A 144,179-nucleotide genomic window follows, 5' to 3' on the forward strand; every position below is an offset into this window, starting at 1 on the left:
AAGTAATGGTTTGTAAACATAAGATTATTTATTTTCAGCTGTTACAATCATCCTTTTACTTATTGTTACAATCGTCCCCAAGACACCATTTCAGCTTCATTTGTTAAAAACAATGCTAGTTAATTAACAAAACTAATATTTTTTTTGAAATGATAATTAAGGTGTCCACTTACATATTCGGTTAATAATTTTTACTTGTTTAAACAAAATTACTCTGTTGCAATATAATATTCTAATACCAAAAAAAGTACTTACGTAGCGTGAAAATATCTTTTGTGATGTAACTCCTTCAAAAGTACATAAAAATGGTTGCCAGCAGGGGTGTACATGTAGAATTATTAAATACACCTTGTGCGCCACCTAAGAACCAAATCTAGAACCCGACACTCGAAATGTTTTCTCTGTTACAATCGTACCCTGTTACAATTGACCCCACTAGGTATTTCGGTAGGTATCTCACAGCCCCAGAAAGGTTTGGGTAAAAGAAACCGCTTAATAAGTAAACGGTACCCCAGTTTAATTTTAAAAAAAAAAGAATATTTCAATATATATATATATATATATATATATATATATATATATATATATATATATATATAAATAAGTTTCATAAAAAAGAAAAATCCATCTAAAAAACTAATGTATAACTGAAAAGCCAGTGTCCCGCTTAATCAAATATTTTAGTTAACTCAATTCAATAATATATCATAGAACGTCGGTGATCAAGTTTATAATGTGTTTTCGTTAAATTAATTATGATTATATTCTAAGATTTGAATATTTAGTTTATCTATACAAACAATCTAGGAAGGGCCACACTGGCTTCTTCAGTTCTACTAGGTATACAGCAATGCTTAGTATTTCCAGTATTAATGGGTAACTAGTCGTATCTACTGTGACTGCGAAATAATATTTTAAAAGTTTGATTACAAGTGATTAAACTTTAACTAAGTTTTAGCTACAGCTTGGTGCTTGCAGATGTTGATATCCACTCACGATTATAAAGAGCGGCATGAGAAGTAAAATCCAGACTGCGTGCTTCTGATTAAGGATATTCATTGAAATTCTTAATTCATGAAAAAATAAAAAAGCAACAGCTTAAATACATTAAACTGCAATTTTGAACTACATACACTATCTTTCAGGAAAAAAAATATTTGGACTTTAAAATGGACTGAAACTTAAATATTTTAAATAGTTATTTAAATTTAAGAAAAATTCAGAAATACAGTTAGATATTTCCATGCAAACAAGTTCTTACAAACACTGAATAATTTAAATTTTTTGAACAATTTTGAAAATGCTGCGTTAGAGAAATTTTCTAATATTAAAAAAATAAATCAAATAATTTAATACATTTTCAATTTTTGCAAAACTGTGGTCATTAGTAAACAGAGAAAAAAAATCTGGAAAATTACAGTACTCTATGTTCATGATATTTCTTGCAAAAAAACCCTAATTCTAATAATTATTTAATCAGTAAAATCAAGGCGTTTAAATCATTTATTTGGTAATTTTCTCGTTTTTTATAGTAACGTTTTACCAGAAATTCTGCTTTTAAAAATTATGATTCTTACTTGCACACATTTAGTAGAAATAACGAAACAGAAAAGTAAATTTAACCTGGCAGATGGTTTTAATAACATGCTCTAAAGTATCATGATACAGTTATCAAATTTTATCACATATTTCAAGAACTTATTTTATTGTTAACTTTACCAAAGCGCGTCGAAAAAAATACAAAGCTTTCTGGTGTTCCAGTAGAATCAGAAACACGGTGAAGTTTACCATATTGTGGTAGTTTTGACCAAATTTCTTTTCAGTGTAATCTTTACCATTTTCGTCATTTAGCATAGAGGATGCTGCATAAAGAAGAATGAAACTTAGCCAAATAATCATCAATTATTATTAAAAATTTACGACAATTATAAAAGTGATTTATAAGCATTAGTTATACGCTGATAGGGTTATACCTTATTTGAACATCTTTAGGCGGATAGCGTGAGAGCAATTAGAATGTTTGCTAAATCACGTTAATAATTAATGTGTCCAGAACAGAACAATACGTATTTAGTAAGGTTTTTAACAGAACAGCATTTTCTGAAATTCTTCTGTCAAGGAAAGCTTAAAAGCCCCAATTTAAGTGCCTTACACTGGAAAGAAAGATGCAGAGATACCAACTGCTCCGGATTCGACAAAATATTCTGAAAAAGGATAGAGGATTACAAACTAAAATATGAACATTTTCGGTTAATTTTGCAACACTTTAAAAAGCTCAACGCGGCTCAGCTGTAACAAAGAGGACTATCACATAAGCATTTGAATTAATTAGAAGTAGTGGTGGGTAAAACCTTATAAATCGAATTTGCTAAACCAAGAATCGTACATTTAGAGACCACCAATCAAAAATATTCATCCGCTGTCCGGAGCAAGTTGGCATCTCAGCATATATACCATCTTGCTGTTAAGAATTATCTAGGCTTAACGGACAAATAACTTAAATATTTTAAAATTTGCTAAACTGAAGGAAATTAACTATCAAAATAAATGATAAAGTGGTTTTACTAGGGGCTGTAGATTTGTACCATATTGTGTTTTAAAACGCTACAAATTTTTAACAGTAGTTGTGAACATAGCACTTGAAAAGAATCGGAAAAATGTAACTTTTTTGTTTGTAATTCTTAAACAAACTCCTTTTTTTTCAAGTTGAGAAATAATTTATTTGGAGAAAGATTCAAATAATACACAATTAATTAAATTGATATTGAAATCTTCCTTACAAGTTCAAAACCATGTCTAAATAAGCGCCCATTTACTTTAAATACTGTCTTGAAATTAAATCGTTGCGTTAAATCGCCCTTAAAACTGTATTTCCAAACTCTTTCGCCACTAACAATGGACGGCCGATGTCAAAAGCGCAGCCAATCAGATGGCGGGATAAGCGAAGATGTGGCGGTGTTTTAACTCGCAGATCATCACTCGTGAGTACCAGAGAACTTCTTCTCCTCTTCCCTGTAAGACATCCACCCTGGAAACTGGAGTTTTCCAGTTTTCCGAATTTTGATAGAAAGAACTTTTTTATGCGTTCTGAGTGCTGCCAGTTTTTTTAATTCATTAAAGATGGGATATCAGGTTAGTTTATTTTCAGCATTTAGTTTCAATTAATAAAAATTAAAATATATGTGAGGATTAGAAAACGATTTTCCCTGCCAATAAATAAAACGATTTTCTAGTGAATAATCGTTTTAAAATGTATTCTTATTTGAAAAAAATTCATTTGTTAAAATTTTAGATATAATCGTTTAATTGTTTATAACTGAAAAAGTTTTAATAAAACTAATATTTTGATTTCAATGTCAGTAAGAATTCTTGATTAAGTAATTAGCTTATATTTTGATTTAAACTCATAAGAAAATGTGATTATTTCAAATGTTATTCTCTGCTAATAAATAAAATGATTTAAAAGGAAATAAAAATTTTTGTATGTGTTGTGACGATATTTCATGTAAAATATTACATCAAATTGATAAAATTCTTACATTCAAATTTCTAATGCAGTCGTTTGATTAACTATAACTGAAAAGTTCTTAATCAGATATATATCTTTAAATTCACTGTTAATAATAAATATAATTAAAAAATATGATTTTGCAATTATTTTGCAATTATTTCTTCATGGATTTCTTTGATTTTAAGTGTTTCATTGTTTTACGGAGATCCATCCTATTGGAGATCAGTTTATTTTAGTTTGACACATCTTAATTTTGCATTATATTTGTTCTAATTATATATCATAATCATTTTGGTTATTCTGGGTACAAAAAGAAATATTTTAATATAACGTATGTTAATCCGATAATAAGAAGTTTTTTTTTTTTTTTTTTTTTTTTAAATCAAGTTTTTAAAGCTATTTGTTTATTTTCTGCTTTGGAACTATCAATTAAATTTTCATTTCGAGTAATAGCTACAATCATAAAGACTTTTAAAAACAAAAGTTACGATCATTAAATCAAGCTGCAATAGAAAGTTATTTTTTTTAAAAAACAAAGCGTTTTCATTTAAGTTTGTAATTATTTTCAATAAAGTAGTTGAAGTTATGATCATTATATCTAGCTGCAACAGAAAGTTATTTTTTTTAAAACAAAGCGTTTTCATCTAAGTTTGTAACTATTTTCAATAAAGTAATTGAATTTTCTTTTATTAAAAATATAACCACTTAATCATAATAAATTAATGATAATATAATATATAATATAGTAAATTATATAACAATTAATTTCATTATACACTATACTTTTTTTCTGAATATTTATGTTTAAGGAAATCAAATGCAAGTCGTGAATTATTATCATAGAAAACTATTTAAACACTAAAAGTGCTTTTATTGTTTAATTTTGTCGTTTACCAATGTGTACTTTATCAGCATAGTGATACTTAAAAGCTGTGAAAATTTTATTTCATGAAACTTTGAAACAAAAGTAAAGCATGCAACTATTTAATTATTTTTATCGTTAGAATTTTCAATAAATTATTAATTTTGAATGCAATTAAAGTATGAATAGGATTTCATTACAATTTTAAGAAGAAGGATTATGAATAGATTAAATATTATTTTGTCAAAATAAAGTATAATTTAAAAAACAAAACAAAAATAAACATTTAAATTGTACTCCTAAAAAGTCCTTCAAATTCAGTAGCACTAAAACCAGATAAGTTATTTTCTTTGGTGTAAAATAAGCCGCCATAGAAATAAATATTTACTTAAGTCTCATTAAAGAAGAAATAGCAAGGAAAATACTTAAATCCATTTGAAATGCCAGCATTTTATGTCATTTGGATAGTTAAAAAAATATATTGTGTCAAATTAATGATGTTGTTTTTATACCCTGTCAATCTAAGACAACTGAATGACCCAGTTAACATTTGTAAGTCACAATTTAAATTGCAGCTAACAGAGTCAGAATTTATTTGAAATATTATTTCTTGTTTCTCGCATTTAAATTTGGATGTTAAAACTTATGTTTTTCTATATACCTCAAAAAGTTAATTGTCCTTCTACCATTTCGTACATTCTCATTTTCATAGAAGAATAGAATATGACCATTAATAAACAGAGAAGATCCAGGTATCTTCGACAGTCATCAGAGCGAAATTACATTTAAAATGTTATTAAAATGAATGAAGTAAATTTATCTATGAAGTGATTTATTTATGTTAGCTTTATTTAACGGGATTTACCAATGACATCTCTTCTTAGTTTTATCTGCTGTTATTACGTCTTTGATTTTAATAATTATTTAAAATTAAACATTTAAAAAAGTGTTGTTCCTTTATTGTATTGCAAAATTATTTCATATTTTGACCTTATTTTTCAACCTCTTTTTAATAAAAAATATTTAATAAGCGTAATTCCTTAAAAATAAAGGTTAAATAAAATTTATCTGCCTTTATAATAAATTATAAGCAAAACTGTGTTCTGTCTAGGGTATTAATTTAATTTCTATTCAAAGTTCTAAGGCAATATTAAGAATGAATTATGGATACTATTGCAAAATGTAATAATCTTTTTGTCAAAAAATGTTTAACGAATTTTTATAACATAAAAAAAAACGAAATCAGAATTCAATATACAAGACTGTGAATGAAATGGTAATAGTTAATCAATAAAGTATTATGTTTCAAGTTTGTTAGAAAAGAAATCTGAGTTAAAATGATAAAAATTTTGAGCATATTTAAATTAATAATTTTAATTTTCTATGTAATAATATGTTTGTTGTTAAAAAGAATAACGGCCAAAATGTTTGAAAAATAAAAATATATTTAAAATAAATATATGTGTAATTTAAACAACTATCATGATTGCAAAGGCGTCTGTATTAGACATTTACCACAAATTTGTTAAACATTTAAAGCTATGCCAACTGTGTTTGAATTTTCTGATAATTCTTATGATTATTATTGTTTACCGTTCATAGAGATGTGTTTGTAATTGTTACCGATTGTCTATTCATTCTGAAAAGAAATTTCTTTTTCAGAGTATCTTCTTAATTTCATTAACTGACTTTTCTTGAGTATTTAAATTTAGTTTTTCAGAACAGTAGAAAGGATTGTTGCAACTTATTAATTAAAGTAACCGTGATCCGGCATTATATTTATGTCATAAATTTGTGAACTGTAATTTAGATTTATTTGAATAAATATCATTCTCGCTAAACTATCCTTGTTAGCGACAGATGGCACCACTCGAGACTTTTAACATTGTTTTCAGGATAAATATTTAAATTGAAAGAGTAAAATATAAGTAAGTTAGTGTAGTTTTATAAAATGTTGCATCATTTAATTTCTGCATTATTTTTTAATTTTATGACATTTTTATTACAGTTTTATAAATATTAAATAAGTTAAAAAATTAGTTCGTTATTGCTACAATCTCTTTTTTAAAGGAAGATCAAAAATCAATATATTCTTTTAGCAAATGAGTTTTTGTACTGAATTTAACATACATTATTTTTAAGTATACTTAATTTTAAATTATAAATTTTAAGGATTGCAGCCTAAAATGTTTTTAAATAATTGCTTTAATCATTTTAAATAATTGCTCATTCACAGCAAATATTTTAGCGAATACAAGTACAGAAATACTATTTTGCTTAATTGTTTTGAAGTTTTTTTATTCTCACATAATTTTAGAATTTTCTATTTTTTGGCATTTTAAATTAAATGGCTATTTTTTTATTTTTCGACTTTCATTAACGTATTTTTTATTAAACGTCTTTTAACCTCTTCGGAGGTATTTAGCAATTTTATTACATTGCAGACCTTAAAATGCATGTTTTTATAAATCCAATTTTCGAAGTTGTTGTTCCGAAGTGTCCTATATTTTACGAAAACAAATGGCGTTTTTTTTGCGAAGAATACATATTATCTTTGCAGTTAGAAATTAACTTAAATGAACAATATTAGTTACAAATCTTTATTTTTTCCCTTGTTTGCAAGACCTACTAAGTGCTAACAAGGTTAGTAATTTTTATTCTAACAAGAGTGAAAGCAGTCTGCTCTTCCAAGAGGCTTTATAATTATAAAAGAAATCGGAATAAAATATTTCTACTTTGTGTTCAATTTAACAAATTAGAATTATCGATTCAATCATGCTTCTAGATTCTATAATCGAAGTATTTAAACATGAGTTAGAGGAGTACTGTGAACAAAAATAAAAACTTAGAAGCCCTGAATACCTTTTGAACTAAAGGTTAGATTTTTCTATACTGGATACAATCTTCGTGGTTTGAGATTGATGTATCAACAGAAGATTTAATACTCAGTCGGTAGTTAAGTTTACGAAACCAGACGGAAAAATCACTTTCTCAGAATAAAAACAATTTTTTTTTTGAAAATATGATTTTTGACTCCTAAGATATTAATTGCAATCTGGATAATATAGTCTTAATGCTTTTTAAAACAACGTGCGAATATTTGAAAGAATGCAATATTTGGGTAATCAATATTTGGGTAATCAATAAAGTGTTTTCAAAAGTAGTTTTATTTGCGTAACAATTTTAAAGACACACAAATGACAAAAATAATAAGTCATATCATGAGATACTAGTCTTAGATTTACCTCCTACTAAGCTATTTAAACTATATATTCTAGGGTGCTGCTACCTTCAGGTTTTAAGGGTCAAAATTCCAGGTTCATCACAAAATATATGCTCGATCAGATTGGTCAGAATGTTATTGATGTACCTTCCAAGTAATATCTTGTCATGTTAGAACAGTTTAACGAGAACCTATACTCCCTCGTTCTCTTCGCAGACTAATCAAAGAGGTCATCTTCGCGCTCACAGGCTGCAGCCAGTTCCGCTTGACTTTGGTAATCTACTAAGAACGTTTCTCATGTTCAGCTAATTGTGGGACGTCTTTACCGCAAAAGTCTTATGTGTTGAAATCATATTTAAATGTAAAAGCGTTTAAAACTATAGTGGCCGACCCTTATAAAAATAATGAAATAACAGCTAATAATTTGAGAAAGGGTAAACTCATTGTACGGTAAACAAAAAAAATGTATCGCAGAAATTAGAATTTGAAGTGACGGTTTTAATCCCTTCAAGGTTAGAGTGAAAAACGGTGTAAATCCATTTTCTCAGCAAAACAGATTTAAACCTTAAAATTTACGTTAAAAAGGCTGGTAATTGACCAATCTTTTATTTTTACTGTGCTTAAAAATCCGATCGTTAAATATCTCGAATTTAAAATTGCGTTAAGTATTTTTTTAAAAAATTTGTATGCTTGATACAGTGCAAATAATGTTTATGCGCAATGCGTTTAAATAATTCCAAAATTAATCAAAGACTATTTTAAGTCTGCAAGTTAGGCGTAGAAAGAAAATTACTAGTTAAAATTTTAAAAAAAAGCGATCATTATGTATTGATTATTTTTTTAATTTCATGATATACAGGGTGTTCCAAAATTATCTTTACAACTTCAAAAATTCATAACTTCGAACATAAACAAGATATTTATATTCTGTCTTTTGCATGTATTGCTACAACTAGTAAAGTTTGTCTTCAATAGGCTGAAAAGTTTTAAATGAGGATGTGGACACCACAACAGAAAGCTCAATGCGTCTCATAGCCGTATTCGCTCCACATTTTCTGGACTTGTGCTGGGTCGTCCGGCTCCACTTTTATGCAATACTGATCTGGTGCTCATGAAGCTTGTGTGCCATGCACGGATGGAGGGTCTGGATGGTGGGTCTCTTTGGAAATTTGTCCTGAAACTCCGTTGAACCTGTGTATCTGATTTCGTCTCTATGAACCATGAGACGCATTGAGCTTTCTGTTGTGGTGTCCACCTCCTCATTTAAAACTTTTCAGCCTATTGAAAAAAAAACTTTATTAGTTGCAGTAATACATGCAAAAGACAGAATAAAAATATCTTGTTTATGTTCGAAGTTATGAATTTTTGAAGTTGTAAAGATAATTTTGGAACACCCTGTATATTAGTAGTTTTGAAATTCAAACATGGTTAGAATAAGGTGCAAAAACTCCCATTAATAAGTAGTAATTACTTTGAAAGTCAACTATATATATTTTATTTTATGAACGTCGTTGCATAACTGACGCAATTTTGGTTTCACGAACTACTAATGCTTAACTCATTACCGTGGCAATTTTGAACCCAATTCAGAAGACGAGGGAATTCCTGGTTCAAGTAATAGACGAAATTTGCCTTGGGGGAAAACTTTTTTGATGGAACTAACACGTAATTGAGTTACATGGAGAGGAAAATCACGAAGACCTCCCTTGGTTTGCCTGACGGCATAGGGACTCCAGCTCATAATTCGTCACTGACGATATTTTACGTCAGCAGTGTGGTCGATGCGAGTTCGTATCGACCTGCAATCGTTGGTACCTCATTGGTTTACCTCATTGGAAGGCATGCGTTCTATACCCTGAGCCACAATGGCTCCAACTATATCTATTTTATTTTATTACCGTCGTTAAACAGCTGATCCAATATCTTGAGAATACGACTACCAATGTTCAACTTCGTAGCCTTGTAATTTTGTAGGAAAATCACGAAAACCTCCCTTGGTTTGCCTGACGGCATAGGGACTCTAGCTCATAATTCGTCTACCACTGAGGATATTTTACACCAGAAGTGTGGTCGATGCGAGTTGGTATCGACCAGAAGACAAAGGAACCGGTCCAGAAGACAAAAAGAACTCCTGGATCAAGTATTAGAGGAAGTATGCAGTAGTGGAGGACTTTTTGATGCAACTAGCAAGTATGAGTGTTTTATGGAGAGGAAAAACACGAAAACCTCCTATGTTTAGCCCAATTGCAAAGGGAATTTGACCCATAACCCGTCTACCACTGAGGATATTTTACGTTAGCACTGTGAGAGGTGCGAGCCGGGTGCAAAATTCATATCGATCTACCATCGCTGGGATTTAAATCTGGGTGACATCATTTGGAGGCGAATACGCTATCCTCTTAGTCACCACGGCTCTATATACACTGGTTATCATAAATTAAGGAAAATTCACAAAAATCGCGATAACTCAAGAAATTACACATGGAATTTTATGAAACTTACCCACAATATACAACACATAGTAAGGTATTAAACAACATAAAAAGAAATTATCAGACATTAATAGTAGTATAGAAATTAGCACATGTATAAAATAAACAAATTGGAAGTATCGGTTTGCAATAGAAAAAGTACCTTTAATATGGAATATGATTGCCTCTAGAAGCAATACAGCACAAACAGCGATGTGTGATGCTTTCAATTATGCGGTCTATCAGTTCAATAGGAAGTGAGAGCCATTGCTCTTGTAAAGCAGTTGCAAGCGTGGCAAGGGTCTGAGGGGGCGGATTGATGGCAGATACACGCCTCCCTAGAGCATCCCAAACGTGCTCGATAGGATTCAAGTCCGGGGATCGAGCTGGCCACTCCATGCGAGTAATTGTTTCCTGTTGAAGATAATCATCAACAATGCGAGCTCTGTGTGGTCTTGCATTATCGTCCTGTAACAGGAAACAATCACCAATTGCCCCGGCATATGGGCGCACATAAGCATCAAGGATGTTGTCTCGATAAACCTGAGCATTCACGGTTCCCCTTGGAAAGACATGGAGGTATGTGCGCCCTCCTAAGGATATGCCTCCCCAAACACAGACACTGCCTCTTCCGTATGCATCTCTTTCACGGATGTTTGATGGATGATAACGGGTCCCAGGTTCTCTCCATATCAAATAACGTCTACTGTCACTTTCTAGACTAAACCTGGACTCATCCGTAAAGAGAACAGGCCTCCATTGATCTGACGTCCAGTGGACATGTTGTCGGGCCCACTGCAAACGGTCTCTCCTATGGCGTGATGTGAGCGGCACGCAAATGGCTGGTCGTCTCGCATACAGACCACCTTCGTGGAGCCTTCTGCGCACAGTTGACGTTGACACCAACCTTCCGGTGGCTGCAGCAAGAGAGGATCTAAGATGTGTCGGAGTAGCGGTTCTATTCCTGCGTGCACTTAATGTCAAATATCGGTCATCGGCACTGGTCGTAACAGTTGGCCGTCCTTGACTGAACCTCCTAGATGCCGAATCTGTGGTTTGAAATTGCCTCCAAAGTCTATGAACCACAGATGGACTCACATTTAGCCATCTGGCCACTTCTGATTGACTCTGCCCTGCCTCTAGTCTCCCGATGGCTCTCCATCGTAGTTCTTCAGGCAAATGATGCCTAGAGGTCATTATTACGAATTGGCTATCTCAGATTTTCAATGTCGCAATCACAGTAAAATTTGTGTGCTTTCTCTCAAACTTGGACTTTTATGCTCCAGGCAGATGACGTAAGCCGAGTGCAGCGCCACTAATTTGCATATTGCAATTTTACTCAGCTACTCTTAGTGGACAACATATGCAAATTTTGCACGGTTTGGCTTACTTTTGAAAGAGTTATCGCTATTTTTGTGATTTTTCCTTAATTTATGATAACCAGTGTATATTGAAACTACTTTGAAATCTGAAAATGACTGAAAACTGGGAGATTAAAGAAAAACAATAATCTTAACAAGATTATTCTGAAAACCAATGATTATTTTGAATTTTTTTTTATTATTTTGAAAACCATCACTATACCGTAACTACTTTAAAATCTGAAACTAGATGAAAGCAAGCCTAAAAAACAGAAAAAAACCCTTATTATATTATGATAGTTTTGAGAGTCAACGAAACAACGTATCTACACTCTATAACAAAAAAAAAATCGACGCACCAAGAAGGAGTTGTCCGATTGAAACGAAAATTAGTGGATAGGAAGACAATGTACAGAACAGTAAATGATTAAAATTTCAGAACAATTGAATAATTTATTGCAGAGTTACAGTAAAAAGTTCAATAATGTGTTAACCCCCCTCTAGCCTGGATGCAAGCTGCCACACGGCGTGACATAGACCGATAAAGCTCCCGGATGGTCTCTTGTGGTATTTCCTGCCAAATTTTATCCAATTGGCGAACGATGTCATCAACATTCCGTGCCAGATGCAATCGCCTTCCCATCACATCCCAGACATTCTCGATGGGAGAGAGATCAGGTGATCTGGCAGGCCAAGGAAGAGTTTGAAAAGCTTGCAGACAGTTCATAGCAACACGTGCCGTGTGTGATCTGGCATTGTCTTGCTGAAAAACTAGCCCAGAGAGCTGCAAAAGGAACGGTAGCAAAACAGGTCTCAGGATGTTGTCGACGTACCGCTGTGCAGTGAGTGTACCTCTAATGACGACCAAAGGGGTCCGGCTGTCAAAGGAAATGGCACCCCAAACCATTATGCCTTGTTGAGGGCCAACGTGGCGTGCAATAGTGAAGGCAGGATCCCCCCTCTGCCCTGTAAGTCACCAAACACATCTTCGATGATCGTCAGGACACAGTTGGCAGCGGGATTCGTCGCTAAAGACTATACGTCCCCTGTCGGCATCATTCCAGCCTGATCGAGCCATGCACCACTGTAATCTGCCACCAAGAAGCAATTGGATGATTGCTTCTTGGTGCGTTGATTTTCTTGTTATAGAGTGTATTTTGAAATTTAAAAATGACTGAATAATTGGGTGCTAAAAATGCAAAAAACTCCGGAAACAAGTAATGATTATTTTGATGTTCTACGATGCATTGTAATTCACTTGTTATCAAAATATATAGCTGTAAACAGGGGTAAAAAAAAAGAACAAATCACTTTCCTTTTGAAAAACAACAATGTATCTTAATTATTTGTAAATTATAAAATTGGCGTAAAAATAGAGGAGCCTATCATTATATAATAACTATTTTGTGTGTCAATGTTATAACGCAATTATTTTAAAGTTTGAAAATGGATAAAAATATTCATAAAAAAAGAGAGAAACCTTTCACCGTTGGTTGTAAATACCTAACTGATGGTTTTATTCGTAACCGATGGGGGTAAAAAAAACCTATCATTATGTAATAACCGCTTATTTTAAAAATTTTATTTAAAAACCGTCGTTAAGCAGCCAATCCAAGTTCTGGGTTTAAGACTACTAATGTTCAACTCCATAGCCTTGTAATTTTGAACCCAATTCAGAACTCCTGGATCAAGTAATAGGAGAAATCAAATAATAGCCTTCGTGATGGACCATTGATAGAATTAACCCCAATTTGCGTTAGATGGAGGGAAGACCTCGAGAACCTCCCATGGTTAGCCTAACGGCAAGGTACCTCTAACCCTTAATCCGTCTACCACTGAGGATATTTTACGTCTGCACTGTGGTTAGTGCAAGTCGGAAGCGAAATTCGGATCAACCAACCATCGCTGGGATTCGAACCCGGTTTACCTCATTGGAAGGCAAACGCTTCATCTCCTGAGCCATCATGGTTCTAATAATCATTTTGAAGGTAACCATGTATCTTATTTATTTCATAATTAGAAAACAGACGTGAAAAAGAGAAAAACTTTTATAATGATTGTTTTGAATGCCAACGATCTATTGCAACTACTTTGAAATCTTAAAATGGATAAAAATGGATGTGAAAAGGAAAAAAAATACTATCACTGTGCTAGATTTATGGTTTGCAACTAATAGGGGTAAAAAAAAGCAATTATTTAATAATTTTGAAAGTAAACGATGTATCTTATATATTTTATTACTAAAAATCATACTGAGAAAAGAAGAAAAAAATCCTTTATAATAATTATTTTGAATGCCAACGATCTATTGCAACTACTTTGAAATCTAAAAATGGATAAAAATGGATGCGAAAAAGGAAAAAAATCCTATCACAGTGCTAGCGTTATGGTTCGTAACTAATGGGGGTAAAAAAAAACAATTATGTAATAATTTTGAAAGTATACGATGTATCTTATTTATTTTAAGACTAGAAATCATACGTAAAAAAGAAGAAAAAAAATCCTTTATAAGGATTATTCTGAATGCCAACGATCTATCGCAACTACCTTGAAAGCTATAAATGGATAAAAATAGGTGTAAAAAAGAAAGGATAAAAACTATCACTATGGTATGGTTTGAAAATCAATAACATGTCGTAACTTTTTTCCAAGAGAACATTCCATCACTCAGAGACTTTCCAGGAGGAGAATTCCCAACCATCTTCTTTGAGATAGAAATTCCCGACTGTTGATCAGTTACTCCAAGGAATTATTTTCGTTTTTATGCTCAATCTATCACTTTACACACCAATTATTCCTGGGGGAGTCCCGGATGGACATTACACATATAGCTTATTCCTGGAAAGATTTCCTATTTTCGGGAAAAAACATTTTTAGATAAACCTTTTTTATCCTTACAGCATCAACTTATTTTTTTACTAACAGTGAGTGATTTTGTCAGGTTGTAGCCACGTCAAGTTATATCTTAGTGTTAGGATATCATAAACAAGAAACAAATATTAAATAGTAAGAGACTTAATTTTGAAAGAGTTTATTTAAAATTAATTTATTTCCGTTTTTTACTTCAAATTAGTTTTTCAATTATTTGTTGCACGAGAAGTAATATTTTATAGTAATTTAATTATTCTTCAAGTATATATTGATAAATTGTTCTAATATATAGAACTAAGTTCAATGGGAAACAACTCCTAAAAAAATTGGCAGAAAAGACGGCTTGTCCAGAAAAGATAACGAGAATTCTGGTAATTTACACCAAAAAGTGTGGTATTTAAATCATTCATTTAATAATTTTTCCGTTAAGTATGGTAATTGTTTATCGAGAATTTCGTTATTCAAAATTATTCTTACCACACATGAGAAAAAATATATGCCATGCATTAAAGAATCACGTTTTATTCTTACAAAAATGTTCTTTAGAACTATCATTCATTTTACCGTTTGTTTTTAACATTTTGATGGCTATGCATTTTACTAAATAGAATTGTAATGTACCATGTCTGTATACCATTCTAAGGTTTAATGTCCTAATACATTTCTAAATTATAACACAGGGAAATGGGCCTAAAAAATGATTTGGCGTGTTTTAAAGATACTCAACTCAGAGTAATCTGAGGAGTTTTTTTTTAATCATGTTTTGCGAGGATAGGTGGATCAATTCATGTATTCGTACGCGTACAGTGGCGTACGCAAGGGAGGGGTTTAGGGGTTTAAACATCCCTTGAGCTCAGCAAAATAGCAAAAATAAAAATTTTAGCAGAAATTATGCGAGCTATTATTTTTATATATATATATATAAAAATATATATATATATATATATATATATATATATATATATATATATATATATATATATATATATATATGGGTCATTCTCACGAAAACTGTCATTTTTCAGTTCATAAAATCCCGAAAAAGTAAAGTGAATAAAAAGCTCTGAAACTTTTTATATTAATAGAAATATGTAATGGCATTATAAAGAAAGTATATATCCTATAAAATATACTCAATATTTAAATTAATTAATTTTTTAATTAATTAATTTATAATTAATTAATTTATAATAATTAATAATTAATTAATTAATTTAATAAATAAATTAATAATTTAATAAATTAATTTATTAATTTTTTAATTTCTTTTTCAAATTAATTAATAAGTAAATTAATTATTTTCACTATTTAAAAAGTGAGGGAGTGACGCTAATAGTGAGGGAATGATATTTTATTTTAATACATGTTTTTATCTTAGTTACATCTACCTAAAGTTTGAAAATGATAACATACTAAGTATATCTAATATTTATTATAATTTACTCTTATATATTTAATAGTTTTTACAGGTTTGGGAAATAAAATTGGCTGGCACGATTTAACAAAAAAAAATTTAATAATATACTCATCTTGAATCATTCCCTCACTTCAGCGTCATTCCCTCACTTTATACACTAGTGAGGGAATGACGAATTCAATAAAATTTAAAAATAACAGTTAGGCCTAATTAATTCCTGAAGTCAATCACATACAATTATATTCATACAAGAAAGCAACATATAATTATCCACTTTCTCGATGAAGTTGTATTTTATTTTATTCTAAAAAATGACATGAGGGAATGACAAATGTAAAAAATTTTATCTGGTTTGATTCATTCAAATTTATTCCACAGCAAGGCTTCTTTAAGTTGAAGATGGAAACATACTGCAATTTTGTTCTATGATGCCAGTTGTTAACTTCTGAAGTTTTTATTAAAATATTTTTATTCTAAGAAGATTGCAGGTGATAAGAACATTGTTGTGAGGGAATGACGCGAAACACTGGGGACAAAGTTTAAAATAGTGCTGTGTTAATATTTTTCTCAGAAATTAAATTTAAAATTGATTTTCTGAATTCTATATTTTAGTATTCTGAAATAAAATGCACGAATTTGTAAAAAAAAATTTTTTATTTCAGTAACAATTTTTTTCTTTTTTTAAATCAGCAGTGGGGACAAGTGAGGGAATGACATATTGGCATATTTTAATTACCTAAAATAAATAAAAAATAAAAATTGATAATTTTTTTTAAATTCTTTTGTTAGCTTGCATTCTGAAGGACACTTTCCCTGAATTTTTTTTCTTCGTAAGCTGTAAAACAAACATAAAATATACTGGGGACATGAAAATGACTGTTTTTGTGAGAATGACCCATATATATATATATATATATATATATATATATATATATATATATATATATATATATATATATATATATATATATATATATATATATATATATATATATATATATATATATATATATATATATATATATATATATATATATATATATATATATATATATATATATATATATATATATATATATATATATATATATATATATATATATATATATATATATATATATATATATATATATATATTTGCTGTTCTTGGATCTTTAGGATGTCAAAAGGCAAGAATTTAACAATTTTTAATTACTTTGAGAAAAAAAATCACGGCCTGAAATTAGTGAGGTGACAGCATCTAGTACCAATGTAAGTTTTTTTGTTGTACAGAAATGTGATACTTCCGTTGAAGAAAACGTTTCTAGCATAACAAAATCTGATGAATGTGAAAGTGGCCCTCAAAGTGTTACTTCCCACCCATATGACATTGGACTTTTTTCAGAAGATATTACATTATGTTCTTAAACTTAAAAAATCAAATCAAAACTTAACTAAACAATGTTGTTTAAATAAAAAGTCAAAATTGTCTAGCTGTCTAAATTAGGGAAATGATAGTGCTTTATTACAGACTTGAATTTCTTTTAGTAGTTTCAGAAAATTATGAACACCCCCCCCCCCTTGAAAAAATTCTGCGTAAGCCACTGTACGCGTATATAAGTTTTTTTTAAAAAAAATTTTTAATTTTTTTTTTTGAAAATACAAAGAATTGTTTAAGAACTCTTTTCAATTTTAAAAGCAAGTAGCACATGTTTGAGAAAGACATCACGAAAAGAAATCATGTGATGTAGCGAAATTTGATCCTATACACTCACACATTTACGCTTTAGAATTTTTGGAGGAACAGGGAAACTGCACGGTGGGGAAGGCACCAGTACACTAATGTAAGAGTTGTAGTTCATTTACGTCGCTCTATAGCTCCACAATGGCCTATTGGCTATGGTCTGGGAAACATCCCTGAGAATGATCCAAAGACGTGCCATCACAATTGTGATCCTCTGCATAGGGGATGGCACTCCCGCTTCGGTAGCCCAACGACCTGCATGCGAATTTGAGCACTTTACGGTAGAACAGTTACGCCGCACATCATCGGTCTCTTAGCACAGTGATCCCCAACCCCCGGTCAGCGAACCGGAACCGGTCCGTGGATCAAATGGTACCGGGTCGCACATTTCATTGATACTAAATTTAAACTCCTAGGTTTATACTCCAAATTAAAAATATCTGTGTTCCATTAAAATTTAATTTATTTAAAAAAGGGGCCCCCGAAGGTAGTGACATAAATTTTTTAATATTTGTAATGTATCATTGTCTCCGATTACCCCCAGATTGAACCGTCTCATTGCAAAGATACAAGCTCAGGGTTTTCATTGATTTAACTTTCAGGTAAGTTAAAATGTTAAATCACTTTATATTTATTTTTTGGTTTAACTATATTTTATTTCGAAGGCATGTTTAAATACAATTAAATTAAACTTAATAAATCAAAATAAATCAAAATATTATAAAATATAAACAATCAAAGTCCGTCCCCCCAGCTGGCAGCGGTAAAATTATCAAACGTTGACAGGTCCGCGGTGATAAAAAGGTTGGGGAACATTGTCTTAGCAGACTGGTCCAAGTGGTCACTTACAAGCACACTGACCGCAGCTAGTGATGTTTGACTTCGGTGATCTGCTCAGAACCGTGTCTTAACGATCAGTCCACTGTGGGACACTAATGTAAGAAGATAGGTAGGTAGGTATTTCATTTGCGTCTCACTAGAACTGCTTAGTGAGCTATTGGCGACTGCCTTGAAAGTATCCCCGAGGATGATCGAACTAATGTAAATAAATCAAGCAAACATGAAACATTATTGGTACCTCCACGGATAAAAGGGTTGTTTTCTCGCCGAACTTTCTGAAGCGTAGAGGTAGCGGGCTTCTTTTTTGAACTGTTGTTTTATCAATAATGTGTTGTTTTTTCCTCCACTTGGACCTGGACTACTTGGACCTCCAAACCTGGAGCATTCATTCGTAACTAAAATAATTGAATTATTTTTATCTTTAACAGTAAAACTTTAGAAATTAAATGAAGGAAAAAAGACGTGTATAAACTCATATCTTTTTCTGAAAAAAAAATGAAAAACTAATTCGAATAAATTTATGCATTTAATAGAATGGTGTCTTTAAAATAAAATGATGAGAATTTTTGTAAGAAAATAACATTTTATAGTTTTCCAAATAAATGTTCTGGAGTTGACATAAGATTCAATTGATATCTTGATTTTGAAAATATAAATAAGCAAATGTTTCATGGAATTGATAAAAAAGAAATAAACTGTATAAATTTTAACGAAAGAACCAGGATAAAACGCATGAAACAAAACTGATATTTATATATTCTGAAAAAGAATATATGTTACTTGTTTTTCTTAATCTCTTTTATAAATAAGTTTTTTCTTTGATTCATTGAGTCAAAGCGAATTACAGAAGATGATAATATTTATGAAGCAAAAAATATTCTTCTCCGTATATTTACAAAACTATGAGTTTAGATTTAAAATAGAAAAATAAGGACGAGTATGGATTTGAATTCTATTCAATATTATTTTAATACAAAAGAGTTGCTTTCAAATATTGCTTTTGGAAGTAAAATATCTTAAGGTTTTCAGAAATATTTTAGCAATAAAAGGATTTGTCATCACGCATTATTATTGTCATATAGTTAAAGTTATTTTAAGAACAAAATTTTAGATTCTTAGTACTGTTAAAGAAAAGTATTAAATTTTATAATATTTAGTTAAATTTTTGAAACTAAGCATTAAATGATTTAAAAAATTAGTTTTTACAAAACAATTATTTACTTGCAACTTTTGGTTAAATATTTCACGTTATAAATTATTAAAAATGAATTACAGTTCGAGTAATTTTAGTATCCTCATTTGTCTTAAACGTCACGATATTTATTAAAAATATTAAACACGAATTTATATTTAAATATTATAAGTAAATTTTGCTACTTTCTAATCATGAAAAATTCTTAAGAATATTAAGCTGTATGAATTATTTTCTCTCAATATTATAAAATCGTTAATGGCCGCTGTTTCGAGAGTTCAACTTAACGTTACATTTCGTTTTGGTGCACAAAAACTGTAAAATTCAGAAATTTGAAATTATGAAAGTGTATAGAAAGTAGTGCAAGCAGTACGATAGAAACAAAATTGATCCTATGATTATTTTCCTTATCATCCTATGATTAGTTCGGGAATTGACTGTTAAGCTTGTAGAAAAAAATATCATGCGGGCTGCTTTACAATCCGCAAGACTGCAAGTGTAGTTAAATTACGAAGGTGTATAGAAAAATGTAATAATGTAATTATGAAATAATACAATTATGTTTTATTGTAATTAGTATGTAATTTGATTCGATGGAATAATGTAATTATGTAATTTTAATATTAGTTTGGAAATCATCAACTGTTACACTTGCAGTGAAAAACCATATTGGCTGATTTACTATCTTCTGAAATGCAACTATAGATTTAAAATTTGAAATGTTGAAAAGAGCATTTTCAACTATAACTAAACGTTTCGATATTCTAGAATTTCAGTTTGTTAGAAAGAAATGTTATTTAGCCATTTTTGCCAAAAAATATATCTCACGAGCAATTTTCATTTAATAAGATCGTGCTTGTTTTGATATCAAAAGTAACAAGTAAAAATTTTTTATCAAAATTAAAAATAAGCAAATGTGATTAGATGTTGCAAGATATAAGTCATAAAATTTACATCGAAATTTCTTAAAAACATAGAAATCTCATGAGAGATAAAAACCGTTTACAATTTGAACTCATATTCAAAATAAGGTTCATCGTTATTGATTGTTACCAAATAAAATTATTTCCTGTTTATTACTTTTTACACTATCTTGCATTGTCTTTTTTTAACCTTAAATAATATTTCAAAAGTACAATTGCGGTTCATTTTGTTGTGATTAACGTATTTACAAAGTGTTCTTACACAAAATTGCAATAATTTCATATTTTAAGAGCAAAATGGTCTTTTTTTTGAAAAAAAGCCGACTTTCGAAGAAAAAAAACAAAGACGAAGAAACTAGCACAGGAATTGGAAGATGAGCAGAGAGAAGAGCCTTCTAGTACGGTAAAAAGAAAATGAAACGTTAATGATGCAGTTCACCGTTAAATATGCAATTAATGTTTATATTGTAAAGCATGTAGAATTAAAATAGTAAATATTTTCAGACAAAAATATTACAATAACTATTATCTAGAGTCGTGGTGGCTCAGAAGATAAAACACTCCCAATGAGTCGACCCGAATTCGAATTCTAACGATGGATTTTCGATACGAATTCTGCACCCGGCTCACACTGACCACAACGCTGACGTAAAATATCCTCAGTAGCAAACGGATCATGCGTTAGAGACACCTTACCGTCAGGTGACCGTGGGAAGTTTTCGCGGTTCTCTTCTTCCTATAACGCAAATGAGTGTTAGTTCAATCAAAAAATCCTTCACGAAGGGAAATTTCTTCCAATACAGAATCCAGGAGATTCTTTGTCTTATGGGTTGACTTTACAATTAAAAGATTATGGAGTTGAGTATTTGAAGTCAAAATTCAAAATTGGGTCGGCTGTTCAAAGACAATTCTAAAATAAAAAATATTTAAGTATTTATGGCTCTAACAAAGATATTACTGTTTTTTTAAAGTTGGATATTGTTTTTTCTCTTCTTATAAGAGTTTATCTTTTTTTGCTTCTTCTTATAAAAGTTTATCTTTTTTTTTCTTCTTACAAAAGTCTCTCTTTTCTTTTTCTTCTTATAAAAGTTTATCTTTTTTTCTCAAAAAGTTAAACTTTCACATTGATTGCTCTTGTACTAAGCTATAGAAATAAAAAAAATAAAAAAATCTATCGACGATATTGTTTTAAATTATAAATTCAATTTCTAACGAGAGAAAATTCCAACAAACTTTCAAATTGCGCTTTAAAATCAAAAATTCCATTGAACTATCTAATCCTATCCGGTGTTCCCATTTCAATCAATCACGTTACAAGTCAAGAGATTTACAGCTGATCTAAAATATAACCGTTATTTCGCAAAAAAAAGAACAAGAAAAATAAATGGCAAATGTAATCCTTCTTGTAACAATTTATTTATAGCTTCTTTGATAAATGCCTGACCACTTATTATGGGATAAAGAATTTCCGTTGAGTCGTCCAGTGGCTGAAGTCAAGGAGGGTGAACATTGATTTATTCTCTACTCATTTATTATCAGCAAAGATGAATCTTTAATACTTTCGATTTCTTGGGCGTCAGCTGTTTTACTTTTGCACTGATATCGAAGAAAGAAAACTTCCGATTATTTGACACTTGATTATCCGATACTCTCTTTTATCCAACACCCAACTTGTAGTTAATTGTATATGAAGAAAATTTTTATTATTTTTAATAATAAACATTTATTTTGTTGCATCATCAATTATCTTTTTTCGCTTTGACAATTTCGTGGGTAACAATGCATTCTTACTTTTAAAATTTCAACAATTTTTAACTAATTAGAATAATATTCGTTCTCTGTGCTGGATGAAATCGTGAGGTTCGAATGTTTTCTGTTCACTACAAGTAGATTTATTTTCAAATTGTCGTCAATCAACATCTCGTTAAATAACATGTAACATGTTAAAACTCGTTAAATAACGTGTATTCTAACTGAAATTCTATTCTAGATAATAATAAATTTAATAATAAAATAAGCCATTTTCTGATTGGAAGAAAGAGAATTAAGTGAGATATTGCTATCGAAAGAAATTTCAATCAATTTTGGAATATATGAGAATGTTTTTTGTTTCGAATGTTCTTTATACCTGAAGAAAATTTCAGAAGAAAATTTAAAATGTTTTTACTAACCAATATTTATCTTTTTGTATCATCATTTTTCTTTTATCACTTATTATACCAATTTTATGTGTCACGATATATTCTAATTTTAACTTATTCAATCATTTTTCCTTACTAAATATAACACTTAAATCTCTATTGGTTCTCTGTGCTGAATGACATCATGGGTTTTAATTATTTACTGACCACCAAGGCCGTAGCCAGGATATTTTTTCGGGAGGGGGATATGGTAAGAAGCAAGGATGGTTTCTGGCGTACAAAGTAGGGGGAAAACATTGTAACAAATATTGTTTGTTCTGCTGTTTTCAAAAGTTAAACTAGTAATTAAAAAATATTTCATAATAATTATTTTTCAATTAATATTACATAATAGTTATTTTTCAATTAATATTACATAATAATTATTTTTCAATTAATATTACATAATAATTATAATCAATTTGTAAACAAAGTTTGCAAAGACATGCGGCGGGGATTTGAAGAAAATTTTTCGATTACTTTTTTAGGACAAACCGGAATATTCCGAAATATGCTTAATAAAGTTAGTTAATAAAAGGTTTGATTCGACAGTTTTTGTTTTTCTTTTTACTGAGAGGCTCAAAGAAAGACTAAAAAGTTTGAATACCAGAATTTCTGGGGGGGGAGGATTTGTTCCGATGGTCCCCCCCCCCTGGCTACGGGCCTGCTGATCACTATAAGCAAATTTATTGTTAAATTATCGTCAATCAAATTTTGACCATTTTTTGACTCGTTAAAGAGCACATAATCTATCCGAATCTCTATGCTAGATAAAAAATATAAGTTTCAATCATTTTTTGGGAGGCAAAAGAGAATTTATCGTGATATTAATATCAAAAGGAATCTATCAATAAATCAATCGATTTCCGATCAATGATCGACCCACAGTGAACTGATTGTAAAGATACGGTTCCCAGTAGAACACTGAAGTCAAGCATCACTGACAACTATCAGTAACCGGGTGGGTGACTACTTTGATCAGCTTGCGTAGGGGCAGAGGGTGCTCGGTACAGGTCCTCGTTAAACTGCTTTACTGTTAAGTGCTCGACTTCGAGAGAAAGTCGGTGGCCTACCAAAGCAGGGAAAAAATCCCCTCTGCAGAAGATAAAAATTGCGATGGTATGCTTTCGGATCATCTTCAGGGTTGTTTCCCAGAACGTCGCCAATAGCGCATTGTGCAGCCCTAGGGCGACGTAAATAAAGTACCTACCTACCTACCAATCAATGATCATTAAATCGGTCATATTTCAACTAGTTTGATTACTCAATTAGAGCTCTGTACCTGTTTGCAATACGTGTCAATCTGGAAATAGAATTTATCTTCAGTTAAAATTGCAAACATTTTTCGACTAGCTTGTGTGCTCAAACAACAACGTTGCTAAGTTAAACATTCAAATAAATTATGCTTGATTTAGTGAGACAAAAAAGGAAAACAGAATAAAGGAATTGAGAAATAGTGGGAATGAAATAATGGATTAGACTAATAGTTATTAAGAAATTTTTCGACTAATAACATTTAAATCTTTATTGGTCTTTTACGCAGGATAACTTCATGAGTTTCAGTTGTTTTCTGATGACAGTAAGCAGATTCATTGTCAACTTATCTTCAATCAAAATTTTGAGAACTTTACGTCTCTTGAAGAAAAGCACATATTTTAACTGGATCTCTATGCTAGATAAAAATATAGGTTTCAGAGCGTCGAAAAGAGAATTTATCGAGACATTACTATCGAAAGAAGTTCATCGATAAATCAATAAATTTTCAAATGTATCTGAATGTTCTTTGTTTCGAAGATTCTTTGTATCTGTAAAAATTTCTGAAGAAAAATTATAATATTCTTCTCTAATTAGCATTTATCTTTTTGTATCATCTATTTATCATCTTTTGTATCTTGTATCATCTATTTACTAATTAGAGCATTTAAATGTCTCTTAGTTCTCTGTGCAGGATGACATCATGAGACTTAATTATTTTTTGATTGCGACAGGCTAATTTATTGTCAAATTATCGTCAATCAAAAGTTTGACCACCTTTTAACTCATTAATGTATATATATTCTAACTGGATGTCTATATTTGATAAAATTTTCAATCGTTTTCTGAGAAGCAAAGAGAGAATTTGTCAAAATATTGCTACTATCAAGAGGAATTTATCGATAAGTCATTCAATTTTTGTTTTGTCTACCATATCCCCACTAGTTTGATTGCTCAAATCACATTTAAGCTCGATGCCTTTCAACAATGCAAGTTTTAATCCGCAAATAAAATTAATCTACAGTCAAAATTGCAACTTATTTTTCTACCAGCTAGAGTGCTCAAATTAAAACGTCACTAATTCAAATATTCTCATGAATTATACTTGATATATTGCAAGAAAAAAGGGAAAAATGGAATGAAGGAATTAAGAAAGAGTATAAATAAATTTGTTGATCGGCAAATTAATAAAATAGGGAAATGAGCTAGTAAATCGGCAGTTAAGTGAATTGGATTATAATGAAATCAGAGAATCCTCAAATTAGTGAAAGCGCAAATAGATGTGTTTTTGTATGAATGGTTAGTGAATAAACGGTACTCAAAAAAATGCATAAGCCTATAATTTGTCAACTATTATTTTACCTTGTTTGATTTTAGCCCGTTTCTTCTTTCAAACTGTACCATAGTATAATATAATACACTAGCTGCTGTCAGTAAGCGGGTGGGAGACCACTTTGATTAGCCTCGTAGGGACCGAGGGTACGCGGTATCGGTCCTCGTTAAACTGTTCTACCGTAAAGTGCTCGACTTTGTACTGGTCGTTTGGCTTCCAAAGCTGGGGAGCAAGCACTTCTGTAGAGGATCGAAATTGCGATGGCATGTCTTCGGAGCTTCCTCAGGGATGTTTCCCGGACCATCGCCAATAGCCCATTATGGAGCTCTAGTGTGACCTAAATAACGTACCTACCCATTATAAGGTACAAGTTTAAGAAAATAAGGTGCTTTCAAATGTTTCTTTCAAATATATCCATATAGTTCAGTGTAATCAAGACTAAGAAATTCAATATATGGTTCAGATAAGCAATTTATCATGTTCGTGGCAGATATGAATGATATTATGGTTAAAAATTTAAACAACGTAAATTAACGAATAATTTATTGGTTGAAATACAAAAAAACTACATAACTTTTTATCCGATAACCGAAGTCGAGCATCATCGGGTGGGGTCATTAATTAGGAGGATGATCATCATGGAACACCTCGTGCTGTTGGAATAATACCTGTGGAGTCACGGTGGCTCAGGTGAAAGAGCGTTTGCATCCAAATGCCAGGTTCGAATTCCGGTGATGGCTGGTTGATACTTCTGCTCTCGGTTCGCTCCGGCTACAGTGTTCACGTAAATATCCTAAGTGGTAAACGGATTATGAGCTAGAATCCTCTTGACATCGAGCTAAACGTGGGGTTCGAGGTTTTCCTCTCCATGTAACATAAATACGTGTTAATTTCATAAAAAAAGTCCCTCACAAGGACTTGTTTGCCCCAATGCTTGATCAAGGAGTACCCTTGTCCTCTGTGTTAAGTTCAAGATTTCAAGGCTATGGAGTTGAATATTGAAACTCGTAGAATCCGAATTGGGTTAACTTTTCTACGCCAGCTATAAAATAAAATAACTCCTTCCATTATTGCAGCTAAAATTGTTCTAGATGTCAAAACTCTCCCATGTTTTATATTTTTTTTTTCTTATCGCCATTTAATTGAATTCGTTTTACTTCAGATTAGAAATTTTGCGAAAATAGTTTTTTAGTTCATTGATTCCTTCGTTTAAATTTATAACCCGTACGTTGCTTAAGAAAACATTGTAATTATAGTTATTCCAAAAAGTAATTTATAGTATATTTCTTTCCCAAATTCTAGTGGAACCAATAATTAACAAAATTAATTTCCCCTTGTGATTAATTAATTCCCCCTTCCCTTAAACTGACCATAGTCTGTCTAATCTACAGAGCTATATTTTATGTATAATGCTCTTCTTTACAAAAATAATGATTTAAATTGCAAAATACATTTGGCACCTTTCCAACTAAATACATCATTCTGAAGACAAAAGAAAAGTTCTTTTAAAACATTTATTATCTAAATTGGGATGGTATTATGACCTCGGTTTGCTTCTGAATTCATAAAACTAAGTTAAAAAACATATTTTAAAGCTATTTTTTTCTTCTTTATTTTATGATATTCTTCTTTTAGTTTATTAAAATGACGTTACATTTCCTGAATATGCGCTTTTAAAGCCTATTCTATTACAAGAAAAACGACTTTTGTTTGCATTTATTGTTTCTACAAATCATAATACGATTATATTTCTAAATTTGTAGTGGATTAATTTCAATGAACGACATAAATGTAATTTATACTAATGGTTTGTGCCTTAACGTAGTGTTTGTAAATTATGTTGCCCCCTTCTCCAAATGTTGCGAATATTTTCTATTGGATTTTTCCTCCAAAACTGTCTCTTAGAGTTATGAGTTAACAGAAATAGAAATAAATGTAAGCTTAAATTTACTAATATATCGTGATTTACTTTTATGTTCGAAATAATTTAAATATACTTCATAATTAAACAACATGTAAATTTGGTTTAAAATTACCACCAGTGAGCCCCTGGCAGTTTTGTGCCTAGCACCCCAGCATATCTACGAAACGATGAAAAGAGATTTTAAAATTATTAAATTTTTCTCAGTTAAAATCTGAAGAAAAAAATACTATGACATATTGCGCGTATGATGAAATTTATAAAAACCGAGTTAATGACTCGAAACATTTTTTCATAGGCATAGTCAAATATGCTCCTTTAATACCATCCCAGCTCATAGAAATTGAAAAATAAGAATATCTTTTAAATAATAAAAAGAACTTTTAAAAAGAGCTTTTTTAAAACTTTTTTAAAAGGGCTTTTTTTCCTACCCCAAAAGTATAAAAGATTTATCAGCATCCAAAAGCAAGAATGAATTTAAATAAACATGATGTACTCAAGCAAATATAGTTATAAAATCATAAATATATCAGAAATCGAGTAATCTTGCGAAGCCAGGTGAAAAAAAAGAAAATTTAAAGACACAACTTTGAGTAAATAGCTTTAAGCAAAATAACTTAATTATGTATCATTCAAATTAAGAAAATAGTTGCGTTATTTTCTGTTCTCAGTGTGTGGACTTTAGTAATTTTGGTGAAGCTACAGAAAATATTGTAATATTTTTTTAAATTGTTGTAAAATTGCTAAAAATAAAACAGGTCTTAACATTATTTTTTTTCTAAACAATCTAAATTTTTTTTAGGTAAAAACCTTTTGAACCCTTTACAGTGGTTTTACTTATGCATATTCGTATCGTAATATTCATTTTTATAGTCACATTCGTATTACGTTAATTCATATAACCTTCATTCGCATAACTTTCATTCGTATAACTTTTATTCGTATAACATTCATTCGTGTAACGTTCATTCGTATAACTTTCATTCGCTTAACTTTCATCCATATGTGTTTAATATTAAACTTTTTTATAACCATCGATGAATAGCCAATTCAATTTTAAGTTTACAGCTCTCGATATTCTACTCCGCAGCCTAGTAATTTTGAACCTGATCCAGAAGACAAGGGAACTCTTGGATCAAGTATTGGGAGAAATCTAATTCGCAGAGGACGTTTAGATGGAACTAAACCGCATTTACGCTTAATTAAGAGAAAAAACCCGAAAATCTCGCATGGTTAGCCTAAAGGCAAGGAGACTCTAACCTGTGACCCGTCTACCACAGAGGATATTTTTTCTCAGCACTATGGTCGGTGCGAGCCGGGAGCGGAATTCATATTGTTCAGTTTTTGTCATTTTGGCACATTTGCCGATGTATTAGCAAATGCATAATAGAGTGTGAGTAAAATTTCAGTATTTTTTCTGAATAGTTTTTTTTTGTTGCTTTGATTGCATTTTCTTACAAAAAAAATTAAGGTATTTCTGAGGTTTATATGAGGTTATTTTGAGGTGTCAAGTTTAATTTGAGGTTCTTACGAAGTTGATTTCAAAAACATCCTTAAAAGATCAACCTCCCAAGGGGTATAATCAAAGTGTATGAAGTTGTTTTTTATTCACACTTAAGGTTGTTTTGAGGTTGATGGAAATCTTTATTAGAGCAACCAGCTCAGGGAGGTTGTTTTTGAGGTGTACGGATTACTTTTTCTGCACTTCAAGCAAATACGTATTTTTAAGGTGTGAATAATTTCACCCGATCTAAACTAAAATTATTTCTGAATTATACATGATGCAGATTTTGTGAGGTATGAATGAGGTCGTAATTGAGGTTTATTAACGAGATTATTTTTGGTGCAGACCATAACGTCATTTTCTACTTTAGGTGTATTTTTTTTTCACATCTGCCAACCGCAAAATAACCTTAAAAACATCTTATGTTTTCGTAAAGATCAGTTATTACATACCTAAATATCACTTATTATTGAAGAAATAAAAAAATAACGTACATATGTAAAAAAAAATTTATATGAAAAAAATAACGAATTATATTTTAAATTCAGAGAATAAATTTCTTACTCAAAGGCAGATAAATAAGCACTATATTCTTAAGAGTTTACTATTGACCTTAGACTGATTCCTTTATCTCCTGAAACTGAAATATTTAAAATATTTACTTCGACGTTCCTTGTATACGTTTGCATGGCTTCCTCTCTTTTCAACATAGAGCTGAAAATAGCATTGGAAGAGCACTGAAAAGAATTCCCTTTAAATAGCCAGTTGCTCAATACTGTTTTATTACTTTTACTTTTAATGATTGTTTCGTTTGTCTCTTTTGCTATGGGAAAGAATTATCGGTTTTTCGATTAGATTAAAACAATAAAATTTTTCACGCCTTTTTAATTTGAAAAATTCTAGATAAATTTTCGTTACACGGATAGCAATTTTAATAAAATAAACTTGATTTTTATTATGAACAAATATTCAATTTATTTGACAAATATGTCGTATAGATTTTATGGAGATGTTCTATTAAGCATAAATGGTGTAGAAATATAACAAACATTCAACGATTGAAACACTTCAAAGGCACAAAATGCGTAGAAATACTCGCATTTTTATTAAAAAAAAAACTTTTTTTGCATTTTTATAAATATTGTAAAGGCATTTTAATTTATTAATGCATAAGATAGTTTCTCTTTCAGTTTTGTATTTTTACTAAATGTGTTATAATAAGAGCTTTAACTTTGAAGATAAAAATTTTCAGTCAATCGTTACCATATTAATGGAAAAATTACCTAATAAATGGTTCAAATACCATATTTTTTAATTTTATTAACCAGAATTATGGTTGTTTTTACTCGTCTGAAATGTTCTTTATTTTCTTAAATTATCAATCAAATATTTTTTTCCTAAATTTTGAGTTTACTGTAAAAAGCAGTAATGGTACAGTACGCAAAAATTAAGTAAATAAATAAGCGATATACCCTGGATAACTTACTTTTGATCTAATAGTCAGATATTCTTGTACTACGACTCAATTTTAATGTTCCAAAGGGGTGACCTCAATTGTGATGATTAATTAGTCCAGATGATATTTTAAATTCTAAAATACGACACAAAAACGTACTTTCTCTGAATAAATATACCTTTTTTTCGACGGATTCAGATTTCTGATACCCGAAATACAGGGGAGAGCCGCAATCATGGAAATGTGGTATAAATGGATTGATCAGGAAAGCCGTCCAAAGTTTGGTGTCCTTAATGTTAATTTCACTTTTCGCGTGTTCTTCAAATCTCAAGCTCGAGAACGTCTTCAGCGGTTGGAAAATTTTTTGCGCACAGTTATAAAATCCGTTTATCTGAAGATAATTTCACTAAAAAAATTGTTTTAGTATTCTTTTGTATTATTTTATACTATTTAATTTAATAATAATAAGCATTAATGAAATTAACTTTCTATTAAGGACTATTTAAAGACATACAAAATCTGAGCAAAATTGGTCGAATAGTTTCTGAGAAATCGAATTTTGAACAAAGTATGTTTTTGTGTGCAAAATTTTTCAAAAGGTTCAAGCTTAGAACAGCTCTCCTGATTCCTAGATTGCGGCTCCATATTTCCTAGATTGCGGCTACCCCTATAGTTTATGGGTCAGAAATCCGAATCCGCCGAAACGAATGGTACGTTTTTTCAGAGAAAGTATGTCTTTGTGTTTGCTTTCGTAACATAAAATATCGTCTGCACTAATTAATTAGCATATTTTAAGTCTCGCCCTCAAGCCATTGAATCCTAGAAATTGAAGATCTGATCATTATATTAAAACTTATTCAGTGTGGTCCGTTTATTTTTTTGCACACTGTACACTATTTTCCAGGACTTTTTACAGTAATTTTTCATGAATGTTTTTCGCTTTTTTACTGTGAGAAATGATCAGAGTTTAGTGAACTACTAAAAATATCTGAACCTAACTGTCATTCTTCATTATTCCTATTTGAGACTAAGTGGCAAAAAAAAAAATGCGGTTGCAGAAAATTTCTATTCCAGAGATTTTCATGCATGCAATATAAATTGACATCTTAATGGAATCGCTTACTTCGCTATACGCATCCATCAAGCTGAAGATATTAGTTTCTGGGTTTGCCCTTTTTTCTCTCTTTCAAAGAAACGGAAGCGCTTATTGATTAAGTAACAGTTGCATTAAGATCTTATTGCTTTTTATCTTATGTATGTGGTTCACTTTACTTCCTGATTAAGAATAAAATAGAAGATTTTTGTTAATAAATTGTCTTCTTCGTTTGAATTTTTTTGGTTAAGATAAAGAGGGTTATCTTTTTAAGTTCGTTTCTATGATTTGGGAACTAATTTAATTTTATTTTACAACCGTCGTTAAACAGCCTACTCAATATTGTGTTTATGGCTACTAATGTTGAATTCCGTAGCCTTGTAATTTTGAACCCAATCCAAAAGGCAAGGAATATCATGGATCAAGTATTGGGAGAAATTTGCCTTCGTGGAGGACTTTTTGATGTTACTAACCCGCATTTGTGTTACATAGAGAGGAAAACCACGAAGACCTCTCACGGTTAGCTTGACGTTAAGATGACTGTAACTCATGATCTGTCTACCTCTTAGCCGGGTGCGAAATTTTCATCTACCAGCCAACGATGGGATTCGAGCACGGTTCACCTCATTAGAAGGTGAAAGCTCTATCCCTTGATCCACTACGGCTCTGGTAACTTATATTTTATTTAATTTTTTATCCGTCATTAAGCAGCCGACCCAATTTTTGGGTTTACGGCTATTAATGTTCAACTCCGTAGCCTTGTAATTTTGACCCCAATCCAGGAGACAAGGGAACTCCTGGATCAAGTATTGGGAGAAATTTGACTTCGTGGGGGACATTTTGATGGAACTAACATGGAGAGGAAGACCACGAGAACCTCCCACGGTTAGCCTCGGCAAGGGGACTCTAACCCATCATCCGTCTACCTCTGCGGATATTTTACGTTAGCACTGTGGTCGATGCAAGCCGGATGCGGAATTCGTATCAACCAGCCATCGCCGGGATTGAACCCCGGCTCACCTCATTGGAAGGCGAATGGTCTATCCCTTGAGTCATCGCGGCTCTGGTAACTTATATGAAACAATTGCAACGTTAACGTTTAGCATTGTGCGTAATCATTTCATATGTGTTCTAACTTGTGTTCTGTTTAAGTTAAACAGCGCCGACATTAAACGTGTAATGAACTGAGTGTTTGATATGGAAATAAGATTGAAAAGAAAACGTTAATAATCTGGTGGTGTCTTATAGTCTACTTAAAAAACATGGCTTTTAGAGAAAATATGTTTCTTATTTAAAACTTGATAAATTATCTGTTTAGATATAACACAATTACGTCATTTCATTTAGTAACATTCCTTATTATATCATAAGTGCAAATTTGAAACTGCAAACTTTTTTGATAGGGATAAAATATTATTTTTGCGGAAAATAAACAAACAATAAGTACTAAATTTTCGAAATGTGTCTGTTAAAATTTGTTATGCCACTCTAAACTTCCTGATTGTTAAGAAACTTCAAAGATCTAAGAAGAATCCTTATAAATTCATTGTCACGACTTGAATTTCGTTATATTTCAAAAGAGCAGACAAATGTGTCTGTAAACGATGCGTGTAATTCTCCTCCCTGCTTGTGAAATGTTTTAGTCGAGTCGCGACTTCTGATAATTAAGTAATACTGTTTCGGTAATAAGGAAACTTTTCAATTTAAACTGATCGAATTATTTAAGTCACTATTAAAATGCATTTTTTTAAATCATCATTTGGATAATGACTAGGGTATGTAGTAAATTTGCTCTTAGTTTGTCCATTTTTCAAAAAGAATTTTTCAAAGATGTTACATATTTTAAAAAATAATGGCAAATTTTGTATAGATTTGAAGCAGTATTTAAATTCAACATATTAAAAAAACGTGAAACAAAACATAGTATTTAATTAATTGTAATACTTTATAAAATTGTAGTCAGACAAGTTATAATTAAATACATAACATCTATACAATTTTTAAATTTTAGTCGAGTCGCGAATTGTGATAAAGAAGTAATGCTGTTTCTTTAATAAGGAAATCTTTCAATTTAAACAAATTAAATTATTTAAGAAAGTATTAAAATTCAATTTTTTTAATTATCATTAGGTATTGATTTGGGTATACAGTACATTTGCCATTAGTATCTAAATTTTGTTAAGATAAAATGCTCTATATAAATTTAGCATCACTCTTAGTTTGTATACATATTTTTAAAACTATACACATATAAACTTGCTCTTAATTTGTTAAAATTTTTTCCAAAAAGAACTTTTAAAGCTTGTTGCTCATTTTATTATTTTAATGATAATTTATTTTAAAAAATAAGAAAGCAGATTTTAAATTTAACTTATTGAAATACGAAATTCAATAAAACAATTTTTTAAAAAATGCTAAATTTTGTGAATGCAAAAAGTAATATTTAAACTAAACATTGCTCATAGTTTATGATTATATTTTTGTACCTAAGCACATATAAGCTTGCTCTTAGTTTGTCAATATATTTTTCGCAAAGAACTTTTAAGATATGTTGCATATTTTATACAACAATGCTGAATTTTGAAAATATAAAAAAGAGTATATAAATGTAATGTATTAAAATACTGAATTGAATGAAATCATTTTATAAAACAATTCTGAATTCTCAAAATACAAAAAGCAAAATAGAATTTGGCATATTAAAAAATAGGGAACAAAGCAAAAGTTTTAATTAAATGTAATGCATTATAAAGTTATAAAGATAAAAAGATATATTTTTCAATTCAATTTAAGATATAAAAACTTTGAAATCGATAATTCGTGAATTTCACTAATAAATTTTAAAAAACCTTCAAGTATCTTACCTCAACTCCAAAATCAATTCAGATATTTATTTCGAAAAGCTTTTTCTTAAACAGAATAAAAAATCTTCTCTAGCTTACATAATTCTCTTTTTATCTTTAGTAAATATAAATAAATGGAAGAAAATAGCAATCTTCCGCATATTTTTTGTAAAAAGGTAGAAGAAACCTAAAACAACTTCCGGGTTTTAAGACTGCTCCACAGCCGTCAAGCTTAGCAGTTTTAATTGTTAAACATAGAAAGTATGCCTAACTATCAGACATTTTACTACTTTTTTAACAATTTCAGAAATATTTTTTTTTGTCAACAATAATTTGCTAGGAAGAGTTTTTTTTTTCATGCAATGCTCCTTTTCCCTAATATACTAGCTGCTTTAATGCTTTTTTTAAAATCAAATTCTATTTTCTTTTCTTCACTTTTATAATTATCATATTTTCTGAAGAACGAAAATTAAAGTAATGGTTGCTTATTCTATATTCGACTACACTCTCCATTTTTAACATTCATAAAAGTTTTACATTTTACTAACAGGAATAAAATATCCGCTCAGTGGATTTGCTGTAATAACTCATTTTTTCTTGCATTTTAAATTATTCAACTCAGACGACAAATGTGATAAAAATATAAGAACACACTAACAGACAAAGAGATCTTTTTACTTTGAAACATTAATAATTACTGAAGGGAAAAATATATGAAACAATTTTACAGTTATATTATCTAGCAACTTATTATCTGCACAGAGGAAAATATATAGCCAAAACTGTCTAAATATGGTTAAATTTACCATATTTCTGGTATTATGGGAACACTAAAATACTCAGTAATTATTACTGAAGCACTTAGGTAAAGTTAACAATAAAATATTGTTTTATAATATGCGATAACATTTCATAAATTTTGATAATTTTATCATAATACTTTAAAGCATAGTATAAAAACCATTTATTGGATTAATTTTAATTTTTAGTTTTGTATTTTTTACTAACTGTGGAGTAATAAGAACTACAATTTTGAAGACCAAAATTTCCGGTAAGGTGATACCATATAAATAGTTTAAATACTGTATAATTTAATTTTATTGCCAGATTATTGTTATTTTTAATTAGTTATGTAAACTTTGTGATATACACGACATTTTTACCAGGATTTTTTTTTACATGTATAACCAGGAAGAGGACTGTTCTTTTACAGGGTTAAAAAACAATAATCGATGTTTGCCAACAGTTCTCAATCACTCAAAAAACTGAAAGTTTTATATAGACATAATTATGTTACTTTTTATTATCATCTGTGGCCTTTTTTCTGATAATTTTCCTCTTTTCTGTTAATTAAAACACGAATTAGAAGTTCAACTTAAAATAAAATTTGACAAAACTCAGTTTTATTCTTCCTCGAAATTTGCTTATTAATTGCTTATAAGATATAGTCAAAAACTAAGAGGCTAAATTTCCTATGAGCTGATTATCATTGCTTACAATAACCTTTGTTTTTTGACATAAAATTAAGTTGAAATTGAGTGACATAAAGTTGAAATTATTCACTTAATTGGTAGCAAGGAAATAGCTTATAACTCTTAAAATGTTTCAGATTTACAAAATGTGTGTAAGTGTCGGGTAATTCAGTAAAGTTTCCAAGCAGTTTTTCTCGACACACAAATCAGAAAGATCGAGGAAAATCATTAAAAGAAAAACTTTCTCGTCTAGTTGTTTTCTAAAAACAAATTTTGGGGACTTTTTCGCAACTGAAAACAAAAGCAATTCTGAAGAAAGCGATATCTGTTTAAGATGCTTATGCAAATCTGTCTGGAAATCTAACATCAAAAATCAGTTTTGTGAAGTTAATGTTTCCGCCTGAGTTACTTTCTATTAATCCTCGTTAGCGATGTGTACCTTCATGCAAATTTAATTCTTACTTTAGATCTTGTTCTGATTAGGAAACTGATCAACGTGACGGCTGAATTTAATTAATGCTTTTGGAAATATCTCCTTTAATGATAGTAAATTGTGATTAGAGGAAAGCGAGTATTTAAATTTAAATTAACTAGTCATTTGACAGCTAACATGCTTAATGGAGATGTTTAATAATTTTAATAAATTGTAATTTTCTCTTCAAGACAATTCCTTTTAACTGTTAAAAATAGACTCTTAAATTTCAAGAAAGTTTCCAAACCGCTACCTGAAAATTCCTACAAGCGAATATTTCGTCAAATTACTTTTCTCAATTATTAACAATATATACCTTTATGAAAGTGTAACAAATGGTTCTTACTTTAGATTTTGCTCTGATTAGGAAATTGATGAAGGTGACGGCTGAATTTAATTAAACTTACGGAAATATTTCAATTGGTAATAGTAAATTGTAATTAAAAGACAGCGACTTTTTAAATAATTAATTTGTTTTACCCATTCATTTGACAGTGTCGATTCGTTTAGTTGTAGTGTTTGATAATTTCTACAAATTGTTTTATTCTCATTAAGATAGTACATTTTAAGGTCACACTGTTAAAAATAGATTCTAAAATTTCAAAATGTTTTCTTAGTTTTGAACGGAACCGTTTCCTTTATAATTTTCTGAGTCGATAATACATCAAATTGAGAAAATTGCGCTTTTCCACACAGCCATTATCGTTGTTTACCTTCATTCGAAAATAATTGTTTTTATTTTATTTATTGCTCTGACTAGAAAACGTACCAAAGCAAGGCTGAGTTAAATTATGCTTTTGGAAGCAAATTTTTTGAGGATGCTAATTGTGATTAAAGGAAAACGAGGATTAAAATAGTTAATTTGATGCTTTAACAATTCATTTTTTATCTAACATGCTTAATTAAAACCTTAATAATTTCTTTAAATTATTCTCTGTTAATCAAAGCAAGATTCTGTTAAGATCATTCTGTTAAAACCAGATCTTCGAATTTCACGAGTCACTTTATTTTAAAAGAAACAGCAGTCCGAGAAATGATCCAAGCTAACATTATGCTTAACTGGGGATATTGCTGTAGTCAAACGTATAAAGATACAAATTTCGTCTAAAGCATTAGGCGTAATAAAATAGATATATAAAATAAAGTATTAAAAATAGTGCACACGAATGAATGTTTAGTTAATGCCATGAATAGAACCTAGAAACTTCTTTGATTAAACTCTGTGTTAATATTTGCTAGCTAATCTTTTTGTCTGAGCTATTTTCAATTAATTCCTCTTATTGCTGAGGACATTTATAACTTAAAACTTTAACCTTTTAAGTTTCAAAAAATCTCCTTAGCTTTGGACGAAAACTCTCCCAAGGAAATGTTCCAATTTAAAATGTCGCCTAATTTATGAAATTACAATCTTCAATTTTTATCAGAGTGCAAATTTTTTCAAAAGCAGAAGATTTTAATGGAATAAATCAATTAACACAATAGATTCAGAAATACAAAATAAAATAAGCAAGTATTCAGCTATAACCATGAACCTCAGGAACCTGCCAAACAATAGAACACACTAAACTCTGTACCATCCCGTTATAAAGAAAATTAATGTTCTAAAATTGAATTAAAATCTCGGGAAATCGTTCGTATCATAGAGAATGCAATTGAAGCTACTATGTCCTTCCATTCATGTTAATCAAAACTATGTTTCAAATATTGAATTTAGCCTAAACTTTTATAATGACTGAGGAAACAGCATTTTATAATAATATTTATGCATTTTATAATAATATATCCCTCATAGTACAATCTCAAGACATGAGGCGAACCGGGTTCGAAACCCAGTAGATACGAATTCCGCATCCGACTTACACCGACCACAGTGCTGACGCGAAATATCCTCAGTGGTAGATGGATCATGGGTTAGAGTCCCCTTGCCATCAGGCTAACCGTAAGAGGTTCTCGTGGTCTTCCTCGCCATGTAACGCAAATGCGGGTTAGTTTCATCAAAAAGTCCTCCGCGAAGGCAAATTTCTCCCAATACTCGATCCAGGAGTTCCCTTGTCTTTTGGATTGGGTTCAAAATTACAAGGTAACGGAGTTGAACATTAGTAGTAGTAAACCTGTAAGATTGGATCGGCTGTTCATCTACGGTTACAAAATAAAATAAAATCTCAAGACACGTAACGAATTCATGCAGTTTCTTCAAATATATGAAAGTTTGCATTTTTTCCTAAATCACGTGTCCCTGTAAAACGCGATGTGACGTATGTATGTTGTCGCCGGATCAACCTCCGGGATGTTTTCCATACTGTCGCCAATAGCCCATTATGTATCTCGACTGCAACGTAAATAAATGTACCAAAGTACCATAACTCATGTGATTTTGAAATAAAATAGAGTGAAATAAAATCACGTGATTTAAAAATAACGAAATACAGCTCAAGGGTTGTTAAATCTTCAGAAATGAGACATAAATTTCTTAGTTAACACTTAAAGATAATACTTGGATGTTGGTTTATTAAATCAAGTTATTAATAGAATTAAAATTGTTTTAAGGGAAAAATAAAACTTATCTGTTAAAACTATATATTAAATAACTATATATTAAATAATGGATAATTTAAACTAATATCAACATTGTCATTGCTTAAAATATACCCATTCTAGAGTAAATTTAATTCATTTTGAGTTATCCGTTATTACACTTCTTCTCATATATATTTTAAAAATAATTTCACAAAATATGGAAGTTAGGGATCACAACAAACGTCAAAGAGAAGAATAAAGGAAGAACTATTATCGAAATCTATCATATTACTGCTGAGAGAAAGGGGAATAAAAACAACAAAACAAATCTTACATCTTCATGAAACTCGGATGTGTTCCTAATTGTCTGTCATTTGTAAATATTCGCAAAATGTCTATAATATCTAAGATTTTGTTCGCTAAAATATTAATTTGTAACCCCTAATGTATTAAATTATTTTATTTACTATTTGGCAATGAACCTAAAAATATATAAGGGTGGTAATAATCCTGTATACCATGAACGATTATTTAACTGTTACATTCATGTACTTCTTATTAAAATATATTCTTTAAAAATGTTCAATACTAAAAATAAAACTCTCATTTTTTGAAGATACAACAATTCCTAAGCCGCATTTCGTGATTTTTTGACAATCATTTTACCACAAAATCACATGACTTTTGACAAAACGTGAATTCTTACATTTTGTTATGTATCCATTTACTCACATTGAGTAATCTCAGTGCTTTATGAAAGTTCTCCGCAATTTTTTGTGAAGTTTAAAAGCATTTGTATCATGGTTCGGGATGGTGCAGTCGTTAGTGCACCTGCTTGTCATTTAAGTTTCCCGTATATGATTCCTGACGGTAATTCCGTACGTTTTGTCTAACACACCTGTTTTTTACTTATTGCTCAATTATTTGAGTAGAATATATATTGCATTGGACCTAATGCCTTAGACTTAAATCCTCAATCGATTGAACAAAATGATTTTCCTATCTCATAAAATATTTCTGACAAAGAGTTTTGCGAAAAATAAAGAATTTTCCATGAATTTTGAGTATCCATTTTATACAATTTCATAAAGATAGTAAATAATTTATCAAATACTTACAATATTTAGTTTTTCGAATTGAGCCGATAAAAAACATTTCTAACTAACGGCATGCAATTTGAAATATAATACATACCTTAAAGAGAAATATGTTTGCAATTTATTTTTGATACATATGCCAATATTTTGGTTTGAAATCAATTTTTTTTCTCTAAGAACATTTCTAATGTTAAAGAATAAAATCGATATCGATCACTTTTCCAGTGATGCACATTTTTCAAAGTACGTTTAGAAAGAGAAAGTGTTATTGCAAACTACAAAAAAATTTTTTTCAAATCTTTATTTCTTTTTGAAGTACAAGAAGATCAATGATTTATATGGAAATTACACTCTGGAATCAACATAAATATTTGTTTTAAGTTTTAAAATAAAAATTAGAATTTGCTAGAAAACCAATTTATGTGTATTTTGTTGTCATCTATTTTGTAACATGCTATTTATTTTCTTACTTCATATTGTTAGATTGGTAACACGCAAATAAATTTATCGATAGAAGATTAGCATAGTGTCTAGGTTATATTTTAAATTACTTTTATTAAATTAAGTGAATTCATAAAAAGCTAAAACGCAAACTTTTTGTTGGTGAACTTTATACTTTGGTACTCAAACGTGTTTTAAGTATTCGACTGGATGAAAATTGGTTATCGATACGATAATAACGCTTTTTTTTACTGACAATATTTGGAATTTTTTTTTCATTAGCTTTCCAAATCTCCTTAAATATTTGGTCTTCGAACTTTAAAATCGAAGTTAATAGTGTTTTTTTTAACAGAATAGCACTTGCATACTTAAAATAAATTTTTTGAGGAGCATTGACAGATGAAAATTTTTTTTCTCTCCCTTAAACACATAACATAAAAAAGTTTATTACAAAATTCCTTGAAACTTTGCATGTAGATCTTATAAGCAATGTTTTGAACTAAAAACTGAGGTTTAAGTGTGAATTTGTGATTTTTTATCCTGTTTTAAGAAAGTTTGGAATGTTTCTTAAAAAAATCTATATTGTATAATATATTTAGCTCTATTTCATGGTATATTTGAAGATTTCAGTTCAAAGCATAATTAACCATATTATTGATCTAAAAAAACATTTTGATATTTATTGACTGATTACAATTGCAATTTGTTGTAGAGTTGCTAACGTGACATAAAAAATTTCAAGTTTTTAAGTTCAAATTTGAAATTATCTTAAAGTGATATTTTATAAATACTTAAAGTATAATTTACATTCATAATTTGGGACACCAGTTTACATAAAATTGAATGAACATTTTAATTCAGGATGTTTTAAAAAATGTTAAACCAATCAGATACATTACAAAAATAAATAGAGTTTGTTCTGCGCACTTGCAAAAATTGACGAAGCTCAAAATGCATGCTTATGAAGTAGGCGCGTTTAAAAAGTCGAACATAGATCAAAATGCATGTTTATGAATATTGATATAACTTTAAAGATAGTGTTTCAAAATTGTGCGATGAATTCAAGTTTTTAACATATTTTTCGAAAAATACATGTCAAATTAATACGAAAATTCCCTTAATTTTTTTTTTAGTATTTTTATAATCATTATTATCAAGTTTCTTTTTTTAAATAAAATACTCATAACAGTAGTTTTAGAAACAAAATCAAATGCTCAGGTTATTTTCTTAAAAAACTAATTTTCTTAATTATTCTTCATTTTTAGCCATTTCCATTTTGTCAAACACGAATTTCACACTTTCTTCAGACCCGCTTCTTATTTAAAAAAGAATTTTAAGTTTTTTTATTTTTGTCAAACACACATTTTGAAGTATTTCCATTTTTCCAAGCATACATTTCAATCATGTCTATTGTCTTCAGTACAATTTATTTGAACTATGCTAATTGTAAAATACATTACAATTTGAACTATGCTCGTTTTTCATTTCGCGCCTGTATTGTCTACGCATTTTGAGTTAAATGGATTTTTTAAATATGCATTTCAGGCTATGCCCATTTACTTAAACAAGCACATGGGATTGTGTAAAAAGCAAAAAGTTAACAATTGTTTAGGTAGTAGGAAGTTAACAATAGTTTTTTTTTAAATCACATTTTTCTTTCTAAACTAAAGTAGCCCGGACTTGGATATCGAATATTTTGAAGATTCTCATAAATTGTAATTCATTTTTTTAAGCCCAAGTAAATAGCCGTATCCGTCTGTTTAATTCTAACATTAAGAATGAAATATTCTTATAAAGTGAATTATGACAAAATTGAGTAATAAATGCTAATCGATTTCTAACGACATGACTTAAATCACAGTACTTTCATGTATCATAATCGATCATCAAAGCACTTTCAGTACTTTCATGTATCATAATCTCTAAATTCATTCATCCATTCATTTAATAAAAGTTATTATTGCAATTGAGATTGTTTAAATACATTGAAATTTAGCCTTATTTTCCAAGTCTAAAGCGAGTTAATTAAAGAAGAGACGAGAGGATTAAATTTTATAGTACAAAATTATTTCGCTTGTTTAAATACAGAAAAAAAAAACGCTACAATTTTATAACCAGGCAGAGTTAAATTCGGGGAGTTTTGCTGCTGGATTGTGGGACTGCACACGTGTTTTGTGCCATTGTATATACAATGGTTGCTAAATTTACATCGAAAAAACTGTACAAAAATGACGAACCACTTCAACAGCAATTGGAAAGTATCACTTTGTGTTGTCCCTTGGTTTAAAAACTATCATAAATACTAATATTTAACTCTTTTCATTTGCCTAGATATACTCATGGTAAATTAATGGTTTTTTTGCACATAAAAAATTGCAATTTTAACTCAAAATTTTAGTGTTATGTTTTGTTTCAGTTCCTTGTATTTTTTGATAAAATAAAAATATGTTAAATTGTTTTCTTCAAAAAAAAAATTAAAAGGGGAAACGGTTAAGAATGATTCAAAAATTAAATTTTGTTATTAAAGAAATTTTAAAAAAAGTAGTATATAATGCTTTTATTGGCATGATAATATTTAATTCAAAACAATGGAAAGATGTCTACTTCAGCATTGGATAAAATAAAACGAAATCTTTAAATCTCATAGAAACATTCCTAACAAATATATTCTTATCTTAAAAAAAAAGGTGAACTTTTGTATCAATGAGCAAAGTAAAAGAATTGTCATGCTTGTCAGTTTTCCAAGGAATGTTTTCGTGAATATTCTACGCTGCTGTCTAACAAAGACACATTTTTTTTCAAAGTGTTTCGCAGGAAAAAAAAATTTAAGTTCGATAAAAGAATTCAAATGTTACTTTAACTGAAAAATGAAACGCTTTATTTATTTTATTGAAAAGAAAATATTTTTAAAAAAACTTTCACCTTTTATTTTTTGACGCATACATTTCCTTTTTTTAAAAAATTCGCATGCACACAAGAGAAATTTCTAACAAAAAATAATAGTGATTGCTATTTCCAAAAAGTTCTACAGTCATTAATTATAGGAAAAATATCTGAGTTATTTATTGATCCTTTATTAAGTTTTTATAAACCTTAGTTAACTTTAATTCACTTAAATAATAAATTTAAAGAAATTGAATGTGTCAAAAAGAATGAATTATTTTTGACACAAACATTCTCTTTTTATTTTCAATCAGTATGCACACACGAGAAATTTCTAGCAAAAAATATAATAATGTTTATCAATCCCTTATTAAGTTTTTATTAATTATTAAGTTAATTTTAATTCTTCGAATTACAAATTCATCAGTTAATATTTTTTCAATATGTATAAACATTATATAACCGTATACTCTTGAGCCTTAAATACATTTAAAAAAAATTGCGCTTATGTGAGAGAGATATTAAAAAATGTTTTCTTTCCATAATTTCCAATACTTTAATTAACCTTCATTAAGATTAATTTTAATTAACTTTTAATTAGGACCTTCATTTTTTTTAAAATCTATGGAAGACAAATATTATATTTATTTATTTTATTTAAATTTCAAATAATTGAAGTTATATTCAAATAGATTTATTCTTTCAAAAATTATTTTCTTTACGAAACTCAACTGAAGTTTTAAATAAAATTAAAATTTTAAAAATGTGGTTAGAGAAAAACGAATATTATAACTTTCATTTCTTTTCTTCTTACTTTCTTTTATTTCTTTTTGTGCTTTTGCACCCGTTCTTCCATAAGAAATAAAGGATTTATGTTCAATAAAGTTTCTTTCCCCTGTAACCTTCTTTATAAATATAATTTTTTTTAAAGTTTTGATAAATTTTTAAGCAATTTTTATACATTCATACATTACTGCGTTCTTTTTTAAACGAGTTGAATATCCAGAATTTTCATCAGACCTCTCTTTATATTTAATTTTATACAATCTGCAAATTTAATTACATTTCAAAAAAAATAAAAATTTATATATAGACATATAAATTTTTTTTGTTTAAATTAAAAATATTTTAAGTCATAAAAACTTATATATTAAATATAAGCATGCTGGTGAATGAGGAGCAAAGAAAGTTCTTTTTAATTGAAAAAAAATTAATATGGAAAGTTTATTTCATGGTTAGTTCATTTTATGGAAAGTTATTAATATGGAAAGTTTATTTAAGTACTACTATTAATATTTGAAAATCATTAAAACATGAAAAAAATTCGCTGCTTAAGTTCCAATATGAATTGTGCTTTAAAATAGATTTAAAAAATAAACTTTTCGAATTCGAAATTTTTTTTTATGAAGTTGAATCAGAATGTTATTTTGAAAACTAATTTATTTTGAGTGCGAAATTTAATCCCCAAAAATCAAAAATGTCCCATCTCCAATTGCATAATAAGAAATTGTTAAAATTGTAAATATTAGAGGATTTTTAAAAGTGTTAAACTAGTCAATAGCATAAAATACAGTTATTTTTTTTAAAAAAAATAATATATTTTTTAAAAAAAATATTATGTATTTTTAAAAAAAAACTGCATTTTAGTATTGTTATTAATTCTTCCCAGTTGAAGGTTATACCATAATTATAGTTTATAATTTCAAATAATAGAGCGGGATATGCATCATAACTAAAACTGTACTTGTTCAGGTTACTATTATGCATGAAAATCTGCAATTATTAAAAATAAGATCATTATAAACATTATTGTTATTGTTTTCATAATTATTACCAACATCATTCCTTTCATTAAGCCACTTAATGAAAACTCATGAAAACTTTATTTTGAAAATTTATGAAAACTTTACATTTCAACTAGCTTGTTACAGTAGTTAGTTATTTTTGGAAATAGCAATAGCAAAATTTAAGATTATATATATATATATATATATATATATATATATATATATATATATAATATAAGATTTAGTTTTGACCTTACTTACCATAGTTCTGTCATAATTTTAATAGTTAACAATTCGCTTTCTCTTAATACAAGTTATTATATTTGACTCTTCCTTATTTAATTCTTAAATCTCCGCAATCGCAACTGTAATGCAACAGCATCTGGAAATAAATTTTAAGTTTAACTGAGGATAAATCATTTTCATGACTACTTATAATTTTTGTGAAACTTTTACTGAAGGAAGAACCAGTTTGTTTTTCTAAAAACATACGAAAATTATATTGAATATGTAACTTCTTGAAATCCTTAGCAATTTAACAATCTCAAACAGATTTAAAATATATTATAATTGTAAGAAAAATACTTTATTTCTATAGAAACATTTCTCCACTGACAAGAATGTCCTATTTTTATAAAAACTAGTAGCATTATCCTCCGATAAAACTTTAAAAATTAGAAAATTTATGAAATCTCATTTCATAAGAAGAAATAAAACTTTAGCTGAGCCTCTAGTTTTAATTCGCGTTAGCTTAAAAGCTTGATCGGCTGACACCAATATTCTTTCATTTTAAAGGATTAATGTCTTAAACGTTGGAAATGCTGAAGATTTAATTAGTAAAGATAACATTTTAAGCTGACAGCAGAAATCTATGCAGCTTTTTTGAAAGGTTGCAACAACAATTTATATTACAGACAGTTTTTTGCCTTCATGTAAATACTTCGAAAGTTTTCGTTTAGTTATATGTTATTGAGTTTTCTGTACAGCCATTAAACTATAAAACGTGAATTACTAACATTAAATGTTAGATTTGATAATTGAAATGAACACTGATAACGGAGAAAGAAAGATATGATTAAGAGTAAAAGTTTTAGTCCTTAGGTTTAGTTATTCTTCGACACACTGTGTCCAAAAAAATTCATTTTTCACTTTATTATTTTTAAACCTTTAAGCTTTCTCTTTTTATGCTCCGCTTCAACTTGTTATCTTATTGCAAAAAATCATATATTTAGTCTAACTAATTTGTTTAGTTACATGTTACTCTTAGTTGACTAGCGCAATTAAAATGTATTGTTACATAAGCCTGCGTAGGTACCGAGGGTGTGTGGTATCAGTCGTCGGGCTACAAAATCAGGGGAGTCATATCCTATGCAGAGGATCAAAATTACGATGGCATGTCTTCGGATCATCCTCATTCGGATCATCCTGAGAATTATTAGCTGTAAAACTTGGAATTAAAACATATTGGTTCATTTCTTATCCACTGAAATGCAACTACAGAGTTGAAATTTGGTGTTCTAATAAGAAAATTTTGCATTGAATTTTTAGCTAAAGGTATATTCGAAAAACCTATTTGTACGAAAGTTATTATAAACTTAACTGGTTTTTCGTGATTTTTTCAGCTTTTTTGTTTTGATATTGAATATTTTTCCATCGCTGTGGAATTTTTATTTCGCCCACACGTAATCTTTATTTCCTCATTTTAAAAGTTTGAGAAGATGTCAAACAAACAAAAGTAGCAATAGAGAGAGAGATAATACATTTTTCCAGAAATAATTCTTAACATTCATAATAAAGTATTTGAAACAAAAAATACTTGATGAATTACGATAAAAATTATTTCCGGATAGAATTGTTATACATCTCTTTACGAATAATAAGTTCAACGTGTATAATTACTTATCATTTATTTCTTTTTATTGAATCTCATAATCTGTATTCTTTAGGTCATTTTTTTTCTAGTATAGAGTATTATTTTTTAAGTTTAAGTAATCATAGATTTTTTAAGGATTAATTCATTAACAAAATGTATTTACATAATGCTACAATAATTGTTCATTTTGGAACTAAAATGTCTTAGTGGAAAATATTGACGCTTAAGAAGAAATAAACAATGAGAATTAATTAATCAGGTTGGAGAGCGGAGTGATCAGGGGGGTGAAACCTCCTAGTATTTATTAAAGAATTACCTTAAAATTTCACCATACCTTAGAGTAGATATTTTACCTATGTCCTATATTTATTATTCCTATATATTTCATTCCAGGTTCTTTTGTGATATTCTATTTTGCTCATCAAAAGAATGGGAGGTTAACTCCTTCTTGACCCGAGATCTTTTCGGAAGACATCTACCAAGAAATCTTTCAAGAAAACTACTGCCATAGATCTACACTTTTCGAAATCATCCAATGTCCATTTTAAAGATTACGTATTATGAGCTTCATAGAAACCGAAACCTATGCCTTCGATGACTACTTCGGTATTCATGACCAGTTTGCTTCTAATTTTAACAGAGGCAGACCTGGAACCTCACAGAACTCTGGTAGATCTTTCTCGGTTCAACGCCTCTGCAGAGAGGCCAATTTTAGATCCCAGCAAGCCCAATATTACAATTGGATTTCTCACATCATTTGAGGTACGTATTAGAACTCAATGAATATTCAAACATTTTTTTGCTTTTGTTTTGTCTTAAAATACTTAATAACCAAAAGGATAATAGTGCTACCTAGGCTAAAGTAAGAAACAATGTGTATTAAGCAAAAATAAAGCGCAGAAATGGACATACTATAGTTTCAGTTCTCCAAACAAGAACTTTTCTCAGTGTCTTACTAAGTGCACTTTATAGTTCCTATCTCCAATTTTTCTTATTTAAAATACAATGAGTTTTATAGTTATTTTTTCCGTCCATTTCAAACTAGCCAGAAAGTAGTATATGGATTGTATTTGAGATATTGAAATAGAGTATTTGAGATATTTGAAATGGTATAAATTTCAAACTTTCATTTATCGCTAGCATTTCTGTTTGCTCAATAAAGGAGATTTAATAATTATGTATGCTAATGTTTGATTCAAATTCTTAGAAAATTAAATCAATTTATTTCACTCGATAAATTTTGATAGATGATGTTTTAAAGTTTTGATAAGTTTTGACATCGGATAGTTTTTTTTTTGTAAATAGTGAGGGGAACCTGATATTTAATTTTAAATCTGAGACAGTGATGCTTCTTTGGTTTTGAAATTTATTAAAATATAAATGTTATATATCTAGCATTATCGTTAGTTCCATAAAAGGGGTTTAATTAATATAAGCTAATGTTTAATTACACTTAGAAAATTCAATCAATTCATTTTACTCGAGAAATTTTGATAGTCGAAGTTTTGATAAGCTTTGAAGTCGGATAGTTTTTTTTTTATATATAGCGAGTGGAACCTGATATTTAATTTTAAATCTGAGACAGTGATGCTTCTTTGGTTTTGAAATTTACTAAAATATAAATGTTATATATCTAGCATTATCGTTAATTCAATAAAAGGGGTTTAATTAATATAAGCTAATGTTTAATTACACTTAGAAAATTCAATCAATTCATTTTACTCGAGAAATTTTGATAGTCGAAGTTTTGACAAGCTTTGAAGTCGGATAGTTTTTTTTATAAATAATGAGCGGAACCTGATATTTAATTTTAAATCTGAGACAGTGATGTTTCTTTGGGTTTGAAATTTACTAAAATATAAATGATATATATCTAGCATTATCGTTCGTTCAATAAAGGGAGTTTGATTAATATAAGCTAATGTTTAATTAAACCTAGAAAATTTAATAAATTCATTTTACTCGACAAGTTTTGATAGTCAAAGTTTTGATAAGTTTTGAAGTCTGATAGTTTTTTATAAATATTGAGTGGATCCTTATATTTAATTTTAAATCTGAGAAAATGGCGCTTCTTTGGTTTTAAAATTTATTAAATATAAATGTTCTTTCATTTGATAGCTATTTTGTTTTCAAATATTTTTTTCTTTTTTCAACTGAATATTGATTGAAATTTACAGTATCTCATGGGGTTACTGTGATCATAGAAACAGAAGTCTCCTCTTTTATTAGACAGCAATAATCTAATATAAATAGTCAGAAACGCTTGGTGGAAACAGCACTGGTAATGACTGATTTTCGTTTGTTTAGTAAAAGGGTTTAATTAATATAGGCTAGTGTTTAATTCAACTTAAATTAAATCAGTTCATATTACTTAAAATTGTGATGGTTTTTCAGAATGATGAGCAAAGCCTGACATTTAATTATGAATCTAAAACAGTGAATCCTCTTTGGTTTTCAAATTTATTATAAAAAGTGTTCCTTCATTAGGTAAATATTTTGTTTTCAAATATTTTATTAGGAACACAATGTTAATAGTCTAAGAATTTGAATAAAAAGGTTATTTTTATTATTTTTCTCAAGCATTTGCTGAAACTCACTGTATCTCATGGGATTTCCTTAATTTTTGAAACAGAAACCCTGTCCTATGCAGGACAGCAGTAATCTAGTAGAAATACTTAGAAAGCTGAGGAGAAATTAGTACTGGTAATGAAGAAAAATGTTTGCGATTTTGAATGAAATTCAAAAATATCCATCCAAAATCTTGCAAAAAGTAAGCTGTAAAAAATGGAGAGTAAGTTCATATGCTTTAAGAGATTAGTAATAAGTTAGATTCCAGTAATAAGGAAATAAGAAATATTTGGAGCAAAATTTAAGGTATAAAATAAATTAACAATAAAAATCAATCATACGTTTTTTTAATTATTAACAAGTTCGATCTTTTTAAAACTATTAATAATAAATTATTTTAACTATCAATAAAAGTTAGCTAAATTTATGACCTACTGTTTGGCATGATTTTAGAAACTGTAATCCGTATACATCATGAGCAGTAATTCAGCTGCACCTTGGTCCATATATTTTGTAAGCCTGCGTATAAATTGTAGTCTGGTCATGAACAAAAATGCTTATTTTAGAGTAAAATTTAAAAATATCTATAAAGTTAGCTCTTTTTCACTATCATAAATCTTTAAACTATTACATGTTAACTGTTTCTTTTTAATCTATTGTTAATTTATATTTTTTCTTATCAGTACATAGGAAAACTTATAGCTGGCGCTGTTCCATTAGCTGTTGACATGGTAAATGCAGATGAAGAACTGTTACCAGATTATAATCTCAAGTATATAGCGTTAGATTCCGGTAAATCTGAGACTGCTACACCCCTACAAAAAATGACTCAACTAAAAGAGGAAGGAGTTGTAGGATTCATAGGATTGGATGGAAGTTGTGAACACGAAGCACTGTTAGCAGCTGCTTGGAACATGACCATGATATCATACGTAAGAAAACGCTTATATCATAAAAAAATTTCTAGGGGCTGCATTTTAACTTAAATACCATGTTTTGCACACGCGCATTGTTAGAAAATTGCATTTAAAATTTCTAGTCTATTTCTTCATCTATCATTACGTAATGGCAATTAGGATATCATTTCTGCATTATTTGAAGAAAAAAAAATTATACTAATTTTTTAATTTTTCCATATGAATAAAAAAAAGATAACAATAATGTACGAACAAGAAATAGGGAAGGAATTTTTAGTATTTAATTAATAAAAGAACCTTTTTGAATAGGTATCTAAATAGATTTTGTCACCAAAATCTTTATATTGGAAAAAAAGAGGATTTAATCTTCAAAAAAATTTAAAAAAAACCCCATCAATCTGGGATCCGCCGGTACCTCCCGTATTCCGTTTTAACTCTATGTATAACACAAAAGAGGATAAAAGAAAAAAAAAGTTGACAAAGATAAATAAGAAAAATTATAACATTTCAGTACTTCAGTAAAAACGCGCCCTAAGTTCATCCTCGATTTACCCTTCTATTTTCATATTTGTAAACTGGCAAACTTGCTACGAAAACGCTTTAAATATTTTTTGAAAAATAACGGTAAGTGTAAGTGCATTATAATTCGCTACTTGCTTTACATATTACATTATGAGTTGTATTCTGCATTTCTAGAATTTTCGTTTTCTATTTTTGCTTGATTGTTTTATTTTGCATTCTTTGCTTAGTAAATTCTATTATCGTTTACATTTTTTTTTTGGTACTCCTAACACTATTGTATTATTATATTTAGCTTTGGCTTTATTAATACAATATTCGAAAGCACTTTTTTGGAAATAATCGTGGGCGCTAATGACGAGATAATATCTTTTATTTATTTTGTCCAGGCTTATATGTAAAAATATCAGCAGACATAATAGCAAAGCAATAAAGGAAGTTGAGCAAAAGCAATTAAAAAAGCAATCAAAGCAGCAGTTGAAAAATCTCTCACGTAGTAAAGGCTGTTTTTTCTCTTTTTTCTCAAACCTCCTTTATGTTGCCCTATTTAGTACCTAAATTAGAAAGCAAACCTTAGACATTTCAAAAGAAAAAAAATTAAATTGCCTAATATGTTTAAAGAAAGGTAGTCGATGGTTCGGAGATATGCACTGAAATGCATTTTAGGAACAAGTTTAAGTTTTATTCCGTTCAGTTTAAAAGAAATAGAATAGTATTTAACCATTAAACGTAGTCTTTAGTCTGCTGCAGATTAGAAAAATCAACGTTCGCGACGAAAAATTCTAAATTGTGATCTATATACATTTAGTGTCTTTGTACACTGAAGAGCCAAAAAAGCTGGTATACCTGCCTAATATCGTGTAGGGCCCCAGCGAGCACGCAGAAGTGCCGCAACACGACGTGGCATGGATTCGATCAATGTGTGAAGTAGTGCTGGAGATAATTGACACCATGAATCCTGCAGGGCTGTCCATAAACCAGTGAGTGTAAGAGGGAGTGGGGATATCTTCTGAGCATCACGTTGCAAGGCATCCCAAATATGTATGCGATGTCGCAGATTTGATGTTTTACCGGATTTCCGATACTCAGGGTATACTCGTTAAAAGGTTGTACGTGAAAAGCCAAATTTCATTTCTATCTCGGAGATGCTATGTCCCATCTCCCGTGCGCCGACTATAACACCACGTTCAAACACACTTAAATCTGTATAACCTGGCATTCTAGCAGCAGTAACCGATCTAAGAACTGTGCCAGACACTCGCTATCTTAAATACGCGTTGCTGATCGCAGCGCTGTACTTTGATTGGCTCCATACCCCTTTATTTCGCATACTCATACCTGTACCAGTTTTTTTTTCTCTTCAGTGTATAACAAGCTAGTTATTCCGAAGAAAAAAAATTTTTTTTTAAATTTGTTTTATGAGTTTTCAGAAATTCTATTTTGAAGTTGATAGCATCAGCAATAGAAAGAGAATAGTTTTCAAGTCACTCTTTTTTAAATCGATCATGAAGTACTTACGCTATTTTTTCTATTGCCTGGTAGCATTATTGTTGATGGGTATTTAATTATTTCCTGCATTTTTTCCTAGCCTAATAAATTTTATACTCTAACATGCCGCATCAATTATCTGTATTTATTTCAAAAACATCTTTTAAACTCGTGATTAAAATTTCTGTTATAATTTTCAGTCGTTTTTTTTTTTTTTTGTTTTGTTTATGAGTTAAATGTCCACTGTATTTGCAGATAGAACCTGAATTAGTATTAAATGAAAGAATTCTGAATTTTGACTTTTGTGAGTGGGTGATAAATAAAAAAAAGCAATATTGAATCTTTACCATTTTCTTATATTTGACGGGATACAAAAATGATAAAAAAATAAATATTTCCTTTTTCCTAATGGCTATTTAGAACTCTGTTTAGGAGAATTTTGGGTTCGTATAGGACTTTCACAAATTATTTTATCGTAAAAATGGACCTATTCCTAAATTTTACTATATTTTCTCCTAATTTAAATTAAAAATGTGCTTTCCAAAGCATTTTTTGTATTAAAAACCGACACTTCACAAAACTCCTCATTCGGAAAACGATGAAAATGAAATCATCAATCATGATCTTAAAACTACATTTCCTTAAAAAATATAGTTTTCAAGCTGCTCTTTTTTGAACAAAAATAATATCCTATTTCAAAACATTCACAGAAACAAGACTTCGGCAAAATTAAAACGTGTTTCCATAAAAGTTTCAGATTCAGAAAATTATTAGCAGGCATTCCTCTATTTCCCCAAAAAACAGGAGCCGAAACATATCTATGAATTGATGTTAGCTTTTTTTTTTCTTCAAATTACGCACCCGTCTTTTCTTAATAAATCTGCTTACCCGTTTGTTATTTCTACAACAGTGCTCAAAAGATAGCATTATATGTAAAAAGGTTATGTCAGCTGCTGGAAAATAGATTACTAATCGAAAAATATCTCTTTTTGTTTAAAAACGTTTAATTCCTAAATTAATAAGTATATAAATTATTTAAAATATATCATCTGCAGTCCTTTTAAAAACATCTGATTTGTTAACACGGTACTTGCTTAAAAACCCGTCAACTATTCTCGATAAAAAAAGAAAATGTCTGCAAACAACCCGAATTTTTGCGAGCAATGGAAAAGTAATAACCATGTAATTGGTAATACTTTTTTTTTATTGTTATCGAAAAATTGCCTTGTTGGCACCTTTGCTTGGTTTTGGCAAAAATGGTCAACGTGCTTTTATATAAGTACTATTGGCATAAAATATGTCAGGAACAAAAATACTTCAATATATATTAGCTATATCATACTGTATAAGAAATAAAGAAAGGCCATTGGGGAAGTCTTCGAGAAAGGATAGTGCTTTCTTACCCCAGCAAGGGAAATAAAGTAAAATATTAGACAATGTAGTGTTACGCCATTCACTCATTTACTACCTCCAAAACCACCGGAAGGAGGAAGAAGCGCTTCCTCAAACCTATTTCTTCCGAGTTAATACGTATTGAAGAATACGTATGCGTACTAACATGAAATGTAATACAAGAGTATCGTATTGAGATCAAATCCGTGTGATCTTCGTTCACTCGCTAGAATCAGAAAGGTTCGATTCATATGAAGACCACTGGGAAAGAATGGTTTATCTCCTTAAAAGGATACAAGATGCTAGGATCACAGAATGTAGGAAAATATAGAAATCAATCACACGCTTTTTAATGCTTTTCGTTTCAATCTTCTTTATTTTTTTATCGCACGAACACGCGAATCTTATTGACAGGGAGATGCAACCCTTTTTCTTATTTATTTAAAAAAAGAAAAAAAAACGAGCATCGTCAAATAACATACATATACACTACCCTACGGAAGAGGCACTTTCAGTTTTAAACGAAAATTTTCATGAAATGCTTAGTTTATGCGATTTTTCTTACTTAACAATAAAAAAAAAACTTTCAGAGGTTTGAGAGACCTACAATAAATTACACAATAAAACAAGTATTTTTGAGCATCCAATGCCGGAAAATCAAGCAATAAGCTTTTAACTTATATTGATTACTTTAATTGTTAATTGAAATAACTGTATAAAGTTTCGCTCGATATGAACATTTTTATAAGAAATAAATTTTTTAGCCTTACGGTTTTTCGTTACAACTTTTCTGATATTCCATGGCATTAAACAAGAGTTTTGGAGCAATTTAAAATTAATTATATAAAAAAAAATTCGTAATTTTGTAGTGAATCGCATTTAGAAACTATAAAATAAATTGATTTAAATATCTTACAAATTTAAAAAGTTCCAAGCAACTAAGTAGTTTTTGTATTTTACAAAAGAAAATTTCAAATGATCATGGTTTTTTCACAAATTTCTCTTTGAATCATAGGACAAAATTAAATAACAAATGATAATACCTAACGACAATTGTTCAGAAACTAAACTTTGATGGCATAGAGAAGAAAGCATACTTTTATGGAGGGTGATCCCCCCATTGCTGGTCTCATTTTTAATTAATCTTGTTTAACAGTACAAGATAAAATGTATACTTAACCCATTATTTTGAGAGATTTCTTTTAAAAAGTACAAAAACTACTTAAAACTTTTTTGCTTGAAACTTTTTAAATTTTTAAGATATTCAAACAAAGCTTCTATCAATTGTATAAATGCGATTTCCTGGAAAATGATGAAAACAGAATTTTTAAAATATTTTCTGCGCATGCGCAATATGTAAGAACTAGCGTAAATACTCATATCTTGAGCAATTTTAACAATCTTCTTATAAGTTTATATCATCAATTTTGTTATTTATTTTAACTTTCTCCAAAAATTTTGTTATATTCCATTGAATATTCATGAACTATTAATTAAAAAACGTCAGGCGAAAAATTAAATTTTTTATAGAAATATCCATATTTCTATAAATATTTACTCTAAGTTTACGAAACTCTATGCAGGTATTAAAAATAACAACTGAAGTAATCGATATAAGTTTTGCTTGATTTTCTTGCATGGAGTGTTCAAAAATACTTGTTTATTACGTAATTTATTGCAAGTCTTCCAAACTTCTGAAAGCTTTAAATCTTATTGCTAAGTATATAAAATCGCATGAACTAAACGCCTCTAAAGTTACTTAATATTTGAAACTGAAAGTGTCTCTTTCATTATTATATATATATATATATATATATATATATATATATATATATATATATATATATATATATATATATATATATATATATATATATATATATATATATATATATATATATATATATATATATATATATATATATATATATATATATATATATATATATATATATATATATATATATGTAATACAAAAATTAAATACTTTTGTATTATTAAAAGCATTAAAACTTCATTCCTTTTCATTAAATATCTTTAGTAAAGGATAAGGGTAGAAATTCTATTTTGGGACTTCAAGGCTAAAAACATGCCAATGAATAATAATTAGATTAATACTTCAAAAGAGAAGTTATGTTAAGATCTTTCACTTCCATATAAGGAAAGATTAAACGATTTGCTTTGAGTAATAAATAAATTTGATGAGGCGTAAGAATACAGAAAAAAGCATATGGCTGGACTTTTTACTCTTTTTAATCATCCTATAAAATGCAGAGCGCAAGATTTTGCGTGGCTTTTTGTTGTTTATCTTGCTAAAATAAAATCCGTCAGCTTAGACGGGATATCTGTTCCCCCTCTCCCGCTATGGAGAGGGGTTAAACTGCTATTTCGCCATCGCAACTTAATAAAAGAAGATTATGCACAATCTGGACTCTTTAATCATGCTTCTCTCACTACTACTATACTAAAAAATATCGGTGTGGATACACCGCATATTATAAGACGGCAAGGATGTGGCTTCGCGCTGGAATGGAAACCCCTTAAAAGAAAATTTTTGTGCAATACTATTGCGAACTATACCTAAACTGAATGCTACTTTGTCGCCTTGGAACTCCCTTTGTTTTGAAGAGAAAAAGCTTCATTGAACCGGAAGAGATCGCCTAACGCCGTCCTGAAGGTCCTGAAGGATTCCTCACCCACCCGGGAGAAATATTGCTTCATCGGTGATTTTACGGTACCAGTTCCGGTACATTCGCCACTAGTGGAATGATTTCGCTTTTGCCTGAATGTTGAAAGAAACTGTGACAGCCATGAAAACGTTTGTGTCTACAATGCCTGTTAGTGCCCTCAGAAACAATGAAGTGTGCGATTAGTGTATTAAAAAGTCCTAATCAAGTGTGCGAAAGTCCTAATCAAGATGTTGTGAAAAAAATAAAAAAAAAGAAGAAAAGAAAAATGTGCGCGATTTATAGTAGAGGAGCTTTTTGCTCCTATGGAAAATTCCTTTATAGGAAAAAGATTTTTTTTTCTCCTTCGAAGTGTGATAAAAGTGCTTATTTTTTTTTTAAGTAACAAAAATGAATCCAGTGAACATCTGTATATTTTTTTTTCCTCGATAATGAATAAGTTTTACTTCATATTTTAGTAATCTAATTTTTTTATTTTATTACGAATCTTTGGAAGAGTGAAGTATGAAGTGCATTCTTGTGTTTATATTGTTTTTTTTTATTTTTATGATATATAGTTTTTTATGATATAGTGCATTTATACTGCTTTTAAAATGTTTTTAAAAGAAATAGATGTGGTTCAAACGTCAATTAAAGTAACGAAGGCAAACAAAATTAAGTTATTATTTAAACTTTTATTTCTAAATGATTTGTCTAGATTAAACCGTAACAAAATTCTTAATTTTTCAGAATTTTCTTTTGAAACTAACACTAATGAATTTGCAAACAAACTGAAAGAAATTTGCGATACTTTTAATTTTTCGGATTTAATCAAAATTTCAGATATTCTAAATATTTCCAGTGAAGGAAATAAGGAGGAAATTGCCAAGCATATTTTAAATTGTTTATGTGATTTTAATCACTTAAAAGATTCGATCGTAAATGAAAATCCCTCCGAAGATGAGGAGGAAGCTATTCAGTTTAAAAGTAAACAAACTCAAACTGATTTTGAACCACATTTACCAACTAAAACTTGTGTAAATCAATTTACACAAGTTGATTTAAATTCTATATGTACAAAAAGTAGTGTTGATGAAGATATGGTATCCTATAGTCAAAGTTCTAGTAATTATGTAAATAAGGAAAATGAAACAAAATTAGTAGTTAGTTTTTCAGATATTGAAGCAGTTACCCCTATGTTTAATGGAAATCGCTATGATAACATAAATTCTTGGTTTGAAAATTTTGAAACTCATGCTAATTTATTTAAATTGTCTGATATGCAAAAGTTTTTATTTGCAAAAAGATGCATGAAAGGTAACGCATTAACTTTAATTAGAAGTGAAACTCAGTTAAATTCGTATGAAAAACTAAAAAATCTTTTGCTTGAAGAATTTGGACTTAGTTGCAATAGTGCAGAAGTACATGCAATGTTGCAAAAAAGAAAACAAAGGTATAATGAAACTCTTCAAGAATATTTCCTAAAAATGAGAGAAATAGCTACTCAAAGTGATATTGATGAATTAGCTCTAATCACTTATATAATTCAAGGAATACCAGACCAAACAAATAATAAAACAGTTCTTTATGGAGCCAGTAATCTTTTTGAATTTAAACAAAAACTTAAACTTTATGAAAAAATTAAAAGTGACTTAGATAAAAATAAATTTCAAGCTAATAAGGGACCATATGTTAGGAAGTTAGAAAACCCGAAATATGACATTAAGTGCTTTAAGTGTAATGCACCAGGACATAAAGCCCCGGCTTGTCCTAAAAATAAAATTGTAACCCCGAATGTGACAAAACCCAAAATACATCATACTACACAGGAGAACCCATTGAATCAATGTAAATATTGCTCAAAGAAAGGACTTTTGAATCAATTTCACATGGGCTCCACGTGTGTAAACAACCCTAGTAATGTGGTTGATGTGAACGTTCAAAATATGACAAGTAATCAATAGCAATTACTAATATCCGGATATATCGTAGAAAATGAGTACCTAAATGGAGGTAAAGTGAAAAATAAATACTTAAAGGGACGTCCAAAACAAAATAAAAATGAAAAAGTAAAAGAGATATTATTGAATGTTGATACCGGGTCAACATTAAATGCAATACCAAAAGATTTGGTGTTAAAATTGAATATTCCTATTAAAAAATGTGAGGAATTAAAGGTTACCCAAACAAAAGGACAACTAACACTTAACAAAATTTGTGAGTTTCCCCTTAAATTAGGCAAAATTGTTAAGTCAGTTAAGTTTTTTGTAATTGATACTGATTTACCATATGCTTTACTTGGGTTGCAGGCTTGCAAAGAGTTTTGTTTGTTTATTGATTGTGTCGGGCCAGTTGTTACTCAATTTGGTAAGAGATTGATCACCTCTGCTAATTTTAACAGTGACAACTTATCTTTGCACATTAGACAGCAAAATTCTCAAAATGTTAAGGGTAAAAATGTTGAAAAAATAAAAGTTGAAGATGTTTCAGTAAAAGTAAACATTGAAAAAATAATGTAAAGGGTAACAAAAATAAAAGGAAAAGGACAAATAGGAAAAAGAAAAAATGTCCAAAAATTTCAAATGATTCGAAGATAGATCTAGGTAATGGGTGCACACATTATCAGGTTAATATCGACGAAAAAATAAAAAATGAAAGCAAAATAGAAAATGTGGACTTAAAAGAAATTTTAGAAAGTTATGATGATATTTTTGCAAAACATAAACACGACGTAGGAGAAATTAGAATGGAACCGCAAAGAGTCAGGTTAACCTCAGATTTACCTATATCTCTAAGGCCGTACAAAACATCCCCAAAACAACAACAAGAAATTGATTTACAAATAGAGGAATTGTTAAAAAATAACGTTATAAAAGAAAGTTCATCCCCTTATGCTGCCCCAGTAACTTTAGTTTTTAAAAAAGATGAAAATAAAAAGAGTCGTTTATGTATCGACTATAGAAAACTAAATCAAATTACAAAAACAGATTCTGAACCTCTACCTTTAATACAAACTTTAATAGAAAAATTGTCTAATAGTAGTTATTATTCTAAAATAGATTTATCACAGGGATATCATCATGTTCGTATTCATCCTGATGACACTGAGAAATTAGCATTCGCTACTCACAATGGTCTATTTGAATACTTAAGATTACCTTTTGGCTGGAAGAATGCCCCGAGCATTTTTCAACGTACAGTTCGTAGAATTTTAAATAAACATAAAATCAAATTTGCTACAAACTACTTTGATGATATCATTATATTTTCTAATTCTTATGATGAACATTTAGCCCATCTTAAAAAGATTTTTGATATTTGTAAACAAGAAAACTTAAAATTAAAACTTTCAAAATGTTCATTTTTGCAAAAACAAATAGAATTTTTAGGATATGAAATTAAAAATGGAATTGTATCACCCGATAACCATAATATTGAAGTGATTAAAAAATTATTGCCCCCTGAAAATGTAAAATCATTGCAAAGATTTCTCGGATCAATAAATGTTTACAATAAATTTATTGATAGTTATGCAAGTATTCGACATCCTTTAAATAACTTGTTAAAGAAAGATGTAAAATGGGTGTGGTCAGAAAAATGTCAACAATCTTTTGAACTTTTAAAAAATGCTATTATTTGTAAACCAATTTTGAAAATTTTTAACCCTAATCATGAATGTCATCTTTTTGTTGATGCATCATTAGTTGGAATTGGATGTGTGCTAAAACAGACAGATGAATGTGGTATATTGCATCCTGTAGCTTTTCATTCTCGTTCATTAAGGGACTATGAAAAAAACTATGCAATTACAGAACTTGAATGTCTTGCTATTGTCGATTCTCTAAATAAATTCCATCATTACCTCTTTGGACAAAAATTCACCATACATACTGACCATGCTGCTTTAGTTTGGCTAAGAAATGTTAAAAATTTAAAAGGAAGATTATTTAGATGGTCATTATTGTTAAGTATGTATGAATATGATATTAAATACACAAAAGGCTCTGCTAATTTTGAAGCAGATTGGCTTTCGAGAGATGCAACACATTCAATTGTCCAAAGTAATAGTAAAAATAATAATGTTTATGTTTCACATTTATTGAATTTGAATGAGATAGTGGAAGCTCAAAGGAAAGATAACTTACAAGGTAAATTTGTTGATATCAATAATGTATTGTGTGTACGTAAGAAAAATTTTACTAAAATAGTTGTTCCATTTTCGTTAAGATTAAAACTTCTGCAAAGTGCTCATGATAAATTTAATCTCCCAGGAGTACAGAAAATGATTAACTTAATAACCCCTGTTTATTATTGGAACAACATAACTGCAGATATAACAAAATTTTGTAAACATTGTCATACGTGCCAATTAAATAAAAAACCGCGACAGAAAAGATTTGGATTATTACAATCCTTACCCCCTGTTAATCAGTCTTTTGACTTACTAGCAATAGATAGTGTTGGTGGATTGAATTACTATAATTCAACAAAAAAATATTTAACTTTAATTATTGACCACCTTACACGCTACATTTGGGCTTTTGCATCAAAATCCATTAGCTCAGAAACTTATACAAATTTTTTGCATCAAATTTTTCAAAATCAAACCCCTAAATCCTTGTTGAGTGATCGAAACGCTGCTTTTACTTCTTCTCATTTTAAAAAGTTTTTGAAACATAATAAAATTCAACAATTATTGACAACTGCACATCATCCGCAGTCTAATGGCAAGGTTGAACGCCTTGGTCAAACAATAATTACCCGTTGAAAATGTAAAATTAATGAAAAACCTACTAAAACTCCCTGGCCTGTTTTGTTAAAAGATATAGTTAATACTTATAACTTAACTCCCCATTCTGTAACAAAGTTTCCACCTGCATACCTCATGCATGGTAGACTCCCCTACGAAAATCCCTTAAATGAAAAAGTCTATCCACCTGTTGAAGAAGCTAAAAAAATAGCAATTCAAAGAACTAGAGAATATCATGAAAGAAATAAAATTTATTATGATTCTAGATTTTTAGATATAGACTTTAAAAATGATGAATTAGTTCTGTTTGAAGAATTTACTTATCCTAATACGAGGAAGTTGTCACCTCCTTTTAGTGGACCGTATAAAATTCTTCAAAAAATTTCAGAAGTTAATTACAAAATTAATAAAAAGAATAATTTAAGCAAACAAAATTTTGAAATAGTACATGTTTCAAAGCTTAGGAAATATCACAACCCACAAATGTTAAAATTAAATCATGAATAGTCGCCAACAGAAAATTTTTTACTTTCTTCAAGGGAAGAAGTAATCCCTATTTTTTTGAGAGATCCGAATCGCGTTGTGTGGAGATGTTTACCTCAGCATCAGTTAGGAGTGAGGGCGAAGTAACATGAATTTTTTTTTCTCAACACAGTGAGAAAAAACTCTATAAACTATTTTTGTTTTATCCAGTCTGGATCTCTCAATTTTCACAGTGCTTCATGAAACTCTATTTTCCTCCATTTTAACGGGGAATACAGAATTTCATCAAGTAAAAAACCCCATTAACCATACAGAATCTTAAATTCTGATTAAATGACACTTAGTTGTCCATCTCTTTCACATAAAAATTGTGAATATTTTTTTTAACCATACAGAATCGTAAATTCTGATTAAATGACACTTGTTGTCCAGGTCGTTTTACATAAAAATTTTGTATATTTTTGTGTGAAAATGTTTGAAAAGTTATTTTAGAATAGTTATATAAAATGTTTAAATTTTTCTTTCTGTTTAGTTCACTAAATAGATAAATTGTATTATTATGTTTTTATTGTTGTTGCTGTAAATATTTTTTTTCACATAGTGGAAAAAGATTATTTATAGTAGGAAAGAGGACAGTCATACCAACATAAATTTTATAAATTCATAGTATGCTAAATTTTATTATTTTTTTTTGGCTTACCAAAATTTTTTTTGGGGGGGATGTAATACAAAAATTAAATACTTTTGTATTAATAAAAGCATTAAAACTTCATTCCTTTTCATTAAATATCTTTAGTAAAGGATAAGGGTAGAAATTCTATTTTGGGACTTCAAGGCTAAAAACATGCCAATGAATAATAATTAGATTAATACTTCAAAAGAGAAGTTATTTTAAGATCTTTCACTTCCATATAAGGAAAGATTAAACGATTTGCTTTGAGTAATAAATAAATTTGATGAGGCGTAAGAATACAGAAAAAAGCATATGGCTGGACTTTTTACTCTTTTTAATCATCCTATAAAATGCAGAGCGCAAGATTTTGCGTGGCTTTTTGTTGTTTATCTTGCTAAAATAAAATCCGTCAGCTTAGACGGGATATCTGTTCCCCCTCTCCCGCTATGGAGAGGGGTTAAACTGCTATTTCGCCATCGCAACTTAATAAAAGAAGATTATGCACAATCTGGACTCTTTAATCATGCTTCTCTCACTACTACTATACTAAAAAATATCGGTGTGGATATACCGCATATTATATATATATATATATATATATATATATATATATATATATATATATATATATATATATATATATATATATATATATATAATATATAATATATATGTATATATATATATATATATATATATATATATATATATATATATATATATATATATATATATATATATATATATATATATATATATATATATATATATATATATATATATATATATATATATATATATATATATATATATATATATATATATATATATGCTGATTACTTATACTGATTATTTTAATCTTTAACAAACAGGAAAAGGACTGAATTTTTAGCGATATAGTATTTGAAAAGTTTTCATATAGTTTATGAGACGTTTAGTAATATAAGTAAAACATTTTAATAGCAGTTGGAAAAAAAACAGATATTTATGTATTTCAAAACGGAAGCAGACACGTTTCTGAAATATTTTATAGTGAGTTCACATCTTAGAAAATATTAAAACTTTAAGAATTATTACATTTTTGCCTTTTTTGTGCTTCTTCCTTGTCATATAAATATTTATAAGTTCATGAATTTCATGTTAAATAATTTGTTCACCTATGGCGCATAGGCAATTAATTTTATCGTTTAGAATTAAAAATACAGATTTATTTTTGAAATGTAATTTAAATTCATTTTTCTCTGTAACTTACATGTACATTATTACATACTGTGAAAATTATTTAACCTGCAGTTAAGAAGTTCTACCCGCATTTCATAAATACTAATGAAATTAATTAAAGTTTGAAGTCTAAATTCCTTTCGCAGCAAAAACGTTATCTGTTGTTTTACATAAACCCGTATTTAAATAATTAGATTTGAAAAATAAAAAATATTTTTAATTCCATCAATTACTTTAAGTTTTTTTCCCAAAGAGAAAAAACACAGACTTCAGTTATCGTATCTAAACTAATAAAATTTATTTAACAATTTTAAAATGTCATATCATCACATAGTTGCTAACTTTCTTTTGGTTTTACGGTAGATATTATTTTCATACCATTATATTTGCTTTCATATTTTGTTCTTGACTCTACAAATATGATTTAATATGATATTGACATTATTAAATAAATCTTAGCATGCATCTTAAACATGCATGCAGGTGTCTCATAAATATTGGTATAAATTTTAAAGAAAAATGGAGCAAATCAAAAGTATGGAGAATTGCAAGGCAGCCCATAACCAGAAAAAGTCATGGCATGACTATGGCCGCTTTGCGCTAGTTTATGAGTTCACAATTGTTTAATAGGTTGAACTTAAATTCATACTGTCAGCTTCTTTCTTTGGCAAAAGAAATCTAATACACGTATTTGTAACAAACTACATCAAAATCAGTAAGTAAGGTTGGCCGTCATATTTTGTAGCCAGCTTTCATTATTTTTTATAGTAAAAAGTAAAGTTTAGTGTCTAAAATTTCAGCAAAATCTGTAGAGTTGTTGCTAAACATCTTCTCTCTTTTAGAATAGCGCAGTTCACACAATTTTAATAAACTTCAATAAAATTTTCTGTGTTAACCGTTGATTGCTTACAGTCAACTTCCTTCTTTTAAGAAAAAAAATAAATTGTAAAGAATTATGAAGAGTGCAATTGTACAGATTATAAAAAAATTCACTCGCAATTGTAAAGAATTTCAGAAAAAATAGATGAGAAAAATATATGGCCACCTTCTTTCGTTGAGAAAAAACTTAGTGCAATTCAATATATTTCTCTTAATTGTTTCCATAACTGGCTTTGACATAAATTGCTTTAGCACAATTTTATGCAGTAAAATTTTTTAAATGTAAAATAAATTTATTAAATCAATATTCTTTTTTATAAAAATGTATTCTGTACTAAATCTATATCTTAAACGAAATTGCACATGATATTTCTATCGATTAGTTGTATTTCAAACAACTTCCTATTGCGGAGACCTTATATAAAGCTTCTTGATTCCATTCGAGAGAGTGCAACATTGTCCATGGTAGTTTGAGTATTAGGTTGTGGATGCAAGAATTCTGAGTTCGATAGCAGCTGGCACCAAATAATGTTTCTTTCGCACTTCCACTGCAATGGAGATCTCTGCCAACGGAAACGCAATTCTCTTAATCATCGACAGATGGTAGCACTACACTATTTCACCTTGTCCAACAGTTTATCTTGATTCGACAAATAAAACGTCTGAGACTCAGACAACGCTAAGACACGAACTGCAGATAACGTTTATAACTGTTGATTACAAATGTTGATTGAATTATTTTAAACAAGAGCTTGCGTAATTCAACAAATGTCATTGCTTCTCTTTCTGTATGTTTAAAAAAATATTTTGTAGAATATTCACATGGAAAAACAAGTGAACATTGAAAAAAAATTTCTTGACTTCATTAACGACTCTATTTCTATAACCAGTCCTATAATGGATAATAGACATGTTTCCTAGGATGGATCAACACACATTTAAAAGCAGCTAACACGTTTGTATGCAATAATAACCAGCATGACCTTTCTATTAAAATGCCTTCAGGTTGAATTTTACCGAGAAATCAGAGTTATCGAGATTATATTTAATACTAATAATTACCTTAAATGTTTCAAAAAATTTTTTCAGAGTTCAAATTTATCAGAATAAGCTCTGAGTATAAAATAAAAAGTGAGGGAAAGCAAACGAGTTTTACAATTGGGTACTTGCTCATCAAGAAGAGGAAGATCATAGATAGAAACACACACGTGGTCTCTGACGTCAGCGCCTGCTGATTCTTTAAAAGCAAAATGGCGTGTCAAAGTTGAGCAAGTTTTTCTACATAAGTTAGAATGTTACGTAATGTAAAGTTATCTATGTACAGAACCGTATCGCACATCGAATTTCTTGAAATATAATTCTTTCTAGTCTGCGTCTTTTACCTAACTTTAACTTAATATTTATTCATGTATTTTATTGAAACCTTGATATATTTTTGCTTTGTGTGCCTGGAAACTTCGATGCAGAATTAGTGTGCTTATGTTCTACTTGGCTTCGTACCTGCCTTTGTGTTAAGTAAGAAATATACAGTGGAAGAATTGAAATCTTTGTGAAAGAATATAGAATGTGTCACTTAAGAGAATTTATACTTAACGGGCTAGGCATACTCAAAATGTAGAGAGAATAGTTGCTAACGTAAGCAAATGCCCCAATTCAGCCACCAATCAGGATCGAGATACCCCCACTACGTCACTTGCAGGTACCCCATTATCATTGTTAACAAAATTTATTAAGTGAATATTGGCTTAAAATAAGCTATGCTTTAATGCTAGAAAATATAGAGTGCTAAAAATGTTAGAAAATATTAAATTAATATTTATTTCTTTGAATTTATTTAACCCATCAGTTAAAAGCAAGCCTATATACAATTTATGTCAAGGAGAAAAACCATTTAACTCTGAGAAAAGGTCATCAACTCTATTTGTACGTAGGAAGAGGTTGGCAAACAATCCAAATTGATTTCATACATGACTTGGAATAAGTAAACTGGGAAGCATCTGCCGCCACATTAAACTAAAATGAATGTGTTCCGAAATGCATGATTGCTCCCACGATCTGATTTGGTCTGATTTGAGATTCTGAGATTTTTCCAGAAAGAATAGTAATCATGTTTTCCATAGAAAATGTGAGAAATTAATGTCTCAAAGTTTTAACAACCTAAGAAAAGTGTTTTAGAAAACAAGTGCTTAGCACAAAGAAATGTTGTTATTTGTCTTATTTTATTAAAACAATAATGCTTCATAAAGATTGAAAAGAAAAATATTACAATATTTTAATCAGATGGTTCTGTAAATGTCATGTTTTTAAAATATATTTCTTATTTTCAATTCTAATTTTATGCTTATGTAACCCTTTATATACGTAACCATTTATAGTGTATTTTATGTAACCGTTTCAGTTCTGCTTCGCGTATAATGCTTGGATAACAAAATATCCCGCTGTTATGATTTAAGAGTTAGAATTTGTCTAAAGTAAGAACTCCCCTAGCCATTCATCTGGACCCGTGTAGGGGAATATGGTAACTAGGTATAACTATTTCAAGTAGGGGTGTAGGGTCATTGTTTAGGACAGGTTTTGGCTCTGGTCGGCGAAAGAAAAGAAAAATTTTTCTTCGGTCTACTGCGTTACCCCTAGAGTGAAGAGAAGCTACACTCCCTGAAATGGGCGATTCTTGTTTCCATAGCAGCAGACGGCTTTACACTTTATGGTGAGGGAAGCTCTTACCGTAGACAAACTATATACAAAATGGAAAATATATTTTTTGTAAATTAAATCATCAATGACTTTTTGATATTTGACGATTAATTATTTTTAAATTTCAATGCTTTATATTTATTAGCACCAGAAATTAATTTATAATAATTATTATTAGATGAGCATTCTTTTTTACTATCTGAATCCGAACAGCAATGTCAAAGTCGGGTCTTGGTTTTCCCTCCTCTTTGATATATTTTCATTTCCCTCCATTTCTCTTCGTTGTTTCTGATACATTAAATAGTCTATCTAACTTTCAATATTAAGTAGCTAAAACCTTCAAAAAGTCCAAAAGAAAAAAAGATGTTTAAAGAAAAACCTCAGCTAAAATATACTCGAGAGAAATTAAAATATGAACAGGGTATGCCTGAACAGTGCTTCATTTAGTGCTAGTAATTCGCAAAAGAAAATTTTCATATTTCTGGTTGAACGATGTATCAAAGCTAGCTGGCTTATATGATTCTCAAAACTCTCTTTGATCTACTTTAAGTCATCGTTTACGTTTGGAGCAATATCATTTAAAAGAGTTTCTAACTCATATTCTAGAAAACTTAAAACGCATTTCGGGTGATTGCAGTTTTTTAAAGAAATAGTTTGAAACATTTTCTTCGCGGTGAAAATATTTCTGTTAAAATTACCGTACTGTGCAGAAATAATATTTCTGGCAAAAGAAACCCATAATTCTAGTTAGTAAAACCAAACTATAATACGGTATTTAAATACTATATCTATACACTATACGGTATTTAAATCATTCATACGTATACTGTATGGTATTTAAACTATTTAATAGGTAGTTTCTGTGTTCATAAGGAAGTGGTTTACTTTAAATTCGATGTTAAAAATGGATACTCAAATTTCATGAAACTTTCTTCGTTTTTGACGAAACCATTTCCTAGCATATGCTCCGAGTAAAGATTTAGTCATAGTGACGAAATAACTATCGTCACTTCTTCGAGGAAATGAATTTCGTCAAAAATAGTGAAATATTCATTCTTTTTTTCCCAAATAAAAACTTTTCCAGCCATCGCTTTATCATATAGGTGGATCAATGTCATCAAAATGACACAGGAAAGACTGATAAAACAGAGAGATAAGTTGCACCTATGCCCGGAGAGGGTTTCGAACCCGGTATCTTCCTGATGCGAGGCCAGCTCCTTGACCACCATACACGCTGTTCGGCTTCATCATCACTTAGTTTTTCGATCATCCAGTCTTCATTCTAGTTAACAATTTTCCACAATGCACTAAGATAAGGTTTCGTAATTGAGAAAACATTTTCATCTTATATTTGAGAATTTGATTTTTGCCACAAATCACTTGATTTCATGATGATATGTTTCTCAGATTTAGCGTAATACAGCCTCAGGATTGCCAATTCGATTGCTTAATTACTGAGAATGTTCTGGTTCTCAAAATTTTCGTTCTTATTACCACATATTTATTTAAAAAAATACAGAACTGTGAAGTAAATTTAATTAAATAAATCTTTTTCTCATGTCCTTCTTAAAGATATAATGAAAATATTACCGAATTTGACATTTACAGAATTTCATTACATATCATAAGACTATATTTCATTGTTAATGTGACCAAATTCATTTCCAAAGCACTGAGCTTATTGGTGCTCCTATAGAGTCACAAACACGGTAAATTTTACCATATTCTTTTGGTTTTTACCATACCTTTCTTCTCAGCGTTGTTAAACTAGAAAAGGCATCTCATAAAAACGGAGAATAAAAGTTACAAAAAATTAAGAAATAATGCAGCCGAGCAAAAGAAAAGTCTTTTTCAAAATATCGTTCCTCAGATAGCTACGGTTCTAAATTCAAACCACTTTTAAAAATTAGTAGAGCTATCTAATACTGGAAGCTACTTAAAAGAAACCCTGCACCGTTGAAATAACGCCCGAGTCTGTATTAAATTTTCTGTCAAAGTCGGAAAGAGCCAGAAATCACGTGGTCTGAGATGTGGACTATGAGGACATAAAAAAATCGTAGACTCTTTAAAGCATTTGTCTTTGTAACCTTCTTTCCATAACTGTTTCTGAGGTTGTTTTGCTCAAATGATAGTGAAATAATATGGCGCAAACCAATTATTTTTTAACTCTGAAACACTTACCTCTCCTTTTGTAAGGCAAATAAATAAGCTCTTTAAGCAAACACTAAACTAGAAAAGTAAAATCGCTTGGTTTGTTTAAAATAGGTATAAATGTTAAGTTAACATTTTGAAACAATCGTCTGCTGTGTTGTTTTTAGTTACGTGAAGTTGCGATTAAGGAAAAAATAACTATAAATTCTTATGGAATGATGTCAATTTTTATTTTCAGATTATTTTCGCTCTTTAATATGAAAAATGCTAGCAGTTCGGACAAAGTATTGGAAATTTTATTTAATTTCTTTTAAAATAAATTTAGTAAATCTTAGGTAATTATATATTGATGTATAATTATGATTAGGTTTCGATTAAACATTGTTGGTAATCATAATATTATTTTAATATTCACACTATATTATATTCACCAGTAATAATATCGTATCCATGAAAGAACAACTACTTTTTTACATTGTTATGAAAAAAGTGTCGGTTAGAAAGTTAATATTAACAGCAATTTTAATTTCAAGCCAACATCCAAACGTTTGTTCTCTTTTACAAATTCCTAAAACCACAAAAAATATCCTTTTTTACAATCATTAAAAAATAGAAGCATTTACCGATTTATCTAAAGTAGACTAATTTATAATAAAACTATAATAATACTAATAATAAACTAATAATATACGAACAAACTAAACTTAAATAACCTGAGCCATTGTGAAATCGCAGGCAAATTCTGATTAAAATTGCAATGTTTTTCAAGATATGTAGCAATGTTTTAAAATCTAATTCACTATTTTGCAGTATTTCACATCTTCCTAATCCCATAACTGAGATAACTGAAGCTCAATTATAGCCTTTAAAAGTAATTTCACTAAGAAAGTTAATTAAACATGCTTGTATTTCATTGCTGCATGATTACAATCTCCGTCAAATATAATTTTTACTTAAAGCCGACATCCCATGCCAAGCAGAATGTAGAGGCATGATTTAATAGTATTTGTGTTAATGTATTTGGACATTTGTCCGATAATTAGCAAGCGAGAGAAAGTGGCGCTAAAAGTATTTCTTAATCGAAGTTGGCAACAACTCTTTACCTTGGGGCTCATAATAAAGCTCATGAAGTGGTTCTAAGAAAGGCGAGAAGAGAACATTCTCTTGAAGTAGAAATCGTGGTTAATAGTGTTGGAAGGATAACAGGAGCAATGACCTTAAGACTAATTTCAGTCATTTATCATATATTTTGATGTATGGGCTGTAATTACTTATTCTAAGGGAATTATCGACCTTACACTTAATGCTTTACTTTAGAGGTAGAGCATTAATGCATCAATTATTATTTGGTGTAAACATTTAACTATATTTTAATACATTTATTGATGCATTTATTGTCCGTTTCGTTGATTTGTTTTAAAGTAAGTATTGTTTTCAAAACAACTTCTAAACTTTAAATAATATTTTTAAAAAATATTCTTAGTTGAGTCAAATTCAATGTATCTTACAAAAAATAATTGCAGTTAATTGCACATTGATAGCACATTAATTTTACATTTAACAATTCCATCATAGTCGTTTTGCACCAAGAAAAGTATAAATAACATTCAGTTTTAAAGAATTATATTTTAATAAATATTAGATGCTTCTAAAGGTCTGGTTTCTTAGGACAAGCGCCTTATCTGAGCGTCAGCGGGACGTCAACGTTCCGCTGACGCCAACAAAATACTGGTTTGTTAGCTGAAGGCCTGGTTTCTTAGAACTAGCGCCTTATCTGGGCGTCAGCGGAAAGTTGACGTAGACCTGACGCCTAAAAAATACTTTTTTGTTAGCTCAGCGTGAGCAGTCGGTTCAACGCAGACATTATCTCTCATTGCGCATGCGTTAATAACGTAAACAAATATTTATTTTGAATTTGTATTGATTTTGTTATTGCCGATCAGTATTTTAGAGAACAAATAATGACTCTGTCCAAGAAAAAACACATTATAGCTGAGTTAAATGAAGAGTGCTAAGTTTAATGAAGGAGCTATGTTTAATGTCAAAATCAAAATCTTGGCTGATTTCAATGTGCTGTTGGATGTTGTCCGCCATTGCTTCTGTGGTTAACGTCACGTTGTAATCCAACTGCAGTTGAGTTGGACGGCAATTGCAGTTCAAGATGAGCGTTCGATGACGTAGACTATCAAACTCACAAATGGACCAATCAGAGGTTAGCGCTGATTTCCAGCTGACGGCGTCCTGTCCTTAAGGTCTGGTTTCTTAGGACAAGCGCCTTATCTGGGCGTCAGCGGGACGTCAACGTCCCGCTGACGCCAACAAAATACTGGTTTGTTAGCTCAAGGCCTGGTTTCTTAGAACTAGCGCCTTATCTGGGCGTCAGCGGAAAGTTGATGTAGAGCTGACGCCAAAAAGATACTTTTTTTTTAGCTCAGCGTGAGCAGTTCGTCCAACGCAGACATTATCTCCCATTGCGCATGCGTTAATAACGTAAACAAATATTTATTTTGAATTTGTATTGATTTTGTTTCTGTCAACCAGTGTTTTAGAGAACAAATAATGACTTTGTCCAAGAAAAAACACATTATAGCTGAGCTAAATGAAGAGTGCTATGATTAATGAAGAAGCTATGTTTAATGTCAAAATCAAAATCTTGGCTGATTTCAATGTGCTGTTAGATGTTGTCCGCCATTGCTTCTGTGGTTCACGTCACGTTGTAATCCAACTGCAGTTGAGTTGGACGGCAATTGTAGTTCAAGATGAGCGTTCGATGACGTATACTATCAAACTCACAAATGGACCAATCAGAGGTTAGCGCTGATTTCCAGCTGACGGCGTCCTGTTCTAAGAAACCAGGCCTTAAGAAACCAGGCCTTAAGCAGTTGATTAAAAACATTTCAACAATATATTTTTAAGCGAAACATTTATTGCGGATAGAAATAAAATCTTTTCACGATTGTTTTTCTTCATTTGGATATATGTGTTCTCTGTAGGATATATGTGTTTTGGTAGTGAAAAAGGATCAAAATTAAATGTATCATTATCAATACACAATTTATAAATTCAAAATACTATTATATCGATATAGGTGCGAAATATAGCTACTGTGGTAATATGTGTTTAACTGCCCTCCAAAAAAGATAAGTACCCTACTATCATCATGCAACACATTCATGGCACCTAATACAAGAACATTTTGAATTTTATTTTTTTGTATATTCTTATGTGACTTTATTATCATATTTACCATAATCTGAATTGGAAGCTCAACTCTCTAGAAGAAAGATTAACTGCACATATAGTGTCATGTAAAATACGATATTCAGATTTTACAATAAAATTTCCATGGTTTAATAGTAACATAATTAGTGATACTAATTTTATTCCATTAGTAGTTATTGAATTCGCCCTAATTAAGTTTATAGAAGTGTTCTTTAAAAGCGTAAGTATAAATCTAAGAAACAGGTGGTTTCGCATATTTTTAAAATAAATGCAAATTCAGTGACGTCATTACCAAATGTCGAGAAATTATTTACGTTGAATTTATTTATGATTCGCGAACGCAATGACCTATAAGAGGTGTTATTTGAGACGAATGACTGCTAGCAGAACAACACTGTTGCACTGGAGATTTCTTTAGAATAGCATGGCAACGCTCCTTCTTTATTGTGGCTTATTAAATTTAAAAATGAAAAATGTTTGATATTATTCCTTAAGCAAGCAAAAACATTATTTTAGAGAAGGAACATCCAAGAAACTTTGGAAAAATATTTCTAAATAAACAGAGAAAAAATATGTATTTTATCTTTGTACTAGAGTACTTGCACTATACGTAAAACGCACTCGCACTATAGTTAAAATCATTCTACTACATTTAAAGATCTAATATAAAATGTGTATTTAAATTTTACATTCCATACTTTTCTAAATCATATTACTTCAAACATCAAATTATGTAAAACGTATACAGAAACACATAATGTTATATCATTTAATTTTGTAGAAAAGTTTTTAAACAGCAATTTTTATCAAAAAAGTTTAAGTTTTAACAAAAAATCCTTATTTATTAACTAAAATGCATAAAATAGAAAATGCTTATAATTTAAAAAAATAGCTTTAAAAATGCTTCATATTGAAATAAAAAAATTTCATATTGCTTTTTTCCTAGTTTTAAAGTTCTTGTAATCAGACGTAGAAAACTATTCTGTAGATAACTATCATCAAATAAGAAAAAAGAACTATTTAAAGTAATTTTTTTATTATACAAATCATAACACTTACCAGCTTTATAAATCCGGAGAATTCAAATGTGAAATGTTCTTCGTTTGAATAAGATACAAACACACTCATACAGGTAAAGTAACTTACAGATATGTAAACTTCCGCTAAAAATTTTATTGTTTCTTGTCCAATAAGCACCAATCTTTAAATTGTTTTTTTACTTAATTATGGGATTTTTGGAAAACAATGGTCTGTTCAGTTTATTCTAAATTTATGTATTTCACTAAAATTTTATTCAAATTGTTGGCTTTAAATTTATATTTTATCTTCCCGAAGGTGGTATATATGAGCGTTTTCAATTTTTACAAATTTTTTTATGACCTGTTTAATTATTACGACGTTTCTATAAATAATTACTTTTTAAATTTTTATCATAAACTTATTTCAAATTTTCAATCCATCATTATTAAATACTTATCTAAATTTCAATTTCAACAATGACAAGAAATGAAAATTCTGAGCTGTTATCCTTTTATGAAATTTCGTTTAAAATATTTTTCTCTTTTTAAATGTGACAAGCTGCAGACATTTTTAAAACATTGCGGAGTCATTAATGGAGTTACGCTTTCATAACTTCATATCGTACGAATTTTTAGATGTTCTTAGAATATTTTTTTTTCAAATCATTAATATGAAGATCAAGATAAATGTTACTGTAACAGTTAGTCACATTTGTATTCCGTTAAACAAAATTTAATGATGAAAATATAAAAGTCCCAAGCATCATTATATTTGTCTTAGAAATTAGTCAAAGGAAGTCTTAGGAACATTAGTCAAATTTTTTTTGTCCTCATTATAAGAATTGCTCAAAAGCAACAGATTGTTTTGACATAATCCCTGTCTGTAGTGAGAGATTTTTCAAACTATAAATAATCTTTAATGAATATTTTAAACAGACTCTAGTTGTAGAGTAGATTTTAGTTTTATACTTTCAACATTATATTAATAAAAATACATCAGTAATTCACTAGCAATAATTAGTAATTCACTTTAGTTTTCTGCGAATTTTTTTATAGAAATAGGCTGATGAAGAGTATATTCTCAAAGCATCAACCAAAAGATTTTTTAAAAAAATTAAAGTTTCTTTTTAATAGGATATACTTCCGGTAAGTTTCAAAATAGTATATTTTGTTTCGTGTTCCTCTAAGAATAAGATAAAATTTATATAAATGCGAAAGATTAAGAAACTTTTACTTCAATACGTATATCGATAAAACAAGCTCAGATATCGATTGTCCGAATGATTTGACGATCTGTATAAAGAAAATCGAGTGGAGATACAGTACAGTATCTTTTGCTTTGTTTTGGAAACCAGAAATTCCTTCGCGTTAAAGTTCAATGTTAGTTATAACGTTCGTCAACAGATGGCATTACTAACTGATAATCTCCATTCGCAGTAACTATCAGATTAAGAACAAAATTAACAGATGCTAGTGCAAATATGGTTTAACAGGCAGTAGAAAACTTTGGCCAGTCAGCGGCGGCGTCTGTTGATAAACATTGTAAAATGTTTTTAAAACCTACAGATAACTATTTGAACGATGCAAGTATTATATTTTTCCTTTTACATTTTACTTCAGTTAATTTTTTTTTAAATTGGCGACTATTTTTCGGACGCTATGTATTAATGCCATCATTCTTCACGTTCAAATGGTTCTTACTTAACTCAGCGTTTTCATATTCACAACGACTACTTTAATTTCAGTACAATGCTCTTGAAAATGTTATAGCACATATCTAACTAATACTTCTATTTCTACATATAGGAATTTTTTGTTGCATTTATAGTTTCTGATTAATTAAATGTGATAAAAAAAATTTGTGGTTCTTCAATATGAAAACTTGCAAATTGTTTCATACTTAAAACGCCACACACAGAGCTAAAACTACATAAGTGCTATTTACGCTATTAAATTTTAAAAACAAAAATGAACAACAATTGACGGTATAGCAGTATTTGTCATTTTTAGGAACCTGAAAAAGAAAGTAATTCAACTTAATTCTCTACATCTTATTAAACATTATCCTATTTAACAGCGTAATCAACCATCAATCATAAAAGTAATAATACACTGAATGATATTTGTAAAATCAAGCTCCGTTATAGTAGATTAAACGTTATTACGTGAAATTCCCTACATCATTATTTTCCCAAATGAGATTATGTACTAGAATATAATGTAATATTTATTCTGAGATCTTTCCCTTTTTCTCAACTTGCCATTGGTTTACTTTTTTGCAGAAATGTTCAGACAGCAAAGTATCTAAGAAAGAAATCTATACCACATTTGCCCGTACACTGCCACCTAGTACAAAAGTATCAAAGTCACTGATTTCATTACTTAAGTATTACAAATGGAATCGCATCATGCTACTTGTGGCCAACAACACATCTAACAGGCAAGTTTCAGAAGCTTTGAACAGACTTGCAGATCACCATGCTATACATATAGTCGAAACGTGTTTCTTGCCTGCTGATTACCTTACGAAGGACAACACCACCCTGAAGCAAATTGTAAGGAAAACTTACAAAAAAACAAGAGGTAATATTTCTTTTATTTAATATTTTCTATGTTTGTTGTGATATCTTATTTTGAAAGTAATATTGAGCAGGACATATGATATAATTTTCGTGTCATACGAACCTCCACATATGAACTATTGATGGTGGTCTGGGATTCATCCTTAGTGATGACCTGAGGACACTAGTGGGCAACTTTAATTCAGATTGCGAGGACAGGTTGAGAAAATGACCACCACAGACTGCAATCAAGTAAATTGCTCATGAGCAATCATCATGTGCAATAAATAAAAATCTGAAAAGTTTCTACCGTCGTATGGTTTGTGTGGGTGCTATATATTTAGTTGGGAACATTTCCAGAATTCATTTATACTTAAATTATTAAAATATTAGAGCAAGTGAAAAAGCTTTTGAAGCCTCTTTTCCGAAGTAATATTTTTTGAAATTTACTCATTTGTGAAATTGAAAACTCAAAATAATTTTCACTACAGTGACTTTGATTTGAAAATTTCAATTTCTAGAGAAAACTCATTTAGTAAAGTATCTTCAAATTTTCAAAAAGGAAAAAGTTAGGCCATTCAAATATCTTTTTCTTTTGTTCAGAAATTCTAAAGCAGATATTCTTTTATTATATATGATATTTTTATTCAAACTTTGTCCCCCAAAACTAAAAGAGCATTAAAATAAACAAATAAAATTTTTGAAGAATTTTCTAAAGTTTTTGCTTTTAACATTTTTATTGAAACCGTTCTGTTGTTTTCATTTTTTTCTTTCAACAGAGCAACACGCTTTTCTCTTTTGTTTCATAACAATTTATCGTCATACATAGGAAATATTGAATTCGATGTGAAAAAAAAATGTTCGAAATGCTTTTACATTCAATATTTCTTGAAGTAAGTATGCAGAAACATAAAAGCTTTTGACTCTTAATAAGAAAAAAATTTTACACAAATATTTTATCTTTTACTTTTCTTGAAGTAGAAAATGGAAATGAGCAAAAATATTAAAAACTCTTGTGTAAGTTAAATACTTAAATGTAGTTATATTTGGCAGTATAGGTGCCGATGGGACTGGCGAAAAATTATAAACAGTTGCAAACTTTGATTTAGCTGAATATTATCGAGTAAAGTTACAACTCTTTTTTACAATTTTGAGAAGAATAATGAAATTAATATATTTTTCTGATGTGTAATTAGTCTATATTATGGTTGGGTGTTCTGTTACAACTGTCAGTTACAGTGTTTTCCAATTTTTTTAATAGTTTTATTAACAGTACAAATAAATGCAAACAAATTATACGAAAAATTTACATAAAAATATTTACATGAAACATTAACTTTCTTATTAAATTTTTATTAACTTCCATGGCATTAGCGAATCAAGTTATCCAATTCCAAGTTTGTTTTCATTCTGATTCTAATTGCCAGTTTCTTTGTTTTTAATTAGGGAGATAAGGTAGGTTTGGATAGTTAAAATGTTTATTTTTCTTCAAATTGTTAGGATATTTTCTTTATGTAAAACTAATAGACATGCATTACTTGCACAATATATAAGAAATGACCGTTGTTTCCTATTTATATATTTTTGATTCGAATAAAGTTTAAGTCAAGGAACACCCTACCACTTCAGTTTCTTGGCATTATTTATTATACATGTTTTTTCTTACGAAAAAAAAAAAGTTTTTTTTTCTGAATTTTTTTGGCGAGGATTAAAACTGAGGATTTTTGACTAAAACTGAAGATTGAATTTTGAAAGAAACAAATCGATATACAAGTGGCAATACTTTTGTGAAATTGGTGGTTTTCGACATTGACTGTTATTTTATATTCTACTACGTTTACACTAACAATTATGATACAAATACTCTCAGAGGGCTTTTGTGCCATTTTGTATAGATAAAAGTTCATTGTAGACTATTTTTCAAGGCCTTCATGGTGAAAATCTACTAGTACTAACAGTCTACTACAAAGGTAAATCTGTGAATGTTATTGAGTTGACTAATGAGTATTACTTAAAAAAACATAAGCGAAGTATATATTTGGCGTGACGTAAAATTTGATCTTAAAGTAGGACGGCTTTCAGGGTTATTAACTGCATTCGCCGAAACTTGACAAATATAGAATTTGTTGTGAAAGAAGCTTTAATTATAGCATGAAAAAAATCATACAGACCTATGATTTGTAATTATTTTTTTAAAATATAATACGGCTCTAAACTCTGAGACCCGTACCTGAGTAATTGAATACAGAAATACTTATGTGAATGCTGCAAATTGTTTTAAAAAATGTGATTTTGACCCAATATGAACATATAAAACTAGCACGTTCTTCTGAGTTGAGCTGCAATCTTGATCTCAATCATTTGACTCTTAAAAAATAAAAATTATTAATTCTATTGATTTGGCTTCAATCTCATACTGTGGTAAAGTGACTGATGCACGTTAAATCTGTCGAGTCGCAAAAGTCCTCCATGTTCCTATAACAAATCAAAACCTCTGGGGATACTGGATTGGAGATCGATCATTCTCTGATTCAGGTCAAAATCACAATCTGTGGATGAATAAATGGATGTATGAATGGGTCCGCCCTACAAACGAGTGTGGCATATGGTGTGGCAGAGTCGAATTCTTGGCCATAGATGGCACCACTGGAAGACAAGAACAATCGCACTGCTTAAACAGGAATACGTCAACAACAACAACATCTCATACTATTTAGAGTAAATAAATACACGTGATAAAATATATTGCTTGTCCATATAGCATTGTCAAATGCTTGAAAAAAAACTAGTACTGTTTAGCTATAAAATTTCTTAAAACTTCTTGAACTTCTACTAACAGTTCTACTGACCTGGTTGAATTTTTTCTTTAAAATAAAATAAAATAAACAAAAGCATCGAAAAAAATATGTCACTGCCCTTGGTATGACACATCAAGTTCAATACTATTTAATTGGATGTAAACAAGACAAAAATGAAAAAAAGGGAACCAGAAGACGTTTCGAAACAGTCTGTTGCATTACACACACGAAAACGAAATAAACAAACAAGTAAAATAATAGAGAAAGTAGAGTTCGGGTAAGTTTAGAGCAAACTCTGAAGTTTTAAATGTTGAACAAAATGCAGACAAATTATTGTTGGATTATTTCCTCACTGCGTAATTCTGCCATAATTTGTTTGTTTTTATGTGTTTTGAAAATTATTTTCAGTATTTGAATTATCAGGGCTTACTTTAGGTCTACCTGATCTCACTTTTTCTATATTTTAAATTTTAAATTTTTGTGGGAAACAAAAGAGCGTTTATACACTGTATCAAAACTGTGGGGGTTTTGTTAATTAAGTTAAAGAAAAATGAAGAAAATAGGAAAGTACTTTTTACTGCCTTCTCAAAAAACAAGTTATTTATTCCTCTCAAATTTTAAAAACTTACAAATTTTGTCAACAGTTGGTGCTGTTGATTGCGAAAACTAATGACAATGATTTCAGAAAAAAACTCTATTTGCAGCAACAATGATGGCACAATCTGGGTTACAAAATTAACAGATGTCGGCGCAAATATTTCAGTTGCAATAATTTGATCCGTTGAGAAAACATTGGTTTTATTGTTTATTTCTAGTAACTGTGGGTAAGCAGTTTAATTTGTAGATGAAGTTTGTAACTAATTGTGAAATTTGCCGAGAATGATTTTCAATGTTTTCGCACAAACTGCACAATTCTATATATTTTCTTTTTAGAACTGTAGATTATTTTCAAGACGGACGGTTTCCTTATCTTTTTTTTAAAAAAAATGAAAGCTGCATTTTAAATTTTTGGGCTTCTCTTTATATTTAAATTCCCAACAATCAAAACAACTCTTTAAAAAGTACACTGTTTAAAATGCCACATTTTTCCCTATCATTTCTCCTTTTTAATCTAATTTCATTCTAAAATATAATTTTTAGTATAAAGATAGAATTTATGTGAACAATGCCCCTCCCCTGGCATTGTGCCAATGAAGATATAAAACATTCGTTTAAATCTTTTAAATTTTTAATATTGAAAGTAGCAAGAGAACTAGTTTTAAATCTATATAAAAATATTCAATTTTATTTTTAGTTTATGTAGTAGTGGCTGACACATATGTTCTAGTGGACTTGGTACGATTCATGCAAGTGAGTGGTCTCTTAGACCGTGGTGAATATATTGTGATATCTTTAGAAGAGCAGGAGTTTTACGATCCAACAAAAGAATATCAGTACATTCGGAGAGGTAAATTAATTTGTGATTATCTATAGTTTTATTGTTCATTAGAATATAATAATATAATTCATATTTATATACGGACATAATTTCCTTACAAAAATACAAAATTGGATTCTGAAGCAGAGAAATGTTCTAGATTAATTGCTCTACATTAATCCATATTCAATGATAGACTTATTAATCACTCTCGCAACATTCTATCAGCCTGCATAGGATCTTACCTTCAAAATTTCGTTTCCAGCAGTACTATTGCAGCAATGCAGTTCACAATGCTTACAGCCCCTTTTACTTCTTAAACTAGCTATAACCAATCGATTTTAAATTATGCCTCCACAGGGGATAGAACCCTGGTTATTTACAATGCCAGATCAATGACTAACACACTACGTTATAGCAGATCAATGCTATTAACCTTCCAGATATGTTACTGAGTTTCATTTTCCTGTTTAGCAGGCAAGGATAGTGACCACTGTGCTAGCGTCTATACGAAAAACTTCTAAAAGTATATAACGAATTAATATCATAAATATATAAAGATGATTAATAGAGATTATAAGTTTCATCGAGCATTAAGACTGAACCGTAAACAACCAAAACTTCGATTGCCCCAAGAAAAACAAAATAAATCAACGGCTAGTCAGACGAAGATTACATACCGTAATCTTGAAAATTGAAGTGCAAGTGCATGAAATCACCAGATGGAAAACAATTTTTTTTTTTTTGATGAATTTAGTAAGTTGTAGTATTGAGTATCAAACAAATATATGGGTTCGAGTATGTGTAAAAAGATAGAGAAAAAATAAACTCTATAAACATTTGATTTAATAAATTAACCTTAATAAATGGAATGGAAATATAGACTGGGACCGTATTGTGTTCTAAGTAATTCAACCGAATCTTTAATGATTGGGCAGCTATTCTATAGCTTAAAGCTACTCTTTACATAAGGCATTTCCCTACTGGATTTTAAGTTCTATATTTATATATATATATATATATATATATATATATATATATATATATATATATATATATATATATATATATATATATATATATATTTATATATATATATATATATATATATATATATATATATATATATATATATATATATATATATATATATATATATATATATATATATATATATATATATATATATATATATATATATATATATATATATATATATATATATATATATATATATATATATATATATATATATATATATATATATATATATATATATATATATATATATATATATATATATATATATATATATATATATATATATATATATATATATATATATATATATATATTAACTCAACTGAACTAAATATTTATATCAATAACGCATTGTGCAATTTGAAGATAGAAAAGAACAGTTGTTTTGAGAATTAATGCAATGCTTGTTTTTTTCTGTTTTCTTTGTGGATGAAATAGATTTCGAAGCCTCTTGGATGGCAGCAGATCCCATTCCATTTAGGTCTGTGTTGCTCTTAAGCCCGGGGTCACCAATCAATCCCAATTATGGTTTCTTTCAAGAGTTGGTACTCAATTATTCCGGTTCTGATCCTTTCAAGATTCCTTTCCATCCATTCATTAAAGTAGAAGTAAGTTCATAAATTTCTGTTCTTTTCGCATATTTTCATACACTTTGCATGATTTTTTATTTTTGGAATTGCTTGTGAAAGAGCATGAAAAATTTAATTTGACTCAAAATGAGTGTTTCAGAAAATGAACAAAATGGAAATAGGCGTTAAAAAATGCATCTAACTTTAAAATACGTATAATAAAAAATGAATATTTCTATTGAAGAATAGGCATTGCATTTTCTTTCGCTATTTTAAACTAATATTTTGACTATCGTATTTTAACTATTGTATTGTATTTTGACTAGTGTATTTCTTATTGTAACAACTTGTAAATAATGATTATTCGTTGTTTCTGAAAGAAAAGTAAACGAATTTTTAAAATGATTTTGCGAATGAATGATTTTCTATAATGATTTCGATTTTTATCAAAAATTTTAAACATTTGGGTTTATTGTTAAAAATTGAAAATACGCATTTTGTGCTTTGTCCATTTTTAAAAAAGCCCATTTGGATCTACGTTTATTTTTTCACAAATGCTCACTTCAAAATGTGTTGATTTTCTTAAAACACGCACATTGATTGTGCGTTAAAAAAAATTAACTATCCTGAATTGCTTTTGAGTTAATGATCGTATCCTAAATGTTAATGTTAATTTTACCTTTTGTGTATTTCGTCACATCTCGAAATTTTTCTGAGAGAATTGAAACATTTTCACACAAAATTGTAAAATTTGTTTGTGCAAAGATGTTTCCCTGCGGAACATTTATCGAATTTAAGGAAGTCGAATATTTAAAATGCGATTTCTCAGGAACTATTCAACCAATTTCACTCAAATTATATAATTTGCCACGTAAAAATGCATACTTTAAAGCGACGTAAGAAATTGCGTACTTTACAGTCCAAACTCTTTTTGACTATTATGAAATAAAATAAAAAGAGACAAATGTTAAATAAAATGTATTTTTTGCAAGGAATTGTCTTTAGATAAAAGAACTTAATAATCGTGTGCAAAATTTTTTCAATTAGCTTAAAAAAATCTCGAGATATGGCGAAATATGCAAAAAGTAAAATTAACATGAAGAGGTTCGAATTTTGATTCGCTCTCCTGACCAAACTATGAGGGCGATATTTTCTAGATTGCGGCTGCCTCCTATAGTTTGGGGGTTAGAAATCTGAATCCGTTGAAAAAATATGTGTTTATTCGGAGAAAGTACGTTTTTGTGTCTGATTTGATAACTTAAAATATCGTCTGGCCTAATTAATTAGCACATTTGAAGTCACCTCCTCGAAATATTAAAATTTAGTTCTAAAACGTGAAGATCCGATCAATAAATCAAAAGTTATTCTACGCGATCCATTTTTTTGCACTCTGTACGTTCATTCTTCAAACTTGCATTTCAAGGTATATCAATTTGCTTAAACAAGCATTTTAATATACGTTTGCTTCAAACATGCATTTCAAAGTTTATCAACTTGCTTAAACAAATATTTTGTCCTGTGACATTTTTCAAACGCACGTGTCTAGCTAAAAAAAAATTATCACCGATCGTAAACTAGACTATGAATTTCTTTTCTGTTCTAACATTGAACAAAATAGGAAAAAAAAGTTTATTTTTCATTTTTCTTGAAATTTTACCATGGCTTTACTTTTTGCAAGAATTCTTTCAGACGATACTAGCAAAATACCTACTCAAGTTTAACACCTCAAAAAATTCAGCACAAGTGAAAAGTTAAGTAAACACCATGAAGATTCTTCTTAACTTTTCAATGTGAAGGGAAAGAATGATCAATATTTGAAATATTTAATGATGTGTATCTTTTTTTTAGCACATTGTTGAAAAGTTTTTTTAACCCTTTCATACGCAGTGTTGTCTGAGCAGCAAAAATGTGATGGATTTCACTGAAGTTCCTTTTTGATTTGAGGCGATTTTTTTTTTGTATTTAACAAACATAACAATCATGTTTTATCAACTATGTTTTTTAAAATGATTTTCACTTTTATTTGCCAATGAAGAAATATTTTCCAGAAACTGTCGCCTAGAGTGTGGTTATAGACGTAGTCAGATATAAAGTATTTCCGTTATTACTTTTGTGCCGAATTAATTTTTGGCTTATCTGAAAAACCAATAAAAACGAATCATCATTTAAATTGAAAGTAAAATTTATTTATTTATTATCAATAATTTTGGAGTATTATCAATGCCAATGGAAAAAAAGTATAGGAAAAAATCATTGAATGAACAATTTAAATTGAATTAATGCCATGTTTGGAACAAACAAAAAAAAAAATTTCGTCCCGTCTTATAAAAAAGTTTCCAAAATACAATAGGTATTTTGACTTCAAATAATCCATTTCAAAGAAGTCGTATCTAATTTAAGTTTTTAACCACAGATCTTTACACATACCTAATATTAAGCTTCCAGAAATTAATACTAAACTTTGACTGCACTCTAAAATCTATTTGGATATATTTAAAAAAGTACAATTTGAATAAATTTTGATACTTTGGGCATTAAAATTTTTAATGAAGAAAACAGTAGCAGAATTCACGGAACGAATCTGCAGCATGATCTTCATAAATCCAAATTTTTCTGCTTTTTATATTAGGTTTCCAGAAATCAATACAACAAATGTTTGAACACAACACTCGAAACTCTATTTGACTAGGTAAACAAAAGAAATTTGAATAAGTTTTGATACTTTCGACTTTATAATTTTTAATTAAGAACTTAGTATCAGATCTTCCGGAGGGAATCTGCAGCACGATCTTCATAAATCCAAATTAATGTGCTATTTCAGCGTAGTCACACAGAGATTATTATCGTAAGAATTCAGCTAAATCTTTAATGTAACAAAATGTGCAAATATAAGGTAAGTATAAAAAATCAAAACTTTATGTTGCTTAAATTTAAGTTTACTTGTAGGCAAGGATGCTAAAAACTGAAATAAATTCCGGCACAGTTTAGCCTGGCCTTAAGTAACAGAAATAAATAAAAAAAAATTAACAGAACAATTTTTTTGTGCTTTGAGATTTTATTCCGATTTTTTATTCGAAACAAATTTAACAATATTTTAAAATGGATTTTCAGCATTTTTTCTCATTTGCTTGTTTATTAATTGAAAATAAAACGAAACTAGGATGAAAAATAATCTGCAAATACGTTAATAATCTGCAGAGCTTGCTGAAGTGCTAAGAGATTTCTGTTACCGAGATTTAGTTAAAGACTATGACTAAATAACGGTGGTCGTTCCTTATATTTTTTTTTGTTGTTGAAAATAATTCGACATGATTTTTTTTAAATTATCCATTGCAACCTGCGTAATCACCTTGAAACTTGTTCTTTTTGAAATGTTAATGCTCGAGTAATTATTAAACTGAAAAGATGTCTATCAAGCAAAATTGCAAAGTTAAAGAAGACAATTGCAATTTCAGCATTAATAACGATAGAATAGCAATATAGATGCATATTTTAATTCATTGATTGGATCATATAATTAAATATTTTCAGGTTCCAATATACGCTGGCTTAGCCTATGACGCTGTGATGATTTATGCAAGTGCTCTCACACAAGCCCTCTCTAACAATATATCTGCGTGGGACGGTGACGGAGTTTTTAAGTACATCAGATCTAGAAACTATGAAAGTAAGTATCTAATCCTTGTCTGAAAGTAAAGAATTAAATAACTGCAATAAAAGTGCGGAAACAGTTTAGAAATGACCACTTTTAAGTTCGTTTTAGATGATTTGTCAAACTGAACACGTTAGATTATATATATATATATATATATATATATATATATATATATATATATATATATATATATATATATATATATATATATATATATATATATATATATATATATATATATATATATATATATATATATATATATATATATATATATATATATATATAATACAATAAATAAATAAATACAAGAAAACACGAAGAAAGTTAAGAAAAACAATAAGTTTCATTTATTGCGCATAAGCTGCAAGTAAACAGAACGTTATGGATTCATTTAAAATTAAAAGTCTCTAATTATCAATGCTTCTTAATTTAGTTAGTATATTTAAATATGTAGAGCCCCTAAGATGATGAGTAAAGACACGACGGCAATCGAAGTTTCTTGACTAAAGTGATCACTTAGCACAGAATTTTTTTATTTTTAAAAAAAAAGCTTCGCTACAAATATAATTAAGGAAGCTAGACTGGCATAATCTTTTACTCACGATAAACATGTGCCTGTTTCTTTCGTTTAAAGCACATAGCATTCAGTTTCTTAACTCAGGAAAAGATCTATGTACAAACAATATATATATATATATATATATATATATATATATATATATATATATATATATATATATATATTCAAAATGCAGATAAAACAGAGGAAAATAATAGACATATGAAAAAAAGGGGGGGATAATAATGAATAAAAATAACAAATAACTGAATATAAAAAAAGGATGAAATTTTTTAAGAAAACCGGAAAATAAAAGATATAATCTTTTCATCAGCCCACACGATTATATCCGGAAAAAAAGAGTGCTTTCTGATATTGTATCAATGTAGCCAAAGCAAAATATATTAATACAATAGTGTGAGGTATTATATTAATATAACAAAATATATTAATACAATATATATATATATATATATATATATATATATTGTTTGTACATAGATCTTTTCCTGAGTTAAGAAACTGAATGCTATGTGCTTTAAACGAATGAAACAGGCAGATGTTTATCGTGAATAAAAGATTATGACAGTCTAGCTTCCTTAATTATATTTGTAGCGAAGCTTTTTTTTTAAAAATAAAAAAATTCTGTGCTAAGTGATCACTTTAGTCAAGAAACTTCGATTGCCGTCGTGTCTTTACTCATCACCTTAGGGGCTCTACATATTTAAATATACTAACTAAATTAAGAAGCATTGATAATTAGAGACTTTTAATTTTAAATGAATCCATAACATCAGTTGTTTCTTATAAATGACAATAATATCCTTTCTACTAATCGACCACTAATCGCCATGATTCTAAAAATTGAAAAGCTTTTTTTTTTTAAGAAAAATATATTACATCTTATTATTACATTAAACCCTATGCACATTATACCTTATTATACAATATACCCTATTACGTTTTTTTGATCTAGAATACACGTGTATTGTTTATAACTTTTTTTTACATTTTTTTAACTTAAATAAAACAGTTTTAAGAAGTGTAAACCTGCAATAGCATTTGAACTGCAGTTTATCCACCACCTTCATTTATTAAAAAAATTCTAGCTAGGATGACCTTGAATACCTACACTGTTAGAATTTTTATGGTAATATAACCGGCAGAAAACTGTCCCTCTAACTAAACCTAATGTTTACATAGGTTTAAAGAACATTTTTATTCAATTTTAATGATTTTGAAACAATTCACAACTTGCATGGAAAAACCAGGAATACAAAATTATACTTTTTTTAACCATTTAAAAACTATCATGGTTTCAAACGTACTTTAACGAATTGTGTGCGTTAATGTGTTTAAGAAATTTAACAGGAAATTGATGCCAGGCTTTTCGTTAGGAAATGGTCATTGGAGTTATGAAGCTGCCATGTGTTAATGAGAAAAATGTATTCTAGCAGTGCAGAGTCACAAATTGGAAGTTCAGGTGACTGGAAATTCTCTAAGTGTTGAATGGAAACGAAATATTTTGGTGTCGACTCTGAGACTCGAACCCATGTTCTATAGGTCATGAATATGACATATTAGTCCTCTCGGCTATAATATGCACGCAGCTGCAGGGAACTAAAGGTGGTCCTAGTGGGTGTGATAAAATTCTGGTTGTTTAACCATATTAGGTGAAAGCAGTTAGTGAACGGTTTTCTCACAATTAACAGTTTGAATACCATCTTATTTATGGTTATTTAACTTTTTTGTTTGAATATGGTAAAATAACTATTAAATAAATTGTTTTTAACCATTTTTTTTCGAAAAATTTTTAACATTGTTTCCGATGCACTGTAACTTACGCCAAGCATAACTTCATTTGATGTTTTCAAATGTTTGTATTATTAAGTAATTACCAGCGGGTGACCGAGCTCCACTCGGAGAAAACAGGTATCGAAGCTAACTCGAAGATTTAAATTTTCAATTGTGATTTATCAAAACAATACATGTCATAAGAAAATTTGTGAAACCATTGGTGAAAAGATAACCGGTTAAAGTGCACCATTGTAAACTATCTAAACAAAGTTTGGAAAGGGAACTATTCTATACAAAGGTAAAGTTTGAAACGTCATAGGAAATAAAATGTAATTGATAACAAAAACCGCATAAACCTATGACAGCATAAACATAATAAACATTAATCATCGATTGCGAAGTCTTCCATATTGTCCAGGTAGCTTCTTGTCGGAGAGGCAGGTGCGGCTGGTGAGTTTCTCTTGTTCAGGACTTCCTTCCATACGACGTTTCGGGTGTGGGTTGGATTCTCAGGAGGCAGCAGGACCTTCAACGCACTTTGACGCTTGACTCTTGAAAACGCGACGTAGAGCATTCCGTGCACGAAGACCGTCGTGAGGAGAAGCACGCCGACGAATTCGAATGTTTGGCCTTGTGACTTGTGTATCGTAATGGCGAATGCTGGAGTAACTGGGAATTGGTGCCGTTGCATAGTTGCGCCAAGCTGTGATTTGCTGGAGTTGAGCGTGATCCTTGGAAGGTGTACTTGTCGGCCTGCGTGTTCACCGGTGATGATCTTAGCCTTGATGATGTTGTTGCAAAGTTCGGTGACAATCAATCGTGTTCCGTTGTACATTCCTTCAGAGACGTCCAAGTTTCGGAGAAGCATGATGATGGCGTTCTTCTTAAGCTTCAGTTTGTGTGGAGGCAAGTCGGCGATGTTGATCGAGTTCAGGAATTCAGGCGCGAATTGAATTCCCCCTTCATGTTGATCCTTTACCGAGTCGAAACTTGTGTATGTCTTCTCTTCGCCTGGAAGCATAGCGATAATCTGCTCGTTGATCTTGTCCTTATCGTCGTTCAATGGTGCAAGAATAGTGCGATTCTTCATTGCTTCGTAGTTCCCACTTCTGAGGCATGGTCCGAAGATTTCATCGATGAGGTTACCACCAGAGCGAATTTCTTCTGGGACTTCTATTTTGCCGAGTTCATTCACTTCGAGTTCCCCGTCGCCGAGCTTTAGCAGGTATTTCGCGAATTCTTCTTCTTCGGGATCAACGCGCATGTTCTTTTCGAGCGAATAGGTCTTGAAGTGTTGCCACAGATGGCTTCTCTTGATCAAAAGGTCGAGTATTTCGCTTTTGTTGGTACGATGTTGAACTGGACAGCAATGTCGGAAGTCGCCACCAAGCACCATAACTTTGCCTCCAAACGGAATGTTGTTGCAAATCGCGCGTAGGAGTTCGTCGATGTTGTGCAAGCCGTATTTTGACATCATCGGAGCTTCGTCCATCAGACACATGTGGGCTCCTTTGAGTGCGTTCGCCTTCGGTGATCCTGGTTTGATGGATGATCTTGAGTCGGATGTAAGCGGGACTTTCAAGCCAAAGGTTCGGTGCGTTGTTTGACCACTCGGTAGAAGAATCGCTGCTATCCCGGTGTAAGCCATGCATTTCACTTTCTTAAGCCTTCCGGTAACGATGCGATACAGCGTGCTGTTGACGAATGTCTTCCCGGTTCATAAAAGACGATGTAAACTCCGCAGGAAGACGTGTCATCTTGGTGGTTGTAAGCGTTGCGAGGTTTCACGATGCATCCTTTCAGCTTTTCATTCGTAACAACGGTATTCAAAACGTGTCGCAGTATTTTTCTCAAAACAGCATCGATGGGCAGCGGGTTGTCGACTGGATCGCAGACTAATAGTTGACGTTCTCCATAGCTTGCTTCGTAAATTCCTAGCATCCAGTGCTCGCCTCTATCCATTTGAGCTCTCTTGTGAATGGGAATGAGTAGCACGTCGAATCCTTGTTGAACGCCGTATAGATAGTTGGAAGCCTTGTTCTGGTCGCTGATATCGTTGAGAAGAGCCATTCCTTCATAAGCGCCATCCGCTGTTGTAACGTAGAAGCGTGCGACAAATTCAGGGTGAAGTACGGCAACTTTGACGGTCGGGTAAGCTTGTTCGGCGAAATGGAGAAGCATTCTGACAATGACGGTATCTTCTAGTTGTCCATTTGCGGGTAGAATTGAGTTGATCGCTTGTTGTTCCAAAATTCCGGCTCCTTGAAGAATTTCATGTAGAGGTGCGTTCCGCATGTTGAAAATGTAGCTTGAAATCTGATGAATGTTGAAATGTCGGACTTTGTTGACGGTGATTTTAACACAAAAGTTAAACTTTTCTCCCCTTTGATAAATGTAAACTAATGCGAACCTTACAATTAAATTATTAATTCCTTCGTTTATTATTGGTTTAAGTTGTCGAAAGTTAATATTTCAATTGTAAGGTTCGCATTAGCATACATTTATAAGAGTGGAGAAAAGTATCTATAGCCATTATGGCGAACTAATAAAGTTTGAAAATATCCTATCTGTAACTCCGAACTGCTCGACCGTAGCGCTTCAAAACCGGCGCCAATCGATTCCTCGTGGCCAAAAACCCCAGACCCCCAAGTTTACCGGAGTTTATTAATTCTGGGGTGATTTTCGACTTGGCAACCATTCCTCGTATTATAGTATAAGATTAAGTATGCTTGTTAAGTAATGAGCAAGTTATTTTAAAACTAACAAATGTTAAAGTAAATAATAACGCATGGTATCAATGTTTTTATATATTTTTTGACGTAATACATTAAAGCACATGACTAGTTTAAATTAAAATGCGTAAATCCCTCTTGCCAAATTTTTCAGATTTTAATATTTTATATCTTACAGGCATTTTGGGATTCAGTGTTATGATTGATGATCAAGGAGACGCGGAAGGTAATTACACTGTCATGGCATTGGTGGAAACTGAAAATTCCACCCGATTAAGAATGCAGCCAGTAGCAAGGTTCAATCATGAAGGTTCAAATGATTTGCCCGTGAGTTTAAATAACATATCTTACTAAGAGACGATTTCATCTTTAAAATTGAGGTTACAATTGGTAATTTTCTTTCCTTACAGTCTCTAAGATTAGAGAAGGAAATCAATTGGATTTCAGGATTGCCTCCTAAGAGTGAACCAATGTGTGGTTTCGATGGGGAAAATTGCGATAAAACTCCAGGTTAGCCAATTTTAAGTTTTAGAAAATGAAAAATTAGCATTATTTTCAAAACATTATTTATTAAAACATTGGTTGGTAATTAAAAATTATTTAGTGAATTAAAAATTAATTATTTTTATTTATAATTAGTATAAAAAAGCGATAGAGTTTGATAATGGAAGGATTTTTTCATTATTTTGTAATTCGTATTATTCCTTACAGACTTGAAAATATGGATTATGTATGGCGCATGTGTATTATTCCTAATTGTTCCCGTATTTCTCATTGTAAGGTAAGTTTTGTACAGGGTTTGACTAATATTTTATTTTATGTTTAATTAAAAATTTTAACTCTCTTACTAGAATTTTTCAATGTTAAATTTTTGTAAATGTATTACCTTATTATACAGTTTTTGACTCATTTCTGGTTAAAGGGAGATTTAAAATATTCATAATCTCCTTTGCGTCTTCTAATGCCGTTGTAAAACCGTTTCATGAACCATCAATAAACAGAGAGCTTGTCTCCCAATGAAATGATCCAGGTTCAAATTCCAGAGTAGACTAATTTATTTGAATTATGTTCCTGGCTCATACTGATTGCAGTGCTGACGTAAAATAGCCAACGAATCATGGATTTTAATTCCTTGCCGCTTGTTGCTTTCCTTTCCATGCAACACGATCAAAAGTTAGCTACATCCAAAAGTCTTCTACGAAGGCTAGTTTGTCCCAATTCTTCATCTTAGAATACCCTTGTCTTCAGGGTTTGGTTCAAAATTACGAGGTTACGGAGTTGAACATTTACAAACATAAACCAAAAAAAATGGGTTGGCTGCTTAGTGCAGGCTCTAAAATAAACTCATTCCAAACAATTTGACGTCAGAAATATTAGGAAATGTTCAGCGTAATCGCAATATTTGGTGCAAATTAATAAAACATTTTTCTCATTAAAAATAAGTTAAATTTTTGGAACTGATCTCTTCAATAATAATAATAAAGACGATAATAATAGTAATACTAATGGCGAATTAAAGACACAAAAATATTAGAAATATTTAAAAATTAATGCTGGTTTTTGTCAATGATAATCTATAATTATTTGTAATCATATGTAAACGGGTGTATGAAATAAGTGATGTGTTAAAAGACATAGTATCAATGCTCGACGGATAGGATTCAATTATTAAGTATGGGATACTATTAAGAATATGTAGGTAAAAATTTATGTGAATTGAAGAAATATAAGAACTATCAATTTTTTCCCTGCTCTTCGAAAACAATGCCCCATAACTCTTTTAATATAACATTTATATTCTCTAATTATTATTATCATCATACAAAACTTATTTGAATAAACTTAAGCACAAAAAACTATTATGTAGTTTCTGGTAATTTTTATAATAGTTAGATTAGTAAAATAAGAAATATTCATGTTAGAATTTCAAAATTATTATTATTATTTTTAAATGCGTAGTGCATTACTTGGAAGTTTCAATGGCTCTTAGTAAAATATAAGATAGTAATAAAATGTAGGGTTAAAGTTACGTTACTTGAATTATTTTAGTTCAGTCATTTTTTTTAATAAAACTACATTGTGTTCTATATATTGTAGGATCTGGACAATTTACCTTGACATATAGATTATATGAACGAATATATATATATATATATATATATATATATATATATATATATATATATATATATATATATATATATATATATATATATATATATATATATATATATATATATATATATATATATATATATATATATATATATATATATATATATAGTGTGTATATATATATATATATAAGTATATATATATATATATATTCGTTCATAATTGACACTACTCATTCAAAAATTCATAATTGAGATTTTTATATTTTTAGCATCTATGCATTATAAGCTACATATTACAAAAAAAAGTTTTTGCAGAAATTAATTTTGTTCTATCAGTTTTTTAAAAGTGTATTTTAGCTTTCATAACATTAGCAATAAAAAGAAAATAGTTATGAAGTCAATTTTTGATCGAAATTTATCGCTAACGTTGTGTTATATATATATGGATATATATTATATATTAAATAAGAAAGCAGAAGGAAAACCTATTGCTGTGACATGCTTTCCTCTCACGATTACTACGAAACGTTTCAATGGTTTTATCTCACGAGACAAAATTTTGTTAAGTAAAAAATTTTATAAGCATACCAATACTTAAAAATTTTTAAGTATTGGTATGCAGGGTATAAAATATTTCTTGAACCATCACTGTTTCATGTAAATTCCCATAATCATTTTTTTTAAACTTATGTCTCCTTTACATAACAAATTCTCTATTTTCCCTACTCTTATGAAAAATGACAATACATATTTTTCTTATTGTTGGACAATAGAAATAGAAAACTCGTTCTACTATATTTCTTCCTGGAATCACTTTTGAAGATATTTGACAAAGAGCTTTTGAACACGCTTGACAAAGAACTTTTGTCCATAAAATACTTATAACTCCAGAAAGTGTAAATCTGAATCCATACCTTTTCTTCATAAAATCCTACTGAGAAAATAGATAAAATGTATGTTATATTATAGAAATCAAAAATAAAGCAACCTAATCCATCTCTAATGTATGATGAAAGTGCATATAAGGAATCGTAAAAAAATTATAGCTTTTACGTTTACAATAAACAAGCATTATTAATATCTTTACTCGTATTTTTTAAAATTGTCTTAAGGAAATCAAGTAATTTTTAAAATTTATTCAAACATGTCTTTTATTATTTTCTAAATATTATGATTAAAGATTCTATACTTCTTTTAAGTTGAATCAAGCTTGTCTTAAGTTTTCAATTATTTTATTTTTTACTACAGACACTATAGATATGAAACCAAGTTAGCCTGCTTACTGTGGAAGATAGACATGAGAGATGTTCTTGTTGTTAAATGCGATGAAAATGGAGAGTTGCCCAAACTAAAAAATAATTTGTTGGTAAGTGTACTTAAATAGTTAAATTCATTAGAAATTTTTGATTAAAAAAACAATGAATAAATTGCGTATTAAAAATGTAAAGAAATTTAAAGTATCTTCTGAAATAACATTTGAAAAGACAGTAACATCTCTATTGAAATTGCTGCTGTAGAGAATCTTAATTCAAATTAATATAAGGTATTGAGTTTAAAAAATTGATCAATCCAGTTTTATTTTTCTCTCATCTTGAAATAAAAGATCAACAAGACTGCTGTTTTTATGGAAATGTTATTGTTGAAAGAAATCAAAGTTTTTATGATGATTTTTGAAAATATTATTCAAAGCTAGTTTCAATATGAATTTATTTTGACTAAATCTTTTTTATAAAATAAATTCAGATTCTCGTAGCACTTAAAATTTAATTTTTTAAACATAACATTTAAATAAATTATTAAAAAACTATATTAAAATATTTAAAAGTAGTTTTGAAATATTTTAAGAGGAAAAAATTGGGTTGGGCGAAGAAATTTTTACTACAGCTATCAACCGTTTTTCAATTGAATCGCTGGAAGAGGTTTTAGAATTGGTGCTGTAAATAAAACTAGTACAAGAAATAAAGTTCAGAAAAGAACCTAAAAACGTTTTTTCAAGGTATTTAATTTGTTGCCAAGAGCATCTCAAAATTCTTTAAGCTATTTGGGCAATAAATTATTGTCAACGAAAAGAATGTGACAGCGGGGCAGCTGTCACTTCGGGGTTATTAAAAATTGAAGGGCTGCATGAAAGTGTTTTTCATCGTTGATCAATGTTTTGTTGAATCACGTTTTTATCTTGGAATTCTTCGTTTAGATACCCAGAATTGGTTGCCTAGGAATTTAACATTCTGAGATTCTTTTTTCAAACACCAGATTTTTTTTAAAAAAGTATCGATAATCTCCAATCCATGAAATATAAGTTTGACTGCCACATTTATGTAAAATTGTTAATGGAATTCTTTACTAAAGATTTCATATGACCTCTTTTTAAGTATTAGTAATAATAGAAATTGAACACAGTGTGGTTCCTTTTTTTAAATCTCAAGTTTCTGCTTACAAATACATTACATCCATTTAATGATAAATAAATCAAGATGCCACATTTATGGAAATTAGCCATCGGAATTCTTAACTAAATATTTCGTAAATGCCAAGAAAACTGTATAATCCATTTATACAATAGGCTATTTCATACCTCATCTTATATCATATGCTATACATATATTTACATGCAATAATAAAAATTCTTCATAAAAAAAATCTCTTTTAGTATATTAATGAGATTTCGCACTTTTGCGTTAGCTTCCATACGCTTTCGTACGTAAGACTGAAGCAACTGTGCCTACTCATGCTTACGTTATGTTGGCTTGACTTGTTGATTTGTTGGCTACAAAAACAACAAGCTGTTTATAGCTGTTAAATGTTGTTTTCTGTTCAAGCCGAAGTTCGAACAAAAAATGTGGAAATGTAATACGAATCTGAAGATTGATGAAATTTAGACATGAATCGTGTGATCTAGCAACAATTCGTTTATTCAATAAAAAATAGTTTCATTGGTTTTTTTTTAAACATTATGGTTGTCTAGTTGCACTAGTTCCAAAAGAAACTAGATATATTTTAGCTAATTTAAGGTTATAAATTATATATATTTTAACTATACAATTTAGTTAATGACAAGTTAAATAATTAATACAAGTTCAATATTTTTTAAAACATTAATAAAATAATAATAATAATAATAAGAGATGAATTCTGAGATTCTTTATCGCAGAATTCACTTCAAAATTTTTTTCTGCTCCCAGAATTGTAGTTTTACGTAGAGAAAAGCATCTTGAACCGCATATCATAGCTTTAAGGAGATAGTCTACGTTCATTGTAAATCTTTGTTTTGATTTTCTGTTTAAACTTAAAATGATATTCTACTACGTTAGCGTTTTTAACTTGCGGATATTTGCAAAATCTCATAATTTCACTTACATAAGTTTAATATTTTTCCTCGGGCCCATGAGCGCTAGAAGTGCGCATGCGCAGTAGCTTGAAATTTTTCGTTCGGGAGAGTACGGAAAACTAACCTAAATTTGCGAAATGTCCCAATTTCCTTATTAAAGTTATTTCTTGAGCAATTTTCGGGAAAACCTGCAAAAACGATAAACCTCATGCTGATTATTTAGTGCGAAATGTTGCGATAAGCTTAAACTATTACTCAAAGCATCGATTTTTTAAAAGTAAAATATAAAGGATAGTTTAAATTTATAAGAGTCAGTGTCTTCTTTTAGGACATGGAAAATGAAAGTGAAGTTCTTACGCAAAAAGCAGATGACATCATTTTGTGGGATCGACATCAATACAGAGTTGGTTGTTACAAGCAAAATGCTGTTTATATTTATCACGTCTATAAGAAAAACATAGATCTTACCAGAACTCTCAGGAAAGAAATGATACAGGTGATGTTTTGTTATTAATAGTATTTTGTACACTTACACTTTTTAATCCATGTAAGCTAAAAGATAGGACTGATGTTGTAATTATCACTCTAAAGTTTGAAAAAATCTTAAAAGGAAAACATGGAACAATAGGATCGTAATTTTATTAGGGAAAGAAATCGAATGGATTATCAATTGAATGAAGAGGACTTAAATCAATTTTCAAAATCCTTTTTGTTCTGTAGTTATTGGGAAATTCTTTGAATATCTTTATTGCGTTTTTGTTCAAATATTATTTAATCATAATACAAATAAAGATTTTCTAAAAATTATTTTTGGCATGGGATTATTTTCAAACAAGCTAGCTGTATTAATAGTTGCGCAGATTGAGCCTATCATTGATATCTTAGGAATCAAAAATATGAATCTGAAAAAGGTAATCCAAATGGGGGGATGAAAATATTTCAATAGTCATTTTAGAATAATATTAATTATAATTTCAAACCTGATATAACTTAAACTATCGCTTCTTTAATTAAAGAGTATATTTTAGTAGGCTCTTCAAATTATGAAAATTAAAATTAAAAAATTCAAAGATTAGATCAAATGTCTTCAGAGAGGGTTGAGATTTTATTTAACGTGGTGGTGGAGCAATGCTTTCATATTCCATCAAACTACTCATAATTCAAAGCGTATAATTCCTTTAAGTGTAATTCTTGCAAAATTTGTTTAGTGTTGCATTATTGAAAATGAGAGTCGCATGTTAAACATATTGCTTGTTAAAAAAAAAAATCTTTCGCAGATTAGGGAAATGCGCCATGAAAACATCAACCCTTTTATAGGAGCATGTACAGAGCCTCCAAACATCTGCATACTGGCTAATTATTGCATGAGGGGAAGTCTACAAGTAAGAACTTAAAAAAATGATATGTCAATATTTTATTGCAATCTTATTAATAAAAAGCTTTTATTATACTAAATCGAATCTTTCTCAGTCTTTTTAAACTGCTGTACTAATAAAAAAAGAATATATATGAAATTAGTGTAAATAGATACTACTAACTGCTCTCTATGGGAATTTGCTACCAAATAACACAGACAAAATAATAATAATTTTTTGAGGGAAAAATATTTTTATAAAAATGAATAAATTGCAATAAATTGAGTTAACTAAACTAAATTAAAATCAGAATTGTGACAGCACATGTTGGGCCAAGGTCTTCTGTGCTCAATCCAGTTTTATTTATCTTGGGTGCAGGAGCAGGTGTTCCAGTTGCGTGGTCAGCAACAGAACGCGGAATCTCCAGTGCTTAGTACCAAAGCACGTTTGATACTCATTTTAGTGATCAAGTGAATGGATAAATTGCTAAGCAAACCCTGGTCAAGAATTGAGCGTGTTCACGGGAGTGCGACGCATTAACACGCAGCCACTGGGCTACGTGGTAAAATATAATGCTGATATTATAGAAATAGATTTTTTGCTCGTCAAAAAGACAGGCAAGTACTTATAAGAAATTGAATTTCTTTTTCCAATTTATATCTATCCTTCAAAATTTTATTACCTAAAACTCTATGTTGCTTCTACAGTGCATCAAGTGCTTATACTAATGAACCAAAAGTTACAAACCACTTCTTCTTCGGATAATCCGAGTCTTATTGCATAAAAATTGTAAAATGACAACTAAATCCTACGTGTACTAGAATTTTTCATTGGTGGAAACACTCGATAAAAAATCACGGACTTGTTTATATGTAGGTCGCACTATATTTAATAAATTTTCTTAAATGCTAGATAATTCTATTCTTTAATAAAGATTTCGTGTTTTTGGACTTATAATTTTTTTGAGGTTACTTCATACTTTTTTCTCCACATTTTTCCTATTTATTTATTTAATTATTGGTATATTTTAAGGACGTACTTCAGAATAAGGATCTGCGCCTGGATATAACATTTAAAGGTTCTTTAGTGGTGGATCTTATAAAGGTAAATTATCGTTATTTCTAAAAAATTCGCTTCGTTAAAATTTTCTTTTTCTTATAATTTTTTCTTACATTTTTAATAAGCTTTGAAAAGGGAAACTAAAGTTCGTGACATTTTCAAACATCTTAATAACTCGATTAACAGTGGCTATTATTTTTACTATTATTTTAACCGTGTACCGTATATGTGGCTATTATTTTACCGTATCCCTCAGAGCGATAGAAATAATTAAATATTCAGAAACATGAAACAACTTTTTCGAAGAAAACAAAATGAATATTTTTGTCTAAACAGTCTATAATATTTTCTCTTTAACAGATTTTCTTTGTAATAATGCCTAAAAAATAATGTTCGCTTATTTGTATCGAAATGCTCTAAAAATCATAAATTGCATATAACCTACACCCTGTTTTCAAGGTTGAGATATAAAAAATTTTTGTATTTTTTTATTGTTATAAAACAAAATTTATCATTTACAATTAGCTTAATCTTAACTATTTAGCTTAATTTTACCACATATTTTAACAACAACACAGCCACACTAATTTGATTTATTCGTTTTTGGAATTTTATTAAGAAGTTTCAAATTTGAAAACGAACTTGAGAAACTTACCATAGCAACATTGCGCATCTTTCCAATTGAATGAAATTAACTGGTTTTAAAAATAGTTGTCCTTAATTGTTGCAGGGCATTATTTATATCCATGAGAGCGATATCATTTCTCATGGAAATCTGAAATCTTCAAATTGTGTGATCGACAGCAGATGGATGTTGAAAATCACTGATTTTGGGTTACACGAGTTTAAAGGTCATCAGGATCCTCCACCAGAAGTCGAAGAGATAAGATCAAAATGTAGGTTCCTTTATGTCTGATTTAGATATTAAAAATATATTTAGTAATTCTAAAAAACATATTACGGAAAGTGTAAAAATATATATAAAATATAGATTAAGTCTGATTACTGATAATGATTAGTAAAGGACAGATTAATGCAAATTTAAAATGTAAATTGATATGTTTCCATGAATATAAAATTAAAAATACTTCTCTTTAGTACTCGCACATATATTCTATCAATTAAAAAATATATCTAAATATCAAGGTTCGTATTTTTTTTCCGGGGGGTACGTGGTTAGTTTTTCACTATTACGATATTTCTCAAGTAATATATTTTATTTCATTTAATAATAAATAAATATGCTGTAGAACAGTTTGCATCTTATCAATGTTCTATTTATTGAATACAAAAATAAATTAATTAAATGAAAGATAATAACAGAGAGATTTTGTTTAGAGTTTGTATTATGTTAATAATAACGCTGACCTTATTATACAATTTGTATACACCATGAAGCATGATTAGCGTTAGTGTTATGGGAAACAGGATTGCTATCCCGTATTTCTTTAACATTACAATAAATTAACGGAACAGAACAAAGAGCATTACACTAATATAGAAATTTCTCGGTTAAAATGGTAAAATAACAATATATTTAAATGTTATTGTTCCATATTCAAACAAAACAGTCAAATAAACATAAATAAGATGGTATTCAAAGTGTTAACTTTGAGAAAAATGGCTTTTTAACTGATTTCACCTAATACAGTTAAACAACCAGAATTTTATCGCTCTAACAAGGCCCAACTAATAATGCTACTTAGATCCTTGCAGTTGGGTAGGGGAGAGTGGGGTCAATTGTAACATTCTTTACTTAGGGGAGAGTCGGGTAGCCCCGCTCACTTAAGGAGTATTGCTTATATTTCTGTATAATACTGAGTAATAATCAACATTTTTGTATGTTTCTATCGTTTTATCATCTAATTAAATAATGCAAAAAGAATAAATCAAAAAAAGAATAGTTAAACTTAAAAAAATAGAAATTTAAAAAAACATGTTTTTCAGCTCTTTTCAAAATGTGTCGGGTAGCCCCTCCCAGTTACAAAAATTCTGTTTTTTGACTGTTTTTTCAGGTGTAAATGAGAATGACCAATGTATTGACAGTAGATGAACCTCATTTATCATTTTTATCACAAAATTATTTTATTTATTACATATTTATATACTTTTAGTGAATTCTTTCATTTAATAACAACAAATGTCATACTTTTTATCATTATTAATGTATATTAATATGTTATAATATTAATATATATTTGTATTAAATAATTAAATTTTTTAATAATTTAAGTAACAATAGTTAATACAATGGTTAAAACAATAGTTGATTTTCAATATAAACTTATTTGGTTGATCTCTTCTTATAAATTTAATATAAAATACTAGTTATAAAATTACAAATTCACTTTGTATTTTGATTGCATTCAAATGCTTCTGTAGACTGATTCGCTCGCAAATAAGTGAAAATAAATAAGTAAGCGAATAGCTTATCATAATATTTATGATTTCTTGATATTAAATTTAATTTGGATATATCAATTACATTTTAAAAATATTGAATTTTTCATTTTTAAATATATAAATTTATGTTTCATATAATATTAAAACATATATTAGTTTCTAAAAATGCATATAACATTCAAATTTGAAGCAATAAAATAATAATCTTCGCAACCGTACATTTATCGACGAAATAAAATTGGGCGGTGATATCCGACATTCATGTGAGCGGGGCTACCCGAAATCCAATTTTTTTGTAAATTTGTCATTACTCGAACAATTTTTTACATACAAACTTCTTTCTTTATGCAAATTAAACTTAAGACTACATACTTTAATGCTGTATGTATAGAAAAAATTATTTTTTTAGTATTAAAATGAAGTTTAATCGAAACATTCAACCATTTTTTCTTAATTTCATGACTACTGTATTCTATTTTCAAAACTATTGCTTACCATGTTACCAGCTGCATAAATACTTGAAACTTTGAAAATAATCTTTTTTTAATATAACAATTAATGTCCGATGGCCCATTGACTTGAAAAAATATTCTATACATATGAAATTGACAGTGGGCGGGGGTACCCGCTGGGCGGGGCTACCCGACTCTCCCCTAACTATTTTTAACTAACAAAAAATCCAATATATTATTAGTATTAATTGACAGACGAGTAAAGTAGACTATCCTCTACTAGAAAAAAAAAATACCTAATTTTAAATGTTATTATATTAGTTATTAACAATTTTTGACAGTCGTGTACTTGTTACAATTGTCCCCACTTACGGGGTCAATTGTAACAGATAATAAATTCAACTAAAACATAGTTAATTATACATATTATCATAGTTGTGATATATTTTTTTATCGATCAAAATAGTAGTGATATTTTAGGAGTAAGAACAATAATGAGCAGACACCTAAAGGGTTAAACTCTCAACTTTTAATTTATGCTGTGAAAGGGGACAAATAAATAATGCACATGCAACATAATATAAATTATATAGGAAACTATTGTTGGTTCTTAAAAAGTTAAGCAATGGTTTGTAAACATAAGATTATTTATTTTCAGCTGTTACAATCGTCCCTTTACTTATTGTTACAATCGTCCCCAAGACGCCATTTCAGCTTCATTTGTTAAAAACAATGCTAGTTAATTAACAAAACTAATCTTTTTTTTTAAAATGTTAATTAAGATGTCCACTTACATATTCGGTAAATAATTTTTATTTGTTTAAACAAAAATACTTTGCTACAATATAATATTCTAGTACCAAAAAGAGTACTTACGTAGCGTGAAAATATCTTTTTTGATGTAACTCTTTCAAAAGTACATAAAAATGGTTGCCATCAATGGTGTACACGTAGATTTATTAAATACACCTTGTGCGCCACCTAGGAACCAAATCTAGAACCCGACACTCGAAATTTTTGCTCTGTTACAATTGTACCCTGTTACAATTGACCCCACTCTCCACTACATATTACAGCCGAGATGGCTATAATATGTACCCAATAATACGTATTACTTTTACATTTAACTTTCGTTACAAGTAGCAAAAGTAAAAATGTTGCCATGTATGGTGTGTATAAATTTTTCAATATGCGCGTTTTTTTTTTCCTTCTTTCCAGCTCTCCTTTGGCGTGCTCCTGAGTTGTTGAGAATGATCAATCCTCCATCCAGAGGCTCCCAGAAAGGAGATGTTTTCTCATTTGCCATCATTTTATTCGAAATATTTGGCAGAAACGGTCCTTGGGGAAAACCGGAACCATCCATCAAGTGTAATCTTTCTTTTCATACAACTTCAAAAAAATCTAAACACTAGACTAAGATTATTTATAATAGAAATCCATATAATAGAAATATCTCTTTAGAATAGGGAAAATCGTCCAATTGGAATCGTTAGAAAGTGGATAAATATCCTTGATTATTAACATGTCTTACGAATCATAAATGCTTATGTTCTAGTTGAACTCAATAATGAAATCTTCGAATTTTGTGAAAGAAATTTTCGTGTCACGCTCCTTTAATTTTGATTTTAGAAATATGATCTAATATGGAAAAAATAAAGTTTCGAGTATAAAACTTTCTAACAAACATTTTTTTTCCTTCACGAAAATTTTCACACTGTATACAATTTTATATTTTAAGGGTATCGAATTCCATCTGGTCAAAATTAGATTACATGCGCTTTTGAGTATTTATATTTTAATAACAATTTATAAAGTTCGAAATAAAAATCAAGCATTTTGACTTATTATTAATTATTAAAATCTTATTTCGTTTTTTTTTTTTGAATTTGCTTAAGTCAGTTTCATTATTTCATTATATTTTAATTAAGTAACGTATAACATAAATTATTTCAATATAATTCAGGAGATATTATTAGGTTAACACCTCAGATGTTAGAAATTCAAGCAGCAGATCAAAAGTTATTCTTATCAATTTTAATTTTGATTTTGAAACCTAAATAGTAAGATAAAAAGAAATTTTATCTGAAAACAATATTTTTAAGCTGTTAAAAGTTTCGAACAAAATTTAGACAACATCAGTGGAAAGCCTGGCGCATTTATGTCAATATACTCAGAAGAGCAATTTAAATTGAAGATTAACACTGCTTTGGAAAATGTGTTGCATGACGAATTATATCGGCACACATGAAGGTAATGTGGTTACTGCGATTATGGTTAATACTGTGGGTTGTTAGTCGAATATTAAATTGTACAATTAAGCAAATACTTTTGATCACGGGCAAATAATAGAAGTTCGATGGACGGGTCGTTCAATTTCCGAAAGAGTAAAAAAAACTAATATTTATTGGCCGGCAGTTTCAATAGTGTACCGAGAATGCAAGAAAGGTGAAAAAACAAGCTAGTGATCAGGAGAACTACGAAGGATAAATTAACCTTGAACATATTGTATAAAACATATAAAATCAAAAATTAGCTGAAATTGCATTCTACTAATTGGCAACAACTTATACTAGCTATATATTCAGTTATTATAGCGCCCTTACGACCTCATAAAAAACAATTTGCCTAGCATTGTATATCCCGAATTCAATTGTTCTTCAGTGTGAAAGTTAAGTTTAAAGTAATAAAAATACCGAGCAAAACTGGGTGGTACAGGGTTTTTCTATTTCCTTTCCTTTCTGTTTCCTCAAGTACCCTAGTCCGGGCCACTTTTACTCTTTGATTCATGGTGTTGCCATAAATCATGGGTGTCAAACTCAAACGCTAACTTGGGCCAAATAAACAATGCTTGACTTTAGGTGGGCCGCAAAAAAAACCAGTGTTCATAGAAACAAATATTTTTATTTTGAATAGTACATTGTAATAAACAGATATAAAGTAAAATTATTGTTTGATATTTGACATCTGTTCACAACTACTATCCTTCCTATTTCAGGAGAAATTTTATTTGCCGAGACTACTTTCAAAGTTGACCCAACGTGAGCGTTATTAATACGGTTTTGGCCAGGAGATTTATTTCCATTCATAACAGAAAATAATTGCTCGCACTGATAAGTACTTCCAAACATGGAAATAATTTCATATGCGAATTTTCGAGTATTTTCAAACCAAGCATGTAAATATATGTAAAATTCAGGCACACTCACTTCAATGAATTTTGCCTTCAAATTTAAGTCGCCCTGAATCTCAATCACTTCCATTTGCATATTACTGGGTACTGAGTCTATATTTATTGAGAAAATCGAAGAAAACAAGCGAAATTTGTCTTCCAAAGAATTAAAATCCTTGTTTCAAACCTTGCTTCAAATTCTGTTCTAAGATTTGAAATTTTTTCTGCGTATTTTTGATACGATGCATTATCCCTGGAATGGCAGGTGCCGCAAGCCAATTAGAATTTTACATTTTCAAGCGCACAATTTAAAATGATCCGTATTGTTTATAAATAAAGTATATTATAATTTTAAATGCTAGTTTCCTTTCTAATTGACATTTCTATTTCATTTTTACTTTGTGTCGAATATATTGACTGGGCCGCACAAATGTTCATCTCGGGCCGCAACTTTGACACCCCTGCCATAAATCATCAACAAGGACTTTTTTTAAAAAAAATTTGTCTATCTATTTTAACTGAAGTGTCAGTCATGAACATATATGGACGTACTTTTACTTTCGTTACTTGTACCGCCGGTACAAGTAAAAAGTACGTACTTTTACTTGTACTTCGTTACTTTTTAAATTTAGTACTTTTACTTGTACTTTCGTTACTTTTTTAGGGAAAAAGTACAAGTATTTGTAACGGAAATGTCGAATGAAATCGTTACTTTTTTCTAAAACTCGGTAAGCTTTTTTAAAAAAAAAATTTAAAAAAATAATTTTAAAAAATGCTTATGTTTTTTTAATTTATAAAATTAATGTGCAATATATATGCATTCAAAGCTAACTTCGTGTTTAAATACCTTGACCTTTTAAAATTGTCATTCCTGAAAGGGAAAAGACGGCTCTTTTGAAGAAGAGCTTCATAGTAACATTATTAAAACAACAGTTTGTAAACCTTTAAACAAAGCTCTTTTAGATGGCGTGCGCGAAAGGTTTCGCGATGTGAAATCGCAGGACCTTTATTGCACGATTTATTGTTTGCTGCATGTTTGGTACCTTGAATCAAATTTAATTGGTTGGAAGAAAAAACTAGGCAGGAGGCTACACAAAATTGGAAAGAATTGTCCAAGATGAGCATCCTGCTATAACTAATAACGAAACAATAAAAACGAGGATTTTAAATTTTCTAAAGCTGAAAACATCGAGGCAATCACCAGCGACAGAAGAATTTATGGCATACATGAGCTTCTAGTGCTCCCGTGGAGCGCTTATTCAGCGTGGCTAAGCACGTTCTGAAAAATTCTCGCAGCAGACTCAGTGACATCACTTTCGAAATGCAATTATTTCGCAAAATGAATAAAAATATTAATTAGCAGATTATTTTAATTCATTTTCGAGTTTTATGCATTTATTTAATACATTTTAAATAAAAAATGTTGGATTTTGTTATTACGTTTTTCAATTTTCTTTTTGAACTCACTAATAATACATTTATGTCTTAATACATTTTTTACAAAATACATTTTTCCCTAGCACATTTTTTACTAAAATTATCTTTATGTCCGACCTTGTCAAACAACGCCTAGTCAAATTTCTAAGAACTTCAGAACTATTTGTGCTATTTAAAACTAATATAATTACTATTTTAACTCTTGAGAACTCGAAGGTACTAATTTAGCCGCTGATACTAAAATTCGTTCACAAATTTTAATTATTCCATTAGGCAGAAATGCTCGGAAAATGATTTTCTCGCATGACTTTAGCATTAGCCACTATTACAAATAAAACTGTAGACAGTTTTGTTTCAACTTATGCTGCACATTCAATTATTGTTTACTAGCTCAAAGATCACTAAGCTATCTGAAACCCCGTGTTTGCTTTATGTTTGTGCTTTTGAAACGCGTTTCCATAGAGTAAAACAATTTTAAATCAATGGTAATTTAAATAAATAAAAATAATAAACTAAAAATTAAAATCAATAGATAAAATTTCGTTTTCGTGCAAATCCATAAGAAATTTGATATTAAAATTATATTTGATTTTAAAATTATATAATATGATTATATTATAAAATTATATAATAACATTCTTCCGAATTTAAAAATAAATTAATGCCCATAACTTTCAAAATTAAAAATAGTTAAATAAATAACAACAATTTTGCAAAGGCATTAAAGAACATAAGAATATTATTCAATAAAATTTTAGGTCACTTTGAATTTTCGATTTCCTAGAAATGTACTTTTAAATCTTTACTTTTTTTGTTTAGTACTTGTACTTTTTACTCGTTCTTTTTTAAGATAAGAACTTTTTACTTTTTACTCGTTACTTTTCTTAAAAATACTTGTACTTTTACTCGTTAATTTTTAAAAGTAACGTTGCCATGTATGGTCATGAATTCACACAGTCCACCCGCATACTCCCGATGAGGGCGTAATTAAACTTCGTATCGTTGTAAGGTATTAAAAGATTTTAAAATTTTTTAAAACATTGATTCTTCACGGGAACTAAATTATTTTTCTAATAATAGCTGGATTAGTTGGACAAAATATTTTTCTTTAAAGTGAAAATATGCAAATATTTTTTTAATGAACTTGAAAATATGATTTAAAATTGTAGAAACAGATTCGATTCAAGACCGTTCCATAAAAATGAATCAAATGGATTTTAGGGAAAATATTTAAATTCTTAGTAATTATTTAAAGCTCTATGTATTTTTTTAAAACAAATATAATCCTTAAACCTAATTTAATTTCTAAAAACATTCATTAATTAGTTTAAAAATATTTCATAATTTTACAACCGTAGTTGAATAGCCGACCCAATTTTGGATATACGGCTACTAATTCACAATTCCGTAGACTTGTAACTTTGAACCAATCCAAAAGACAAGGAAACTCCTGGATCAGTACCCCCAAAGGTATGATTTGTTATATGAACATGGAGGACTTTGTGACTCGACAGATTTAACGTGCATCACTCACCATTTACTACACGGAGAGACTTTGGTCGGTTGAGATTGAATCCACGACCTCTTGGACTAGGATCCATTGCCCTACCAGCCTGGCCCCAACCCCAAAGGTATTATTTGTTTTGGCAACATTGAGGACTTTGTGACTCGACCGATTTAACTTGCATCAGTTACCATTTACTACACGGGAAGTTTTCGGCCGGCGGAGATTTAACGACGATTATGGGCTTAGCACTTTAAACTATTGTACTTTTAAACAACTAACTTTAACTTTTAAACAATTTATTTAATAATGTTTCTTACTTAATGACTTGATTTCAGTTTTTCAATAAATTTGCCTTGTTTCTTTTACTACTTTGATATTTTAAAAGCAATTAATTTCCATTTATATTACAGACATCAAAGAACGTGTAGCAAATCCTCATCTTTATGGTCCTGATTTACATCGTCCTCCAGTCCATGAATTGGATTGTCCAAATTACATTAAGTGCTGCATGGAGGAGTGTTGGTCAGAAAATCCAGAAGATAGACCAGATTTTAAACTTATTAAAGTTAAACTTCAAAACCTTTATGCTGGATTGTGAGTATTAAATAGATTTGAAAATGCTGCAAAAATATTTTTTTTTAATTTTTGTGATGTAATTTTCTTAAATTTTAATCAAAAACCTTATAAGCTTTATGAAATATCTTTTCTAAACTATCTTTAGATTTAAATAATATTAAAGTAAATTTAAATACAGAATGACTCATATCAATATCTTTAAAAAATAAAATTTGGAAAAAGTTTAACGAATAATAAAGTAGTTGAAAGAATAGTAAATATTTGCAAAACCCTTTCTCTTTTTTCTATTTTAAATTATTGAAATTCATTACAGTTAGTATATTTATGTAATGAATTTTATAATAGAAGAACATCTACAAGTACTTTATAATTCAATATAACTTTTTACAGAAAATTATAAACGTTTTGTAGAACTCCAGCGCAAAGTTAAATGCACAAAGTTGCTGTTGTCTAACACAAAGTCACTAAAATCTAGTACAAAGTTGTTATTGTATGCTATTAGGACAAATGGGGTACAAAGTTGAAATTAAATGTTGAACTGCTCATTAAAATGTTGCAATCATGCAACTTCTCAAATTTTTTGTAAAATACCGGTTTTAACTTTCAAGGAATATTACTTACATATATTATGACTTATTTTTCACCTTATTGCACAAAGCAGATATATATGTCAGACAACTTTTAACTATAATTTAGACACGCACTTTTCAAATTCTAGAATTTTCATAAAATATTCCATAAAAATCAAAATTTGCTATTTTCATAAATATTGATTATTTTTTATTTATAAATTTTTTTCTGCATTTCAAGTTTTCGAGTTTTGTTTTATAAACAATAAATAAATTTAAACAGAAAATCTACTTTAAAACTAAATTTAGAAATTCATTCATATCGACGATGATGCGTTGACCATTTCTGTTTTATTGTAGTTCTCTGTTCATCCAATTGATTTTTGTTTCTTTCAGAAATGCCAATATTTTTGATAATGTGATCAACATTATGGAGAAATACGCTAGCAATTTAGAAGCTGTAGTGAAAGAACGTACGAACGAACTATACGAGGAAAAGAAAAAAACTGAGAATTTGCTGCTCAGAATGTTACCAAAGTATTTACTTAAATTGTTTTTAATATTTATGTTTTACAAAGGACCTATAATAATAGGAAGGATCCTGGTTATAAAGCTTAGTTCATTAAATATGCAATACATTCGGAATTATTTCATTCTATAATACTATTCAGTTTATTCATTTTTTAGCTGGCAGATTGTCAATGCTAGATTTTAGCTTACTAAAAATTAATTTCAATTAAAAAACAAAACAAAAAAAAGAATGTAGGTATAATATGGGATTTGTTTTGGCGGGATATTAATAATGTAGTGATAAAGAGAACGTATCAGGTTGATTGGAAATAGAGCGTATTAGGTCATACGATTTTGCTTATAAACGATAAGCTGGCTCTGGCATCATTCTATGTCACATATGTTGGTATCCTTGATCCTTTTCTTCTTCTTAAAATTCAAGTACCCAATTATGCTTAAAATATGCAAACTGTAGTTTTCGTAAAAATAGAGATAATGGTATAAGATCATTTATACTTGAATGAAATTAAGCGAAAATTTTCAGAATGAATGGTTTCGTTTCATAAAAATGAAGAAAAACAACCGCAAGTTAACGGTACAAATAATTTTCAACAATAAAACAATAAAATTACGTAACCAGTATCGAGGTAATGGTACGAAATCCAAAGTAATAAGAAAAATGAAACGAAAAGTTGCATTATGGCGGAAGAAGAATTTATACCGAGAATGTTACGAAACCTAGTGTGAGATAACGGTCAGAAATCCTTATAATTAAGAAAATGAATTAGGAAATTTTGCAATAACGGGAGAAGAATTTTGTCGAATAAAATTACAAAATCAGTATCGAAATAACGATGCGGAATTTTTATACTGCAACGAAACGAAACGCAATTTAAACAAATGACGAGTTTTGCAATATAACATTTTTAACATATAGCGAAATAATTATGCGAAATTTGTGTGCGTTATCGAATGGAAACGAAGTGGAAATAATTATATATCGATATTCATTGACTTTATATTGATGTGAGTTCTTGATATACAGTTTATTGTAGTAAAGTTGACAGTTTATTGTTGTATAAGTTTTTTTTCTTGTACCTATTAGCCCAGCTAAATGGGTATATAGTTTATATCACTCTTGAAATAGTGTATGGATATCTTGATTTGATGACAGAGAGATTTGTTTCTTTTTCTAAAATTTAGGCCCGTGGCTGAGCAGCTTTTACTAGGTGAACAAGTAGAAGCTGAAAGCTTCGATTCTGTGACAATTTATTTTAGTGATATTGTTGGTTTCACGTCATTGTCAGCTGTCAGCACACCATTACAGGTTAGTTATCTATGGATATTCGTCTAAAAATTTAGTTTTATAAATTTTTACCTACTTTGTCTAATAAAAACCAAAAAGAATTTTTTTTTTTTTAAAGAAAAAGTTACAAATCGTTGCAAGGCATGGTATGACGTGACCTCGCATGATATCATCTGAGAAGGATATGAAGATAGTAAACGTGGAATTCAAAGAGAGAGAAAATCATATCACAATTTTTTTAAATTATTTTAATGAAGGAATTACAATATTTTCAAAATATCGAGCATCAGCTGCATTCTCATCTCCTAATGGTAGATGTTGTCATGTGAGAAATACAATTATTTTTTTTCTTACTTATTTACTATCTGCGATGCCATCTTTCGACACATATAGAACTAACACTTTATCTCACAAATTTGCTGTAAGAGTTTTCTATTCTTAATTTTAATGATTTCCTTGTAATAAATTTTCTAAAACATTTAGTGTAATTTAGGACCACCGGTTTTATCAGAGTATAAAATAATAAAAATTAATTTTTATAATCAGAACTCTTGTGGTGAAAAAAAGAGATCGCAATAAAATGAGGCATTTCTTTCCCATAATTCTGCTGATTTTATATAATGCTGATTTTGTATAATTCCCATAATGCTGATTTTGTATATAGGCATTATTTGAAATAATAAAATAATACTCGAATTGTGATTTAATACATATGTGTCATAAGAATTTATCTAAATTATCCAGTCAACCACATATTATTTGATAATTATTTAATTTCTCAAATTTTCATTAATTTATCTAAAATAATTATTTTTCTAGATCAATTAATTTTTTTGTTTTCTAAGAGCTCGAACTAAACTAAAATATATATGATTCTTTTTTTTTTTCATTTAATCGAATGGTCCATTTGCTACTGTTCTGGTATATTTGCCCCGAAATAATTTCTGCGTTCTTTATATTTTATCTACTTTTTCCTACTAAAATAAAATAATTACTGTTAATATCCTTCACAGTTATACTTGAATACTGCAATGAATAAAGTTGTTGATCAAGATATTCATATTTTTTGGATTATTACTATATATTAACATTGATTATTTGTATTTTCTAGATAAAATATTAGTTATCTAAAAAAATTACTTAAGCCTATTTATTTAATGTCCGTCTTCTATTAAAATATGAAAGACATGAATTTCTTTTTATAGTAAAAGAGTGGGTAATCAAATCACATACTTCATTAAGTACGTTTATATAAAAGAGTTTTTTTCTTCTTTTTTGTGTGTGTGTGTGTGAGTGTGTACGTATGTCTGCTTGCGAAATTGAAAGAAGTTCAGTCAACCATTACGAACCCAGAATCTTGAAATAGTAGGATAACTCCCAACTGTTAAACAAAAAATTTTAAATTATTTTAATTGAAACAATTAATAAGATGACGAAGGCGAAACAAAATCCAATCTTTAAAGAGAAATTATTCGTAAGAAAGTGCATAAAATCTCAATTACTTTCTAACGCGGAAGGTTTTTTAAAAAGAGAAAAATTGTGGTACTTTTTACAGAAAACTATCAATTTAAAGCAAATTAAATTTTGAGATTCTATCATCATTTGTATTGTCTGGAAAAATTAAAAATAAGGTTAATTGTGTTTATTTTCTTAATGTAAATTTGTTATTTAAGAAAAAAAATTTTTACCTATTTAACTTTAGGAAAAAAATTAAAATATTGTATTGTCAGCGACAACGTTCAGAATTCTAGGACACCGGAAGTAGATTGAACTAACTTCGGCGCTTTTATTCGAATTCCTTAACTTCGGAAGTAACTTCGACACATTTAAATATAAAATAATTATAAGTTCTGAACTATTACCCCCATCGACTTAATTTTTGACTCTTTCATTTCAGCGCAGACAAATAAATATACATTGCACTCTAAATGATAATGTCAAGTGTGTAAAATTTTATAAGCACAAAACTGAATTTTCCATTTATAAAAACTAATGATTCTTCAATTTGGTTTTGATTTTATTCTGCGCTGCCTGAAAAAACTAATCAGAAAACAATACTGCAGTTAACTAAATAGGAATATTAATCCCGTAAATAGGTATAAGTGTAAAGTATATACTTTGCGTTCACTGTAACAACTGAATAGCTTATAATTTCTAAACTATTTGTTTTGTCGACTTAAGACACAAAATTTCTCGAATGGGTCGAATTGATCTCATTCAAAATTGTCAATCCAGTTGGTAATAATACGTCTCCCAGATGGCACTTTGCGCAGTGATGTAAAGAACAAATAATATACAGACAATTAATATAAGACACTATACCGTTAACGTCATTTTTCATTGTTGCGATTAAATATATTTTCTGTCATAAGAAACTTTGTTATAACTTATGCAACTCACTCATCTCATATGAATTAAGGAAAACGGATTCACGAATGAATGAATGAATAATCACTGAATGCCAAAATTATCGTCTTTTATTCTATTCAGCTTAAAAAATATACATAGATAATCATAATTCACTTCCCAGAAAGTAAATTTATGTTTCTCCAATTTTTACTATTTATCATTATTTACACTTAAGTCTTTAAAATTCTTAAATTAAGGATAACAAATATCTTTTTTTATAGGTTGTAGATCTCTTGAATGATTTGTATACCTGTTTTGACTTTATCATCGGAAGCTATGACGTTTATAAGGTAGAAACAATAGGAGATGCTTACATGGTTGTAAGTGGACTACCCATAAGAAACGGAGACCGCCATGCAGCTGAAATTGCTTCCTTGGCTCTCAGGCTACGGGAAGCAATCCAGACTTTTGAAATACGACACAGACCAAAAGAGAGGCTCAGTTTAAGGATAGGCATTAATTCAGGTTAGAAATACTTATGTTGTTATTGTGATTTTTAATATTGAATAAATCATGTCAAATAAATTCACCAACTATATCTCAGCTTTGTTGGTAAATCCAATAGCCTTCTTATTAAATCCCGACTGCTAAACTCTTAAAAGCTCATAAAGTACCATATGAATATATTTTTTAGCTTATAAAATGCGACTGAACCATCTGGCTAAGAGTTGTTTGCAGCTTATTTTTAGTTAGAGGAACCACTAGGGCAGAAGACTGACTTGACCTCTGGATTTGCTTGCAGTCGTCAGCTGAGCACAGTGGAACGGCCTTCACGCCTTGGGTGGCCCTACCAGGAGAATATTCTCCCGACGTCCTTCACCCGTTCCGCCCAGGGACACCCCCTCGCCGAGGTGAGGCCGACTGCGGGACTTGAGGGGGGAAATTACCCGAAACCCTGACAATTGCTCAGTCTTTAGAACTGAGATCATAGCTATTGGAACTGTCCTTAATTATGCCCAGACAACTGATAATAATTGCATTTGGATATTAACCGATAGTAGGAGTGCTATTCAGTATTTCAAGAACTGGCTGGAAATATTGGATATTCCTGGCCAGGAGATTATGAACCTTCTATCTGAGATAGGCCTGAAGACTCCAATAAGCCTCAAAAGGATGCTATTGCATGTCGGGGTACATGGCAATGAGACAGCCGATGTGATCACCAAGAATGGCTGTGATCTTCCTATGGACTGTTTGAACTGTCTTACTCCCACTGAGATTCACTCCCTGGGAAAACATCGTTTGCTTCCTGCGTGACGCCGTATTCCATCCCATCAGTGCTATGCAGGCAACCACCCTGGCCTATCATTAACATGCAGCGGCCCTCGGTCTTTCCAATCGGTCATGGCCAGATTTCGTAGTGGCCATCTTAAGTGTTTAAGGTTTCAAAATGGGGAGAAGACTTTCCAACCTTGTTCCTGCTCACAACCTGCTAGTCCCGATCACCTTCTTTTTCGCCTTGGCGCTTCTTTTAAGCAGCTGCTGGTTGATCGGGACTTTCGGCAGATATATGGGGAACTGACTCGACGGGGCCTTCTGGACCTGATCTAGGCTTTCCTTCTCCAGGGGGATGTGTAACAACAACAACAGCTTATAAAATATCTTAACTAATATATCAGCTTATAAAAAATAACAACAGTAAATGCAATATTTGGTTTCTAAATAGCAATATTTTGTAAATATTTTTAATAAAATTCTTTTGTTTAGCTCTTGTTTTCAGATACTGTTTTAATAACATTGGTAAAAGTTTATTTTCATTAAACAATGTTAAAAAATGTAAAATATAAATAGTGTTGATAGTTCAACGCCTCCAACATTACTGCGAATTAATAACTTTTTTTTCTAAAGTCCTTAACTTTTTCAAAATTCATGCATCCGAAGCATATTAGGAAGTAATTATTATCTCTCTTTCTCTCTCTCTCTCTCTCTCTCTCTCTCTGTATATATATATATATATATATATATATATATATATATATATATATATATATATATATATATATATATATATATATATATATATATATATATATATATATATAAACATAATAAAAATATGAACGCAATTCTATACTATAGTGTTCTTAGACAATTTGAACAATAATCGGATTGAAAAATATTTCTAATGATTCAAAAGTCAGAAATTTTTTTAACCAAAGTACCTACGAATAAAAGTACTATCTTCTGATGCATGCCAAAAATATTATATTACAATAACAAAAAAAAAACAAAATACAAATGATAACAAATAATAAAAATATGTAATACATGAAAATATTAAAATAATTAAATAAAATTATGTTTTAATTTAATTATAATATTTATCAGGACCCTGCGTTGCTGGCGTTGTTGGTCTTAAAATGCCTCGATATTGCCTTTTTGGAGATACCGTGAACACAGCATCTAGAATGGAGTCTACTGGGGAAGGTAAATATAACTATCGATTAATATAAATATCGATTAAATATAAATATCATAAATATAACTGAACTATCGATTATCACTTTGCATTTTAGATTTTAGTGTATATTGCAAATTTATGAAACTGCCCACAAAAGAGTTAATAAATTTACTTTTAATTTTGTTTCGAATTAAAATCGCAAATTTCTCAATGGAAAATTTCTCAATTGTATTTGTGTACCAACTTACTAAAAGTATTCACCATTAGAAGTTACTCGTGAATTAATATAATCTTCACAAACTTGATTCAATTTGAAGAGAAAGAGCGGTGTTAATTTTTTTATTATTTGTATTGAATTTGTTAATTATGAGTGATATACAATAATTCATTTCTAAATTTAAGTCAGAAAAAAATGAAATATGTTTAAAGTTTTAGGAAATAAATATTAAAATTGGAAAATTTAACTTAGCGATTATGAAACATTTGTAACACCAAGAGTTCGAATTACTGTTTATTTTATCGTTAATCTTTAATAATTGTTCTGTGGCGCCAGGCATGGTGCGTAGGCGCCAAAAGAATCAACGGGATTACAAACACACGATCGGCAACCTTGGAACTGCCCCAGTATTTAAGAAGCTTCGAACTTTACTCAGTCTCTATCCCACACAGTCTTACTTAATTTTTATGTTTCTGTTTTTAGCTTGTTATGTTCAGTTGTTAAATAAATGTTAGTTTATTGTTGTCATAGTTGTCTTCAACTTAATACGAGAGGGTTCCTCCCCCTCAATTGGTGACCTTCGAACGTGATGTGACCACGCCTACCTTGGCAGTAACGCCCACTTCGATATGAACACGCCTACCTAGATAGTAACGCCTACTTCGATAAATGATCCACATTGAACAGTTGACTTGCTACTTGTGACAGCAACATTATCCATCTCCTCGCACTGTTGCTACTCAGTCTCGATCACGCACAACGTCGGCTTGCATACTTATGATTACTCGACTGCTAACGGCAACAGAGGAGCGACTACGACCGTGAAGTTAATACACCTCTCACATTCAGCACTTAAAAAAATACGGTGATCTTAATACAGCTCTCCCGGCTTCTCACAAAAAAACAGCAATGAATCAACTAGTGGTATTCGTTCATCGAATTCTATCACAGATATAATTCTAGTGGGGGAGTACTGTAGCGTATCTACCACTACAAAATTACAACTACAATTCACTAGTATATAAGACATGTTAGCTCGACTCTATGTCGGGGTACCTTTCATAGATGACGGTTGACATGGTCTGTAGCTACCCGCCCCCACAGTTCTAATATATCTAATAAAACACTTTTCTTAACTTAACATTTTTCGACATAAAGTATAACTAAATCTTATCAATGAACCCTTTAATTTTTTGTAAACTCAAATTTCATGCACTTAAATTTTTAACGATTTCAAAATAAAGTTTCGTTTTACATGCTAGCTAGACTAAAAGCAATTTAAAGTGTCTAATATAAGCTTCACTTTTTAAACTGTTTTTGTAGCTTAATTATTTTTGAAAAAAATATTATAAGGGTTTTAAAAATAATATTTTAAAAATCAATGAAACTATCCTATAAACTAACAAAATTTTAACATTTTTTCCCGACGCATTAATTTTTTTAATATTGCAGCAATGAAAATCCATGTCAGTGAGGCTTGTAAAAATATTCTAGACAAAATTGGAGGCTATGTTCTTGAAGAAAGAGGACTGGTGACCATAAAAGTATGTATTTCTTAAATAAAGCATATCAAATAAAACCGATTTCGTGATTCAGACCACACCCTAGATTGATTGGTTAAAGTCTGATACCGTTGTTATTCAAAGAATAGCAGTTCTAGTGATTTGAGAATAAAAGTTCATTTTCCCTTTACACGAGTGAAGTTAAAAATAGGCTAATCACGTGATATCCATTTAAACTGATTTCGCAAAAAAGATCTATAATAGTCAGGAAACATCTTTATTTTAACAGAACATACTAAATGATTATAGTTACAAAAAACCATCGTTATTTAAATTGATTTCATTCATTGTTAAGAGACTATGTTAAGAGTTAAATATTTAAAACCTTTCAGCAATTTACACAAAGATTAAAGAGAAAATCTTTATATATTTAAAAAAAAATAATGTCTGTCCGTTTGCGTCCTTTACAGACACCTAAACCGCCTGACCAAATGTGACGTAATTTGGCATACAGATAGTTTAAAGCAAAGGAAAGTTACGGTTGTCATTAGAACATTCTACGTTCAACCGTTCGAGTGGGATGAGCAAAAAACGAAATGGAATATTCTTAATGGTTAAGCATTAGCCATTTTTTTAAATTTAATTATAGACGATTCAGCTTTTCAAATATTTTAATGATAACGTCAGTGGTATTTGCTAGCTATTTGAGCAGCAAAAAAAGTTTATTGCGCGGACATTAATATTTAATTGATTTTTATTCTCTATGTCAACTGAATTGAATGAACAATATTAACGTGGTGGCATTCGTGGACTACTTAAATAAATTAATATTTCAAAAATCTGACACCTCGTGTTTATTTTTATTAAAGTTATTCTTTCAAAATGTGTTTCTATGAAATATAAATAATTTAAAATTAACGGTAATTAAATTGAAAAAAAAATTTTTTATGTATTTAAGCGCAAAATTAATGGAAAAGAAATATACATTCGTTTAGAAGAAGTTTTTAGTTTCGCGAAAATATTTTAAATTTATAATGATTGACCAAATTTTCACCGTGGTTATACATGAGAAACTATAATTACTTACGAAATTCCATGTCGACTGCAATCCAAACATATGTCTGCAATCCAAATTTAGGAATAAGTGAATCCATTTTCTATTAATATGTTTTTGATTAAGAATTTTGAAAGACAATATTTTCATCTCCTTATAGGGCAAAGGTGAAATGCGAACCTTTTGGCTCTTGGGCAAAGAGGTAATGGATTGCGAATCTTTAATACCCACAAAACTACGTCCACCATCCAGTTGGGACGTCAGGCATCCCTTACCAGACTTATTAAACGGTGGTCGTCCATCATTAATCACATCGCCAAGCATTAATGAGAGCTGTCTCACTCTGTTTGATGACATCAAGAGAACTGCTGAAAATGAGGTCAGGAGGACAAATAATAGTTATCGGTCTGCCCCCGCTCTTAGTTTCAGGCAGTTCTTCTCACCTGATGACTGCGTACTGTGATTACACAATTGTGCAAAGATATGTGGTTTGAGTGATATACAAGATGATATTCAACCGGCCAATGATATTTCAATGTATAAGAATTATCTTGTACTAAATTGTGGTGTAGTCAATAGCTATATTCATCGGTAATCACACCACCAGGATTCACTGAGTTCTGTCCTACTTTATTTGATGGCGTCACACCCCCAAGGTTCAAGAGCACATCAGAAAACGAAGTCGGAATGATATATAGTACTTTGGATCAGCCCTATCTGACAACTCTTTGTAGTTGGAGTTGGTGTTTTGTAATCATTATATAAAACGTTGACCAGCTTAAACGCTGTCTGAGATAATATTCAACTGACGACTGCCCAATATAAATGAAATATCATGTGCTGCAGGAATTATTGTCAATAGCTATGTACTTCATTAATCTTGCTGCCTTATTAATTTATTGGATGACATTAACAAGACAGCAGAAAATGAAGTTAAGAGGACAAAAAATAATCACTGGCTTTTGCTTTTATTCTCAGATTCATGGTTCGTTGTCTGAAGTTTAGTTTGTTATCATACTATTGAATGGTGTATTCTTTAAGTATTGATTCAACTGACGAAATGGGAAAATAATTCGGTGCTATAAGTATTGTGGTATATAACTGTATTGAACTGTAATCATGTCTTTCAGTATATATAAGTTTTAATTTTAAAAAATGCGAATAATTGTTATGAGTCAAGAATAAATGCGAAAACGGGATTAACTCATTAAATATTGTAAAGTTTAAAGTGATATCTGTGATGATACTTAAGTTATTAGCAAAAAAAGAGTGACATGATTTATAACAAGTAAGAGTTCTAATAGTTTTAATAGAGAGAATGTGGCGTAACTACCACTATAAATATTAAATACCAATCACTAGTATATAAAACATGTTAACTTGATTCTATCACGAGGTACCTTTTGATAGATGAAGGTTGACATCGTCGAAGATTAAACTCCCCACATTGGTGACCTACGGACGTGATAAGAAATTGTCAATATTGATGGATGAATCCACATTAAACAGTTGATTTGCTTAGAAAAATATACTGCTCAAAAAAAAAAGAAATCCGGTGAAGGTAAATAAAGTCTCCCGGTTAATAAAAAATAACGAGCGAAATGCTTGGAAGAAAAAAATAAATATAATGAGCAAAAATTGAATTTAAATAAACAGCATTAATCAACTAGTGGTATCTGTTCATCGAATTCTATCACAGATAAAATTCTGGAAGGGGAGTAATGTGGCGTAACTACCACTATAAATATTAAATACCAATCACTAGTATATAAAACATGTTAACTTGATTCTATCACGAGGTACCTTTTGATAGATGAAGGTTGACATAGTCGATTTGTAATTCCCCACAAGTAATAGTTTTTCAAGTCGTACTGTTTAAAATTGGGGTTTCTAGCTGTTTCACAACATCTAGAGGACATAAAAAGTGAACTGTGAGTTAGAACTAATGATTTCTGGTAAAACTGTTTTTCAACTTTGTATGTTTCTTATCTGTTCAGTATGATCTGTGATCAATTCACTGAATGATGGGATATATGTGGAATGATAACTGTGATGATATATAACAGACCAATAAAAATGAATTATGTGGTGCTATAATTGGATAATGAAACTTTGTGAATAGGATATCGACATACTGATTATTGTGGTATTTCTCCCGTTGTGATTGTATTTTTCTGTTAAAGTGAGATTTTATTCAAAACTTTTAGATATTATATTCACTGTAGTAAAAAAAAAAATATTATTTAATGTTGTAGTTTCAATAATGAAGTGTTTTAAATAAGAAGTGGTTATATTTGGTATCTAAAAACCGTGCCCAGATTTAACACTACTGCCAGGCAATCGGGCTTACTTTTATAGAAAACATTAATTTATTATTCCATTACATTAATTTAATTTAACGCTTATAGATAAACGCTGAGCTCGTAGATAAAACATTTTTATAGATCATTATATCCTGATAGCCCAAAGTAACACAATAATTCCCTTATCGATTTTACGTCCCATTATCATTATCATTAGTTTAGAATTCAATCATTTTTTAAAATAAAAACTTTGAATTAATTATTAACCTATTACATAAAACTTAATAAAAGAAATACTATTCCTAAAACTAAATATTTTACTTATTTTTCAACTCTACTGCACAATTACAACTACCCAACTTCTATATAGGTGTAAATACTATCACAAAAATTCTGAAATGTTATTAGTGAGTAAATGCAATCTTTGTCTTTATAAGCTTTGAACAAAAATCAATAGAAAAAAAAGTCGATTTAATACTACAAGAAAATCATTTTTTTTAAAAATGAATACAAATGCAGAGGAAGGTAACAAATTTGCAAATTATATAACGGTATAAAATAGTCTCTTAAAAACTACTATAACGTTTCTTGAAATGAAATATGCAAGATGCATCTTAAAGTTCATCACAAAATTTTCTTTTGCCGCCCCTCTATTTATAACAGCGTGTTCAAACTAGTTGGGTTATGGGAGACGGTTTATTAGTTTTATAGAGCATAGAAGGTCAATTTGTTTTCAGCTTTGGTGACATCAGAATCTCAAAATTTATTCAACCTTCTTTTGAAATCACACTACGATATACGCTACGATGATGAATATTGTTAAGCAACTCTTTGTGATCAAGCTTTCCTCAAATGCTTCTGATTTATTCAGTGATTTGTGACAAAATGCTTCTGATTTATTCGGTGTCCCCAAAACCAAGGAAGACGTGAATCAGCAAATTGTCTTTTTTATCTTCAAGGTTGTTTATCCACAGATACAATAAAAACTACCTACTTCATGCATATTTTGGAAAAACCAAGGAAGAAGAATTATCCACGAGCAAAAATACATCACGCCCACCTGGCTGTAATAATAACATTAGAGGTGTCTAAGCTGACGTCACTTCACTTATCTATCCAATGGCAATTCATGAATGATAATTAGCTACTGATACCAACTAATAGGAACATGTTTCCACTGGAAGGTGATCATGAATCTTCCTTTGGAAATGGTGCAAATTACAATTAATCGATTTATTTCACTTAGCGATATAGTTCAGCTTCCGACTTGGAGATCTCTATTTGTGGCTGTGCAATCGTTAATTTTTCTACAGCTGCCATAAACTGCTTTATTATTCGCTAAGATCCTGTAACTTTAGCTTATTCAGCAACGTAATTCAGTGCCAAAATTCTCGTACCTTTAATTCACTTTGAAATGATAAAAAATAAAATTTAATCCCAACTCGTTGTTGTTAGTACCGAAAAATAATACTATCGGTTTTATCAACAACGGGTACTATCAACAATATATAAATATACCATAAAATAATAATATATAGTACCAAAAAATAATACCATGATCAATGATGGTTCCATATGAAGATTTAAAGAGGCAGTTTGTCCAAAAAAATGTATATCTAAAATTCTAAGATAATAAGTTAGTTTTTCTAACTGATTTAACATCTACTATTAAAAAATACCATTTGATTGATATTGTTACGTCATTTACTTATAAATTTTCAATATTTTTTGCTATTTATCAGTGACTTTTTTGGATTAGTGATTTCATCGAATTGTAAGAGCTTCAAACTTTCTCTATAACGCTTCAAACTTTCTCTTTTCTCATTTTTAATTTACTTAATATTCTAATTGCGTAGTATTTAATTTGAAAATCTCAGCTTATCAGACCATTTTTTTAACTAGAAAAACTGCACCTTTAAAAACTACACTACAAGAGTTCAAAATGTGTCAAAGTGACTTCGAAGTGCAGTAGTCAAATTAGAAAAATTGAAACTACATTATACTCTTTTTTTATGCAAAAGTGATGAGAATGGAGATATATGAGAGAAGGATCTTCATTGGCTGCTGGTGATATTCGAACCAAAGACCTCCGGGTTTATAGTAGGATGTTTTGCAGAGGCCACAATATAAAACTTAAAAACTCTTCCTGTACTGGGGTGTACAAGGGGGATCCAATTATGAATTCGATGGTCTTTGGTTCGAATCATGTTGGCAGCTAACGAGCATTTTTCTCACACATCACTTTTGAGACTACGGATTTTGCTTAAAAATGAGTGAGCTGTTTCAAGTTTTACTGCATGAGATTTTTAAAGATGACTATTTGTTTCGGAGCTAATTTGAAAAATTGTTACTCAATTTTGGGAAATCTTTTTTTGCTGCATGGTGTTAAAACTTTTTCGATTCTATTTTCGTTTGAAGAAGTAAACAATCAGTGATCATTACTAGGATGTATGCTTGCTTGTTTATTTATTTGCTAAAAAATATATGCTATAACTATTACCAATTCTCCGCAGTCAGATATATTTTACAATTCTCTAAATCAAGCGTTAAAAAGAACTGATTTTGCACTCAGTTTTCTGTCTCTTTTCCGAAAAGTTCTAAACTGTTCAAATTGAAATTTAAATCCATTAAGTTTAGGAAAGATTGCTCCCAATTCTTGGTTTTTCATTTTAGTCATTGCTTTGACAATACCATTATTTTATTTGCAAATCTGTAACTTTTTATTGATAATACAAAATTAAAACAAGAACAAAACTAAACTGAAACTAATGACAAAACTAGATAACTAGTTAAATTTATTACTGCAATTTTCGTAATTCAAATATTTACCATAGAAATGCTTAAATTTTCGTGTAAAGAAGTTTTTATGTCGTTGTACTGCTAACAATTCAGATAAAAACCTTTAAAATTAATTATTGCATTTACAATTCAAAAATCTAATGAATACACAAGCTTAACAATCATAAATTTACGAAATGCAATCATGTTTCAAAAACATTTTTAAAAATATGTCAACTAAACTTTATCTTTTTAATAAAATTCTTAATATAATCTTTAACTGTGTGTATATATATATAATACATGTATAATAGAAATTTTTAAACTTCAATATTTATGAGTGCGAAAAAGTTTGTGATACTTTATTTGTTTTCTATGTACTGTAAAGTAGTGTAAGCCATTGTTCTCGTTTATTTATATATAATAATTTATATTTGTTTTGTCATGAATTTTTAATAAATTTTTAATAATTTATAACAAATTTTACTCTTTTTGATGGAAGTACGTTTTAGTCTTTTTTCTAAAATTAGATAGAACATTTACACTTTATATTTTTAAAGTAATTTTTATAAATCTCTCTAATAATTAATTTATATGATATAAAAATATTTTAAAATATTTCAACATGAATTTTTCAAAATGTATTTAGCATTCAAATATCATAAAGGCTGTAGCTCAGTGTAGTGAACCATTTATTAAATATTTAGGTAAATGAAATAGATCTCATCTTTAAAAGTTTTCTACTTCGTAAAATTACATTTAATGACTTTACAATTAAATTTAAATTTTACTAATGAATCTCACTATCTCGATAATTTTTTTTTACAGTTTTAAAACTTATTAACATTTGTTAAAATATGTTGAATTAGAATTTGAGCATTTTCGATGTTATTTAGATTAAATATAAATCCTTTTTCTAAAACATGATATGAAATGAATGAACTGAATATTATTTTATAGATACTAATTTATAATTTTCTTAGAGTTTTTAATATACAGCTTAATTGAACGACTTTATAAATTTTTTGAGACAAAGTAACGTACCTTAGACCTTCTGAAGATTTTTTAGAAACTGTCTACCAATGTTTAATGGAGAAATAACAAATTGAATGATGTTTTACAATGAGTTTTCGAATTATTGCTAAATTGAAGAATTTGTGAGGTTTATGAGGTTTTAACATATATTCGTGCTAATAAAATTTTTTTAATATCAAATGATTTTGGAAGTGAACGAAAAGTTATTTACGCTTAAAATAATTTTAAAGTTTAATGTTTGAAATTTATGAATTTAAGTTACATTCTTTATTGACATTGTTTTAATAATAACTATGTCTCACCTATCAAACAATTGAATTTTAAGAAAAGAGCATACTAAAATTTCCAATAAATTCTTATCTTTTTAACTTAAGTAAATTAACCTATAATTAATTAAGTAATTCTTTTACATCAGCGAAGTTGCTTATAATATTGTTATTTTTTCTTTTTTCAATATTTCATCGAAATTTTAAATTTTTTTTCCTATCTCTTGAAAAAAATTTTTCCTTTTCAGATTTATATACTTTGTCAATAAAAATAAAGCTATGTGTTAACCCCGATAAAAATTTATAATACACATACTTAAAAATGTACATATAAATGTGTATATATGTTGAGAAAAAAAATGTACATTGTTTTTCGCTGCAAATTTGGGTGCAACTTCTTTATTGTAAACAATTTTATACACTTTGTTAAATTATTATTTTCTGTGTGAAATTAACTTTAATTCGAACCAAACTTTACTTGAACCCATAATGTTGTGATTTTCAGTGTTGTTGTAAACTGTGTTTGTTGAAAATATGAAGGAAATAAATGTTACGTAAATAAAAGTCACTTGTGTTGTTATCTTTGTTCTTATTACAACTTCAGCATTAGAAGTAACATAATGTTCATGCTTTATTTATAAAATCTAGAAAATTCAAAAAAAAGCTGTTATGAGCTAAAAAACCCTTATTTGCTAAATAAAAATTATGATTATTAAACTAGCTGTCAGCACCTTATATATTGCTACACCACATTCATTCCTTTTAAAATTAAATTATAAATCCTATGGTTTACTGAAAAGAAATAGTTCAGAATAATTTCCGACAACAGGAAAATAAGTATTTAAACACGGAGGAAAAACAAAATGGTAAAACTACCATACTGTATGGTAATAATATTTCTGGTAAAAACACCTAATTCTGGCAAATAAAGACCAAAATATAAAGTATTTGAACAATTTATTTTATAATTTTTCCATTGGTAAAGGTTTACCGTAAATCCAATTTTCAGAATCATAGTCCTTATTACCACACATTTGGTAAAAAATAAGGAACTGAAAAGTAAATATAACCAACTAAATTATTTTTATACCATGTTAGACGTATCACGATAAAATTATTAAATTTCTACCACATTTGCCAAATACTAACACAGATAATAAAGCTATATTTTAATGCAAATCTTATCGAAATCATTCCCAAAGCGCTTCGGTAAAAATGTTCCCATATGTAGCGAGAAACTTGGTAAAATTTACCATATTCTGGTAGTTTTGAACATATTTTTTGCTCTGGTATAAAATCTGGCAAATAAGGTAAAATTCGGTAACACTTAAGAGCTTGTCATAAAAACCATTTATTTGGTTAATTTTACTTTTTAGTTTTGATTTTTTCACTAAATGTGTAGTAATAAGAACTATATTTTTAAAAACCAAAATTTCCGGTAAACCGATACCACATGAACGGAAAAATTCATGAATGTATTATATATTTTAACCAAATATATAGCTACCATATAGTATGGTAATTTTACCAGAAATTTGATTCTCCGTGTAATTATTTACTAACATTAACGGGATTTAAATCAGCTATAAGTGTTGCTTACTGGTGATAAAACTTTTATTTGAGTATTATGTAATTAAAAATACCTGCATTCACATTTAAAATTAGTTTACTTATAAGATTATTTAAGGATTAACACTTAACCAAATAACCTAACGTTAACATTGTTCACAAAAAAATTGTTCTGAAACATTTGAAGACGAATTCTAGTGTTAAAGTGTTCTCCATCAATACAGATTTCGTTATTTTATATTTAAAGTTTTAAAATTTGAAAATTTCTCATTTAAAACTTTTAAAAATTTCTGTTGAGAGAACCTATTTAATACACAAATTTTGGATTTTTCCTAAAGTTTGAATACGATATTTTTTACATTTGTACTAATTGTGAAAGTAATGTTTAATGTCAAGTAATCTTAACCTATCGTTGAGTTATAAAGACTGTTTGAAGTAAAATAAATCTTTTTCTCTTAAAATGGTTTATAAATAAAAAACAAATATGGAAATTTTTCATTTGTTGATTGAACAGTATTTTTTTCAGGGAAATATTAATTAATTTTTTAAATGGATAACCACTTTTTTGTAGAAAATAATTTAAAATCAAAAACGTATTCATAGCAGTACAGATAAATCCTTTTAAATAAGGATTCGCGATCGCAACGCTCGAGTACGCCGTCTAGCGGGAGCCTGTAAATATCGGACATTAATTTATCACGTTTTCATTTAGTTCCATCAAAGTCATTGACTGAATCAGACGCCATTTTTTAGCAGCAAATAAGAAACAAAATTTCCCTAAGGAAAAGGCCGAAGAACTTGAAAAAAATCTCCAGAATATTAGTAAATCTTTCAGGAACAGAACACGCCAAACATTTGAAGAAAAATTCCTCAATAATTTTTAATTTCTATTATCAACAAACTTGCAACTGATGACTTCCGATTTCGGATACTGTTACAGATGTGTGTATTAAGGTAAAATGCATTTCTTCTGTCTTCAATTCATTACGAATTAAAGTGAAGTCAACATTGCTTTCGTCATTCCAGTGAATAAATATGAATTCAGAACATACAGAATTGTAATAGTTATAGCATATTCTTCTTCGTTATAGAATAGTATATATTTCTGTATCCATATAATTCGGAAAACAACAATAAAAAATTATCCAAGTTACTTGAAATAGTGCCATTTGTGCTGATTCTTAATTAATTTAAATCGTTTTCTTGGTAAGTTTTTTTTAATTTTGAAAGAATAAGTTCAACTAGAATTCAGCTATTCTGTTTTTAGCTACATATTCAAATTCATATCAATTATAAAATTTTGCTGTGTAGTATGTTATCTAAAAGTAATGAAGGTATAAACTATGTATCTATTATTTGAGAATAAAGTTTTCAAACAAGGAACTTATCATTTTGGAATTCTCCGGGAATCATAAATCAGGTAAGTGCAATGATTTTTACAATAAAAAATTTGCTTGTAAATATTTTTTTTTCATTTGATGATGGTTCTCTACAGAATGGTTTTTTACGTCTGATTAAGAACTATAAGAATAATAAAAAAAGAAACAATATGAAAGTTTTTATTTCAATGTTAATAATTCTTAAAATCGTTTTTTTTATCCTAAGAATTCTTTATTTTCCGTTTTTTAGTTTATAATTTTTTGATAAAAATTGTTCTCAAAATACTTTTGAAAAATTAAATGGTATAACATTATGTGTTTATGTATACTTCTTGTATATTCCAATGTTTGAAATAATATGATTCAGAAAAGTATGGAATAAAAATTCGGTACTTACGACGTATTAACGCCGCCGCCGCCGCTACAGATTTGGCGGTTTTTAAGTGCCGCCAATCTACACTTAAAATTTTTGCGACAGTTCATAAAATAAAACACTTTATTTAAAATCAAAATAGTTAATTGGATTTCGGTGGAAAATGAGCCGATATAGAGTTTAGCATAGATTCAAAACAATCATATCGCCATATGAACTCTGATGAATAAGATTCCAAATGAAATAACATTTCCAAAACGTACGTTTGCCAAGATAAAGTTTTATGTTGTGGGAATTGGTACATTTTCGTTTTTTCGATAAAATATTTCCCTCCTGAAAAAATAAAATTGCATCTTGTTTTGTTTTTGGCAAATCCCAAAGACGAATATTCGTAGCACTAAAAATGGCGACAAAAAAGAATTGTTTTTTTTTTTTGTTTTTGTTTCGTCAGCATTCTTTATTTTACGTTTCTTAGTTTCTAAATAATGATTTTTATTGAAACTTGAAATTTTTTGATAAAAATTGTTGTCAAAAAACGTTGTTTACAAAATTAAATTTCATAAAATTATGAGGCTTATGTATACTTTTTGTTCATTTTAATTTTTGAACTAATATGATTCTTAAAACTATAGAATGTAAAGTTTAAATGGGCCTTTCATGTTATATCATTACATTTAGTAATACTATTTCTCGGGCATTAGGTTTTAACTCTTATAAGAATATATATATTTTTTTCTGTTAATGTGCAAATATTTTTCCGATGTGTTTTGGATATTCCTTCTCTAATAAAAAGAGATACCATTTTGTTTTCGGTTGTACAAGAAAGAAGATCAAGCATTTTTCTTTTTTAAATTTAATAAGCCACATTAAAGAAGGAACGTTGCAATGCTACACGCTACATTAACGACGTCTCCAGAGTAACTGAATGACGGTTCATATGGAAATCGCAGGTAAGCGTCTCATACAACAACGCCCCCTATAGTTCGTTGCGATCGCGAATTGCATAAATATTTATACAAAAACATTACCTTTATGGCATTTATTAATTTCCATGCTGATGACAACCTAAACAATATGGAAATAAAACTGGATCCCACTATGTGATTTTCTAACCAATAAAAATGCACCGATAACAATGGAATGGTTTTTATGTTATACAGAGACACATTTATATGAATGTAAAATAAAACAAATAATTTAAAAAAAAAAAAAAAAATTCCATTATTTATTCATTACTAATAAAAACCATTTGTAAAAAATATTTATAAAGAAATATTTATTTAATGCTAAATTTCATTATATTTGTTTACTTCATTTCACTTCAATAAATATTTACTTATTTCATATTTTACAAATGCTTTATTTCCTTTAACTGCATATTATTTTCAGGCATGCACTTTGTTCAACGCTGTACTTTTTACTATATTTTTTATAATAAAAAATGTATTCAATTACTCAAAAAAATATTGGAAACTCGGTAAAGGTGCATAAATATTTAGTTTAGAAAATTCAATTTCAAAATTCAGAAAGCTTATATATGCCTATTCAGAGCCACTCTATTGTTGACCGTAATCCCGAAATTTATATTTGAAAGGCAGTACTAGAAGTTCTGAAAAAAACTGGTGTGGATAGTATAGCAGCGATATTTTTTATCTCTGTTTTCCATGCTGAAACTATTTTGTTGTCATAAATTCAGATCGCTATACGACATTTTGATTCTAAAACATTAATAAATCTTGAACATAACAATATATTTTCGAGATTATTCATAACTAAGTTAGCACATACAAAGAATATTTTACTTTTGTAGAATTTTTATAACATTATGCTACTTGCAGTATTGTTATATAAATGCAAATAAAAAAAACTATTTAGCTCTCCTTTAAAACAAATCTACATGAGTTATTTGTAGTAAACAAAGCAAATTAAGGAATTTAATTATTTTACACTCTTTTAAAATAAAACTGCAGGTCAAACTCTAAATAATAAATCGAAAATAGAAGTATTAAATGCTAAGAGTTAAAAAAATAAGGAAATAACAAGAGCTAAATGTGCTTCCAATATGTTTTTAAATCGGACATTCATGATACGATGGTTTGATTCTAAATCTTTTATTAATCTTGAACAAAATGACATATTTTTGAGATTACTCATAATTGAGCCAGTACACACGAAGAATACTTTTTAAGAATTACTATAATAATATGTAATTTGTAGTATTCAAATTTATTTGAAACGAAATACTGAATTTTTAATTATTTCGCACTTTTTCAATATAAAGCTACAATTCAAAATTAAAATAAAAAATTTGAAATAAAATAAAACGGAAAAATGAAATAAAAACTAGAAGTAAAAAATGCCAAAAGTTAAAATAATCAAGAAGAGCTAAAAATAATAAATGTGTTTCCGATGCGTTTTTGATTTGACGTTTGTGATACCATGTTTCGATTCTTAAACTTTTATAAATCTTAAACACAACAATAAATTTTCGAGACTATTCATCACTAATCAAAGACGTTTGCAGATTACTTTTGAAGAATTTTTATAATATTATTTTATTTGTAGTATTCAAAGTTCTTTAATGAAAAATGCTATATTTATCCCTCCTTTAAAATAAAACTGCAAGTCAAATTTAAAATATTTTTTTAAGCTAATTTTATTTGTATTATTCAAATTTACCTAAAGAAATATGATGAATTTAATTATTTTGCGCTCCTTCAAAATGAAACCGCAAGCCAAAATCAAAATAATAATTTGAAAATGAAATAAAACATAGAAATAATAAATGCTAGGAGTTGAAAATAATAAGGAAATAGTGGGGGTGAAATTTTCATATTTTATTCGCAGTATAAGAGTTAAGTACTCATTATATCCATAGTATATTTTATTAATTTTATTCATAAAATTACATCGCAAATATAATTTCGAGATTATAATTAACTGGGTTAGTACACACAAAGAATACTTTTGAAGAATTTTTATAATATTATGTTACTTGCTGTACTCCCCGTTATTTAAAGCGATTTAAAAAATTTATTATTTTTCACCCTATTAATACAAAACTGCAAAATTACTTTTTAAATAAATGAGAAATAGAAAACATCAGCAAATAAAAAAATTATTTTTGTAACATTATGTTATTTTTAGTATTTAAAGTTATTTGTAACAAAATAATGATTTCAATCCTTTTGCATTTCTTTAAAATGAAACTGCAAACCGAAATTAAAATAGAAAATTTAAAATAAAATAACATAATAAATGTTAAGATATCAGATGAATAAAGAAATAATAAGACTTAAATTTATTGAGTGTGCTTTCAATTTCTTTTTGATTCGACACTTATGATACGACGTTTTTATTCTAAAATTTCTAAAATCTTGAACATTATAATTTTTTAGATTATTCATAAGGGAACTATTATACGAAGAATAATTTTGAAGTGTTTCTATAGCAATATGTTATTTGTTTTATTCAAAGTTATTTAAAAGGAATAAATTTAAATGTTTGGAACTCCTTTAAAATAAGATTGATATTCAAAATTAAAATGAAAATTTTAAAATCAAACAAAAATTAGAAGTACTAAATGTTAGGAGTTAAAAATATTAAGGAAGTAATTAAATTTTAATATAATAAATTTACTCTAGATAGGTTTTTAATTCAACACATATGATACGACGTTTTCATTCTGAAACTTTTAGCATAACAATATATAAATTATACCTTTGGGGGAACTGAATTGGAGATTGATCGTTCTCTGGTTCAGGTCGAAATTACTACCTGCCAGTGAATGAATGGATGTATGAATGGGTCTGCTTTATAAACGGACTGTGACATAAGTGTGCGATAGAAGTCGAATTCTTGCCCATAGATGGCGCCACTGAAAAACAAGAAGAAGCGCACCCCCTTTGTCTTAATGACAGATGACAGCAACAACAGCATAAGAATATGTTTTCGAGACTATTTATTGCTAAGCTAGTACATACAAAATATACTATGATGAATCTTATAGCATTACGTTGTCTCTGAAATGCACAATATTTAATACGAAATAATACATTTTATAAGTTTAAATTCCTTTGCAAATAAATCTGTGAGTCAAAATTAAAATGAAGTTAGAAAATAAAATAAAAAAATTAAAAGTAAAATTGAGAATAATAATTGTCCTTTAGATATGTTTTAAAAAATAATAATGATTATGCTTGCTTTATTAGTAAATTAATAAAGCAATTATATGTTACAAAATTCTACTTACACCCTAATTGATTTTTAGTAACAGTATTTATTTACTTTTATTGTTTAATCAATTAATTTAAATTGTATTTTCATAAACAGTGATGCATATGAATTTAATGATGATGATGAGCATAAAGTCTTAAGCTATCAATAATACACAGCGCTTAATGTAACGCTTTATTCCTTGAAACAATTACTATTACTTGAATTTATGTTTTTTAAGTAAATAAACATTTAATTTCCATTTAACTACGTTTACAAATGTATGAGAACAGGAAAATTAAATTAAAGCCGCTACTAAATTTAAATAAATACTTAATAAACTATATTTCAAATTTTATTATGAGACCAATGTTTCAGATTAGCAAGTGCCTCATTTTGAAATAATATATATTTTCAGTAGTAATACTTTAAAAATGAAACTATGTCATAAAACAGCCTGAATCTTTCACTGATGTAAAGCAGATTATTGTTAATATAATTTTATTTTGGTTTAACATCCTTAACTTATTCTCGAAAGTTTTTAAAACTGCTTGAGTTCCGATATATATTTAAAAATAATTACAATTATAGTTGAACGTAATTTTTTCTATTTATTTTTTTGTGTAGTATAAATTTTATGAATAATTACCATTTTTCATAATATGAACAACACATAAAATGTAGTTATAAATTATTCATAGTTTTACAAATGTTCTTATTGTAAGTTTCTTTTCTCCCCTTTAGTCATAATCTATAAAATAGACTCATATATAAAAGAATTTAAAATGGAAAATTTTATGCTTTTGAATAAAAATAATGTTTATAAAATCAAAAAGAACATTGTAATATAGATATGATAAAATTATTTAGTATGGATAATAAAAATTAGAATAATTATAACAACTTTTAAAAACTAGTAATAAAATGCAAAACATACTTTTTTGTGATGAAAATACATTTTTATACGAAAACAAAATGTAAACATATATCCACGTATTCATAATAATCATTAAAATGAGTTGTTTATTGTAAAAGAATTAAATAATTTTGTAACATTTTTATTATTTACTGCTTTATTTGTATTGTGCAATATAGTTGTTTATTTTCAGCTGGAAATTTAATATTGTATGTGCTTCGATTTTATGAAAATAATACTCACCCCAAATCACGAATGATATCTTTATTTGAATAATCTCATATACGCTATAGCATAATCTTTTCTTCTATAAACATTCGCGTTTGATGTATTTACTAAAAGCATTAACTTAAAATAAACTAAAAAGGAGAAATGTATGTAAATAAATTTTATATAAGGTTTTAAAATAATGCCCTTTACACAAACATTATTTAAAACTTACTTTACTTGACTTACCTTCAATTACCCCTTTATAACTTTCTTGGTAAATGCTATCAAATCGTTACTGACAATTAGCATAAAAATTCAGTGACATAAGATTCTTATGTTTTCCATTTTAATACTTAAACTTAAGTAATGCTTACATCGTATGCGCACTCAATTTCCTTTCGAATTGCGAACTAAAGAAAACATTTATTTAAAGAATATACTCCACGTTAATTAATTTTACTTTGAATGTCTTTATTTGAATTTGACTGCATTATTAATCGAGTAAGAAGGATTTTGTATAATTAGGAATAATAACAAATTTCTGCAAAATTTTTAAATTTTTACCCTTGCATTTTGCAACTTTTAAATACTTAATTATTAAAGAGTGTACCATATGTTCTAATATTACTTCTTCTGTTTTACTGTTCTAAAAATAAAATATAATCAGCAATACTTGATGTTAAAACACACTGCTTCACACATGGGAAGATGGTAATAAACGTGGACATATTTTGAGCACTCAAAAATAAGGACCATTTTCTAATGACACCCCTGACCTGAATGAGGAAAACAAAAGGGATTTGTGTGATTGTCTTCAGAATATGGGTGCCTAATTTTGAGAGCTTGAAATATTTCATATTTTGTTACCATTTATATTTGAAGCAAATATATATCAACAAGCATATTTTCCGCCTCAGTTTTACAGCAATTATTCCTTTAATAATCAATTATACCGGTATTTGCATTATTTGATGCAAGTTATTGCAAACTATGTTTTTTTAATGTGTAATCTGCCATTATAAAGTCAAATACATACACACGGTCATAGTCATATACACGGTCATTATGTATGTAAAATTACCGTGCTCTATGAAATGACATTTCTGGGGAAAGAAAATCATAATTATAGTTAACAAAACCAAAATATACGGTATATAAACCATTCATTTAGTAATTTGCTTAGTTCCTATGTAAACTGTTTTACAGAAACTCAGATTTTCTAAATCATATTTCCACATATTTAGCAAAAAATAAAAATACTGAAAATAAAGTTTAACTGAATAATTGGTTTCTATGCCATACTCCAAAAGAATCATGTTAAAATTGCCAAATTTTATCGAATATTATAGAACCACTAGGAGGCTCCGCCCCCTGCTCGCTAACACTCGCCAACCCCCGAGAAATGCTACGCAATCCTATGTGGTTCAGGCCGTGAACCATGGCTCGCTGCGCTCGCTCGCCAATGAACACAATGTTCTAGCACAAAGACATAGTATTTTATCATCAAAGACATAGTATTGTACTTATGTCGAAGAATTCTATCAATGTTCTTATTGGCTTTTAAAAAAGTATATTAGCTATTTAGATTGTACATGGTGAAAAAATAAAAATATTAGCTAAATAAAAAAACATATTAGCAAAATAAATTATCAAATATTGCAGTTACTCACCTAAATTCAACTAAATGTGTATAATAAATTAGTTAATGCTAGAAATTCTGAAAATTTTACAAAAAAAAATTATTATTTAAAAATATGAACTTTAAACCCTAATTTTTCCTTGCGAGATAATAACCCTCAAAAAGTCTTTCATTTTCAAGATCACAAAAATTTTTTTTATCGCCAAATGAAATATTTTTTGGTGATCAGCATTATTGAAATCAATTTCTATATTAATTAGCATTTGTGATAAAGTACATAACATTTTAGAACAAAATAAGGATGTTTCACATACAATAAATTAAAATGCATGGCTGTTAGCATTACCCGAGAAATACCACGTGGAGGTCGCCATGCTGCATTTCTAATCGGGGAGTTTTGATTTTGGCAGTTCCCCTTGCCTACTGCCAATAGAAGTTTCAATTAAATTTTTTCCAAAAAACATTTTTCTCTGCAAAGCTCTAAGAAATTAACACTAAGCATTTAGTGTTTCTTTGAAAACACAATTATAGATTTGGCATCTTGGAGCAATTACTGAAAGGCTGTCAAATGACTTAACTCTTGACAGGCCAACATAAAGTTGTCCATGACTAAAAACTTGTTTAGTCAATACTAAACTGATTTTCTCAAAAGTCTGACCTTGTGACTTATTTATAGTCATGGAGAAGGCCAGAATAATTAATTTCTAATTGAGTTTAAAATAAATATTATCATGTTTTTAGGGCATGAATCTGAATTGACCAACCTGATAATGCTCACTCTGGTTATTGTTTCCGTTTTTAAAAGCGCTATATGTTGAGCCACCTCATGTGACATATGCCATGTGACATTTTTACCAGCAATTATTGGTCGATTTTCTAACGTTGCCATTCGGGGAGTTGTAATGAGGCTTTTTTTTTTTGGTGCCGTGTAAGAGAAATATATATATAGACTAGGAGGCTTCGCCCCCTGCTCGCTGGAGCTCACCAACCCCCGGAACTGCTTTCACAGTTCATTTCGGATTGCTTCGCAATCCAATGCTCGCTCATTGGATACGTTCTTAACGTCTAGTTTTTGTATACTTTTTTGAATACTGAAGTTCCGAAAACTTTTCACTATAGAAAATTCTAAACCTGTACATTTCAATATTAATTTGAAATTGCAAACAGTTCGCATATTTTTCTTAGTCACACTATTCTAAATTTCAGTTGTTGAGAAAAGTAACTGTTGTAAAGTAAGTTTTCCCACCAGAGGGCTAAAGCCATGTGTTGTAAAACAGTATGAAATAGTAGCCTGCCACTGAACGCCGGATGTAAAGCATCGGCTTTGATGAAGATAATTTTGTATTTTTAATTCTCTGAAGGGCGCCACCTTAATAACATGGAATTTGTAAACTAAATGTATATATTTTTGATTGTTGATGAAGCCCATCATATTGTGTTTTCATCAGTGTTCAGAAGCAGAGCAACTATAAGTTTTTTATTTCATCACAAAAAAATAAAATGTATAAAAAACAAAGAAAAGAGTAAGAAAATGAGTATAGTCATAGAAAAAGTTAAAATTATAATATAGTATTTATCAGTTAAAATAAAACTTTTTGTTTAAGTCATTGTTAACAATTCAAATTTCTCTGAGGCAATTCTAAAGTATAAATTAAGGTAGTATTGTTAAGTTGAAACACAATATTTTTAATTTTGATGTCAACAATACAATTCAATTTTTCACAAAACCGATTGTTTCCATTGTTAAGTTCAATGTCAACAATTCAAATTTTTCTGAGGCAACTCTTAACCTCTAAATATTATTTTTTTTTTATGTACACATTTCTAAATGTTAGTATTCAACCACAAAACAACTTTAAATCCTCAAATTTAGCATGAAGTTGTAAAATGTAATGAAAGAGGGTCATAGCAATAATGAAAGTAGAAGTAAAGTTAGTACTGTAAAATTAAAACAATATTTTTAATCAATGAGCCAAGTTCTTCAAGAAGCAGTTGTAGAAGTTGGTTGTTTATTTAAAACTTTTTATAGAATTTCTTTAAGAACACAATTGCTAATTTGGGCATTTGGCGATACAACACTTTTAGAATTGAAGGATTTGTTACGTCAAGCGCTCAGGTATCATAATTTTGATCTAGTTGCGCTTCTATGTCATTTTGATTTATGTTGCTAAGTTAACTTTCAAAAAATTCTATGGCTGGCAACAGCATTTTTATTTTTTAAGATGTTTATTTTTATTTCTTTTAGAATTCGTCATTTTTTTAGCGAAATGTTTTTTAACCTAACAGAATTCTTTGCCGACTGTTTTCTCTATGAATGAAGAAAATAAAGTAAATATTTAACTGTTGTGAAAAGAATCTTATTTAGTTGTACAAATTACTTCAGCCAAAATTTGGGAGCCACGTAAGAGAATTATATATATTAGATCAGAAACACATCATTAAAAGGCAGAATGCTTTGGTGTTTTCAAAACAAAGTAAACGTTGCCACCGGCGGAAAAGAAATACAGCCAAAATTTGGGAGCCACGTAAGAGAATTATATATAATAGATATTTCATTGTTAATTTTACCAAAATCATTACCAAAATGAGTCAGTAAAAATTACCGAGTTTTTTGATTTTCTAATAGAGCCAGAAACTCGGTAAAATGTACACTATTCTGGTCGTTTTGATTGCACTTTTATTCTCCGTGTATTTATGGCTATTAATAAAAATGTACTAACTAAAAATAGTGAAAGAATGTAGATGATTTTTAAAATTTTTTAGAATAAATTGTTTTTTTATACATTTATCTGCTTTCCCCTAAACTAAATTTAGGATAAACCTAACTGTATTGGAGCCTATTTATAAATTTCTTAGTAAATACAGACTAATCGCTGATACTTTGTATCAAGCCTCAGTCATCGTAGATTATTTTGCCATGCAATCAATACTTAAATTTATGCTCATAATATATAGAAAGTTTATCTCCTTTCTCTAGAGTATGAACGTTTCTTTAATGCACTAAAGATTTCACATTTAGTTATTTGACTTTGACTCCGTTTCCAATTTTCTTAGAAAATGTTCAAAGTCATGAAAGAGACCTTTCACATCTTACTTTAATCGCACTTCAACAATATTTGAGATACATCAGATGCATCAGACGGCATTTATGCTGTCTAGTTTTAAATCCATTACCATAATTGCTTAATGTAACTCGAATTGAATTGCTGACACAGTTTAGGTTACATATGCATAAGAAGTAGTTTCCACATCTCAATAAAGCAGTAGTTTGAATCATTTACGTATAATAGATATTTAAAGTCCAGATCTTTTAAGATCATTATTCTAGACATTGCACTATAAATAACTCATATTCTGGTTTGAACGTGATTCGATGGTAAAGTAACAATGATTATTGATTATCTCTAACTTAGTGGGAAGTTTCCGAAAGTTCCAAGTGCAACTTTTTGCACATTGGTTGCTTTGCAATGGTCTCTTTTAATGTACACATATTTTACAATGCTTTCTGAAAAGAAAATATGCACATTGGCTATCGTAAATTAATATTTGAAGTAGATAAGAAAGAAAAATATCAAGATTTGCTGAATCATTGGTGTGGAAGGCGGGAGGAAAAACATCAAGAAATTTGGAATGTCTCTAAATTTTGCATTTCAATTCTTTTCCGTATCCTTCACCTTAAACAGTTTGAAGTGTTTACAGTCCCGCCTTCCTGAGTAAAAATTTTTTATATTTATTGGATCGTGCTACGATTGTAGCGTTATTTTGATTATTTTCTCTAACTCACTAGGAAGTCACCTGAATTTCCGCCCGCAAGTACTGCTTATCTTTCATATAGCAGCGTTTGTTAATATAAAATTTCAGAAACCTTTTCAAAAAGGAAGTCAGAAAATCTGAACATTAATGACCTCCCAAAAATTCTGGAATCAATTGAGCATCAAAGGCGGATTGATAAACATCAAATCCAGTAGTATTGCTTAATGAAACTTAAGAAGTTTCTAATAACCGTCTTTTAGATTTCTAACTCTTTTCACGACATCATCCCCGTGTCTCTGTAAGTAATGATTCAGTAGATATCAATATCGTTCTTGGGGATTTATGCTACTTATGGATTTATAATATATAAATAATACTTTGTAGTCCCCTATAGGCATATTTTCCACTTCATGACGGAACACAATGCATAAGTATTTTTCTGAGTTATAATATGTGAAAATTGATTTTTTGAAAGTTTCGATGATACTTCGGTTATAAACTACACTTTAAAATCTTCACCGAAATGTTGCTGGCAATTTATTTTTTAATTACAAAATACTTTACCGACAAATTAATTTTTCAGTAAAAAATTTTCCATTACTAGAAATAATCTGAAAATTATTCCAATGGTTGAAACTCAGTGATGGCTGCTTAATACTAATTATTCCCCCTGTTCGTAATGACAATAGTGTGAACGAAAAATATCCTCAGTGGTAGACAGATCATGGGAGAGCATGTTGGGTCACAACAGCAGTAGGAGGTAACAACAGTTTGGAAAAGAGTATGAAGCATCAGCAGTTGAAAAATTCTCCCTTGAATGCTGCTCATGGATGGCAACAAAATAGGTTGAATCACCTTGTTGACGAACAAATTTACAATCAAAGTAGAATTACCATAAGAGTGCTCCTGCTGTCATAAAGAATTACTCCTCAGATCATTATTCCAGGTGTAGGTTCAGTGTGCCTAGACCAGAGGCAGGTCAGTATCAGGTGCTTCCTTCTAACAAATATCTGGCTATCACTGGCACCAAGACAGAACCGACTTTCGTTAGAAAACACAACAGATCTCAACTCTGTCCTTCAGTGAACTCTAACTTCTTGGTTTGGAATTTTTTTTCGTCTGTGTACACACACACGCACGCACGCACACACACAGATATATATATATATATATATATATATATATATATATATATATATATATATATATATATATATGTGTGTGTGTGTGTGTGTGTGTGTGTGTGTGTGTGTGTGTGTGTGTGTGTGTGTGTGTGTGTGTGCGTGCGTGCGTGCGTGCGCGTGTGTAATAATAAAATGTGTAAATGCATATTAATATAAAATATTAATATACATTTACACATTTTAATATATAATTTAGAATCCTTGCCTATTATTGAAGTAAGTAATAAAGTTAAAAAATATCCTCAAACGATGTCACAAGTTATTAATAAGATGACAAATCACGTTTGATGGAACCTGGAATAAACACATCAAAACCATATTTATTGACGGAGGAATGGTAATGTTATATGATGTTTTTAATCTCTCCTTCTTCAATTGTGATTTTTGCGATTTTGTCTTCAATTGTGATTTCGGCTTAAAAATTAATTTCAGTTCTTTAATATATAGAGAATTTTACTTCTTTCCTGACAAGAATTATAAATCCTGTTAAGAATAATGACTACAGAACATATTGAGTGTGTTAAGGACGGAGCTTTAAAATCAGTTTGACTAATCATCATGAACTTAAAATGTTGACAAGACACAATCGAATTTAAGAAAACGTCCAAAAGATATATACATTTAAGTTAAACTTACTGTGTTAAAAAAAATGTTTTTTTTTCAATCTTGAAAGCCCTGAAGTGGTAAGAAATAAATGTAATTTTGTACATGGGTTCAAGGACTTTTAAAACACCAACAGAAAGTCCATTGATGCTATTTCATTGCTTTTATTCCTTGTAACAGAATTTTGGCTTTTTCCCACATATTTAAGTTATGACCATCAATCGAACAAAAAAAAAACTCTTATCTTTGAAGTCGAATGTGTTGAGGTTTCAAAGAAGAGTATCTTTCTTACGGCTTGGAGAAAATGTAGTTCAAATAAAGTCATTTTAAGTAATCAGGTGGAAATAGTTTTTTAGATCATGCTTTATTGAGTTATTTTTAAATGCATAAATGAAAAAAAATGCGAAAAGTTATTAAAAATATTAAAAAAAGTTACAAAAATTCCTTTTTTATCATTTTATACAGGGAATAAAATCTCGCAAATAAACTCTACTGTATGGCAATGGCATTTCTAGTTAAAAAAAAAAACATAATTCTAGTGATAAAGACAAAATATATGGTATTTATAAATTATTTTATTTGGGATTGCTTTCCTTTATATGGTAACGGTTTACCGGAATATCAGTTATTCAAAATTGTTGTTCTTATAAATCACACATTTAGAAAAAAAATACAAGACTGAAGATTGAATTTAACTGAAAAAATGGTTTTTATGCTATGCTATAAAGTATTATGAAAAAATTACCAAAATTTGCTCCGTATATTGAAGTTTATCACATATTATAACATTATATTTAATGATTAATTTAACCAAAACCATTACCAAAGCGCTTCGGTAAAAATTACCGAGCTTTTTTGGTGATTTTATGGAGCCAGTAAAACCATATTTGTTAATTTTGACCACACAAAACTGATAGCTGAAATAGTTTGCTATCAGTCTAATTCAGAAAGCGTTAATGCATTGATAACTACTATATCTTATAAACAAAAACGTATTTAGTGTAGCTATCACGTTGGATTTCGTAATAGCTAAACTTAAAAATAATCCCCCTAATTACAAAAAAAAATTGCAACCGTTTTAAATATCACTTTTTCTTCTTATTTTCAGTTTGGTATTCAAATAAATTTAATTCCAATTGGTTAAATTACGATACGCTCTCATTTTAAATGCATGTAGTTATTAGAATGATATTACTTCTGAAAATTTTGATCGTTTTACTTAAATTAATACAAAGTTTTGAAAATAAAAAATAAAATTTTGCAAAATATTGACTTCTCTTGCTGCCTGTCGTGTCCACTCGGTCCACCTACATGAACTCGACGTTCCATGGCTCCAAATTGTCATCCTTTGGCATAAAAAGGTCACTTCGCGGTTTTTCGTTTGTGCCTTTGGCGACATTGGTCTGAATCTATTAAGTGTTACTCTAATTTTAAGTATTTGAAGCGCTAATTTTTAGGCAGTTCGCACCCCATTTACAAACTCATTGCCTGGCTACGCAACATTGATATTGCAGCCTTATCTATGGCATTAAAATTGTAGGTTTAAATAAAGGGGAAAGAATTTGTTCACGAAGTCAATAAAGGAAATGATTTTAAAGTTTTAAATGCTAAAAAGTCGTCATTGATAAATATTAAAATTTTTGACATTGTTATATGGATGATTCTTTTTGAACATGACAATTCGAACCAAAAAGGTTCTTGAAATTCAGTCTTCAAAATAACCTAAAAAAATTTTTGTATACTTTGTATTGATTGCTGACTCTATCTATTTTGGTTATGAACTGCTGTGAGATGATATTGGCAAGATTGAAAAAGCCGCCAGTCAGGTTGCAAGAGAGAGTTTGAAGTCAGCCATAGTGTCGTTTCAAAGATTTGGTAGTTATGTTAAACACCTAGAATGTATAGTAGACGTCACGGGAGATCGTGTTCTATCTTCGGCGTTTGAGGAAGGAGTAGGACTATCTGCAGAAAGGAACCAGTGCAGTAGATAGAAAATCAAATTCATACTGCTTTTGGCAAGCAAATCTCTCGAAAAACAGTAGCCAGATGCTTGCAAGCAGGAGGACTGTACACCCGCTGCATTATCTGATAAATATAAGATAAATGAAATTATAAGATAATACCTCTCATTATATAACAATTGTCCAGACGTTACCATAACTCCTGTTAGCAATGGTATCTTTAGCATCGCTTGTTGGAATGAAGAGAATTGAGCTTCCGTACTATTTTCAGATGAGAGTAGATTCAATCTCTCGTCTAATTGTCGAAGCCAAATTATCTGGCGTGAGCGTGAGATCCTCATTTTAACGCTATTCAGCACACTGTTATACAGATACATACATTGTAACCTATAGGTTCATATTGTGTACCCCCTATTACTGCATAGAGTCATAAAACATACAGGAAAGGGGCAGATATCCTACATCTAGTGTCATGGTATAGGCTGGCGTTATGATTAATGTCCATGCTCCCCTCTAGGTGCTTCTAACTGGAATCGTGCGTCTAACTAGGTGCTTCTAACTGGTAAACGTTAAATTAATGATATTCTTCTGCCTCATGTTCATCTGTTCCTTAGTGCCTTAGGTGATAAATTTGTTTTTACGGACGTGTCTTCGAAGAGTCGCTGGAGAGGGGAGTGTACAGAGAGATGATATTGAGCACCTCGAATAAGCAGCACGTTTTCAAGATCTGAATTCTATTGAAAATATGTGGGATGCTTTGAGGAGGAAAGTTGCTTTGCAAGAATGTCCAGCAATATACAAGGACACTCTCCTCTGAAGGAATGGGACGAATTGCCACAACATCTGCTGAATGCTGTTGAGCAAAGAATGCCACGACGTCTGGAAATTTACATCGTACTTCATGGTGGTCTTAACCCCTATTCACATCTTACTCCAGAATGCCTGCAAATGGTATTTGTATTATTCTTTTCATTTTCCCTTTATTAGTACAAAACAACTATTTTGTTCCTTAAATACATTTCAAACCTTTTGGATTGGACACATTGAATTATGTCCAAACATTCTGGTATTCCCATAACATTCTGGTAGCCTCAGAATATCCTTACATTCAGGTATTCTTCTGTTTTATTTGGCATTTAGCCACATCTAACCAAATCGAAAAAATATCAAGTCTATACTGTGTTTTTATTAAATTAATTATGATAATGATTGCACATATAACTGACGTATTCACAGAAATTGAAATATTTTGACAATATGGAAAAAAAAATGCTGAAACAGATTTGAAGGCCAGCTAGATACGAATCGTGATAATTTTTGTTAAACAGCTCTTAATATCTGCAAAAAAATTAATTCCAAGGTATTACATATAATAACATGTTATAGAAAAGATTTAAAAAATCACCTGCTGCAAAAAAATAAATAAATAAATAAATAATTATCCCAAAAAGTAAATACTTGAAAGAAATTCTTTCAATGACAACATATTTACAACTTCTTTGATAAATATACGTCCGCTTTCTGATAAAGATTTTCCTCTAAATATTTTCAATAGTTACAGTTAAGGAAAAAAGTAGAAAAAGAGAAACAAATCATATTCCCTTTATGAGCTATTGATCAAGAGTAATCTTCAATACTTTCTGGGTTTTCTGTCTAGACCGAAGATCACAATTTTTTGATTTTGGCCCAGCATTACATAGATAATGCTGTTGAATATCTAAACATAATGAAATAAATGTTCTAAGAAAAATCTCAGATTTATGTCTTTATCCTGATAACAGGCAAATTTACGGCAAACGTTGTATTTTCATTTGGTTGTCATAGAAAGATGGACTAATTTATCATTTGTTCAGCTTAGTGGAAATGTTAATATGCGAAGTTTGTTCGCTTGAATGAAAGTATAGAAAAGTTTTACAAAAAATATCATAACTCTTAGCTTTTACTGTAAAACACATTTTCGTCTTTTTTCGTTCTGGCTTCGTTCAGGCTCTAAAATGCAATATTTTGTTTGTGTAGAGGGTTTAATGATCAGGCCAACCTTCACTTTTAAATTTAAAAATTAAAATGTTAGAGAAATTAAAAAGATAAAAAAATTAAAGTGTTAAAGAAAGTATATAAAAGTCTGCTCTAATAATCATCAGGAGCCGTAAACTTATATTTTTGGGAAGGGAAAGAATTAAATTCCTATTTTGATCGAATAATAAATTAGCGCCTTTAATTATTCTTACATATTATAATAAAAGAACATTAAAAGCGACTCTAAAAATGCTTCTTGGAGATGAAGCTATAATTGTAGCTACATCACCAAGCTTCATTTAAGCTTCATTTTA

At 29.3% G+C, this 144,179-nt stretch overlaps 1 protein-coding gene across 1 annotated transcript; it reads left to right on the plus strand.

Moving 5' to 3' along the window:
- The first annotated feature begins 2,967 nt into the window (after positions 1-2,967).
- LOC107446643 (guanylate cyclase 32E) lies at positions 2,968-119,759 on the plus strand. The gene is made up of 24 exons (XM_087161458.1): positions 2,968-3,132; positions 46,914-47,282; positions 49,772-50,020; positions 75,445-75,745; positions 79,816-79,968; positions 81,418-81,587; positions 85,080-85,215; positions 90,473-90,621; positions 90,705-90,804; positions 91,006-91,075; positions 93,660-93,777; positions 96,068-96,235; positions 97,017-97,121; positions 98,127-98,198; positions 98,884-99,049; positions 102,227-102,376; positions 107,532-107,715; positions 108,663-108,803; positions 109,980-110,103; positions 112,713-112,956; positions 114,820-114,918; positions 116,562-116,653; positions 117,826-118,968; positions 119,523-119,759. The coding sequence occupies exons 2-23, from the start codon at positions 47,106-47,108 to the stop codon at positions 118,126-118,128; spliced, it is 3,471 nt and encodes a 1,156-aa protein (XP_087017584.1). The 5' UTR covers positions 2,968-3,132; positions 46,914-47,105; the 3' UTR covers positions 118,129-118,968; positions 119,523-119,759.
- The last annotated feature ends 24,420 nt before the right edge of the window (positions 119,760-144,179 follow it).

Source organism: Parasteatoda tepidariorum, chromosome 4, assembly GCF_982258835.1.
Source record: "Parasteatoda tepidariorum strain Cologne lab strain chromosome 4, Ptep-v5.0, whole genome shotgun sequence".
NCBI classification, from domain to species: domain Eukaryota; kingdom Metazoa; phylum Arthropoda; class Arachnida; order Araneae; family Theridiidae; genus Parasteatoda; species Parasteatoda tepidariorum.

What these genes read in the sequence shown, in the direction of transcription:
- LOC107446643 (XM_087161458.1), top strand. Translation starts at nt 47,106, where the DNA reads ATGCCTTCGATGACTACTTCGGTATTCATGACCAGTTTGCTTCTAATT. An exon ending in TCAGGAAAGAAATGATACAG is followed by an intron (nt 96,236 to 97,016) that starts GTGATGTTTTGT and finishes AATCTTTCGCAG; the next exon opens with ATTAGGGAAATGCGCCATGA. An exon ending in CTGTCAGCACACCATTACAG is followed by an intron (nt 110,104 to 112,712) that starts GTTAGTTATCTA and finishes CTTTTTTTATAG; the next exon opens with GTTGTAGATCTCTTGAATGA.